The sequence below is a fragment of the Oreochromis aureus genome, linkage group 7 (genome assembly GCF_013358895.1).
Source record: "Oreochromis aureus strain Israel breed Guangdong linkage group 7, ZZ_aureus, whole genome shotgun sequence".
Taxonomy (NCBI): Eukaryota; Metazoa; Chordata; class Actinopteri; order Cichliformes; family Cichlidae; genus Oreochromis; species Oreochromis aureus.
In genome coordinates, this window is record NC_052948.1 from 2,469,547 (window position 1) to 2,613,725 (window position 144,179).

At 40.7% G+C, this 144,179-nt stretch overlaps 4 protein-coding genes and 1 long non-coding RNA gene across 11 annotated transcripts in view; 2 read left to right on the top strand and 3 right to left on the bottom strand.

Annotated features, from left to right (window-relative positions):
* mlycd (malonyl-CoA decarboxylase) overlaps window positions 1–2,006 on the bottom strand; it is a 13,956-nt gene extending 11,950 nt beyond the window's left edge. Inside the window, exon 1 of the mRNA XM_031760115.2 lies at window positions 262–2,006. Within this exon, the coding sequence (XP_031615975.2) occupies window positions 262–807 (546 nt within the window). The 5' untranslated portion in view covers window positions 808–2,006. The remainder of the gene's footprint in view (window positions 1–261) is intronic.
* Window positions 2,007–10,391: 8,385 nt separating this feature from the next.
* Window positions 10,392–39,107, top strand: zgc:173742 (DNA topoisomerase I, mitochondrial). Of its 3 annotated transcripts, XM_039614877.1 has the most exons (19): window positions 10,392–10,457; window positions 10,847–10,893; window positions 13,796–13,915; window positions 14,094–14,181; window positions 14,279–14,406; window positions 14,525–14,640; window positions 16,604–16,725; window positions 19,421–19,543; window positions 19,656–19,843; window positions 20,080–20,224; window positions 24,019–24,162; window positions 24,782–24,967; window positions 29,346–29,414; window positions 36,442–36,556; window positions 37,224–37,351; window positions 37,582–37,682; window positions 38,279–38,428; window positions 38,617–38,745; window positions 38,981–39,107. In XM_039614877.1, the coding sequence occupies exons 1-18, from the start codon at window positions 10,395–10,397 to the stop codon at window positions 38,717–38,719; spliced, it is 2,136 nt and encodes a 711-aa protein (XP_039470811.1). In that variant the 5' UTR covers window positions 10,392–10,394; the 3' UTR covers window positions 38,720–38,745; window positions 38,981–39,107. The 3 variants fall into 3 exon arrangements, with proteins under 3 accessions (XP_039470811.1, XP_039470810.1, XP_039470812.1); XM_039614876.1 differs by having other exon boundaries at window positions 38,617–39,107; XM_039614878.1 differs by lacking the exon at window positions 38,981–39,107 and having other exon boundaries at window positions 38,551–38,690.
* Window positions 39,108–41,138: 2,031 nt separating this feature from the next.
* Window positions 41,139–43,159, bottom strand: hsbp1b (heat shock factor binding protein 1b). The gene is made up of 4 exons (XM_031760109.2): window positions 42,976–43,159; window positions 42,010–42,076; window positions 41,737–41,863; window positions 41,139–41,635 (listed from the first exon to the last, which is right to left on the bottom strand). The coding sequence occupies exons 1-3, from the start codon at window positions 43,018–43,020 to the stop codon at window positions 41,742–41,744; spliced, it is 234 nt and encodes a 77-aa protein (XP_031615969.1). The 5' UTR covers window positions 43,021–43,159; the 3' UTR covers window positions 41,139–41,635; window positions 41,737–41,741.
* si:dkey-246g23.2 (solute carrier family 66 member 2) lies at window positions 42,085–102,355 on the top strand. Of its 5 annotated transcripts, XM_039614883.1 has the most exons (6): window positions 43,239–43,546; window positions 45,880–46,161; window positions 47,435–47,568; window positions 75,496–75,712; window positions 84,621–84,705; window positions 84,838–86,200. In XM_039614883.1, the coding sequence occupies exons 2-5, from the start codon at window positions 45,953–45,955 to the stop codon at window positions 84,673–84,675; spliced, it is 615 nt and encodes a 204-aa protein (XP_039470817.1). In that variant the 5' UTR covers window positions 43,239–43,546; window positions 45,880–45,952; the 3' UTR covers window positions 84,676–84,705; window positions 84,838–86,200. The 5 variants fall into 5 exon arrangements, with proteins under 5 accessions (XP_039470816.1, XP_039470815.1, XP_039470817.1 ...); XM_039614882.1 differs by lacking the exons at window positions 43,239–43,546; window positions 84,621–84,705; window positions 84,838–86,200 and adding exons at window positions 42,085–42,362; window positions 100,470–102,355; XM_039614881.1 differs by lacking the exons at window positions 43,239–43,546; window positions 84,621–84,705; window positions 84,838–86,200 and adding exons at window positions 42,531–42,642; window positions 100,470–102,355.
* Window positions 102,356–142,743: 40,388 nt separating this feature from the next.
* LOC116314114 overlaps window positions 142,744–144,179 on the bottom strand; it is a 5,973-nt gene continuing 4,537 nt past the window's right edge. The window contains exon 3 of the long non-coding RNA XR_005613790.1: window positions 142,744–143,021. This is a non-coding gene — a long non-coding RNA (uncharacterized LOC116314114). The remainder of the gene's footprint in view (window positions 143,022–144,179) is intronic.

A 144,179-nucleotide genomic window follows, 5' to 3' on the forward strand; every position in this document is an offset into this window, starting at 1 on the left:
TATGTTAAACAATCATACACTAAGAAAGAATAAAAAAGGACTCGTTAATTACATAGTTGGTAAGGGGGAGTTAACTGGGGCAAAGGTGCACTGAACCCGTGATGAAATATGAACCGGGGGACGGAGGGCAGCGCACAGGCTGCAGTGTGCAGGCGGCTATACTGTGTCTCTACTTGGCAATGTCAAACACATAAACGCGAAAGGTATTTCTTGAGCTCGAGTCAAGCGAGCACCCGTAGAAATATAAACGAAGTGTATTACCCTGATGTGCGGGCTGTCGCTAGCTTTGGACGAGATTATTTCGAGCACATCCGCTCGCAGATCCACAAGAAACTTCACTCCCCCCTCGACTCTGCATATATGACTGAACAGCTGTTTATAACGGGGAGTCAAGGTGTACCGGAGTCTGTCTTCAGCTAGCAAAATGGTCGCCAAGTCCCGTATTTGAGTGTCCAGTAGCTTCAGTGCGAGCTCCGAAACACTTTTGTGGTCCACCCCGAAGTCTTGTGATAGCTTCGTTAGGAAACTAAGTTTGTCTTCCTTATTGAGACTTTTGTAGAAGTACATGAACTCCAGGCTGTTAGTTTCGGGTGGAGGCGGGGATTTGTCCCTCGTTTCGTAGGAAGGTAAAGGTGCAACGACCCTCGATAGTATCTCCTCCATACCGGAGACACCGGCGCGTATACGTGTAGAGTACCGGCGCCTGCAGCGGACGTCCGAGGCCTCCAGAGCCACTCTGAGGAGAGCCCGGTGTCGCCAGCACCTTACACTACTCCGGAAAGCCAAAATCACGGGATGAGATGTCATTACCGGGGAGAAGGTTAAGCTGTCTGGAACCCACGACCAGTTACCACACACAGGAAATCATTTCCGGGTCTCTTAAAGAGACAGTACAACAAATAAAACGCATTAAGTCGGTGTTGTGTCAAAAAGTGATCCTGTGGACAGAAGTTCAGTTTCTGATGGCACAAAGTTCATAGTGATCGCCTGACAAAAACTGATTTCATATGTTTCCGTGTGTTTTTTATGTGTGTAATATCTTTACGTATGTTGGTATTCGGTGGACTTCGGTAATCAGGGTTTACAAATGGGTTATATATAAAATATATAAATTGCCTGTTTTTCAAGTATCTTTGTAACTATATGTTATTTTACTTACATTATAACCAATCCGGTCCTTTTTCTCCACTTTAAATATGTTTACAGAACTATTATTATATTTGTTGCAATTTCTGCTGTCCTCTTGGCCAGATTATTCTTTAAAAAGACATTTTTAATGTCAACGAGATTTTTTAACTGCGTAAATAAAGGCTATATAAAAGTCACTACCAAATACTGATTGCGGCTTGTACCTTCTTACAGGAATGTTGTTTGTGGCTCAAGATGACTTGATATCATGAGGGATACATTTGACATGTGTTTCACATATTTTAGAGCAACAAGTTATTTGTAGCAGTTTAAATACGAGCAATCAGTTTTGGCAAATACCGGAAATCAGTTTTTGGCAGGCGATCACTTTTTGGAACAACACCTGCCGTTCGTTACAGTTTGGAGATTACTATAAAAACACGTAACAAATGACGTCACTGTTTGTCTTTCACTGTTTGTTGAGTTAAGTGTTATAGATAAACATGTCAATGTCTGCGTTCTAGATCAATTAATCAGTACAGTGAAATCTTTCTACATATGTGACCAAAGCTGAAATTTACAGTAAGTAATACCACAATGAGAACTAGTAGCTTTGAGTCAGAGGCGGATCTACAAGGGGGCAAGGGTGGGCAGAGCCCTGTTTCCCAATTCTTTCATGTACAGGTTGGCCACAATGGGTGAAACTGGGGACCCATGGCACACCCATGTTTCTGCCTGTAGTACTGACCCTTGCATGTGAAATATGTGGAGAGAGCAAACAAACTTGGTCAGTGCTGAGAGTGGTCTTGTTGCTGAGTTGGGGTGATACTGTAATTCAGGGGTCGGCAACCCTGGGCACGCGTGCCGACCATAACTGATGGCACGACCATAGCTGGACTGGCGAATGGTGATTTTTCGTTTTTATGGGCCAATGTATGGGCTCAAATTGTGGTCATAAATATTTTGTACTTGTAAATCAGGATTTTTATGTGTAAAAAGAATTTGTGTGTGTGTAAAACAGATTTGTGTGTGGACTTAGCCAAAAAATACCTGTGAAACTCTGCACTCAAGTTTCAAGTTACAAGTACGAATTTTGACCCCATTTTTCTTCCTTTCATCTGATTGGCCAATGTCATGTCAATCACAAATTTAACTATCCAATCAGAGAATAGATGGGTTTGGCTGTCGGAGGGGCGCTTTTTTGAACTGCAGGTCCTTGAAGGGTAATACAGTTTGAAGCTGGAGGATCTCTATATAAATATGCGATAGAAGCTAGGTCCGCTAACTTTCAGCAGCTGTTGAAAGGATAAAGTTGTGGTATATCAGTGGTTAGAAATACCATTAACACAAAGTCAGGGCTGACCCGGGACCATTGCTGTGAGTCACAGTGTGCAGCATAAAGGTCCTTTCACATCAGACGCAGCATGTGCTGCTAATGCTAACTAAAAGCCAAGGATCCAGAATTTGCTGAGCTCTGTGGTTTTTTGCAGCAGCTCTACCTGTACTAGATGCACCTGCTCCTTGTCATTTCTGTCTCTGACTTTATGTCCTCTACAAGAGTTTCTGTTTTTTTTGCTGGTTCTTCAAATGTTCAGTAAAAACATGTATGCTAATTCATAAGGAAAAAAGCTTTGTAACTATCCCCACTAGTGAAGACTGTCATTTCCACAATCCTCCCCCCCCCAAGGGCCGCAGCACTGTTGAAAAGGCTCTGGAGGTCCTTGTATTAAGCACGTAAACCTGTGACACAAAGTCGCACCACACAGACTGTTTTCCTTCGTGGTGAAAGGAAAACGCTTATGTGCATTTATTCCTTCAAGGACCTGAAGCTCCATAAAGCACCCCCAATAGCCAAACCCATCTATTCTCTGATTGGATAGTTAAATTTGTGATTGACATGACATTGGCCAATCAGATGAAATGAAGAAAAATGGGGTCAAAATTCATACTTGAGTTTCACATGTATTTTTTGGCTAAGTCCACACACAAATCTTTTTTACACACACACAAATTCTTTTTACACATACAAATCCTGATTTACAAGTACAAAATATTTATGACCACAATTTGAGCCCATACCAATGTTTTTTTTGTTTTTTCAATGAAAGTTGGTAGATTGGCCAGATGCTGGCCGATGTGTAAAATGTAAAAGTATCTCAGTTGTTTGGTGGTGGCTATGGCGGAGCTTCCACTGAGGCCAGCAGGTGGATGAGGGAAAGGGGAGGCAGGAGGAGCAGAGACCCGAGGCGGCCGCCGGTCCGAGGTGGTCAGGTGAACTGAACTTCAGGTAAGAAGTTATGACCTGATATAAACCAACAAACCCCTAACCCTTCTATACAGCTGGGTGGGTGCTATGATGTTACTGATAGTGAACTTTATTTTATTCATAAGGTTAGTTAGTAGAGTTGCCAACCGTCCTGTAAAAAACGGAATCATCCCGTATTAAGAGAAAATATACGTGTTGAGCTGAAAAGGAACACAGTTTGTCCCGGACTTCAGCTAGAATGGAAAAGACACAAAGCTGGAGTTATTCTGTGTCTTTACGCTGTCAGCTGCCTCTTCTTCTCTCATTCTCTCCCCCTCCCTCTCCTGTTGCTACTTCAATCATGAAACTGATCAATGATCAGCTGATCGGCTTCTCTGATGCAAGTCCCGTCTCTCTTGTTTGTTTATCGCCCACTTTGCACCAGAAAGAGGAAACCAGCAGATGTCGCGCTAAACAACAGCAGCACGTTTAAGCTTGATCAGCTGTTGTTAGAATTTATTTAATAATATCTAATATCAGCTGATGTTTGCTGAAGCCACAGCTGTAAAAGCTGCTGGTCATGATATCGGTTTGGATATCTGGCAGCTGATTGAACGGAAAACCTCGACTCTGTGGGGGTCAAAGTTTGCAGAACTACAAACGCAGCATTTTCACCTGCTGGACATCACTACCCGACAAGTTTAACTGTCTTCAAAACAGCCTTATTGACAGTATTTGGCTCTACATGTCTGTGTGAGCAGATTTTCTCTCACACGAAGAGAGTCCTCAGCCGTCTGAATGCTGGACACTCGGAGACCTGTGTCTCTGAGTGGGAAACCAGAGATCACATTAACATGTGTATCTCTGTATTAACAAACATGCCATATTGGCCCAGTTTATTTTTCTTATCATTGTTGTGAGGAGACCATAAATAGCATTTGTATTTTCTGTTGTACAGTTCATTTGCTGTTATGGATAAAAAGTGTCTTTTTTTTGCTTTAAAATAGCTGATAACTATTCGCTGATAGCTGCCAACATCTGCGAACAAATATAATTCTGTAAAGTTGTTCTATATAGTGTGTAACTCTTAATATAGAGCGTTATTAAATTTATTGCTAATGCAATGATATGGCACATTGACTTCTGAGGAAATTTTAGATGCACTCATCATCAGAAAGGTTGCCGACCCCTGCTGTAATCTCTTACAAACTACAGTGACTGGAAAACAAGTGAAGAGAGATGTAACATCATACAAGACCATTGTTTCATCTGCCTCCATAATGACATCTCTCACCCTTCTCAACAAAATCCAAAGTGTTTTGGATGCAGTGTTTAGAGCTGCAAAGGGTTCATCTTTGACCATCTTACAATGCTTTGACTGCAGCCATCCCCCAGCTCTCTGTGAATGGTGCTCATGGCCTTTGATCAATAGTTATTGATCAGTGGTTGCTGATCAATGGTCGTGACAATTTGCATAATAATGATCAAGAAACTGACCTCACAGCCCATTGTTGTCAGTGGTGCTGCTTTCAATCATTGTGCAAATGTACTGTTTATAAAGTTGGGAAACCTGTAGTCAGCTGAGACCGAAGAAGTCACCTGATGATGATGATGAAACGTTTCTCCCACTGAAAACGTCCAGATGAACAGAATCAGCTTTTTGGGATTTCCTTACCTGGATGATTGAGCTTGTAATATGACATTTTTTGACTCAAAAGACTATCCTTGTTTTCTTAGAAGACATAATGATACCATAAATAGTTTTACTGTGTTTTTGTGGGTATTTTCTCGACTCCATTTACATATAGGGAATTTTCACATATTTCACTGAAGAGGCATGTGCCACCCTGTCTAGACCTCTTGCCCCTCCTTTGCCCCCCCATGTAAAATTTTCTACAGCTGATACTGCTTTACTGCTTTGAGTCCAAGACTTGGCAATTAAGGGGATTCACAGGAAAGAACATATGTTATATAGCCACTGAGAAGTGAAAAGATTAATTTTAAAATTACTTTTAACCATGACACATATTCCTAAGCAAATTCAACCTACAAAAATTTATTTATTTGTATTTATTTATTTTACTAATTTCTAAACATTTAAAATAGAATTAGCCAGTACTCTCAATATTTTGGTTAAATTAAATGAATAAAGAGAAGGTTCATATATGTTTGAGGGGTTTGAAGATGGTTTTTGAACCACTTGCAGAAATTTATTAATTGCATTTATAAAACCTCTGCCACATATTAATGTATAATTTCACATGAACTGTGCTGCTTTGAGGTATTTGTGTTTGTGTAGCTCATGGTTTGCCTCGATCATGTAATATTTTTATTGACATTTTGTGTGTGTGTATGTGTCTAACACCTGGCTGTGACTATATGTGGCCCTGTCAAGAAAGTGCAGCGACAGCCTTCAGCTGTCTGCTTTCACGGACTTCTGTGGATACATACCATTATTGCTTTTTCCAACAGTACTTTAATGCAAATTCATGTCTTCCTGCAGTAATGGTATCCTTCATTCAAGCTGAAAACATGTTTTTTAATAAATTAATATTTTCAAATCATATCCACAAAGGTTCAGGACACACAAATGATATACTCTAGCTATTTGCCTCTGGGTTTAACATAAAGTAATACATTCTTGTGTTAGTAAAGGATGGGCTAAGAAAGCAAAGAAAATTGATTGGACTGAATAGAAAAATAGACTCACAGCTGGAGCTGTAGGGTTGATCCTGCAACCTACAGTGTTGGGGGAGATCAGATATATATCGTGTGGATTGGCAGAAAAGTGTCTATCGTGCCATTGGTCTTCTATCTTTTAAGAAGGGAAGAGACAAATTATTACCAAATATATCATTAACCCTTTAAGCCCGGTGGGAGCAGGCAAATCCATTTTCCCTAACTATTTTTAAATCCCTGTAGGACTGTCGAACCTCGATACAGGAGGAATAATGTTTTTCTCCTGCATATGAACACTGGACCAGTTCTTTATCTTATTCCATTAGCTTGCCCTAAGTCACGGTTTCCTTCCACATGCCCAGCTTTGCAAAAATGTGCATTTGTGGCACTTCCAGAAGGCAAAAACATAATATTCGGGTGTCCTGTGGGAGGTGTTCCGATCAGTGTCTGCCCATTGCACACCTACATTGGAATATAACTCAACACAACAAGAGTTTGTTCGCATTGCCGGCAATAAGTCGGACTCGAAACCTCGGTGGGTGATGGCTCGAAAATGTCACCCGGTTCTGTTCATAATTTTTATGGACAGGATTTTAAGCGCAGCCAAGTGGCGGAGGGCTTATGTTCTTGGTGGCCTCAGAATCTCATCTCTGCTTTTTGCGGATGATGTGGTTCTGTTGGCTTCATCAGGTGAAGCTCCTCAGCTTGCTCGCACTGGAATGGTTCGCAGTTAAATAGTGTGAAGCAGCGCGGAATGAGGATCAGCACCTAACTTTATGCAAAAAAATATATAAATATACATTTTCACAAAGAAACTCTGTCTTGTTGTTTTGCAACATGGTGCACACACACACACATATGTTTTATATTGAACAAAAACTTAAAGGAAAAGTGTTTCTTCTGCTTAGATGTTTAAATTTTGTAATCATGTTATTTATATGACCAAAGTTGGGCTAAACTTTATATTTTGATATCTGATTATCTCATTTTGAACATTAAATAGATTTATGATCAGTTACTCAGATAAGTAGCCTTTTTTTTACTAAATATTTCTTTACCTTACTTGAGTCACTTCTTGGAGGGCCATCTTCATTTGACAAAAGTAAAACTACATTGAGGTAGTGTTAAACAGCATCCAATTTTTGAGGTCCTTTACCCAATGTCAGTAGGTAAGGTAGGCTACCCTACTTAGAGAGTTCACAGGTGCAGCGTCACCAAACTTCGTCACCCAATCAGAGTTCAGCTGGGTGTAACTGAAATTTCTTGTAGGTTTATTCAGCGCTGTTCATAGTAATATAAATGTTTGTAGTGCTACTGCCGTGGATGCTTTCATTTTATTTAAAAACAATTAATTATGCTCCTCAAGTTTATTGCAGTAAGAATTTATTATTATTATTAGTTGGCAAGTGAAAAAGGCTTTGCATATAGCATTTTAAAATATTACATATTCATCTGTTTGTTCATCACTTTTAATCATCTCGCTAACTGATTTCGTGCCATCCTTTCCAGTGTTTACAGATCGACTAAGTGTCAAAAAGATTTATTTTTTCCCCTAATCTTCTGTTGCAGGATGGAAACATTTTTCAAAAACACTTATCAAAGACTTTAAGCCAAAAAACATGTGAAAGATGGGGCGGGAATGCACGCAGAAAAGAAGAGGGGCAATACCAAAGCACAAAGTTTGTACAAAGTTGCAAACACTTAAACTCATGACTATTTTAGCTACAGGAAAAACCATAGTTACATGTTACCAGCAGGCAGAGGTGGGTAGTAACTAATTACCTTTCCTCAGTTACATTTACTTGAGTAACCTTTTGGAAAACAATTACTTTTAGGAGTAGTTTTACTACACTGTACTTTTTACTTTTACTTGAGTAATATTATTATGAATTGCTACTCTTCCTGAGCCTGTTTGGCGCCCTGGGCTCAGTGTGGTGCCGCTTCACTGAATGAATGATAAACAAGTTTTAACAAAAAATGAATGAGACACAGACAAAAACCTACAGTGTGTGAGAGAGTGAGACTTGTTGTTTGTACATAAGGTTTGTTGATTTAATTCTATTCTATCTGCTAAGCCTGTTGTGCCACAATGAGAATCAAATCAATTAACAACATATTGTCACTGGAATAGTTTACCCTCTTAAAATATATAATATATATATATATGTATATATAGTTTATATATGTTACTGTGTGTGTGTGTGTGTGTTTGTGTGTGTGTGAGCAACTGTAACGCACACAATTCACCACAGGGACACACACACACAGTATTCTTATATTGAACAAAAATTGATTGAAAAGTGTTTCTTCTGCTTAGATGCATTATTTTGTAATCATGTTATTTATATGTAGCAAAGTTGGGCTAAACTTTATATTTTTGTCTGTCTGATTATCTCATTTTTGAACATTAAATCAGATGTTTATGATCAGTTACTCAGTACTCAAGTAGCCTTTTTTTACTAAATACTTCTTTACTCTTACTTGAGTCACTTCTTGGAGGGCCATCTTCTACTTTTACTTGAGTAAAACTACATTGAGGTAGTGCTACTACTGAGATTACATTTTTGGCTCCAGGACCCAAATCTGTCAGCATAAGGTAGGCTACATTATGAAAAGAGAGTTCACAGGTGTGAAGCGTCACCAGGGCCACTCACCCAATCAGAGTTCAGCTGTGTGACTTTAAATCATCAGGCGAGATTAAATTATAAATTTTAAATTGTTATTGATCCTTTACCCCTCGTGCCTAAAGTGTAGCAACCCGTTATTACTCTTCTTATATTTATGAGGAAGTTTATTGATAGTACGAACTTCTACTAGCTTATTATTAGTTTCTGAAGGGAAAATTCGCTGTAAGCTAACAAATGTATTCTTAAATTCACTGGCGTTGTTGCAGTTTGCTAGCTAACTGATTAACTTCGAACGGCCACGTTTTTACAGAACGACTAAATGTTGTAAAGCTTCATGTTTTTTTCCCCCTAGTCTATTTGTTGCAAGTATGTGCTATTTAATGTTCTCTGTACTCTGCCAAAGAACGTGTGAAAGATGGGGCGGGAGAAGGACGCTAAAGAAGACGAGAAGGCCAAGCACAAAGCCACGAAACTGAAAAGACTGAGTGACTGTGAACGCAAGCAGGAGGGCTGGGGAGACAACATCCCAGCAAATGGTCTGCGAGCTATACACACACACACACACACACACACACACACACATATATATATATATATATATATATATATATATATATATATATATTTATATATATGCCGATGCACAGTTTGCCGAACACTTTATCATTATTCCATCATGAGAGAACCGTGCCATTATCAAATCAGCTCCCCGAGCCACCGTGTCATGATTGCAGCTCCCAGATGATATATGCATGTGACCTGACTGAAGCACATCCAACATCTGTTCAGCGTCGGCACAGGGGCCAGATCAAAGCTGGTTTTTGCAGGGAGCTTTGCCTTTCATGTTGTAGAATGTGGAGACAAATTAATTTGGATTAAAAAATGTTAATGAATAAGTTGAGCCATACGGCAGCATGGGTGCCGCTAAATGGGGGGGAAAACAGTGTTACTGGAAGACTGCTGTACTGGCTGAGCTGTCACGCAGGCTGATGCCACTGAGTGCATGCATTCATTTCACAGTGTACAGTGGGTACTCCATCTTCATATGAATAAATTAATTTACTTTGATATCTGATGCGTTTATTAGCATGCATATGTGAGCAGACAAATGAATGTGGAGTGATCTGTCATTGGCTTGTGTAATTGATGAGAGCAGAGAGATGAATAGACACCTGTAAGCGCCACTGGCAGCAGAGCAGACGGCTTTCTGTGACAGCTAGCCTCATGTTATTTCATGGCACATTCACTGAATTACTGATAAAGGATCAACTTATCCTTCTCAGCTACAAGACTCAGGGAACTAATTTTCCTGAGCAAGTGGCTCCTGCTTTAACTGGCGAACTGCCTCATTCAGATGTTGGGGATTTGTAATTTTTAAAAAAAGAGAGGAGTAATTACAGCTCAGTTTCATTTGGCATCCTGCTCTGAAGGTTGGAAAGGTCACAACTCAAAAAAAAACATGCTCAGGGCTGTGGGGGGCTCCTCTGGGAGACTGCTTGTCTGATTGGTGGCATTTGGTAGTGTTGTCTGTCTAGAATAATCGGATCTCGGCGTGGACACGAGTCTAACATCATCCTAATATGCCCTCAAGCCTTCAGTTGATAACAGCGTAGCTCTAACTGTCTGTTAATGCAGTGCTTCTCTGACTTGTCTTGTTTCAAAGACGGCATCATTAACAGCCTTTTTCTTTTCCTTTCTTCTGTCATGACATCTTGATGAACAGCCCAAATCCAACTAAAGCCATGGAGAAAACGGATAAAGGAAAATCTCATAAAAAGGTAATTTTCTATCAGCCACTGAAATGTGACCCAGTGGGGAGGGATCATTCGTGTCCGCCTAAAACTCATGCATCTTCCACGTGAACAAATCCCACTCCATTGTCTAACTGTTTGCATATTAATAATAGTACTTTGTATTACAGTGTGTAACTTAACCCGATGCTATAGATTTAAGGACTGTAGATACTGTTTCATTGTAATGAATCTTCATTATTCTGGAAAAAAGTTGCTTTTTAAGAAAAGCCCAAGTTTGTATCCTTGAGGTGCAGCACTTTTACAGAGATATGAAAGAAAATGAGTCACAATTTTTTAGCACTTCTTCTGCTGCTTTGCATAACATCAAGGGCCAGCTGTCTGTCCTTGAGCTTTAATGTATGTTATTCCCTTAGGTCAAGACACCAAAGATGGAGAATGTTGAATCATCCAGCAGCATCAGGTAGGGTAAAAGTCCTGCTGCCAGCACTGGATTACTGTTGAAATGCTGAGATAATAATCTCACTAAGCTTTGGTGTGACTGTGCCGGAGTTTCCTTTTTTTTTTTTTTTTTTTTTTTTTCTTCTCCCTCCCGAGGTGATGGAAATTAATTCTTGTGTTTTGATGTTCAGGGTCCCTGGACAGAAGCATTCTCATTTTCTACAGTGTTATGTTGTCTTTCAGAAAATTAATTTTACTGTGCACTGAAGACAAATATCTTTGGCTTGTCTGCAGTGAAATAAATGAGACTGCGTGGTTTGAGTAGTTGGATGCTCAGCGGGGTGTTGCCAGGATGGCAGGCTGTGGCCGAAGGCCCGCTGTGTCAAATCTGTTTCACAGCAGTGTTTCCATAGAGTTGTTAATGGATTATTTCCCAGATGTGGATTTAGCCCAACCCAATGTTCTGAGTGACATTTCAAAGGAGATGTCATATGGGAAAAACGTTTTGTGAAATTCTGGCTTTTAATGTTTCCCTTTAGGGTTTTTTTTTTCTCCCCCCACAAAGGCTCAGGTGGTAACTATGCTAGTTGAGTGGGTTTCGTGCAGAGAGCAAAGTTAAGGCCTTGCAGCAGAGTTGGTGAAGAAACATAAGGCTATTAGAACCACAGACCGTAAATGTCAGTGCACACAGTGACCCAACCTCCTTTTTATAGGTTTTTATGGATTTTGCTCAGTGGTGCAGTATACCACAAAAATATAACCGTTTCTACTAGCGTGACTTTTTTTTTCCTTTCATTGAGCAGTTGAGCTGAACATCTTGACCTTGGTACTCTTACATTTGCAAAGTTTGACTAAAAAGAGAACAGAACGACAGATAAAGCATTTTCCTTTCAACATCTTTTTCTAAAGTGAGCATATTACACGTTACATTAAAAATCCCTCACTTTCTCCATAAAGCTTTACACAGAGTGAACCTTCAGTAACTAATCTATTCAGCTGGGCTGTATTGGGTTCAAATTCTTCTCTTCATACTATGAAATAAACTGCTGACGTCTACTTCTGTAATGTCTGATTAAAGACGTGATGGACCATAAAGGTCAGTAATGACACATAAAGGTGTCTTGTTGTCTACAGCGTGTCCAACAACTGAAACTTTACTGTAGAAATTAGCTTTGCAAATATGCCTAAAGTGTTCCCATGTTCTGATTTACAGTGGTCCCTCGCTTTTTCCTGTAATTTTGCGTGCTTTGTGTCCTGTGTCCTGATTGGCTGTAGACCACTGTCAATCAATCTCGTGCCACGGTCCTGTCCAGTACAGAATGTGTTCAGCTTGTCAAATTTACATAAATCTTCGATCGCCAGCAGTGTGACTCTGTGCTGTACTGTATGTTTGTAAGTTTTCTCCCCAACAAGCACAACCATGTCGATGAAACGTTTTGCACTGTCAAAGGCAACTGCGGGTGCGTTTGGTTTCATTCTATAATACTGGACTTATTTTCTACGAAGGTTTGAACTTTGAGTTTAAACAAGAGAGAAAAGAGTGAAAATGTTCATGCCTGTCTGAGAAAAGTGTATAAAGTGTGTAGTGACGGGTTTTACAGCCTTAAAACATCTATAATAATTGTAAAAAATAAATAAAGTTGGCTACTTCGTGGATTTCACCTATCGCGGGTTATTTTTGGAACGTGACTCCTGCGATAAACGAGGGACCGCTGTATATCAAAGTAGCTACAATAACACATCTTATCATAGTAAGACTCGCTAATACTAATGATGATAATTATTGGTTGTGTTCTATTTCAGTGTTTCTGAAACTCACAACAGTGTGATAGGTTGTCAGACACAGAGTCCACTTTTCTGTCACATGTTGAGAGCTGTGTGTACTCGGCATTCCCACAGTCCAAAGACGTTAGGTTGGGTTAATTGGCGATTCTATATTTGTTTTATTCTGTGGGGTATACTGTTACTTTTTTCTAATTGTATTGTAAAACAGATATCTTTGTTTTTATGCCTGAGTTCCTACAGTATTGGGTGCAATGACCGGATGGAGTCATAGACCTGGAACCGCAGGAAAGGCTCATTACCTTCAATCTGAAACCATCAGGGTCCTGCTGTAGCAGAAAGAACATTATCCTGATAAATGCACAGTGAATAGTTGCCACTATAGTGCCTTGTAATTTGGATCAGTAAGCCAATTTGGCAATTATGTGCTACGCTGCTTTACATTTTCCACATTTTGTTCTTTTCCAGAATGTTGTGGGAGGAAAAGGAGAAAACTAATTTTTATTAGCAGCAGTGACTGTAATTTGTTGATTTCTTAATTTGGGCCATTTCTCTACCCATCAAATCTTCACTCTGCAGGAAAATCCAGGCTTGCACTTGTGTAATTTTTTTTTTTTTTTTCTCTTCTTTTTAAAATGTCTAAACGCTGTCATTATGTCATTATCATTACTGTCGATAATTTTACTCAATTACCACAATTATGCTTGATTTCTTATGGTCAGTGAGTCATCACGGTGTGCTTAAAGATTTTTTTTTTCTATGCCAAACTGGAGGGCAGCAGTGAAAAATAAGCCATCAAGCTTTTATTTTGCATGTTATTAACTTTTTAAAGTAGTTGATACAAAACCATCTACTGAAGTGAGATTAAAAATGAAGAAAATATAGAACACTTGATAAGATTTCAGAAATATGTTAGTCTAAGTCTTAAAAAACTGAAATAAGGTCCGAAGTAGGCCAAAAAAAATTGAAACTAAAAATTGTGAATTAAATTTTGAAGGCTTGCTGTTAAGTTACACAAGACTAGAGCTGCACTTTGGAATGAGTATTTTAATAATTATGCTAATATGTCAGCAGAAATGCGTAACTGTGATGCTACAGAGTGGATACATTTGTAGCTAAAAATTGTTCATTTTGTCGTTCAGTGAATCTGTGAAACAGGAACCACAGGATGATGCTTTTACAGCAACGAAGAAAGGAGTGAAAAGGAAAAGAATTAAAGATGACCCCAAAGAGGGCACCAGTGATTCTGCTAATTCACCTACGTAAGTCTGACCAGGTCTAGAAAAAATCCTTGTCATCGGCTTTTCTTCATGTAGAATCACTTTTACTGAAAACTGCTGCAGAAAAATGTACCTTTCATGAGTAATTCACTTAGTTTTTTGTCTGAGTGCATGTTTGTATGTAAGCCCTTCGTTTCTTTCATTCCCATGTTGCCTGCAGCCTAAAGAAGAAGAAAAAGCAACGTCATCTCGAAGAAGGAGGTGATGGAGTGGCTCAGACAAAGACGTCAAAGAAGAGAACACAAAAGGTAAACTTCTGTCTCCATCAGGGGTAATCTTGCACTTACAACAAGTTCAACACTAGAAACATGGTTCATGGTGAGTTTTTTTCTCTCTTCTGCACAGATGGTAAAGAAGGAGGAAGAAGAGCAGGCAGTGTCAAAAAAAATTAAGAAGACAAAGGAGGAGATTGAAGAAGCAAGACAGCTGAAGATCAAAAAGAAGGAGGAGGAGGAGCAGAATCGCTGGAGATGGTTGGGGAGTGCTCTTTTCATCTGGACACTCTTCCCACCCACACATACAAAGACAAAGTGCAATTTTAACCTTTGCTGATGCATCTGTACTTTTTTTTATCGTCTTGGTTTTTGTCAGGTGGGAGGAAGAGAAGTATGAAGATGGGGTGAAATGGAAGTTCTTGGAACACAAAGGACCCTACTTTCCCCCTGAGTACCAGCCTCTACCTGACAATGTTCACTTCTACTATAATGGTCAGTTGAGTGTATAAGAGTATGATTGAAACAAGGGTGACGGGGTACAGGAGCTCTATTTTTGTTGAGACAGTGTTAAATGATTTTAGACGTTAGATGCACTTCAGTGTACACTTCTCTGCTTCTATACAGCGCAGTCAGACATTACCTGCACGATTGCATCATTTACTGATACGTCCACCTCAGTCTAAAAGCCAGAATCAGTTCATGTACAAGAACGCATTGTGTAGCTCTAATTTATGGAGAGCTTTACAGTTGCCCTAGAAAAATTATGAATAAATAATTATACAAGAATTTCATTTTATGTCAATAATATACGTCATGTTTGTATGTATTCCTAATCTAGGATTACCAGTTATGTATCAAATCAATAAAATGTGAGAGTGAGTTTAATTTTAGGCAGAAGAAAGGTTCAGTGTCGATTCGAGAGGCTGTGATGGATAGCTTGTTAATGTTGTTCCTTCAGAAGCTTTTTAAAAGATTTATTAAACTATCTTTTATGAAACCTTCATGAGTGTCCTTCCAGAGCCAAGGCCAAAGCTCATCCTCTTTAGTTAAAGTGCTGCTCTGGTCACAGCTTAGTTTTGTAGAAGAGCAGAACTTTCCAAGAAATGGGGACTGAAGATGCACCGAAACATCATCAGTTGCTTTTGGAAAAAAATTATGAAACGTTAAATTGCAGTTATGAAATGTATTCATGCAGTCCTGTGAAAAACTAAATAAATACTTTTAATAATACTTTTTCCCACATATTTTATTGAAATTTTCTTTATACAATACAAACAGATATTAAACCCCTCTCATTCACACACCCAGACTGCAGACCTGCATGCAACAAGATCATGTGTAGAAATGAACATGGCTCTCACACTGATACAAAAAAGAAATCCCTCCCTCCTCATGAATAACCTCCACTCCCTGTGATATCCATGTAAGGCTTCCAGATATTCACAAAGTCCCGTTGTTTGCCCATGGCAATGTATGAATCTGCGATTTCCTTCTTCCAGAGTCCCATGGAGGGTGCATCCATACTTGTCCAGCATAGTGCAGTGGCTCCTCAGGCTTGAAGCAGTCCATAGTCCAGTGATTTAGTCTGCTTTATCGGTTGCTTAAATCCTGTTGGGTATATTCTAAGTACACAGTTTACCCTTTAAGGGGATTTTAACCTTAAACACTTCAGACAAACACTTGGTGACATCTTTACAGAATTCCTGAATTTTAGGACATTCCCATAGACAATGGAGAAGAGTTGCTTTTTCTGCTAAGCATTTCGTACAAATGTCCAGAATGTCATTGGACATATGATGGAGCCTGACGGGTGTTGTATAGGTTCTTATGAGCCATTTATATTGCAGAAGTTTAAAGCGTGTGTTTGTTTGTTCAGGTTATACTTTATAAAGTCTGTTCAGCTCATTGGGCATAAAGGTGCAGCCACACAGTTTCACTCAGGATGAGGGCTGAACTTTGACTGTAATTGTAAGACAATCTTGTGAACGCTGGCGTACACACATCCTGACTTTGTTTGCTCACACAGAAGACCTACCCGCACACTATTGGGCCTTTAGGATTCAAGACGTGTTTCATGCTGAATACTGATTGATGGCAGTAATTGTTTTTGCTTTGTTTAGCAGTCCAGCTGCAAACGGGGTCCTACGAGGACTTGGTTTGATCTGTTAATTCCTGCATGTGCATGTTTTTAAAGGTTGGTCCTACCAGTGGACTTGAATGTAGATCTCTGTCCTTGCCTCTAATCCTACCTCCCTATATCCACGGGCTAGTCTGACAGCCTGGAGGAGCTAAGGTGGGTGGCACTGGGTGGTGGATCTTCAGAGGACCCCGAGCTCCCAAAGGCTTGTGTTCTTGACTAGTACGGCTCGATAAACGTATAGTTCTGACAATAAGGCTTGGTTGGTTTAATGCTGTTAAAAATGATCTCAGTGTAAATGATTCTGCTTGTGTGCAGGTAAAATGGTAAAGCTGAGCCTGGCTGCAGAAGAGGTGGCGGTGTTCTTTGCCCAGATGCTGGACCATGAGTACACCACCAAGGTGGTGTTCCGTGAGAATTTCTTTAAAGATTGGAGAAAGGTAAAGCCAAATGCATTGTGGAAGTTGGTGTAAGTTGCCTTTAGGTGTGATTATGCGTTTAAAATGTGCTGCAATAGACCTGCGACCTGTCCGGGGTGTAGTTCACCGATCGCTGCAAAGCCAGCCGGGGTTGGTGTCACCACATCTGCCAACTTTGTTTTCATGTAACAGTTTTGCAAAAGTTGCATACGCTCCAGCCTTTTGTTAGAGTGTGAGTGCATCGTAAATAGATTGTATTTGTGTAAATACAGGATGAGTGTGACTGGTACATGCTCGCTGGTGTCTGTCAGGGTGTCCTCTGCATGGAAAAAACACCGTGCCAAGCCCCTAGGCATATCATGCAGAATTAATTTTGCGCTGCTTAGTGCTCAATGCACTTGAAAATACGATTTATGTGAAGGCATTGATATGCTAATCCAGACAACTAGCTCTCCTGCATATGAACAAATCCAATTAAACTGTTTTATTATAGCCGGAAAAAACTCTCCTCGCTCCACTGCCCTCAGTGCCCGCCCACTGTCGGGTGTCATTCATGCTTAGACACGCAGACTGACTGCCTGTCCACGCTGTCAGTGTTTCTGGAGGTGTGTGTGCTTATGTGTAGGTCTCTATTTGCATCTCATCTTCTATGACGGTAGATAACAAAACTGGGCTGCATCAGTTTGATGGATGAGAGTCATTTCCTTTATTCCTAAAGTTTGTGCCCATGATGGATGCTTTTGTGTGTGTGTGTGTGTGTGTGTGTGTGTGTGAGAGAGAAATATTTAACCATTTTGAGTGTATTTCAAATTATGGTCAGTATTTTTGTGTAACTATTACTGCACCATTTATAAAAAGCACCTCTGTGGCAGTAAGTGACAACTTATTAATAGGCTTGATCATTAATTATTATTAGCAATATGTCATGAAATACAGATTCCCTACAGCTAGACAGCACATTGAAAGCCACTGATGATATTTCAGCATCACAACAGCTTGGAGATGCAGCTGAAACAGAGTTGCTCTGCCCTGTTAGTCACCTCTGATTTGACCTCTGGTGACCCCTTGTGAAACAACTTTTGGCAATTAAAGTTGAAACTCAGCTGCTCCGCCTGACGTGTCAGGATTCTTCATTTAGCCTGCTTAGCAGTGACCTTACAGTGTTCACACTCATAGCTACTGTAGTTCTGGGAGTGTTGTTAAAAGTGCTAAATACTGGAAAGCTGTAACTGGGACGTCTTCTTATGTTTTTGTGATACACAACTGCAAAACTGCAGCTTTGAGTGTCCCCACTTTTTAAATGGCTTGTTAGGAGGAAGCTGTGCGTACTCTGGCCTTTTATGACAGCTCCAGTTGGGTTTTTTCGACTCTCTGCTTTGCCTCCGTAAAAATGAGTAATTAAAGGAAAGGTCACTGATCTGTTTGAATCCTTCTCATCTAGTTTTTTTTGTTTTTAATGATGCATTATTGTGTTAATTTGTTATATGAATAGACAAAGGTGATGCACTCTGTTTTCATAGCTGGTCAGTAAATATAACAAAGCAATGCTCTGTACAGATAGTTTTTGGTTTCTTCCTTTTTTGAAGTTTCATCAACGTCTGCTGGGTGTAACTTTAAACTCTTAAGAGCTTCTTCTGCTTACTTTATCACAACACCGTCTTTGACCCCTTCCTGATTTCTTATTTTTTTTGCATATTTGTCACACTGACATGTTTCAGTTTTTATTAAAACTACATTTTAAATATAAAATGTAGCTTTTAAATTAGTTCCTCAAACTATCCTAACCTTCCTGGCCTAATGTGAGAAAGTTTCAGCCCCTTAAACCTAATAACACAGTTAATGATGATTTCATTTATTAAAGGCAGAAAAGCCCAAACCTAATCTGAAACTGCTTGTGGCACCGTTGGCAGCGAGAACTGCAATCAAGCGTCCAACTGTCTGTCTTTACATGTTGGTGTGGAGGAATTTTGGCTCTTTTTTGCAGAATTGTTTTAATTCAGCCACAGTGGAAGGTATTTGAGCACAAGTGCCTTTCTTACATCGTGCCTAACATCCGGACTTTGACTAGGACACTTCAAAACATTCAGTATTTTATTTTTGAGCCGTTGCAGAGATGCACTTGCTGTTATGTTTCCAATCATTGTCCTGCTGCTGTGTCTTTGGATTGGGGCATGATGTGTCGCTTTTTATTTGTATATATTTTTAAACACGTGTGGCAGTAATCTGCTCTGGTCAGTGAGACGGAACTCAGGTTTCCAAAATTGTGGTTAATCAGATTTAACAGGTGGGTGTTCCTCTTCACAAGGAACAGGTGGGTTTGGATTATTTTTTTCCTGCTTTCATCAGTTAAATAATATAAAAAGTGCAGTTTTAATTGCTCAGATTATCTTTCTCTAATATTTGTTTGATCTGAAATGTGTGAGAAACACGAGAAATCAGAAATGGGGGCTGTTATAATTTTTACAGCAGTGTAATTGCTGTTTGCATCACTGGAGGCGAAGACACACGATCAGTTTCTGCAGTTATTCTATCATCACTTTAATTGGAACCATTTACATCATGTTATTTTTTTCTGTAAATGTAAAAATAAAGAATAATGCTCACTACAACTTCCAGATTTTTTTTGGTTAATCGCTTGTGTGCTCTTTTTGTTGCTGCTGATATTCTCAGACTTGAAATGAAACTGTATGCCTCAACACACTTTGTGCTTGTGTAGGAAATGACCCATGAGGAGAGGTCACTGATTCAAGATCTTGATAAGTGTGACTTTGGAGAGATCCATGCCATGCATAAAGCCAAGACAGAGGCCAGGAAAAATATGTCCAAGGAGGAGAAACAGGTAAAGCTCGGGTTCCTTTCTTTGTATTTGTATGCTGCTGTCTTCATAAGTCCAGAGGAGCGCCCTCTTCATTTCTGAGGTAATGCGATCTGTATCTGAAATCTTTTTGTAGGCTTTGAAAGAGGCAAACCAGAAGATAGTGGATGAATATGGCTACTGTCTCCTGGACCACCACAAAGAACGCATTGGCAATTTTAAGATTGAGCCTCCAGGGTTATTCCGAGGTAGAGGCGAGCATCCCAAGCAAGGCATGCTGAAGAAGAGGATCCAACCAGAGGATGTCATCATCAATTGCAGCAAGTGAGAGTGTGATTGTGAAGTCAGTGTATAGTTGAGTACAACTTTAGTTTCAGTCCTCTCCATGTGCCCTTGTTGCTCAATGCAGAACAGTGAAATCCTCACTCAAAGAAATGCAGTAAGTTTTTGATACACAAACTGTTTAAATGCGTAGAGTCATAGGCTTGTTTTGTGTTTTTTGACAAAGCATGTTCAAATTAACATGTCATACTGTATTGCACTTGTTCTTGCTCTGGCAGAGACTCTCGTATCCCCGTACCACCTGCTGGGCACCACTGGAAGGAAGTTCGACACGATAACACTGTGACATGGCTCGTCAGCTGGACTGAAAACATCCAGGGCTCAAATAAGTACATCATGCTTAATGCCAACTCAAAACTGAAGGTGAGCAATCTGTTGCATAACAGAGGGGAATGCAGATACATGTGCGTACGAAGAAACATGCTGTCAGATGCTGCAGACTTTGGATTATGTGTTCCGACTACTTTGGCAGCACAGTTCTCAAACTGGTTTTGGAAAAAAATAGTATCTCAGATTATTAGAATATTAACTAAGATCAATTCATACATTTATAATACAGAAATGTCCAACTTCTGAAGCATGTGTTCAGTCATTGGTTGATGCTTCTTTACCATAAATTGTAGCTGCCTCCACCAGTGTGTGAATGTGAGAGTGAATGAATAGTAGAATTGTAAAGCGCTTTGAGGGCCCCGAAAAGCGCTATATAAATGCAATCCATTATTATTATTATTGTTGTTGTTATTGTTATTATTGTTATTATAATAAATGACTTCACTGTGTACTGCATGGAACCGGCTCCATAATATTGATTTCAGGTACTGATCTCTGATTTTTCTCAAGCTGTAAGTCAATCAAAAATGAAAAAAGGCTTGAATCATTTCACTTTACATGTAATGGACATTATTTTTTGAGATGCATTAGTCAAAGTGCTTCAGTTCTCATATTTTCCTAGCTCCTGTTATGCCATTTTAAATAGAAAAAAATAAAGTAAGTATAAAGATATTTTGCTGTGTTCACTCATCTTCTACTGTTGTTCAGGTGGCGGGCAAACACTTAGCCACTGTCCTTCAAAGATAACTTGATAAATGTTGGAATTCATTATTCAGAACATTGAAGCTTTGTTTGATCTGTCACTAAACATCTCTCTATTCATTCTGCGGACTCCTTCAACCAACATTGTGAATGCTTGAATCACGCATTAAAAATATGAAATGTAACAGAAACATCCCGTTTCCAAAGGATTCACTCTCTGAACAAAAAAGCAAAACAAAACTGACTGACAACATCACTGGAAAAGGAAAAAAGCAGGACTTCAAAACATCATTTTCATCATCACCAAAAACTGTGCATGTGCACCAAACGCTCTGTTTGATATAGAATATTTAAAGTGAAACTCCTAAGAACCTGTTTACAAGTCATGGGTAGAACTACATGTGAAATAAGTTGTGGCTTCAAAGTGAGTAGAACTGATAAGTTTCCTCATTTGAACTTGTTTGAGTCTGCAGACTGCAAGTTTGGGGGAAAAATGAAAAAGAAGTTTGCGGAATTAGAGCTGCTCGTGCAACATCCTGGCTCCAGGCTGGCTGCAAAATTAGCTAGACCAAACTGTTGTGCTGCAGAGTTGCGTAGTAGGTAAATCAAAATCAGAACCTTACAGAAGGTTGCAGGGAATGCAAATAACATTATAACCCAGTTATAATAAAATAAAATAACTAATAAAATAATAAAATAAATAATTTGAATGGTTTGCATTTTGTCAGTTCTGCTCCAGATCTGCCAACTGACAAATGGTTGTTGGCCTGCCTCTGATATTATTCACAGAGCTGATTTAAATGAAACGTTAGCATAAACACAGCACAGATTTACAAACAAATCACAAACACTTTTACACATTATGTTGAGCTATAATGCATAAAATATATATATTCTTAAACAAAATTGGTGATCACTTTTCCACAGCATGTCTTTTATCCCATCTTCCTTCTCTCGCCCCGCCCCTCCCTGAGTCGGAGGTTTCTTCCTGTTAAAAGGGAGTTTTTCCTTCCCACTGTCACCAAAGTGCTTGCTCATAGGGGGTCATATGATTGTTGGGTGTTTCTCTGTATGTATTATTGTAGGGTCTACCTTACAGTATAAAGCGCCTTGAGGCGACTGTTGTTGTGATTTGGCGCTGTATAAATAACATTGAAATTGATATTAAATATGAGTAAACCTTTGTAACATGTTGTTATTCTGTGCTCTGTTTGCTCACTTATCTTCCTTTCCATCTTTCATGCCTAAAGGTTAAGTTATTCCACAGTTCTCCATGACAGTATCGGCACGTGTTGACTGATGGAGGGTTTAATTGTATGTATATACAGGGAGTGCAGAATTATTAGGCAAGTTGTATTTTTGAGGAATAATTTTATTATTGAACAACAACCATGTTCTCAATGAACCCAAAAACTCATTAATATCAAAGCTGAATGTTTTTGGAAGTAGTTTTAGTTTGTTTTAGTTTGAGCTATTTTAGGGGATATCTGTGTGTGCAGGTGACTATTACTGTGCATAATTATTAGGCAACTTAACAAAAACAAATATATACCCATTTCAATGATTTATTTTTACCAGTGAAACCAATATAACATCTCCACATTCACAAATATACATTTCTGACATTCAAAACAAAACAAAAACAAATCAGCGACCAATATATAGCCTTTCTTTGCAAGGACACTCAAAAGCCTGCCATCCATGGATTCTGTCAGTGTTTTGATCTGTTCACCATCAACATTGCGTGCAGCAGCAACCACAGCCTCCCAGACACTGTTCAGAGAGGTGTACTGTTTTCCTCCTTGTAAATCTCACATTTGATGATGGACCACAGGTTCTCAATGGGGTTCAGATCAGGTGAACAAGGAGGCCATGTCATTAGTTTTTCTTCTTTTATACCCTTTCTTGCCAGCCACGCTGTGGAGTACTTGGACGCTGTGTGATGGAGCATTGTCCTGCATGAAAATCATGTTTTCTTGAAGGATGCAGACTTCTTCCTGTACCACTGCTTGAAGAAGGTGTCTTCCAGAAACTGGCAGTAGGACTGGGAGTTGAGCTTGACTCCATCCTCAACCCGAAAAGGCCCCACAAGCTCATCTTTGATGATACCAGCCCAAACCAGTACTCCACCTCCACCTTGCTGGCGTCTGAGTGGGACTGGAGCTCTCTGCCCTTTACCAATCCAGCCACGGGCCCATCCATCTGGCCCATCAAGACTCACTCTCATTTCATCAGTCCATAAAACCTTAGAAAAATCAGTCTTGAGATATTTCTTGGCCCAGTCTTGACGTTTCAGCTTGTGTGTCTTGTTCAGTGGTGGTCGCTCTTTCAGCCTTTCTTACCTTGGCCATGTCTCTGAGTATTGCACACCTTGTGCTTTTGGGCACTCCAGTGATGTTGCAGCTCTGAAATATGGCCAAACTGGTGGCAAGTGGCATCTTGGCAGCTGCACGCTTGACTTTTCTCAGTTCATGGGCAGTTATTTTGCGCCTTGGTTTTTCCACACGCTTCTTGTAACCCTGTTGACTATTTTGAATGAAACGCTTGATTGTTCGATGATCACGCTTCAGAAGCTTTGCAATTTTAAGACTGCTGCATCCCTCTGCAAGACATCTCACTATTTTTGACTTTTCTGAGCCTGTCAAGTCCTTCTTTTGACCCATTTTGCCAAAGGAAAGGAAGTTGCCTAATAATTATGCACACCTGATATAGGGTGTTGATGTCATTAGACCACACCCTTCTCATTACAGAGATGCACATCACCTAATATGCTTAATTGGTAGTAGGCTTTCGAGCCTATACAGCTTGGAGTAAGACAACATGCATGAAGAGGATGATGTGGACAAAATACTCATTTGCCTAATAATTCTGCACTCCCTGTAGCAATAAATAACCAGAAGCAAACAGCAGACAAAGAGAATGTCGTGATCCTTGTCTTATAGTGGAAGACCCTGTGTTAGTGATTACCATATTAAACCTTTTGTTTCAGGGCTTTTAAAGGAAAACCACTTGTTTTTTCATCATTTTATTTTATAATTGTCATCACCTGTCACTTTTGCTTCGTGTTTATGTTTCATGTTTAGTCTTTTCCCTCTTCCTGCTTATCTTGCCTTCCTTTCTTTCAGGGAGAGAAGGATTGGGAGAAATATGAGGTTGCTCGGAAACTGAAATCACGTGTGGATGACATCCGTTACCAGTACCTCCAGGATCTGAAGTCCAAACAAATGGTTACACGCCAGAGAGCTGTGGCCCTGTACTTCATAGACAAGGTTTGGCTTACTCAAGAAAAACTGATATTACAAATTGTTACATGTTTGCATTAATTGTTACGTGTTCACACAGCAGAGCTAGAAAGAAAGTGGTAACTTTAATGCGTGAGCTTCTCTGATTTTTTTCCCCCACACGGCCTCTGTCGTACGTTACGCTGACATTGTACCGGGGAGCTTTGCTTGTGATGTTTGCATGAATGTTGAGAAAAAGTCACGGCTGCAGCGGCCGTGTAGATAGGCTGGAGCAAAGTGAAGATATTGGAAATCAATTCAGTATGTCTTGATTGCCTTTTCTGTTTTCTCACATAGTTAGATGAAAATCTTTTGCAAAGAAAATGGATTATATGTAGCCATTTTCTTCCAGAGACTTCAAGCTAATTATCTCAGTGTGTATGAAGTGAAATGATGGATTGAGTACGTGATTGCTTTTGGCTCATGCCAAAAACTATTTCAGTTGCCATTTTTGTTTTATTCCGTTTGTCATGAAGGTCTTTTGATTAGTACGTGTATATATTTTAATGGTCGTCTGACTCGCATGTGTTCTGTGTACCTTGTGATGGAAAAGCTCGGTGTGTATTTCTGCATCTGTGCTAATCTCTGTATCCTCTGACCCAAAAAGCTGGCCCTGAGAGCTGGCAATGAGAAAGAGGAGGGAGAGACGGCGGACACGGTGGGTTGCTGCTCACTTCGTGTTGAGCACATCACTCTGCATGAGCAGCTGGATGGCAACGAATGTGTGGTGGAATTTGACTTCCTGGGTAAAGACTGCATTCGTTACTACAACAAGGTTCCTGTCATCAAAAAGGTAAAGAAAGAAATGACATGAACACGTTGGCACTTATATGGATGGATGTTAAACGGTGTTCTCATGGGTGCACAATGGTCAGCGTGATTGCTCAAAGATCACAAATGGAGGCAATTTTTAGCCTGGTTTCTCATTAAGATAATAATCATGTGAGCATCTTTGCATAAACCCATACTTGGAACACACACACGCGCCCACACAAGCTAATGTTGGCAGCTCTTCCCTCTTTGAAATCAGAGCAGCTACACTAATCTCATCATCAGAAAAAGGAGAAACAGGAGGGTATCTTTGTTGGTTTGATTTTAAACTGGAACTTAATGTATCTTAGTTTATAACTTGTGTGTAGAGAATTTTGAATGGAGGAGAGACGGATGAGCCGCTTTACACACAGCAAAAAACCGTCTGAATGAATTACTGAGCTACAGACCCGAGCTAAAAAAGAGCCAGCTAGATGTTGTGACAGAGTACTGTTTTAGTACTTTATATGGTCACTAATTATGGTGCTTATGAGCGATATCGTTACCTTAACAAGTACATGCACTTGTTAAGTGCACCTGCAGCGATGATTATATTGATTACTGGCAATCAGAGGTGGAGTGCTATTTGTTTCAGTAGCTAACACCCTGGAAACTCTGGGTTTCTCCTCCAGAGAGAGTCAATTACTGGGGAAAGACTCGGGTTTTCTTCCCTCTGACCTCTGCTTCTGCTCCACCTGAACCAGCTGTTTTATTTCCTCATTCATAAAGTTGCTGTCAAACTGCATAGCAGAGCGAATTCATTTGTAGAAGTTTTTTAAAGACTTTAAACCCCCTGTTAGCTGTTAGTTCAATTTTATTCCTTTTCTTTTTTTGTGTGACTGCTTTTATAGTTTACCAATACTCAATATAAGGACAGAGATCAGCTTAGAATAAACTTTGTAAGTTTCTAATTGTGTGACCGTGATGCAGCTAACGGCTAATTTCCCTGCACTGGATCACTGACCGTAATAAAGTTTCTCTGTAAAGTTGAAGGCACATCATAAAATCATACACTGATGTCACACAGACACAGAAATGACTGTGTAACTATTGGGATCCTGGAGATGATGAATAGTATATAGTTTTTGAGAAAAGTTGAGGATGAAATCACTTTAAAACAGAACTTGAGACATTTTAAAATCGCTATTCAAATACATGCTGCAGGAGGTCTGATTGTAATCTGATTACATTTTAATATTGAAATTTGTTCAGATTGAGATTTGGTCCTTAAATTACGTCAAACAACAAAATGTACAGTTTCTGAAAACTCAACATAGTTTCCACTGAAGCTTCTCTAAATCAAAACTGGATTAGCAAACTGTCCAGTCTGGAGTCCACATGCATGATTGTTCCAAAATGGGTAAAGATTACAAATTGAGACTGGATCACACCTGGATCCAGTCTGGCTCCGGCCATTTCCAAGTTTTATCCCGTCAGGATCCATTCATAGTGGCTTATTTAAAACAGCTCATCCTTCGTCCATGTCTAAAATCATTGACCAACGTGTAGATGGCTCGTTAAAAGCCTGGACACTTCTTTTTATTCAGTTAAATGTAAAATAGTCATTTTGAACTCTCACAGGCTCCCAGTGACAGAGTAAAAGTTCTCTGCTGTCTTACAGCCCTACCAATCATCTATCAATGACGTTTGCTATTACATGGTTAAATATTATTAAATATTAAGTGGTTATAGTGGAAAACATCAAAGCAAGTCTGATTAAGATGTTTTTTTCATCCAGTAATAACAAACAATAATGAAATCTTCTGTAAGAACTTGAGATTGTTACAGATCGTCAGTACATTAAAGTTTACTAAATAATGTTTGAAACTAAATTTTAAATGAATACAACCCTCAGCGCTGAGGCATGTTCACATACTTCTGCTGGATTAAAGCGGAGGCTCTGCTCTTTATTTATCTGTTGCCGTGGTGATTCATCACTGCCTTTCTCCACTCGTGCACACGCTCAGCTCAGTTCAGTTAACTGTGTATGTTCACTCTAACTCTGCTCAGCTGTTCAGGAACCAAACACTATTACAGAGATTACAGATCTTAGTCACTCAGCTCGGTTTATTTTTAAACTCAGGTTGTTGAACATGTTTCCTGGAGCAGGGCCCGGAAAGCTGCAGTTGGTAAACAGTAACACTGTTTTGGAAAAGTCTTTACTAATGTAGTTCATGTAAGGCAAATCTGTCCTTTTGTCAGTAAGACAAGACCTCAGCAAAAGCCACTAGTGTAGAGTACAGAGTCCAGTTTATATCATTATAATAATCAAGGTTTTGCCCTTTGGTTTTTGGCACAACTCACTGCGGAGAAGGTCACATATGTCGATGTGTGCAGAGCCCCAAGCACAGAGGGAACTGAGGTTTGTCCGAGGGATGCAGTTGTAGATTGGATCGCTGTGTTGGTTTAATTTGTCAGCCTGGAAGAGTAGTTAGCCTTTGGTTCAGTCTGCAGCTCTCGGATCCAGAACCACAGCACGATGCTTACATAAAGTGCTGCTTCTGCCATTTAGACACTGCACTGATACGCGTGTAGTTCTGGGAAATAGATGGTATTGCAAGTTAGGCTTGTGGTGTCATGTATTTACAGATAAAGGTGTATTCAAACTATTTATTGTTGTGCACACATACAAATGCTTTGTTTTCAGAGGGAAAATAGAAACGGAAGGCAGCAAAAGCAGAAAAGCTGTACTTCTGCTCCTAGTCCAAAACACTTGGTGTTACATTTGCTATAATGTAGCTTAATAGGATCTGTCAGCAAACTCGGCCTCATTTCTAAATGTCACCTCACATGACTATAAGTTAATTTTTTTGAGCTTTGTTGATGATAAATCAAAAAGCTTACTTTCTAAGTCATCAGAGAGCTGTTTTACAATGTAGTGACAAGAAACCTGCTCAGACTTTTCCCACTGTTTTTGCTTTAGAATAGAATAAAGTTCACTGTCCCGACACGTAACAGGCAACTTTTGTGAGAGACCACTGTAGTAAAATAACTGAAACTCACTTCTGATTGAGTTAAAAAAGGTTCATCGTATTTAGTCGCAAACGATTGCAACATTAGTCTCGACGTTTGTTTGCTGGATGTTAGTGCAGAGAATTGAGGGGCTACCTCGGACTTGTAGGACCTCGTCGTGTCTGTATCTGATGCACTAAATGATAATGCAGACTTAATGAGCAGGTTAGCAAATATCACAACAGAAGAACAAAATGTGACTGAAAACTTCACAAAAAAAAGTAGTCTACAGTCTGTCAAACAGCTGTCTCGTGTGGATGTGTGTGTCTGTGCGTGCACACACATGTGCATATATGCATATGTAAATTTTCAACTCCTCCTCTGGTGTCAGCCAATGCTATCATCTGTTGCAGAGATGGGAAAAGAAATGTTAGCACCTGACAGCCAAAGTGTTTTGTTTCTTGGCAGAACGTATAATTATTCAAATGAGTGCATTCAAAAGCATCACATGAGCTAGAATTAATTAGTCCCTGCATATTTTAGCATCATCAATTCCACAGAAAATCAGTCGGATTGCTGCTAAATGTCACTAGGAATAAAATGGAACAAGAATGGAAGAGAGGAATGTCTAGTTCTAATATCTGGAGATATCCCAACACATTGAATATAATACTGCTATCATATGTATTTCACTTATCCCATACATTTTGCATTGACAGTTTTTCTCATTATTTTTTGATTCATAGAAAAATGTACTGGAATAAATAACAACATCATTTTAAAGGGAAGTCCTGTATGTTATTTGTTAGCATCAGGCTGTCAGTGCGTGGCCACCACTGTATCAACTTGGACGACGGCCTGACTTTTTCAAATAACCCAGAGTGTGAGGACACATGTGGATGCATAAATACAGACACATACTGATTTACATCTCATGCCCAAAGCATCGGTGCTTTGCTTTTTATATTTGCAGCTCATCTTTCAAAGGAAACAAAATTGACACACAAATCAGCCGGTGAATATGTCAGCGTGTTTTATAAGGCAACACATCTGTGGCTCGTAATTGGTGTCTTGCATATTTTAGTAGTTTATTTGGGGAAAGGATGCATCTGTGAAACCCACAGAGTCGCTTGAAATGTCAGATGTAATTGTGCCAGTTTTAATCCTCTGGCTTTGAGATGGACGAACAAAGCGAGGCTCAGAACGTGCCCCACAGTTGCACTCTGATGTGGATGTGTCTGTGTAGTTTTGTGTCTGTTTGCGCCTTTTAAAATTTCATCAGTTTTTTCAGCCAAAATCGACCAATGAAACATAAACCCAAGAAAAATCTAGTGCAGCTCCTGTGCAGATGTATTAAAAGCTATTATTTCTATCTGTCTATGTTGATGTTTACCTGCATCTCTTTTCAGGTGTTTAAGAATCTTAAACTTTTTCTGGAGAATAAACAGCCCGGAGACGAACTCTTTGACCGCCTAAATGTGAGTCTGTCTCAGCATGCATCTCCTCTAACATGTCGCACCTTTTATATGATCATTATTAATAATGTGTCACAACACAGACGATTTTGGGAGCTTTTGTTTTGTTTACGTTTTCAGCTGCTACACAAATTTTGGTGTCAAAAGCAAACAGTTGGTTTGATTTGAGTACGAGGTTGTTTAAAAAGGGTGAGGAAAAAACCCTGAGGTGTGTAATATTTGAAGAAAAGATGGTGGAAGCAAAATAGAATTACACTTTTTATATTTTCTAGGGACAGAAAGCTGCAGTGAGGGGAAAAGTAGGGACTAAATTGTGAGGTGTAAGAGATGAGATTGAATGAGGATGAGCCGTTGGTGTGGAGAGATGAAAGGGCTAAAGTAAGGAAACGGGAGGTGCAGAGAAGGGCTCGAATATTGGAAGCAGGGGGGAGACTGAAAGCAGAAAGGGAGTTTCAAAAGGGAGAGGGGATGGACCCTGGCAGATAAAAATGAAACTGTGCGCGTGAAAATCGAGAGTGAACATGTTGGGCGGATGAGTTTCCACACATCAAAATGTGGCATCCTCTGAACCTTTTCCTCTAGCTTCAGGCAGACAGCAAGGCCTCACAGAGTGCTCTGCTTGTACACATGGTGAGTTCAGCACTGGGGAATATTGGGCTTTCTCTAAAACTACTTCACTCATATGTTTGAGACAATAACCTATAATGTCCTGACTGTATCTGCAGCATCTACGACGACAGGACAGTGACCTTAGTTGGATTTTTGAAAAATACCTGACTTTGCGATATGTTCAGAGTAACAGTGTTGTATACATCATACAGAAGAAAATGCAGATTAAAATGTGGAAGATTAGAGAGCCAGTCACGTGTTTGGCATATTAAGACTGACAGGCAGGAGAAGGAAGTTGCAACACAGGACAGGAATGTGAGGAAGAGATGAGAAAGATGGAGCAATTGAAGGAGGGAGTACAGTGCTTCTGCTCTCTGTCCTCCCGTGTGTGTCAGGAAATGTCAGTGTCTGTTGGAAGTGGAATGGTAATGGCTGCAGAGGGCAGGCCTGATTGACACCTGGAAAGGCCAGGACACTGAGAGAGCAGAGGCAGAAGAGGTGTGTAGTAGTAGATGAAGCGGTAGAAAAGTGCCAAATGGTCCAGTCGAGGGGTGGTTTAGTAGAGAGGGTGGATGATGGGTCGAAAAAAGGATGGGGAAGGTGGTGGGAGGGCAATTGGGAGAGGTGACAGGCAGGCAGCTGAGAAGAAAGGGAGAGTGGGGGGGTGTTGAGGATGCTGGGATGAGACATAAATGGAGACCTGAGTGCTAAATGAGAAAGGCACAGATTCTGACATATACCCAAATTAGCTTGGCTCATAAGTTTGGTGTTCATTATTGCAACACTGATAATATCATAACAGCATGACTTTTCTTCCTCTATATAACACACAGCCTAAACAAAAGGGCAGAATAAGAGCATTGAAACTGCTGCATTTGTCGATTAAATGATGTATTCTCAAACACAGCCTCGCACACTCAGGAGTGCTGAGTTGTCAGCGTCCCCAAAACAAGCTAGTTAATGTTATGTAGTTCAGCTACATGGCGAGGTAAAAGTCTTTGTTTTGAATGCCGCAGTAGACGGCTGAGTGAAAAGATTTCTATCGCAGAAATGGTGCAGATCGTGGTAACAACATGTACTTTTTTTGTGCCTTGGTTGACGCCTGCTGACACCATTTAAACTTGTTTTTATCTGCTTTTTCAATTTTAGAAAAGCAGAAAGTTTATTTTTCTACATCTGCTCTCAGCTACACAGACTGGAGGAAAGAAATCAGGAGACGAGGCTTATAAGTTAAACATCAGTGAAAGAGCGAAAACAAGCAATGAAATGAAAACATGATGAATTTCAAGAAGTGTGTGTGTGTGTGTGTGTTCCTGTCTAGCTATCTTTGTGAGGACCGAAATCTGCATTCTACTATACTTGTGAGAACCAGCAGTCACTTGTGAGGACACACAACCCGGTCCTCACATTTTTGAAGGCATTTAAAGGCATTTTTGAGGCTCAAAATGTGGTTTTAGTGTCAGGGTTACAATTAGGTTATGGTTAGGTTTAGGGTAAGGGGCTAGGGCAGGGGTCGGCAACCTGCGGCTCTTTAGTCCTTATACTGCGGCTCCGGGTGGTTTGGGAAAATCAATTATTAGTATGTAGTAGAGATGGACCGATACCGGTCCGATACTGACCTAAATTACTGGATCGGATATCGGAGGGAAATAAAAAATGTAATCCGATCCATTAAATATCAAAAAAGGACCTCAGAAAACTTGCGACATGGCGTAACTCGACTCATAACCGTAGCACGTCGGAGCAGTGTGGTCACGTGATAGAGCGGCTGTGTGTATTTGTAGCCTCACTGCCAAACCAGCATTTCATCTCCGAGGAAGTTATCCCAGAGAGAAGTAAAGCAAGTGTGTAAGTTCATCTCTGAATGTTTGTAAAGCGTTCCCACGTTAAGCCTAACAACCGATATATGGAGCGACTGCCTCTCTCTCTCCCTCTCCTGCTGCTACTTCAATCATGAAACTGCTTAATGATCAGCTGATCGGCTTTTCTGTCGCGAGTCCGTCTCTCTTCTTTGTTTTTGGCCCACTTTGCACCAGAAAGAGGAAACCAGCGGCTGAACAACAGCAGCACGTTTAAGCTTGATAAGCTGTTGTTAGAATTTATTTAATATTACTTTCTACACCAGGATCCTTTTCTAGCTGACGGCTGGTAACTGTGCAGGGGCGGATCTAGCAAAGTTTAGCCAGGGGGCCGATAGGGCATGAACAGGGAAGAGGGGCACAAAGACATACTTTTCTTTCTTATTCTCATTTAAAATGTCTAGCTTTTAATAAATAATTATCTGAATCTTACACCCAAAGTTTTAATCTGATGTAAAATGTATAGAAGTCCATTACTGTATATAGTAACTGTTAAGTCTAATATACCTTAGTAAGCTATAGTACTTTTTCCTTTGGGAAGGTACCATCTGTGCAGTCTGCAATTCTGTAGAAGAAAGATGTTGAATCTATTTAATTATTCTTGAAAAATAATTGATTTCTGTGCATTTTTTTCACCCTGCATCAAATTAAAGTTGATTACATGGATTAAGCATCATGAGGTGGAGGGTGGGGGGTGGTTCCCTATTTTCTTTTTTTTGAATTTGCAACCCTATTAGTTAGGTTGCTTAATATTTTGCTAAGTACTCTTTAAAATACCAGAATAGGGAGGATGGTGCAGGTTTAAGTTTATTAGATTGATTTGAACTATAAAATACTTTGGCTGCAGTGTATTTTTTTACATACAGGTATAACAGAATAGCTTTAGTGTTGTTGTTTATTTAAACTTGAGTATGAACTTATACAAAATGCAGCAAGATATTTAAAAAACAGTTTTATTGATTAAAACACACTATATCGGATTCATATCGGCATCGGCAGATATCCAAATTTATGATATCGTTATCGGACATAAAAAAGTGGTATCGTGCCATCTCTAGTATTTAGCTGAAGTGTATTTTATTTGTGTTTAGTTCTTTTTTTAACTTGTAGTTCTAAATTGGAAGATTATTGTGATATTGAAATATAAAATAAAATTATATTTTATTATTTTTTCGTTGTTCAAAATAAGCGCCACACTCGCAGAAGTCGTGTACCCACCAAACGCCGTGCATTTATCGAGACTTTCAACCCCAGATAGGCCAATTATGGATCTTCGGATCCACATTATGTCGGCAGCTGTTCTCCACCGTGAACTATGTTAAAGACAAACACCGCTCACGCCTCACAGATGACAGCTTACAGTCCTGCGTAAAGATGAAAGCCCCGGTTTGCAGACGCTGTGCGCAGAGGTTCGGGACCAGAAGTCTCATTGTAAACATATCACGGCGGACCCGGACGATGTTTCCATGAGCATGCTTTTCAGCATCTCTTTATTGACCACTTTTCACACACAGTTGCTGTACGCATACAGCCGGCTGTAGCTTTTCAGCTCACAGCCCGACAACACAACAGCAGAGAGAGCACAGGCTTTAAGGCGGCGAGGGGTGATTGCGGGTGCCGCTCAGGTGCGTCCGACTCACCTGCAGCGGCACTGCGGACCACGCCCCGCCACACACATTAACCAGGTAAAATACATATTTATGCAGAATTTTGCAAATATCTATTTTTCATTTTTTTGTAGCATAGTGATTTTTTTTTTCCAATTATTTTTTTAAAATTCAGGTCAAGGCTCGCTTACGTTCCAAAAGCCCAAAAGGCGATATAAGGGTGGTGGCTCACAACAGTTTTTCTTTGCTACATGGATCATTTAAGTTCAGCTTTTAAATTCATTTAAGAGACCTTCAACTGAGTGTCTTTCCTTTTTGTTATATTTCTTTAAGACTTCAAAATGTGTTAATTACATAAATAAAATGTAATTTTCTCTGTAGCACTTCATGGATTTCATAAGCAACACACCTTAGTTGTTCACAGAAAGCATAAAGGTAAAAAAACAATATATACAGTGTTATCTTCATTTTAGATGTCAAAAAGTATTTGCGGCTCCCAGTGTTTTCTTTTGCGTGGAAACCGGGTCCAAGTGGCTCTTTGGATGTTAAAGGTTGCAGACCCCTGGGCTAGGGAAACCATTATGTCAATGAGGGTCCTCACTAAGATACTGTAGCTGAACGTGTGTGTGTGTGTGTGTGTGTGTGTGTGTGTGTGTGAGTGAGTAAAGTGCTCACATGTAATGTTCCTCGAATCATGCTAACATTCCTGCCATATTTTCACTGTGTTTCTTACTTTGTTAGATTTGTTCTCCGTGTTGATCTCTCTTAGCTTAATGGCACCAGACCATAGAAATTGCACCACCAGCTGTTTTTCTTGATGAACCTTTGAGATTTGCACAATGGTTGTGGGTCACAAAGCACATTCATTATTTCATTATTTGGAGATTTTGTTTAAAAGCTGCACATTTTGATGGATGACTAGCCGGTGAAAGAAGCTAGAGTCTCAAATAGGATAAAACATCCTGGGCAGATGAATTTAAATACTTTATTTCAGTATCTTTATAAATGTATTCACTTGTAGGAATCATTGTTAATTTTGTGAAGGGTGAAGCTTCTGAAGGAGACCAGGATGAGTGTTTGGGGTTTTGTCATTGGCCTACTCCCTATTATGATGCTGCTTTGTAGGGCGTGAGATTTCACGTATCTCTAAGCATTCAGCGTCGTGAATGTCTCAGTGAATAACATTTTAGAGAAAGATGAGGAGAGTTGATGCTCATCGATATGATTGCAGAATGCCTCGCTAAGGTGATTGTGGGTTTTATGAGCATGCACACGTACACACAGATAAACACACATATAGACAGACATTATGTTAAGGTCTGGATGTCTGATCTATTTTGAAATTGCAGGTATTTTCAGCTTCTCTGGAAGCCTCTTTACTGAACTCCACATCGTTCAGGTTAGCTGTAATAACTACATCTTACAAAAATGAATTAAATTACAACCAGCAGTGTGTTATAGTCCTTACGAGCTCCTTTATTCGGTACATTTTCCCTCCACTCTTTTGTATCATTTACCCATCTATAGGAACCTGTTTTGTTTTTTGGCCGAGGGACCGATGCACGCAAATTAGACCCAGTGAGAAATGAAAAGCACCTCATCATAGGCAGTGTAGAAAGGCAACAGTCAATATTTCCCTGGCATTAGTAGCCATCACAATAAATTGGATAGCAGTATGTTAATGAGAAAGACCAGTATGTTGCATCCTGTATTATAGATAGGAAATTAGAACTGTGGTAATGACGCATTTTAATAATGCCTTAGGAGACAACATGGATGACACACACACACACACACACACACACACACACACACACACACACACACACACACACACACACACACGTCTGGTTTGCTATCCTCGTGGGGACATCCCATTGACATAATGCTTTCCCTAGCCCCTTACCCTAACCCTAACCATCAAAAATGAATGCCTAACCCTGACCCTTACCCTAAACCTAACCATAACCTAATTGTAACCCTGACACTAAAACCACATTTTGAGTGTGAAAATTGCTTTCAACCCCAAGGGGACCTGGATTTTGGTCCCCATTGTGCAGAAAGTCCCCACCAGTATAGTAAATGTCAGATTTTGGTCCCCACCAGGATAGTACGAACCCGTACACACACACACACACACACACACACACACACACACACACACACACACACACATTAGCACCATGCCGAGGGAGTTGGGGGTGTGAGAGGTATCGTACTCGCCCCATAGACTAGCAAACTCCTTCATTAGCATCGTAGAGCCAGAGTTAGGTAGCTCATTAGCAAGGCAGCCGCAGCAGCAGATGCTTCTACCTGCGTGCTCGTGCTCCAGCACATGCATGCACACGTACACTATATATATATATATATACATGGAAAAACACCCACTCAGCTTGCAGTGAGACAGTGATACAGGTCTGTGGCCCCAGTAGGTCCTGATCCTGATGATTAAACCAGCATCATTATTGTAGACTTTATCAGAATTACTTCTGCTTCACATCTGAATGCTTTCATCCATATTCAAAATGCATGTGACGCCTTCCTCATCAAGTCTATATTTGCACCTGAAACTGGCGTGTGTGCATGAGCATATGGTTTTTGTTTTTTGCTTTAACACCAGTGAGTGTCCTCTCACACTGTTAACTCTGTTTCATCTGTTTTGTAAAGACTGCTGTCATTTCTCAGCTGTTAATGGATATGTAAACTAACTATATACAACTTTAACTTGTTCTAACACCTACAGAAATGTCAGTGAGACGTAGTATTATGATCTGTTTTAATCTCCCTGATCTAATGGATGATGATAATGAAGTCAGAGATTCTATTTTGATTTATTTGTAAGGCAGAGATTCTTTGCCACCGCAGTGGCACATTACCACAGTGCCACCTAGTGGTAGATGGCATGTGTTGATTTAGTTGGACTAATGTGGTTTTCTTTCCTGTTTCTCGTTGCAGACCAACGTTCTGAACAAACATCTGAGTTCTCTAATGCCCGGTCTGACTGCAAAAGTCTTCAGGACATACAACGCCTCCATCACTCTGCAGCAGCAGCTTAAGGAGCTCACAAACAGTCAGTCACACCTGCTCGCTGCACTGTAACAGTCTAAATTGACTTTAAATGCTCTGCACCACACATGAGCATTTAAAGCAGTGGCTCGTGTTCCTCAGATGCTGGTTCAGGGGGGTTAATAATGTAACTTGCCATCAGTTCAGCTCATTGTGTCACAGGGTCCAGTGAAAACACTGCAATGACCCTCTTTTATATTTAGCCGGCTTAGTTCAAGGTATCCTGATGTCGGTCAGGTTTCTCAGCTATGACAGGAGTACATTATCGCTAAACCCAGAGCCGTACATCTCGTCCTCACTCTTATCAGAGTCCCATTGGCTGCCTCAGCCATGATTTTTTCCTTTCAGAGATAGAAGTGTCATACTCGTCTCATTTCTGGCTTGCCACTGAGAGCCAATACGCAGGCTGACATGCAGTGTTGTGTGAACCACGGGAGGAACAGATGAAGTTAATACACATGTGTATAAATGAAATAGGAGAATGTAATTATATGAATGTGACTTGAAGCTTGATATTTTGTCGCTGTGTGAGGTAATGGCATTAGGCGTGTCAGCGTGATTTTCTCTTTAATAGTTTCTGTGCATAATTCAGGTTTAATATCTGTTCTCACTTTTTTCCTTGTTTAAATACAAATTACTCTTTTTTTTATTTATTTTTTTTTGTTCCTCAGAGTCTGACAATGTGGCAGAGAAACTGCTGTCCTACAATCGAGCTAACAGAGCAGTTGCTATTCTGTGTAACCACCAGCGGGCGCCGCCAAAGACCTTTGAGCAATCCATGGCTAACCTTCAGGCCAAGGTAGGGGCAGCTTGATTTAAAGTTATTTGACAGTTTATATTTTATTGGACACAGTAATTTAAATTAGATTAGAAAGGTCAGCATTATACTTTTTGTATTCTTCTCATTGTTAATTGACTAAAGAACAGATGAGAATTCAAGTGACAGTGGATTCACAGCCTGTTCTGTCACATTTTGAATTTAAATGTGGTGCCTGTGTGAGAGCTTGTATCCATATGTGCTCCACCCAGATTGATGCCAGGAAGGAGCAGCTGGCTTTAGCCAAGACGGAGCTGAAACAAGCCAAGAAGGAGGCCAAGACGAAGGGGAATTCTGACCCAAAGTTGCAAGCGTGAGTGTCCAGTAGTGATGCGGCGCAGGACAAAAGAGAAAGCTTTAGCAACATTTTGTCCTGTCCATGCGTTGGAGTGAGGGCTACCACAAAGTAGCTTTAACCATTTTGGCAGATACCTGATATCTTTCTGTCCTGAACATTTTTTTTTAATACAACCAAAAAAAACACGAGCATGCAACTTTACAGGTGTGTAGCCGAGATCAAGATAAAGGGTTTAAAATGGTTGCTGTGCAATCCTCGGTGCACTGCTGGAGTTATGTCATTGTTTTTTCCTTTTTCTTGTGTGCCTCCCATTTTTAGAATATCATTCATTCATTCATTCGAATGACCCTTGGGCAGTGAATGGTTTCATGATATCTAAGTTTTTCATCACAGGGTAAATAGGATGGCGCTGAACAGCTTCGTATGCGTTTGCAATGACATCAGATTTGTTTTTCCCCCCCAGTAAAAATGGTGTTTGTTTTCAGGTCTTTTCTACTACTTTTAAATATTTACACCAACTCCTCTTTAATTGTTACACTGTGAAAGTGATACAAAAAGGTTCTTCCATCCACACATATCTGTACCAGTGATGATTGGCTCTTCTCTGTCAGGTTGGTGGAGCGGAAAAAGGCAGCAGTGAAGCGTTGTGAAGAGCAGCTGCTGAAGCTGGAGGTCCAGGCAACCGACAGAGAAGAGAACAAACAGATCGCTCTGGGTACCTCAAAGCTCAACTACTTAGACCCGCGGATATCCGTGGCCTGGTGAGTGAACACTACCAGCTGTTAAATATATAACACAAGATGTGTACTGATATTTTTCCCCCATAGACTCAGATATAATAGTTGGTTTGTTTCAACTTTACCATCTGTGTACCTCTTTCTAGGTGAAAAGATCTAAACCTGAATAAAAACTTTTAGGCTTATTTTTAATATTCTTCGCATCTATTCAGGTGTAAAAACATGGAGGTACCTATAGAGAAAATCTACAATAAAACCCAACGGGAGAAGTTTGCCTGGGCCATCGACATGACAGAGGCAGACTTTGAGTTCTAACCTAAAACTTATTCAAGTCTCAAAAGGTGACATAAGCTGCAATTCAGAAACCACTCTGTTAATTTTACATACAGTACTTTAATACTGCATTTATTGTAGTTTCAAAGACTGCCCATGTTGTACTTATAACTGTGTTGTACGATCGAGCTGTGCTTTAATGTGCTTTTGCTTAGTGGTGTTTGTTTTTGTTCGACATTTTCTTTGGAAAAACTGCTGTTATTTACTGTTTGTATGTTTTTGTTTGCATTAATCTGAATAAAGGTTCCCATCAGGCAGTAATGGGCCAAAGAAGCTGTCACGAGTTCTTAAACACCACTTTTGGGGAAGTGTTGTTTCAAATGCATAATTCTGCTGGTGTCAGTTTGCATTAAAGATGGTTTGTGTAAGACTGATGGCCAGTCTGACCAATTCATTCTAAACACAGTGCTTTAAAATGAACAATGGGAAACACTGATTAGAATGCAAATAAAAAGGCAGTAACTTAAAAATCCTTTAAACCCCATATTTAATTAAAATGGTACAAAGACAACAGATTTTGCTTTTTGGAAAAAATAAATAAAAATATATGCATGTGCTGATTTTTATTTAAGGGCAGCAATACATTTAAACAAACTTTAATGACAGGTGTTTTCCAGCGTGTTGCGTCACCTCTGCTTGAACTGATGAGACTAAATGTTGTAGTTTTTAAAGTAAAAGTTGCATTTTCCAGTTCATAGTACACTAAAGTTTTCAGTAGATAATTTCATCTGTGGATGTGATGACAAAGCGTTTAATGACAAGAAGTGCTTCTGAGCCCAGTGACATCCACTGAAGATTCTTCTTTTTGTGCCGTGTCACTCCATATATCTGAATATTATGCGCTGTACATGATGGGCTCACATGCTTATTTGCCTGTATCATTTTCCTTATTAATTCTAAAACACTTGGTGTCCCTGTGGTGCTCATGATGAAATTTCAACATGCAGGGTTTAAACGATTCCTGTTCATTTTTATTATTTACATTTTACAAACTGTCCTAACCTAAGAGGTTGATTATAATTTCATTACATTATAAACAATATAGATTTAAAAACCATGCAACACTGAGACGTTCCACATAATTTGCATCTGAAAATACGACTCTGGTTTAAAAAAAAAAAAGACCTACAGAAAAATGCAGAGCACCGCGGAGTTGGCTGTACTGTTAAAAATTCTGTCAGCACCAGAGGGGTATGCTATGGAGAACATTCAACACAGGCAGGCTTTCTTTGCTTTAGCTGACTTGACAAAACCTAAAACTCCAGTCAGAGATGGCAAACATCACATCGGTTAGCAACCTTCAAGTCTGGCTTTCAGCTCAGTGCGCGATCGTGTAAAAAGGTGTTTCATGCATCATGACTCTTTGTTCCACACGAAATGATCCAAGTGCCATCTACTCCAATCTGAGATGTTATCAGATGGTGTAAAAATTGGATTTGGTGCATAAAGTGGTAAACATTAGAATTTATTATGTTATTGCCGAGTGTGATTTTGGGGCTGTCACCTCAGAAATAGTTCTGAGTCTTTTAGACTGGATACATTAAATGTGCCTGATGTAAAGGAGATGCACAAATCACTTTCATTTGTCAGCAGGTTGATGTGAAATGAATTTCACATTAGTACTCTTTGTGTGGGGTCTGTATGCTGGTAGCTGCAGTTGTACTAAATCAGGGGTGTCCAACTCCAGCCTCATGGGCCAGTGTCCTACAGGTTTTAGATCTCACCATTGGTCAACACACTTGAACCAAATGATTAGTTCATTATCAGGCCTCTGGAGACCTTCAGGAGATGCTGAGGAGGTCATTCAGCCATTTAAATCAGCTGTTTTGGATCAAGGACACATCTAAAACCTGCAGGACACCGGCCCTCGAGGCCTGGAGTTTGACACCGCTGTACTAAATAGTTGGGATAGGCTCCAGTCTCCCCCACACACACATCTGAACTGGATAAACAGGAAAGGGATGGAATGAAGTGTAACATTTATACTTTTTTTTTTTTTTTGCTTCACTTAAATAAACATGCACAATACATAAGTCATCGTCAGGGGATTGCATTTAGTGGTTCCACTGAAGTGCAGCTTAACAACTTGGGACATATAAAACTTATTCCCCCAACATGTGTATATATCACACTTTTTAAAAATGCTATGAATAAAAGAAAAAACTCTGAAAATATGGATTTTTTTTTTTTTTTTACTGAAACTCTGAACATAACCTGCTGCCGAGCGGCTTATGTCTTCCGGTTAAGTGACCATAGTGACTTAGGTTAAAAGAGCCACTTGTCTTAAAGTCAGTTTTCATAACAGAAAACTGACTTTAAGCTTGACAGACTCCAATAACTCACTAATCTCACTTCATAGTGCACTCCTCTTTTCAAATATTGACCATACATGACAAACAGCTGTGTATTAAATAGCTTTAATAGAAGACTATCAGGATTGGAATGCATCCCACACAATGGTTGTAACAGTGCTCATTGTGAAACACTGCTAGCTTTAGAGATTCGCTGCACCATGTTGGTGCGGACATTGGATTGGAGGTTCTACTAACCTGTTAGCCTGCAAGTTTTAGTCCTCACCAGAGGCTAGGGCAAAACCATCACTGTCTGCTTTCGTGTCAAGGACTTCAATTACTGATATACATGTATATGAAAATAACCTCCAGGTTAGTACGCTAAATCTGCAATCCTGCACATGAGCACTTGAGGTGCTGAAGGGCATGTCACACTATTCTAGCTTACAAGTAACGTTCAAATTTTCAAGTCATTACATAACCGTTTCACAATATATAAAAAAGCATTTCACACAACGACACACCAAATCAATATTAGTCATTTTCAGAATGGAAAGTCTGCTGCTCCTGAATACAGGACCGACTTCACACCTTGTGATTTAGGAACCTGTGGGACAGATGTAAAAAAAACATTCACTATTAAAGCTTACATTCAACATATATTTACAGGAAAACTGACAAAGCTAGACATGTCGACTACTTTATTACCTTCATTATGATCCTTGACCCTCTTTAGCTTTTTCTGGTGTTGCCTCGATCTCCTCAACACCAGCCTGGGTCATCAGGTCAGCAATGTTTTTTTCCAAGTCATCAATACGTGTGCTCATTTCATCAAGTGGAGAATTAGTTAAGGCAGGTAATTACAACTGGAAATCACAAAGTCAGCTAACACGGAACAAATGATCCAGCCTACAATTATTAACTTTGATGCATATAATCAATACAACTGATGTTTAGCATTTTAGGTGATTATTAGGATATTCCTTCCAATGATCTGGTCTGACATGGTCTGGAACTTGTCCTGCATCTGTTGCAGCAGAGTCTGAACCTGTGGAGGGGAAAAGAGCAGAAATTGTGAAACTGGAGCCACTTAATAGTTAAAGTTTATGGAGATATAAAGTGAAGTCATAACACTGTCAGATACAAACACTTTCAAGCATATGGTCTGTGAATCAAAGCGTTAACAATGGTGAATTTGTTTCTATGCCAACAACTTAAAAGCTTGACTATGGATCTTTGATTTACTGTAACAAGTACACCTGCAGCAACCCCCCACCCCCATTCTGCATCTCCTTCTCATAAGAGCCAAGCTTTAATCCTCATCTTCTGTATATGTGAGTACGACTGTAGGAAACTAGGAAATGCATAACAACAAATGACTCAAACTAGCGGAGGTGGTTTTTAAACGTTTGCGAGGTTTACTTAAACTAAACGTCTCTCACTGACCCCCATCTCTATGGCAACACTCTAACACTGCCTACGCAGGCTTTGTCGTATAGGAAACACTAAAAGGATCATTAAAATACAATTTGTACATTTTAAGGTCTGTGTGAAACTGCGCGATATTCAGTAGTCAGACACTGACAAGGGAAACCTACTATATATAAGTGCCAGGTGAATAAGAATAGAAAATGTACTGCAAGTAACTTTTACATAATTCTGTGCAGTTTATTCGTTGAAATTTGGTGATGTCATTTACATGACCGGTTGACCATTACATAACATTCTGGAGCTAAAGTCTGGGATTGTGGTTTGGATACAACAAGCTCAATACAGACAGCCTTTGAATCTAGAGTTTTACACACCAAACAAAATCCGCGAAACACCGCATAACTGCTAAAATTTTCTAGCTCAGATAGCTTGCTATCGTTAGCATTGTTATTGGCTTTGCTAGCTAAGGCTAAGCTACTGTGGCTAAAGCTAGCTTGCCTAGCGATCACGACTCACCACATTGGTAAGGTCCTGCACCGATTTGGGGTCCGTCTCAGCCATGTTGTGATGTAAATGATTATCAGCGCCCAAACAGCACAAAAATTCAAACCGCTATCTAGCGACTGTTTTGCTATCAACTCGAAGTAAGCAATCTCGCACAACACCCACAGCACAGTCAGCTGTTCCAAAGCACAGAGAATCTCGCGAGAGCTGCTCCAATGTACAGCGAGTTTTGAATGGGCAGTACAGGGTTGTAGATTTTATTTACCCCACGTAGCCTCACGAAACTCCTGACGTTCAGATATTTGTTCAGTGCAGTAGTCTGCGTCATTTAGGCGTCCGGGTCATAGAAACATGCACACAAAAGCCTTTGTTAAATCTGTATTAACTAAAACAAAAGATAGAAGTCTATGTATCCGTGCGAGTGCATGTGCGCCTGCCTGCGCGCGCACGTTTCTCCTCATCTGAACGAGTTGGGATTTGAAAGTTGGAGCTGCCGGGGAGCCCGGTGTGTTTTGACGCCGCAGAAGTCGTGTGCGGGTTTTGTTTATGTTACAAACGGGCGGAAAGTGAATGAAGAGGCTTGGTAAGTAAAGCTTGAAGTTTTAAGTTAACTCCTAAATTAGGGAACTTAAACGGCTATAAAATCCTTATAAGGGGCGATACAGAATCAGCCCCATTGCGCACTGTGCGCGTTGTGAGCTCGCTATACTATTATAGAAAACGGTAGATTTTCTCAAGTGATTTAAATGTTGCCCTTAAAAGTTCTTATTTACACAGGCTTATGCGAAACCTTCATCTGTTTATAACAATGTAACCACACGCTGCGAATGCTGGGCCTGTGTGTCTTGTTACTCTGAGGCTGGCACAGTAGCCTAAAATTGATGTCTGGAAGTTCAGGCATGTTAGCCCAACCCAAAGAAGCTATGCTTTGCTTATGTAACAAAGCTTGTTGTGTTATCAGATGTAGTCCATCACATTTGGGCTGCTCTCGTGTGATGGTTAACTTCCACAGCAGGCAGAGGGAAGTAGCTGGAGACGCCTTGGATTGTTAAATTTCCTGAATAATATTTAACTTTGGAAAACACATAGAAACCTTTTTATGGAATGTGTTAAAGGTCAGCTGCAGGTTTTTATTCACTTTGCATTGTTAATCATCACATCTTTCAAATGCTTTCTGCAATGTTGGTGTTTTTACAGCCGTTATGTCCTTATTACAAATAAATTACCGCTGATGAATAATCAGGCTGTACATAGGGTATTCCACTCATTGCATCTGCTGTTGCGTTGAGGAGAAAAGGTTAATAGCAGCAGTCTTACAAGAAGAGAACCTGTTGGTGAGGTTTTTGTGTTATCACGACAAAAGTGTGTTGACCCAGTGCTGACTGGATTTCCAGGCTTGACTGATTCGTCAGCTGAGCCTGGCCACCAATCAAAAGAGCGCATTCATGCTAGCTCTTTTTAAGGTTTGATAATGAAAATATTAGACAGTGATTACTCAACAGGAAAGAACAGGAACACAAAAGTACCCACAAGAATGATGCCACTGCTCACTGTTTTTCAGCATGTGTAGGTCATGGTTTTGTGTACACAACATACATTTGTTTGTTTTTTTACTGAGGAACAACAATAGGGAACTGTAGTTTTAGGGAACTATATGAAATCAAATTTACTGAAATGTATTGTAACACTGTTTGGGGGAAAAGGGAACTACTTTGACCATTTGTAATAAAGTATCATGCCAAGTAGTCACAGTAGTCATTTTGCATTGTTAATAATAATATTAATTTGAAGATTTAATTTAAGAATACATTTTGAATTACAGGACCAAGTTGTTATGAAGACAGCCTGGTAACAGAATATGTTTAACTGAACATTTAAGATAAAAAGAAAAGCTGGTGTATGCAGTTTGACAGAAGTTGGTGCAGATATGCATTTTGACTTGTTATCTAAACAGTATGGTAGATGTTACTGACACATCCCATATTGGTCACCTTAGTAACGCCCCTAGCTTCACCAGCCGGTGACTGTTTAACCTCTCCTGGCAGTCCATGTCCTCTGTTGCTGTACATTCCCAGACCTTTGACTCCCGCTTGTGATCCCTGTTCTGATATGTGGCCACTATAAAAGACAATAAGTTTAAATAATAATAAAGTAGTTTGCTTGTTACTTGTCTGTCCTCTATATATTTATGTAATGAATTAAAGTACAGTATACTATTTTCAGATAGTCATGGGTCCATTTATTCTGCAGCTGTTGGGAAACCTGAATAAGAATTGACATTTTCTTTACTGCACCTCTGTTTGGAATCACTACTATGCCTGCCTGTAACAGCAGAGCTTGCCTAAGATGTGTTATTGAATGATTTTGATTGATGGAAATGGATGTAAAACAAGAAGAAAAATAAGATAACTGCCAGCATTTAGAAGTTGTATTTGGACGATAATGAGCCTTTTGTACTTTTAAAAAAAAAATATAAACAGTTAACAGCTGTTTTGACTAATGGACCAGCAAATATGTGAAACTGTAACAGACTATGCAACAATGACATAATTATTCCAGTTGTCTACTTCAACATTATGTTCTGCATAAAGAAGTTTAAAAGCAATATGTATGCCTGTATTGTATGTGTGCATTGATAGGCCAGTATCAGCTGACTGAGATCATTTTGGCCCTAATATGAAGGCATATTGCTTCATGTTTTCTGTAAGTTTGGCTGTTTTGGTCGTCGTGCATGGGCTACTCTCCTCTAACTGATTTTGTGCTGGAAACAAAAATGAAAATTGTGATGTGTGATATAAGAATGTGGCATTTAATTGCACTCGGGCAATGTTAATCTCTGGTTAGTGACTCTGAGCGCCTCATAATGCCCATTAATGATAATGCTGCTGACCTCCCATTACTTTGACTCTCTGACAGTGGCCTGCTGTCTGTCAGATCTCCTACCTCTACTCATCCACCTCCTGAACACTCGTAATATTCCCTTGCTGTGATGGATGCAGAGGTGGTTCTCCAGGAGGAGGACATGGAGGGCTCGTGGACGCTGCTCTCCTGGTTGGCATCATTTGTAATGGTGTTTGGGGGAGCCCTGCCTTATGTGCCGCAATATCAGGAGATCCAGAAAAGCAGCAACACTGAGGGATTCTCCACCAGAGTCTGTCTGGTGCTGCTCATAGCTAACATCTTGCGTATATTTTTCTGGTAAGAAAGTATTTGTTCTGTACTCATAATTTTTATCCTTTTGCTTTCCTCTTTTATTCCTTTTAAAGGTGCTAACCTGTCATGTCGGCCTTGAGGCTCTGTATTTAAATACAGCTGATCCTACCGGACTATGTACTGTTCTATAAGAGCTCTGTATTAGAGCTGGGCGATATGACCCAAAATTCATATCTCGATATTTTTTAGCTGGATGGCGATATAAGATATATATCTCGATATTTTTTTTTAAAGCCATAAAGTAAGAACAAAAAGAGAGTTCTTAGTCAAAGCTGTGTCCCAGATGTCACACAGGCACTTTTATTAACATACAGCATAGATGTACATGAAAAAAACTACTCAAAAATAAATTATGAGCATTTATTAAATAATGATGCTCTATAAATAAAAGAAAACTATGTTGTTTTGTGCATAACAAAAAGCTCACAATTGTGCAGTCAAAATGTAAACTAACAGACGCTGAGCATAATAACAAAGACAGATTTCACAGCTGCTCTGTTCCCAACTTCTACTGCGTGACTGACAGCCTGGAGTTTGAAATCCGCTTCGTAACCATGTCTCTGAACAGGAGCCATTTATGGTCCTTATACACACACAATACGGTAATATTACGTTGAAGCACAGTACGTATCACTCCGCGAGGCTCCTCGGTAGCCGTAATGCTCCGACAGTCCATCAAGCGGTGCAGCTCCGTAGCTTACCAAAGTCGTACTAAAACATTTTTTGACAGATTGCTGAGCGCTGTGTATCACATAAAATCGGTTCGCGGTCATCAAGCACAACCAGAATTCATACAAAAGGCGCGCAGTCAACTTTTGAGAAGATGAAAGGATTTCAGGCCGTGCATGGCGTTAGCGTGGTTAGCTCGTTAGCATGGTTAGCTCGTTAACACGTTGACGCCGTCCAGCCCCACGCACGGGGCGATGCGCAGCAACTCATTAACGGAGATTTGCCGTGTCCATCTTGTCGCTGCCTGCAGGTGAAGCGATGGGGGAGGAGGGGGAGTTGTGTTCAATGAAGGAGAGGCGAGGTCGTGTAACTTTGCGTAAAGACAAAAGTGGACGAAAGAGAGGCAAACTTGCGGCTCCGCAACTATCATTATAACGTAACATAGACTATATCGATATAAAGGATATTGTCACATCTTATATCTCGTATAAAAATATATCGATATTTTTTTAAAATCGATATATCGCCCAGCTCTACTCTGTATCTAAAGTCCTGATTGATTTTGGTTGGGTTGGTCTTGTTCTTGCAGGATAGGGAAGCAGTTTGAGCTGACCCTGCTGCTTCAGAGTGTGGTGATGATTCTCACCATGTTTGCCATGCTCCACCTTTGTTGCACTGTGCAAAACACCAACAGAGTCAGCACCAAGCAGCATCACCTTTCAGGTAACCAATACTTTAGGTCATACAATCACTGTCATAAGCAGTTACAGTTACAGCAAGTGACGCATCCAACATTCAATGCTTCCCTGTGTCAGCAGTTTTAGGCGAGAACTGATTCAACTCCTGCTTCTTTCCAAAAGAGGGAGCTAGTGGAAAAGCTAACATTGCAAGGTTGCTGTTCTCAAAACACCTTACCAATGAGAGCTACTTTTTTATATTCCGACTTGTCCTCTGTATATTGAATTCTACTTTTCAGTTTCCACTGTGATGAATACACAAACATACTGTACACAGTAAAGCTTGAAATATCATAAAAATATCATGTTAAAGAATGTGTAAGAAGTGCAAAGCAAGACAGAGACCGTCCACCATAACTGCAAACCCTTCTTTAACCTTATGGCATAACCTGATGTGCACCTCCCTCAAAATGTAACTACATGTCATGTTCATGCAGCCTGCAACTAGTTATTAATTTATCAATAATCATTGTCTCAATGTAAAAAATGGAAACTAATATAAGGACTTGCAAATGTCAGCAAATTTCTGGAGTGAGATTGCTGAAATTATCAAAATGGATGTGAAGGAATGCACAAAGCACTTTATTTGTTTCTATTTGCTGGGACTGCATATAAGCACCAGAGTCAACCATTAACACCTAATGCACCAGCACAAGTATAAATGGTGGCAACAACATCGACCACTAAACGTAGGTTACGTCATAGACGCTACCACAGACGTCTAAATCAGCCATTAGTCATCTTGTGTGGAAATAAGCCTGCTTACACGGTGGCATTGTGGGAATCTGCCTGGCTTTTAGTGACAAAATATGTCTTCATAACATGAATTATAGAGTACAGTAAGGTAAAGGTTTGATTTAAGGTGCACAGGCAGCAGAGGTCTGCAGAATGTCGGCCCATCCCACACTGTGAATTACAGGATATCTCTTCTTAGAGTGTGTGTGCACGAAGTATAAGAAATGTGATGGAAACACAAGCATGTGAATGTGTTTCTTAGGAGGCTGTGGATGACACATTGGTACAGAGTGAGAGCGGATGATGTGAGCTAAGATTAAGCGCACCAATATCAGTGTCTCCTCTGAATTGTGTGTGTGTGTGAAATGCCAAGACGGGGAACCCAACCAAGATTATTTACAGGGTCTATTTTTATAGGCTGCTGTCTTTTATAGGTAATTGTGTTTTTTACAGACGCTCAAGTTGATTGCCTTTGCAAATACTCTGACAGAAATTCAATCTAAGTGCAGTTTTTCTTTTTTTGTTTTATTAGACAACGGAGTAAAACTGAATAATGGAATCTTGTAATACTCTGATCATGCAGAGCACAATGTGTTATTAAAGACATAAATCATGATAACTGATTTTAGGTTGATGGATATGAAACAGCTCCAGCGCCCCCCGCGACCCTGAAAAGGAGAAGCGGAAGCGAATGGATGGATGGATGGATGGATATGAAACAGGGAGAATATTTCTTTGTAAAGACGAGCAGAAAGCATGTCTGTTTGTTAGGCTGTCAGTGGCAAATCCCTCTAAGTGAGTTTTGATTGAGGAACTACAGACTGAGTGTGTGTGTGTGTGTGTGTGTGTGTGTGTGTGTGTGTGTGTGTGTTTAGACAGGAGAGTAATGATCGTCTTTATGTTAGACATCTGTGCTTCTCTTGCCTTTACAAAGAACTGATCTATTACTCATCAGCAGCCCCCCCCTCTGTTCATATTATTTCAGCCAAACAGTTTTTGTGGTGAATAAAATAGTTTATTGTAAGTGGAGGAGGATCGTCTGATTTTTGTGAAGGTGAATTTCCATATAGGCTGTTTGTGTCTGCCCGCGAGCCACTGAAGTGTAATCTGTGTTAATCAGAGAAACCAGAGCGATTGATTTAAAGTGATCTTCATTTTTTAATCACACTATCAGCTAAAACACATCATGAACACTCTTTCACATTAAGCCACCCTCTCTCCCTTAAGGGCAGGTCTGAGGTCCGGTTGCGATGGGGGATGGTGGGGTCAGGACAAGAATAGACCAGAACAGCTCTTCTCCCCAGCTGCCTGCTCTTCCTTCCACGTTTCTTGTGCAAAGTCTTTCCAACAGATCAGGGTCATCTCTATGTAAAATAGTTACTTCTAACCATGATGCATGTTGGCGTGGTTTCCAAATATGTAGCTATTTTTATGGCTCCTTCATTTCCTATCATTTCTTAGCTCCTCGCCCAGAAGTCCTGACTGCTCTTTATTTTTTTCTTCTTTGGTTTCTTTTTTCACACCTTCCTCCACTGTTCTGCTACTCTCCCCTCTCCTCCTCCTGTCGGTCCTTCTGTTGCAGTTTCAAGGGCTCCCACTTCTTTTCCTTAACTTCTACTTCTATGAACAGATATCTGAGACTGGCAGAGTCCATGCTGAGGTCATCTCTGCTCCACTTGCTTTAATGCCAACTTCTGTCATCTGCCTACTAACCTCATTTTCCACTGCCTCAAAGCACACTCAAGCAAAACATAACCTGACTGACTGAGGCGAAACAGAGAACTGCGTGTCTCCTGTGAGTGTCATTCTCCCACAGTTTAAAAAAAAAAGTGTTGAAATTTCAAGATTAAAATTTTGCAGCGCTAAAAGTTTTTTTTCTTTTCTGTTGGCTATGCCAACACATTGTTGTAGTGTTCCTAAGTACATTAACTTATAGAGAAATGTTTCTTTTTTTTTACATTACTCTTATTACAATATTACATAGTCCAGTGTATTACTTACCTTTTTACGCTTTATAGAAATTAATTTATAAACTGCTCATTGCATTATTTTTTGCATTACTCCTCAGCATCACATAGGAAGCACTGCCACTTAATTGCCTATATAATATGAAACTTTCCATCTACATATATATAGATATCCTGACATCGAAGACTTATCAATGATCTCCTTTCAGTATTTAGTTCTTATCACAAAGCTGAAAACAGCTGGTGAAAGAGCACTGGACAGCTGCTTTGTGTGTTAGCACGCTACCATTGAAGCTGGATGGAGAGATTTGATATCATGTCATAGCACCAGGAGATGATTTTGGTTTTTCTTCTGGATTTCACATCCTTGTGTCCAAAAAAATAGCATAATGTGCATCTCTCCACCCCTGAAAACCTGCAGACCACTGTGCCATTTAGGCTATGGTTCACTAATGATGTTTTACTCGGAGCTGACTCTGGTCTTCTCAGCATCCCTGTCCTTCCCGAGTTCAGCCACGATCTCTCACTCAGTCCTTCTAAACAGACTTTCCTCTCTTGGCATCTCCGACACACCCTTAGCCTGGTTCCGATCGTATCTCCCTGACCACTTCCAGTTTTTCAGCTCAAATCATTCCTCTCTCGTCTATCCCGGTCACTTCTGGTGTACCCCAAGGTTCAGTCTTAGGCCCTCTTCTCTTCATAACATACATCCTCCTTCTTGGTACCATTTTCCATAAACTCGATCTTCACTTTCACTGTTTTGCTGATGACACCCAGTTAAATCTCTCCTGCAGGCCTGATTCCTCCCTCCCAACTTCTTCTCTTATAGAATGTTTATCAGAATTAAAATCCTGGTTTGGCTCTAATTTTCTTAAGCTCAATGAGGATAAAACTGAAATCCTTCTTATCAGCACTAAATCCAACCAACTGAAGGCAAATCATTTCACTCTCACTGTTGTTAACTCCACAGTTTTCCCTTCACCTCAGGTTAAGAGCCTTGGTGTCATCCTAGACAGCTCACTGTCCTATAAATCTCACATCAGCGATCCCACCTGTTCTGCCTATTTCCATCTATGCAACATTAACCGATTACGTCCTTCTCTTTCCACGCAGTCTGGATCCATTCTTCTTCATAGTCTCATTACCTCCCGCACTGACAGTTAACAAATTTCCCACGTGTGGGACTAATAAAGCTTATCTTATCTTATCTTATTTCTCTCCTGCATGGTTTCCCCCAAAAATCCCTCCATAAGCTTCAACTGGTTCAAAACTCCACTCTCTGCATTATTACCAGAACCCCCTCCTACCAGCACATCACCTGTCATGTGATTACTGAATTAAGGAAAGTACCACTGTTTATGAGAATCACATTTAGGCGTCTCCAAATAGGTTTGAAACGGGTGACTGGGAGTTCCTTTTTGTGTTTTCGTCACTAAGATGTGGTTAATGGTAAAAATTTGTAAATGTTTTTTCCTCAAAGGGTAGGTGTAAAGCCATTGTTGCCCGGTAACAGTGCTGCCTCCTTTTGTATTGTATACGTGAAAACAGGTAATTGTATAAAGTTGTTGCCAGAATGGCACGACAAAGAGAAATGTCAGTCAGATGAGTAAGCAATGAGCTCGCTTCTTTCTTCTTTCAAGGACGAGCTTGTTGTGCAATTTTTATGCCCACACTTTGATATTTTCACTCCTGCTTTCTTATAAACAACCAAAGAGTGCCAGTAACTACATCATGGCATGTGAAAAAGGAAGTGCTGTTTTTGGCTTTATGCACAAACTGTAGCACAGTCTGGAAGTTTCTTCAAACTATCTCGCCAGGAGTGCTCAGACTTTAGATGTGAAGCCAAGCTAAGAGATAACAAACACAACTACACAGCCTGGATCTTCTCGTCAGGTCACCTTCATTATTATTTATTATATTTGTACTAGATGTGTAAGGTGTGTGTGTGTGTTTGCATCCTGTACAGTAGCTCTTTCTGTCTCCTTAATCCATTGATGATGCAGTGATATCAGGATGAAAAGTCAGCAGAAAACAGAATCTGTTTTTAGTCTGCATCAGCATTGTTAGTGTGCCCATTTTGATGCCCTCTGCATAATCGTTCATAGAGGTGAAACGTCATATATTTGTGGTCAAAATGTGTTCTTCAGTCTTTGTCATAGTCTCCGCCTGTGCTCACTCAGAGTTATGACTTTGCAAAGTCTTCAGTACCTGCCCCAGGGTGCCACATTAGCAGTCCTGGCCTTATAATTCAGGGGTTTGAAGCCAGATAGAGAAGTAAGGGGTCTGAATATATTCAAAGACACATGTGACCTCAGGCTAAGTGTCTGATTGGTGCAGTGAATGTAGACAGTAACTCTGAGTATGTGAAAGCAGAGAATTCTGGGGCTGGAAAAAAACTTCATTTAAAACAAGTCAAGAATATCTAATCAAGTGTAATTACTGAGCTACTCTGAGGTCACTGAAAGTGGAACACCATAAAAGCTGAACAACATCCTCCTCTGTTGGCTGAAATGGGTAAAGCACACCTGCGTCATGTTAACACAACGTCGTACTCACAGCTCAAGTTTGTGTGAAGAAAGTGTGTTTGAAAGTTAGCAACAGTTACTGTTTAACATTGTGTTTGTGGAAGCCATTGAGACCTTACCTCACTATAAACAGAAGAGTCGGGGCTCTTGATAACTAGTGTTGACCCTGTGCTCATCCCTAAAAGCGTTATCACTCAAGACAGTGGAAGCGTGATAGGAATTGTTCAAGTGCTCACGAATCACCGTCTACAATGTGATAAAATCAACTGCTACTCTGTGCTTTATTTGCCCTGCTGTTCTCTGTTGCCTCATAAATTCAGATCATAGCTGCCAGATACAGCCACGGTTCTTTGAAACAATACTGCTAACTTGATTTTAGAATGTAACAATTTCAATCAATTAATAGATAAAAATTAGACATGACACCCACAAGTGAAGGAAGCTGAATATTTGACTTATTTTTGAATTTCTACATCACAGTTATGGTTGTATTGTACTTGATGAAATTGCTCATGTTAACATACTAATATTAATTCAAGTACAACTTTAACATATACTCATAGTTTCATACAGTCTTACAGCTCAGCTTTTGCTGACATAGTCACAAAGGTGTTAATGAATCCACAGTTAATGAGACTGATGCACTGTTATCTCTCTAATAAATGAAGTGTGTGTGTCTTTGTTGTTTTCTGTATATTTCTGACCCCTCGACGAAGCGCACTGTTGAATTTAAATTGTTTGGAGCGGTCCTTGTATTTTAGCCAAAAGCTGTTATCCTGTCACAGCAGTTGGACACAGGTCAGACTTACTGTACTAGTACGTCTGTGTAGCGTCAGCTTGTTGTACACTGTCTGTATCCAAAGCTCTTCTAATCTTCGTCTTATGTCTCTGCTACATATCCAGCTCACACTGTGCAGCTCTTTTTCTGAACTATATGCAGATTTGTCACTTGATGTGAAGTCGCTGTGGATGCTATCTTTAGTTATTATCAGCTGTCCAACAACTGAATCACTGTGGTGGTTATCTCAAAGAAAGAGGTTCTGTTTGATATCGGGAGTAAGCTTGAATAGTTTTTTAAAGTGACATCAGACCTTTGATTTGATTTGATTTTTTTTAACTAGCCACACATATAGCCAAGGTAAAAGTACCAATGTTTTATGTATCAGGACATAATGATAAATCATGTAGTCCTTAGTTAAGGCTAAATGCAGAAGTAGCATGGGAAAGTTAAGCTTATAGAACCACCTTTAGCAGCGATAAGTTGTTTATTTTAAATCTACATTTTAGAGTAAAATGTCAATCATATATATTTAATCTCTGTAGTATTCTCGATAGAGCTAATTCTTCTATTTTGTAACTTTGTAAAATATTGTATTATTTCATTGAGTTCAGTCTGTTGGAGCAACTGTAACCACATAATTTCCTTAGAGATTAATAAAGTATTCTGTATGACTTCAACAGTCTCTCACATTGTTGTGGAGGTGTTTTGGCCCACTTTCCTTTACAAACTTGCTTTAGTTTCAAACTTGCTTTAGTTTATTGAAGTTTGCAGGTATTCATTTATAAATCGCCAGTGTTAACGTTTGGCACAGCATTTTAATACGTTTGAAGTCTGGACTTTGACCGGGTCATTGCAACTCCTTGATTATTTTCTCTTTCAGCCAATCTGTTGTAGATTTGATGCTGTGCTTGGTTTCACCAACCTGTCGCTTGACGGCTAAAGCTCGGCCCATTTTGGTGTGCAGAGGAGTTCAGCATCAGCTCTGCAAAGTGCCCAGGTCCTGTGTGGCTGCCAAACAAACCCAAATCATCACCCCTCCACCACTGCTGTGTTTGACAGTTGGTGTGAGGTGTTTGTGCTAATATGCTGTGTTTAGTTTTCATCCAACATGGCTCCGTACATCATGGCCATATATCTTCACTTTGCCACTTTATCAGTGTTTGTCCAAAGGACATTGTGTTTTTTTCCGGTGGAATTTTACAAGCGTTCACCCCGCTGCCTCGTTCTTTTTAGAACAAAAAGACTTCTCCTGACAACCCTTTCCAACAAGCCGTACACATTTAGGTTTTTTCTAATTGTGCTTTCATGAACTTTTACTTTTTACATGCTAACTGAGACCTGTAGAGTCTGCAGCTCTTTTTCTTTTCCAGTTTCTCTGAGCATTGCATGTTCTGTCCTAGGGGTGAAATTGCTGCGATGTTCACTCCCAAGAAGATTGGGAACTGTTTTCCACCTGTGAATAATCTTTCTGACTGTAGAATGATGGACTGGAAATTGGTTGGAAATTGACTTGCAATCCTTCCCAGACTGTTCCGCAGCAACAATAGCTCATGTGAGATCACTGCTGATGTCTTTCCTCCTCGGCATTGTGTTAACACAGCCGGAACGCTCCGGACCACCAAACTGCAAAAACATCTGGTTTTAAAAAAGGTGCTCACACTTGCTCAGGATCAGTTCATCATTAGCAAGCACGTTCTGTTAACAGCAGTTGGCTGTTACTTAACATCTTAATTGTTATAGAAACAGACACTGATTCTATATTTTGCCATAATTAATAATAATAAAAATGGTAATAATAACACAGCCTAGTATGTCTTGTGTTGTTGCAGTTACCTCACTGTAAAACCTGCTACAGACCAATTTTCAGTTTGATTTTCTAATGTACTGATATGTGAAATCCTGGATTTGAAAGAATGCATACTTTATTTATTTACCATGACTGTAGACACGTGTATGGTGGGCTCAATGTTAGCCTGTGCATGAGATTCATCTAGATAAATTAGAGATTCTGGATACCTGTTCAAGAGCAGTGTAACTGAATTATTGCAGGTGAAAGTTGGCAGCCCTATTCCTCCTGCAGTGACTTCTGTCCACTGTTCTCTGGTGTAAACCCTCAACTTGTTGTCATTATCATATTGAGAAAGTATCCTTTTTTTTTTCAGATAAAAACTGTGTTGTCTCAAGACTAAATACTACTGTGTACTGTCTTTATTTTCCTATGTTTATTTTTATTTATCTATTAGGGCACACAAGCTGAACAAAAAGACACTGTCCAACGATGGACTCTGTGTTTCGTTCAGTATTAAAGGTGCTTCACATAATGTGCAGAACAAATAACCTGCAATTTCAGGCTCTGCCCAACATACCACAACAGTAACACATCCACAGAGCAGTGAAAACTCCGCTGCTCACGCACATCTGCATCACTGCAGTGGGACAAATCAGGTGTAACAAGCATTGACCGAGATTATGTGCAACCTAAATTGAATTTACATATCCTGCAACAGAAAAAAAGTGTTTTGCTCACTTTCAAAGTGATGTATTTTTAATTAAAGCCCCGATAACAGCAGAGTTTTATTAGCAAGTCAAATGAAGTCAGCTAGGTGAGAGGTGTTTTATTAGCAGCCAGGCATACTGGATTACTCCAACAGGATAGATAAAAAATGCAAATAAAATGAGGGGGGTGTTTGCAGTGATAATTTTTGTTCCCGGAAGCTCAAAGGAAAGTAGCAATGAGAAAACATTTTTGAGACGAGAGATAAGTGTTATAATTAGCTTCTGGATTTGATAAGGCTGTTTTTCACAAACACTGTTTTACCTGTTTTATTTTTTATTCATTTATTTTTATATATTGCATTTGCAATAGGACCAGTAGGTTTTTGGTTGGTAATAAAACCAGAACAGTGACGACTCTTCCTTTGGTCTCATGGAGCAGGCGACAGTTCATCCCTCAGGGGCAGTTTGTTCCCAATCATACAGATTGCATTTTTCAAAGTTTATGGGCTTATTAGATTTGTACCATGTAACACATGAACCTAGCAGGACCAGTACTGGTGCAACAGGCTTTTTCATGGGTCACATGTGCACATAAGAAAGTCTTTGATAATGTGGCTCTTTCAGATCAGTGGTCCGATATGGATCATGGTGGCACTGTCAGGAATAATCATGCATTCATGTGGCTTTGGATGATTCCATTTATAACAGGGTACAGATCGGGCACCAGACAGAATGGAGGCACTAATAGAACAGAAGAGTTAAATAAAATAGGTATCAAACCTCAATAAAGAGGGAAGGTCAGATCTCGAATACAAAATATCCATTAAGAAGACAAAACTTTTTCTGATTATTTCGACACCCATGTAAAACTTTTCAGGTGTAAAAGGCAAAAACTGTTTTTGTAGCTCTTTTATACTCCAGTTGTACGCACGCATTAGCCTGGTATTGGGTCGAATTATCAACTCGTCTGACGCGGCATCCACTCGGAATTTCTTCAGAAGAGAGAATTTGGTTCTTCTAAACCAACATGTCTGCCCAAATTCAACTTTCTTTTCAGTCCATAGCTGTGGCTCAGTGTAAAGTTTACAGCAGCTTGCCAGCTGGTTTGATTCTGCCCATGCAGCAGCTCCATCAGTCTTCTTTAAGAGATGTTTTCTGAAACTTGCATCAAGTTTAAATCAGAATGCACTTTTTAATTGAACTACCTGATGCCCTGCAGGGCTTCGCTAACAGAAGAGAACCCCCTCTGAGGGTCTGTCCTGATACCTTGTGGTTATTTATGGATGTGGGTTAGTAATTCACAGAGTTGTCTCTGACCCTGTTGACCTGGTTGTGTCAGTCAGGACAGGGTGTCGCCTCATTAGACCAACACTACCGAGAAGACCTGACAAACAGATAGCATCCATCACGGTCCGTCTCCACTACATAACCTGACAGGTGTGTGTGACTAAAGAGAGGTTGGGACGTCTACCCATCTGTTAGTGTCGTGTGTGTGTGTGAGAGAGAGAAGGAGAATCTCAGGGGATGTTGTACATCTGTGAGGGTGTGTGGGTACCAGATTGTGTGTCTGTGTGTGTTATGTCAGTGAAGACCTCCATCTATCAGTCCAGGTAGATGCTAACTGAAGATGAAGGTAATACCATCTAAGTAAGGTAAATGAGACGGTGGTCTATGAATGAATCCTCTTTGAATTACAAAGAATGAAATATAAAATTACCACTCGTGTCAATGTTGTTTGATCTGATTTATAATTGGTACGCGTTTTTCTCAAGAAAGAAATGAAACTAGTTTTCGTTATGATCTTTTTCCTTCTCAGTTTGGCCTCATAGTCTTAGCTCCTGATACGCTCTATGCTGTGGATCCTGATCAGCCAATAACTGATAATTAGTTGGTTTCCTTGTTGGTGTCTGTCCGTTTCCCCCTCTCATCTGTCTGTCTGAGATTTCTGGAAAGAAAGATTTGTTTTAGTGGTTCGTCTGAGTCAAACTGATTATACAGATATAAACACACCAGACTCACAAATACAGTTAGCTGGAAAAGTGGTTTTCTCTACTCGATTTTTTTTCTTTTTTGCAAATTTGACTATGAAACAAAGATATCCCAGATAAAAAGTTTCAAAATTATGATTTATGTATTAGTGTATGCATTTCTGAATTAATTAAGGGAAAAAGCAACCCAAATCTACCTGGCTCTGTGTGAAAAAGAAATTTCCCCCTAAACCTGATAACTGGTTTTGCCACCCTTGGCAGCAAGAACAGCAGTAGTGTTTGTGATAACTGGCAGTGAGTCTTTTGCATCACTGTGGAAACATTTTGGCCCACTCTTCTTTGTAGACTTGTTTTAATTCAGCTACATTGGAGGTTTTTCAAGCATGAAAGTCTGACTCTGACGAGGCCATTCAAACATTTTCATTGGTTGGTTTGGGTTTTTTTAGCCATTTAGAGATGGATTTTTGGGTGTTTCCAAACATTCATGCTGCAGTACCTGAGGGTATGAACTGCTCGCCGCTCATTCTCCTGGTATAGAATAAATTCATGGTTTCATCAATTACGGGAACTCGTTCAGGTCCTGAAGCAGAAAGCAAACCATCACACTACTATCATCAGTGTCAGCGCTACCATTCTGAGATAATGTTAACTGAAATGAGTGAAGTATCCTTTTCAGTCATCAGTGTGCTTTTTGCCTTGGAACTCTCCCGTGGATGCCATTTTTGCCCATTTTTGCCCACCTTTCTGGAAGACTGATCTTAACTGAGGCGAGGTGATGCCTGCAGTTCTTTTGTTCTTCGTTCTATTTTGCCCTCCTGGATCTGTCATTGATGTGCTCTTGGAGTAATTTTCCCTTCCTGTTAGGTTCACCGCTGTCCCTCCAGAGCTTTTCTCTCCGTTGTGGATAATGGCTCCCACTGTGGTTTGATGGAGTCCCAAAGCCTTAGATGTGGCTTTGTAACCCACTCCAGACTGATAGATGATGCTGATAGTTGTTTTTCATTTATTCTTGACTTTCTCTAGTTAGTGGCATGATGTGTTGCTTTTTTGAGATCTTTTAGCCTCCTTCACTTTGTCAGACACGTTCTGTTTATGTCATTTCTTGATTCATCATGGCTAACAGTAATCAGATCCAGCCAATTGGAACTCAGTTTTATAATAACAGTTAATTCATGATTTCAAAAGGGAGGAAATGACTTTTGCACACTGGACTAAGCAGCAGTGAAATCATCATTTAAAAACTGCATTTTTTGTGTTTTCTTGAATGATATTGATTTGATGGTCTGAAACATGTAATCATGGCAAATACGCCCAAAAAATTAGGAATTGAGGAAAATGCGTCTTCATAGCGCTGTACATTAAAAATGCTGATCATGGACAGCTTGGTACCTCTAAGAACTTACTAAAGAATTCCTTTTATGCTGCTGCTACAAACAACTCACAGTTCTTCGTGGGTCTGTATTAGTGTTTTAGTCATTTGCTTCCCAAAGACAACGATGCTGCGTAATAAACACTGATTGCTGTGAGGTTTAAGCTCATTATTTCCTCATGGAGTTTTGCTGAAATGCGGTTGGCCTCAGCCGTTCCTCCTTCACGCTCTCACCGCTCAGTTTTTGCACTCTGATCAGGCGTGATCAGAGGGAATATGATAGAGTCAAATTTTAAAAGCCCTCAGGCTCTCTCATTAGGAGAGAACTTTCTGCCTCTCACTGAGACCTAACCTGCTTTCACACATTCTCCGTGGCCCTGAACCTTTTTTGACATTCTGCTGTGGATGCGAGGACGCAAATGTCTGACTGGACACGGAATCGTTTTGAACAAAGTGTGTGTTCAGTGGTCTCCATGTGAGGAGGTTTTTGTCCTGAGATTATTCACTATTCTTTATCAGTATCCACATTTTTGTGGATATTTGGCTAAATATATCATTTCTAGCCTGTTTTGGAAGTTTGTGGCATGATTTAATGCGTAATCCGATTGTCCTTGTGTCAACCACACGAGTCACTGAACAGTTTCAGCTCCACCTCAAACTTGCTACAGAGTCAAATCTGTCAAAGTTTTCAGTGTTAACTCTACAACAATTTAGAGATGATCCTCTTTGCACAGGAGCAGGAACTTCCAGTGGTGTGTGTAGTAGATGATGTAGCAGGGAGCCTGCTTTCCTGCTGTCCTAATTGGAGAGGTGATGCTGTGCCCTGGGCACTCTGCCATCCACGAGATGCTAGACTCGTCTCCAGCATGTCACACAGTGCTTCCTGAGAACATCGGTGCCTGCAGGACTGCCCTGAAACCCAGACACACACACACACACACACACACACACACACACACACACCACTAATATCATAAGACCATGATAGAAATGGCTAGACAAAGTGCAGTGCCACTGAGGAAACAGGATATCACAGAGACAAAAACAGGCAACCAGGTGATGTGAGTGTCATTTGTTTGTTTATGCTCGTTCTTGTTTGGATGAGTAATTTTGTAATCTCTTGCTGCTTCCACAGTTTTCTGAAGCGGAGCAATCCACAAACAGCTCCGGTTGATCAGATCTGATGGAAGCACAGACAGTGTTAGTACACACTGATGCTTAATAAGGCAATGATGGGCAATGTTTAATTATTACTTAAATGTTACACGAGTCATTTAACACATGGCACACTGCAGTGCGGCCATGATTTAAATTTTTCGAGTTCACGCTGTGAACTTGACGCCGTGCTGTTATTGAGTTTTCAGTTCAGCTTTTAGATGATTGATTTTCTTCTTTGATTTTGGAGAAAATGAAGTTTTTAATTCGGAAACCAAAATGCTGTTTGAATGTTTGGATATTTAACTCGACATTCAATCATCAGCTAATCTGAGATTCCTCAGAAAAATTAAAAAGTTCTCTCTACAGTAAGTCATCTGTCTGTTTTCCCCGACATCCTTTTTGCATTATTTGCATGAACTCTTTTATTTATTTTTACTTCCTGCTCGTCTCTCCAACCCTATAAATCTTTCTTCATTCATCTAAACTGTTGAAACAAGTGGACACTGATGCAATCTCGCAGCAACTGCCCCGCCGCTGATGCTCAGGCTTCTGTCCGTGCTGTGACAACGAGCACCGATGCACGTCGCCTGTAATTTAGATCAGTGTTTGACAGCGTGTCGAGTGGATGACTTTTGAAAAGATTTTTTTGCGGAAAGTTTCAATCTTTTCGCCGCCGGCTGAGGTCCATCAGGGTTCGTATGAAGCACTATGTTTGCACATTCAGCTAATTAGCATAATCCTTTGTCAGTCAGTAGTCACCTGTGTGTTTCTCTGCTGTGTAGAAATGTTAAAAAAGCCAGCTGAAGCAGATAACCTCCCTCTGATTGACAACATCGGGGCTGCAAACACAAGAACATAACACAATTTCATGCTTACAGGGAGTGCAGAATTATTAGGCAAATGAGTATTTTGTCCACATCATCCTCTTCATGCATGTTGTCTTACTCCAAGCTGTATAGGCTCGAAAGCCTACTACCAATTAAGCATATTAGGTGATGTGCATCTCTGTAATGAGAAGGGGTGTGGTCTAATGACATCAACACCCTATATCAGGTGTGCATAATTATTAGGCAACTGCTTTCCTTTGGCAAAATGGGTCAAAAGAAGGACTTGACAGGCTCAGAAAACACAAAAATAGTGAGATATCTTGCAGAGGGACACAGCAGTCACACAAATTGCAAAGCACACACAGCGTGATCATCGAACAATCAAGCGTTTCATTCAAAATAGTCAACAGGGTGCAAGAAGCGTGTGGAAAACCAAGGATAAAATAACTGCCCATGAACTGAGAAAAGTCAGGTGATGCAGCTGCCAAGATGTTTGTTTTGCTCGTTCTTGTTTGGCCATATTTCAGAGCTGCAACATCACTGGAGTGCCAAAAGCACAGTTGTGCAATACTCAGAGACATGGCCAAAGGTAAGAAAGGCTGATCACCACCACTGAACAGCACACACAAGCTGAAACGTCAAGACTGGGCCAAGAAATATCTCAAGACTGATTTTTCTAAGGTTTTATGGACTGATGAAATGAGAGTGAGTCTTGATGGGCCAGATGGATGGGCCCGTGGCTGGATTGGTAAAGGGCAGAGAGCTCCAGTCCCACTCAGACGCCAGCAAGGTGGAGGTGGAGTACTGGTTTGGGCTGGTATCATCAAAGATGATTTTGGGGCCTTTTCGGGTTGAGGATGGAGTCAAGCTCAACTCCCAGTCCTACTGCCAGTTTCTGGAAGACACCTTCTTCAAGCAGTGGTACAGGAAGAAGTCTGCATCCTTCAAGAAAAACATGATTTTCATCTACAGGACAATGCTCCTGTCTGTCCAAGTACTCCACAGCGTGGCTGGCAGAAAGGGTTAAAAGAAGAAAACTTTGACATGGCCTTTTGTTCACCTGATCTGAACCCCATTGAGAACCTGTGGTCCATCATCAAATGTGAGATTTACAAGGAGGAAAACAGTACACCTCTCTGAACAGTGTCTGGGAGGCTGTGGTTGCTGCTGCACGCAATGTTGATGGTGAACAGATCAACACACTGACAGAATCCATGGATGGCAGGCTTTTGAGTGTCCTTGCAAAGAAAGGTGGCTATATTGGTCGCTGATTTGTTTTTGTTTTTTTTGAATGTCAGAAATGTATATTTGTGAATGTGGAGATGTTATATTGGTTTCACTGGTAAAATAAATAATTGAAATGGGTATATATTTGCTTTTTGTTAAGTTGCCTAATAATTATGCACAGTAATAGTCACCTGCACACACAGATATCCCTAAAATAGAAAAACTAAAAACAAACTAAAACTAGAAAACATTCAGCTTTGATATTAATGAGTTTTTGGGTTCATTGAGAACATGGTTGTTGTTCAATAATAAAATTAGAAAATACAACTTGCCTAATAATTCTGCACTCCCCGTATAAGTGTGCATTTTTTATGCACTTGGCGTATCTGCTGTTGTTTGCTGCAGATAGCAGAACATCTGTTCTGTGGACACCTGGTATCAAGAGCCGCAGATAAACACTCATTAAATTGCAATGGGCGCTATCTTTGAACAATGTTTCTCAGCGAAATAATGACTTAATGTTGCTGCTGTGCTTGTAATTGTGCTCTCTGACTGAGTAATGTGATAATTATACCTCGTGGTTGTGTGTGTGTGTGTGTGGTGTGTGTGTGTGTGTGTGTGTGTGTGTGTGACACTGTGGATACAGATGGCCTGTGTATCTCGCCAAAGTTCCCAACTCGTGTACCAATTCTAGTCGACGCACGCCGTTGTTATTGGAAACATTTGTTTTTTAAAATTTCTTTGCTTTTGAACATGAATGCACATCTGGCAGAAGATCAAACTGTCAGGTACGGATTCTTCTTATTCCTCTACATCTTTGAACAAGCTGTGAGAATGATAAAACTTTTATTGTATACTCCATCTGATGACATGCACGCATCAAGTACTTCTGACAAAAGTGCAGCTGTACAAATATAATGCTGTATTTGTCAGCCTACTGCAAAACATGCCTGATTATATTTTCATGCATCAGGTCTGTGTTCCTGTTGCAGGGGGGTTGCGGCGGTGACGTAGACAGAGCTCTCGTCGCTGTTGCTCACGTTATGTGATCCACGCAGTCACGGCATGCACGACCTCACTCCTAGCTCTGTGACCGAGCGGGGAATGTGCAGGGCTGTCCAAAAATTTACAGCGTTAACCACGCTGTATCAGCTTCCTGGGTTTGCAGGCATGTGAATCCCAACATGTTTGTTCTTGCGTCATTGGTACAGATTTGCATGGATCAGCTAAAAGTTGTCCTCCAGCCTTAATGCTTTTGTGTAGCTGTTGAGTCTGATATTTTCCAGTATTTTTAAAGAAAGTTATCTAATGTGAACATATCAGAGTTTTTAGACATGTGGGAGGGTTTAACGTGGTTTATGAACGCTCCTAATGCTGTTGCTTAATATTACATGACATTACATAATGTTGTAATGGCAATACATTCTATTTTTGTGAATGCTGTGAAGTCATTGCCTTGTAATGCTGGTAGTAAATCAATGCAATCAATCTGTGTATATCATATGTTCACTTAAGGCTTTATTCCCCTCCAGGAATCTCCATATATAAAAAAACCACAGCATTAAAGTATTAAGAGGTCTTCTTTCAACATAACCCTTAGACTAATACACAGACATGGCCCACGTAGCACATCTCTGCCATGAAGGTCATGTTGTTTGGTCAAGAGAGCTTTTGTCACACCCAATGGTCTGCAGCAAAGAACAGTAGTGCTGCTTATCTTTGATTAACACCTGCTTATCTGAACAGAAAGAAAGCCTCCCATTGATAATGTATCTGCCCTAGTAAACCTTTAATAAACAGTGTGTACCTTTTTCCTTATCTGGACCTCCTGATTCTTCCATCTGGTCAACAGCTGATTATTATCAGACCAGATCACCTTCACACACACGCTTAGCTTTGACTGCATTAGTGTCTGTGTGTGAGTGAATCTGCGTTCAGCAGAAAGTTGGGAGAAAAAAGGGGAAGTGGGTTATGTTCTACAAATGTGCTGCACTGTGTGTGTTTGTGTGTCTGCGAGAGACCATCAAGATAGGACGAGAGCACAACCGAGCCAAAGTGTAGTTAATTTGATCTCATGCTTCTCTGTGTCTGTCATGCTCTCGCAGCGTGGATTAGAGTGGGTAGAGTGCTCCACTGACACCACACCTCCTCACTTCCTTTCACTCCACTCCTTCATCCTCAGCACCAAGGTCACAGCATTTCAGTGCTTCGGCCTCAGCGCCGGTTGTCATCCGTCAGACACTCTCCATCCTGGAGAATTCAACTATCCAGTCTTTCACAGCCCTTTTGAAGCTGCTTTAGAGCTGTGGAGCTAATGGAAGGAGCCTGAGTGATCCAGGACATTTTCATGTTGTTGTCTGCCTACATCCACTTCAAAATGTCTAATAGCTTTGCCTTAATCTGAAGAGTTTTTAAGCAGAGATATTTGGTGTAATGTGTAATAAAAGAAATGGGTAAGGAGGGCGGACGCTTACTAAATGCCACATAATTTGCTAAAATGCAGCTCCTGAATATTTTAACTGATAGATCAGCCGTCCCCAACCTGTTTTGCTCCACAGACGGTTTAATGTCAGACAATATTTTCATGGACCGGCCTTTAAGGTGTGGCGGGTAAATACAACAAAATAGAATGATATGACCGAGACAAAAACTGTGGGATTTTGTAAATATAATAATAAACATGAATTCACTGTGTAACTTTATTTGCAGCATCCTCCTGAAATGCGCCAACAACACTGAGAGTAACATCCTCCTCTCTGCCCCATAATGCTCTCTGGTCGCTATGGTAACGCGTAAATATTTCTTTCAAAATAAGACACACGACTACAACACAGGAAAAGACCCAGGGAAACCGAGTTAATGATAAAAACCCTGAAAACCATAAATTTTCCCACCCGAGCCTCAACTCTCGCGGCCCGGCACCAAACGACTCACGGACCGGTACCAGGCCGTCGCCCGGGGGTTGGGGACTGCTGTGATAGAAGATATATTAATAGTAATAATTGTGTAGTACTGTTTGAGACAGGTATCATAACTTTAAAATCTTCACCATATAAGCCCATCGGCGTGCCTGGTCCAAATGAATTCCTGTCAAACATCAGCATCAAACCGGACATTACACGGCCTACTCTGTCCAGCACTGGGAGCAGGTGTACGTGAACATCAGACAATCATAAACTCACACATATGTTTTCGCTTCTCATGCAGTGTGCTGAGTGCAGCGAGAACAACAGATTATTATTCAGTTATTATTCTTATACTTATCCTGGTGCATGAATGGGCATTAGTGCAGTCAACTTTGCTGGACTTTGCAGCTCAGTCTCAGCTCTGTGCTCTGATGTATCAAACAAGTACTCACAGCTCAGGCTCGTGGTTCTCTGACAGCATGAGCTGCCAGCGCTGGCTGAAAGTGCTAGTCTGCAGAAAAATAGAAGTGAGGCCGCGGATGTTTTGCTTCATCTGAATCACCTGATGTTGCTCCTGCTGAAAACAGACTCCAATCCATCTGTTATTATCTTTAAAGTTTCTGAGAAGAAAATAATGAATAAAAAATAACTGCTTTGGAGAAACTGAGGACTTTTCATCTTTTATGTCAGTGATGTTCGAAACGGGCCTAGGTGTTTGGGATTAGAGAGTGACGGCTTATCAACTGGCATCATCAGTAACAAAGCACAGCTGCTCACTCAGCCTGAACATGTGAAACACAAGAACAACAGCACTTAATTTGAACCAATGTCATACTTTCATTTTGCTGCAGACAGCAAATTCTAAGCAAAAAAAAAACAACTTAAAAGTGAACGCGCTGAAGTGTCTCGAGGCCAAACTACCCTCAGACTCACTCAAATTTGGGACTCTCAAAAAGGTTGAAGACATTTACAGATTGAACGGGCATGCAAGGCAAGATATAGAGGATTATGCAGCTGCTGTTGGGGCAAATGAAGGACAGTGGCAGCAAAAAAGGATTTTAATCTTTGAGTTTCTCTGCTTAATGGATTTTACAGAGAAATACAGAAGGACTGAGGGAGAATAAGAAACATGGAAACGCGTGCCAAGTGTTCCTTGTGACTTGAGGTTGGTTGCACAGTTTAGCTGCGACGTACCGCTTCTATCTTACAATATCTCTGATATCTCACTTTATCCGAGCAGCCTGTATATAATTTCATTTCATTTTAAATGTACTCGTACTTATTGTGCTAAGGCTCGTTATGTTGAACTGAATACAATGAAGTAATCGCACAAACACAAACATTTTGACGTGCACCTCAGTCTTGCAAGAGCCTGTGAAACAAAGCCGACCTGTGTAGATGGGGTCATCGTTTGTGAGCACAGCGTGCACAGCTGACTGACTCACTCTTGTTTATCTCAGAGCTGCAGGCGGAAGCCGTCCGTTGACTTTCAGGGAAGGAGACTGACAAAGGAACTAGTGTAAGAATGAATAGTAAACTGGATTGTGGAGAGGACATGAGAGTTTGACAGTACGTTAAAACTGTGAGTGGCCCTAAAGCTGAAATACAAGTTGCAGGAAGAAGCGACTCTCTGCACAAGTGTAGTGGGAAGCATGTTAGTGAAGGAGCACATGCTTTGATATTTTATGTTGCTGTGAGTTATTAATGCTAATAGAGCTCATTAGTTAGTCCTCATCTCAGCCAAAAGGTTAAAGAGAACACACACACACATACATGGAGTGTAGAAACAATCACTAGTGGAAAAATCAGTCATGGATCACAGCAAGGTCAAAGCCTCCCACCTTCAGAAAAGTGCTACTGCAGCAAAAATGCAGTTGACAAATGACTGTTTGCTAAAAACCACAAAGAAAAGACTTTTAGCTCCTTATTTTAGCCAGTAGCCAAAAAGACTGTAAATAAAAGGTAACATCTGGATCTTTGTAAGATTACACTGTAGAATAAATCATTTAAATGGTAATAGTAACATCATGGTATATTGCATTAACTGTTTATTCATTTTTAGGAAATATTTTTATTAAATCCCTTTAGTGAAAGCTCCAGTTGTATCACATCTTAATTTTTAATGTAATACCTGCTGTGGTGGTGAGCAGAGGCAAAATGCAAAAAACAAAAGGTAATTGTCCAAAAAGGTATCACCTGCGATCCAACCTCCTTATGAAGAAAGTTGGTCTTTCAGCTTCCTGGACTGTTAGCACTGGCTGCTAACATTAGCATTGCTAATCTCTGTTGTACAAAGAAAAAGTCTGACCTTTGTTCTTTGACCCTTCACCCCGGAGTACAACTTGTATTATCTTTTGCACACACAGGAACAGCTGCTTGGTGGTGGATTTGGAAACTGAAAAGTCCAACACAGTCCCATCAGACGTTAAGTGCTCTTTAACCTTCCAGGTCTAGTGATGCCTGATTTGAGAATGTACCACGTAATAGTGTGGGGGGTTCATTGATTGTTGGTGGGTATGTTTTGCACCCTTCATGCTTAAGGCAGCACCCTCACCTAACACAAAGGTAGAGATGTGGACTCTTAATTTTATGGCCATGCGGTCACATGTGGTAAGTCAGCTGTTGTTCTTATGTTGCTTTATTTCAGGAAGAATCGTCAGTTTGTTCCACTCGGTTTAGATATTCCACTATGACCGATTTCCATGAGGGAAAAGATTCAGTTTTCCGAAACCAGTTGCTTAATGCCAGTGTTCACATTTTGACGACAGCTTGGAGGCATTGATATTCCAGCCCATAGATTTGATTGGCTATCATTAGCCATCTTATGGCTTTCCCTGGACTGATTGCTTTTCCAGCCAAGTAATCTCAGGTTCAAGTAAGAGTGCCAGATGATTCTCTCAACCCAGTGAAATGGAGAGATTCAAAAGTGTGAACCCAAGTGACTCTCTTACCTTTCAGCCTTTCAGCTTATGGCACCTTTTTAAAAACATTTTCCTTCATAAAGCCTCTGTTAAAAGGCTCACAACGCCTTAGCCTTAGGCATTCAGGCAAGCCACTGTAAACTACCGACTGCTGAATGCATTACTTGGATGTTTTTGCATGAATGACTTTGATAATACGCAGAACATTATGCAAATTTGTGTGGCTGTTCTTTCTGTGAGTAGATATTTATAAAAAGATGCACACAGGCTTTTTTGCTTTGCCAGATGTGGCCATGCGGGGATGAGAGACTTTACCGCTGTGCTTCGTGGGATTATAGAACAAATTATTTTATTAATGTGCTCGACATAAAAGATTAAAATAGAAGACATACTTACAGTAAATTGGGCACTGAAGCAACAGATAGAAAACCGTATTAAAATGTAAAGTGAAAAGATGCTGCAACAGAAAACAAATTGAAATTAAAACAAAACATAAAATATACCCCAAAGCCCTCGGGCAAACAGACACGGATGCTAATGGAAATTAAAACGAATGCATTAATTGCAGTGGACACTGAGAATTCCCTCCGTGATGTACGATGATGAGATTTAACCTCTTTTCCTTTAAAGGACCAGCCTGAAGCACTCTGTTAAGTAATCGTGCTTTCCCCTAATGAAAGCGACCTTAATGGCATTTTCACAACTTACGCTGCTTCGTTGTTTATTATATTTATCATAATTTAATTTCAGTTTGTAAGGTTTCGTTGTTGTTGTGAGGTTTTAAGACGTGTCTCACATTTTTTACGTGTCCCACATAGTCGGAGCAAAAACATGTTTACTTGGAAAACGTCAATTAAGGACCCATCCTAAAGGGTCGAATGTTTTCTGTTTTGAATGACTGAGCACGGATAGTAACGGTCTTCAGAAAATCACCTAATATTTCACAGAAATTGCCACTTTTATTACCACAGATAACTCTTGTAATGCATAGCTAGTTCAGAGAGTCCATTCTCCAAACAGTTGCCCACTCTTCTGTACTATTGCATCTCAGAACTGTTCTTCACTAAGAAGAGTTTCAAGTGTGTTAAAAAAAGGAAGGTGAAATGAAGCTGTTGATGTGGATGAGGGTCCATATGAAACATTACTGGTAATATCTGGAGTCATTTCAAATTATGGTGATCGCTGCTTCCTTTTTATATTCTGCTTTTTATTACTTTTTTTGACTGTGAATTGTTCTGTGCTCAAGTTAAAATGAATTTTAAATAGATTTTATAATCTGTGATCTTCATCTCAGTTAGTGTGACTGTTACTCGACTCAATAAATATAGTAAAAGTTTGACAACAGGCTGTTGTGCAGCGAAGTTCATCCATTGTGAGCAAAATTTGAACAAGTTCAAGACAGTAATCTACTGGGAAGGCAGTTTATTTATTTATGTATTTATTTACTTATGCATGTTTGTAGGTGTGTGTGTGTGTGTGTGTGTGTGTGTGTGTGTGTGTGTGTGAGAGAGAGAGAGAGAGAGAGAGACCCAGTGTGTTTTACATTCTCACTATATCCTACTGAGTGGACATTTGCATTATTCAGAGAGCTGGCAGAGCAGTGACCCCTTTACTGTCTCTCTTCCCTCAGTCCTGTTCAGTTGGTGAACCGAGCTGCGTTTTAGCTGGGAAAACAAGACCCCCCGCCCCCACCCCTGCGCCCCCTTTATGTGGTTTTTCAGTCTGTTGGAGAGAGAGAGAGCGTTCCAACGGTTCAGTGATTTTCTGCCCATCCAAATGATTGCAGAGCTCCTGCAGCGCCCCCATTAAAACCTATCAAGGAGGCGTGTCTGTTCCTCGTGCTGTCAGTTTTCTGTGGAGCTGTGTTGAAGAGGCAAAACCAGGCTGCAGCTCAGTCCATAGATTCTGACACGGCCGCCGACCACAGCGTCTGGATTGGATTAGCATACGGTGAGGAAGTTAGTTGCTCGCATTGCCTGCATTATCTAAACAGTTTTTACCCATTACAGCGATCTCAAAAGTCCATCCCATCCAACACGTCCCACAAGAAGTCACATCCATCCGCAGATTAGGCCAGCGAGCCGAGCGGCGAACAAGACAGCCTACAACAGATGTCAAACAGCAACTTTCACACATCTTAAAATACACAGAGCAGACTCCACAGAGCTAAGTTGTTGTACACGCAGACTGACAGTGCTGAGTCGGCACATCTCAAAGCTCTCTAGCTGTCAGTGTCAATTCTCATCTCTGTCTCTGCTCTTGGTTCCACGCTGCTCTCTCTCTCTCTCTCTCTCTTTGCTAAGTCTGATGGGAAATTAGTTTAGCCTCTCTGTTTTATATCTCGGGACTACTTTCCCTTTGACTCAGGCACCTTCTCCAGTTCTCTATCCATGCTTCCATCTCTAATCATCTTTTCCAGCCTCAGTGCAGCCTGCATCAAACAGCCATTGAAATAATGTCTGGAGTTCTACCCTGTAGCTCCTCCTGCTGAGACACATCCTCCCAGAATAACGTCGCACACAGGTATCGACATGTTTGGGGCTGCTTCCTTGGTCCTTTTCGTCATTGAATTGTCTTATCTCCATTGACCTTTGTGTAAACAAAGACTCTGTGTCAAGGAAGAGTGCCTCCTCACCTCCCGGCACTTCGGCGTCTCTGGGGTGTTTGAAGTGTGCCTCTGGTCTTGACGCACACCAGACAAGGAGGGAGCTCTTTGAGAAAGGCGGTCACTTGCCTTTCCCGATGAAAGGATTCCAATATCGTGAGGGAAAAGGTGAAGTGGTCAGAGAACGGTGCAGGAGGATAATAGAAGTGACTCCATAAAAGACGTCGTCTTCTCTCGTGGTTGTACTTTTTAAAGGCTTTACAAAAGAGAGAGGGGGGTGCAGGGATAAAGAAGGGGAAGTCGGCGTGTTGCTTAATGTATGAAAATAGATTGCAGCTCTCAGGAAGAGAACAAGAGAAGAACATTTTTTGGCATCTTGGTGTGTGTCTGCTGCAGATAAGCAGAAGAAAGGTTAAGCTGAGCTCAAAAATTGAAAATGTAACGTGTGAGAGGCTCAGAAAGGAGTGCCGCACACAGAGAAGTGACAGTGATTTTCACTACTCTCACTGGTGCTGATGTCAGCGTCTCAATACTTCAGCACCTTGGCCTCCTTCTTAAAGAAATGAAGCAGCGTTTAATTTCGCGATAAAGGCCAACCTTCCTGGCACTTCGGCCTCCCTCTGCCAAACGCCGGTGGCTGCGGTAGCTCAAGTCAGCTCTGTTTATTCGTGTGGAGCGTTGAAACACAGCACAAAATCAGACAACAGTCCAAAGAAATTAAGCTATTAAGAAGTAATTAAAACAACAAATTAACCCAGTTAAAACAATTAAGACGCTATTTGCCAATCAACAGGGGTCTTTAATATTGTAAACAACAGATAAGCTTGAAACTGGGACTAATCTGAAAGTAAAAGGAGGTTTTTCAGGTGAGGGGGAAGACCCTGTTGGAAGAGGAAGGCTGTTCCAAGTTTCAGTCCGGCTGTAACTCCAGCTTCTTGCAGCCCATAACAGATTGCAGATAGTTCACTTTGGGCGTAATAGTAACCTGAGTCACCTTCTCAAGGTCATTAAAGAAAGGAACAGTTTACGTCAATCTTAGCCTGAAGTCTGTGACAGCAGATTTGACCTGCAGGTCTAATTTATTTCTTACATGTGGTTTTCAGCATGATGCCAAACTTTTTATTTTCAGGTTGACAAAGTTTTGTGAGAGCAAAGCACACTGAAGATATTACACAGTTTTCAGTGGTGGGCTTCAGCTTTAGGTACATGTGACTGATTCATTATTAAAGTGATCTTACTTAACATATTATAGAAACAAGGGCGCACGTGGAGTAAATACAGATCCAATCACCAAAGTGTTGAAAAGACTTAAAAGCCTGATTAGACTTCAACCCATTTAGAGAAGTCCTTCAGATGAAAATCGGACAGTTAATTAATGTTTTATAGGTGCAAATCACGACAGCAGTCGCCTCAAGGCGTTTTGTATTGTAAGTTAAAGACCCAACGATAATACAAGACCCTGATCTCAGTGCTGCATCCTGTAAGGTCCAAAAAAACATCACATATGCTATTATTATATTATTATATTGGATTAGTCTTCTTTAGGAGAGGATGGACTGTTTACTTGTTCACTCCCAACTTGATTTATTGATTTAAAAAGGGATATTTTAGTCTTAGTTAAAGCTAACAGGGAAATGGGCCTGCTGGCGTTCTTAAAGATATTATTGACAGATTTAATGGTGTCAATTATAACGATCTGCTTGGCATTTAGAAATTCTATTTCATCTGGATATCGGCTTTGATGGTTGAGGTAGAGGAACTCACGAACAGTTTGTTAAAAACTTTCTAGTTTCTGTTCATCTCATAGTTTGTGATGAAAGACACAAGTCTGTCCAGAGAGGCGATATTTGTCCCGTCGCATGTGTGTAAGAAAGCTGAGACGCATGTGTGTGTCAGCTATGGGTGTTTGTTGGTCATTTTTGTTTGTTTGCTGCAAAGATGCAATGCAGCACTTGTTGCAACACGTCTCATTCTGTGTGTCCCAAGACACCGCAGCAGATGCAGCTTACTGGAGTGAAATGAAAAATGTCCTAGTCAGGTGTTTGACGCATGTGCGCGCTTATTCTGTGCGACCACACGTATGTATCACATGTGCTGTTAGAAATAGAAAAGTCCCTGTTCAGATGGAGGAGCGCTTAAAGCTGGAAACATTTCTCTCTGAGCGACACAGAAACATTGACTCCTGTATCTTTGTCACCGCCGCCAAGAAAAGCAAGAGTCGTGCAAAACCGTCGTCAGGGTGCGATCAGAAAGTTCTGCGATTCCACACATAAAAATCCAGCTCCCAGCATTTTGGTTCTCATTAGCTCAGTTCCTGGAAGTCCCATTCTGACCACTCATGCATCTGCAATGTGTGCTGAATTTCATTTTGGGAATGAGGACATTCAGCAAATGTGGCATGTGTGGAAGATGGTGAGGAAGGTAGTGATGGTCCAGCCAAACCCACAAACATCAAACAGTTCAGCTTGTCTGAAAGGAGCCACTGCAGTGTGAAGTGTTTCCACTGAATGTGAGATGGAAACACGTCAGGATGAGATTTTTAATAAACTATGAAAAAATAAAAGCCACTAATAGACTTGTGTTGTTTAATATTTCAGAAAAAAGTTATCACATAACTTTTGTACATGTGTATACATTTGACTCCACTTGTACTGCCTGATTAAGGACACAGTAAGAGTACAAATATCAGCTTATTGTAGTAACAGAAACATTGCTGTGTTTGAATTGTAACAATAAGTTTGTCAGTCAGCATGTTTCATCTATTCATCTGACACAAGTAAAGAAAATGCAATTTAATACCTTTAATAAGTTTCTAATGAATGTTGTGAGTCTGCGATCGTTTCTTTCCTTATGGGATTACTGTCTCTAATTGTTTTGCTTCGATCTTTTTAGCTGGAATCAGGACTGATGTCTGTTGATCGTCCTGAGATTTCTTCCATTGTTTTCTCTTATTTGATTTGATAGTGTAGGGCTGGAGTGTGTCTGCTGGGATGTTTGCATATGTAAATGAAACTGAATTGAAATGATTCATTTTTAATTTAGCTGACAGCAAACTAAATTATTAATTCCACCTTAAATCTTAGTCTGGATTAATTAGTTCTTAAAAGATGAATTGATTAATTTGGAATGAAATTGACAAAAAATAGATCCTTCTTCTTCTTTTGTGTCATTTTGAATGTAATATCTGTATTTTACCGTCTTGGTTGAACCAAAATGCAGTTTGAAGACATCTGTGTTTCTGACGTTTTCTTAATGATTGTTTTCTGTTCATCAAGTAGATCACAGTAGACACCAGGATAGACCACAGACGCATCATTCAAACCATGCAAGTAAAACACATCAGCTGACACAGAAACGTCAGTTTGTGAGTCCAAAATCACCTGCATCTCACCTGCTGCTGACTTTTGACTGTATTGAATTTGTGCGTGCAAATGTTCGTACAAGTAGACACGCCCCTATTTTTGCTCATGAAAATGGAGCGTGTGTACTTGGATGTCTGAAAAGTATCTGCCTCAGGTGGAGAGGTCAGGTGCTTCACAGCACGCGGCGTGCTCCAGTCTCCACACTAACTAATGCGCTCTTATTTAGCCATCAATCCCCTCTAGCTGATGTCAGCCGGTTTTCCACGGCTCCATGGTCATACATACGCAATGAGAGATTGTCCATCATCTCATATAATGGTCCACTGATAAGATAGCTGATGGTTGATGGGAATTCAGCTGTAGTGAGCCTAATGTTCCCGCTCATGAGATTTCCTTCTGAAGCATGTGGAGGAGTCGCTGTTACAGAAACGGATAGACCACAGTGTGACTGTTCTCGTGTTTGTTCAGTTTTACTTCACAGTCACACTGACTCACTTTTTCTTTAATGTTTCTGCAAGCTAACAAAAGCTGTGGTCCGAATTGTAACGGCACACATGATAAATACGCTTGTGTCAGTGAAAAGGTTTAAAGGTAATAAACTTAAATGTATAGCTCAGCCTTGCTAAAGGCCAATTTATTCCAAAGTAATAGAAATGTTAAAGCTTTTGAGCATCTCATTTTTCTTTGTTCCATTCACATATGCATGTGCTCAGTATTGATTTTAGAGTGCCATCTTTGCAGAATTCTATGCATCCTGTAATGAAATGTCCTCATTTGTCCTTCGTTTTTGCACCTGTCTCAATCCCTCGTCTTTTCCCATCCTCACATAGCGTAAGCACATGGTTACCCTTCAGCAGCCACACACGCACTTACATATATCTGTGTTTCATCATCTCTGCTTTCTGTTCTGTTTCTGACTCTTTTTCGTAATCTGTCATTTTCTCTGTTCTCCTCTCGTCACCCGTTTCTTTCATATTTGACTAGAGTCCAAAAACCATCGATTACCAGTAAATGTTTTTGTCTGCGTTTGCATCTCCCGATTATAGACCTGAACTTGCATTACTTCTGGAAGTGGAGCGCCTTTGAGGACTACCTCCTCTTCTGCTTCGGCTTCACCGTCGTGTGTGCAGTCATCACCCTGCTGCTGCTGGACTCCGCGGTGTTTGTGGAGACTTTGGGTTCGCTGGCCGTGATGTTCGAGGCCATGCTGGGCATCCCGCAGCTGCTGCAAAACTTCCATAATCGCTCCACAAAAGGCATGAGGTACAGTGTGCTCCAAGGTCAAACAGAGCTCTGCAGAGGCACAGTCTACTGACTTCACACTTGTCAGGGAGGCTCAAGCAGTGATTTATATTCCCATGAACAAATTATGCTAATAAGGTCATTTATAGCTACTGAAGTCTCCATGAAAAGAAAATAGAGAGTCACATGCATCTTAATTTCATTAATGAAATCATTTTTTTACACATTTGGAATTCTTTTAAGGCAATAAATATAACAAAATTGGTTCCATTTTATTTTCTTTAACAATTAAAAGCCAAACAGAAATATTCAAAACCTACAAATGGAAAAATTAATATTTTTTTTTCTTACTAGTCTTAGGACTGTGAACTACTTACTAACAGTATGTGTCAGCACAAAACTGTCTCATGGCATTAAAAGGTTAATGTCAGCATCATGTTTGTGATGTATTTTTGTAGTTGGACTTATCGTATTTGCTTTTGTAGGAGTTTCACTGTTTGATCAGATCATGCAAATGTGCTTTATTTTGATTTGCAGCACACAAGTTTGTAAAAATTGTCCTGAATTTAGGGTAAAAAGAAAAGAAAGAAGAAGCCTGTGTTATTTTGTGTCCCACTTGGTTGTGATAGTTGCTGCTTAGGAGTGTTAATTTACTTGGAATGAGAGGAGAGGCTGTCAAAACAAGTGTGTAATCAGCACTGGTGGATCGCTCAAAGGTGTGAGGATCGTGCCCAAGCTCTGGCTGTGTGTTGTAGCTCTTCACCCTGCATTTTTAGAGCCGTGCACGACATATTTCCAGTCTTCAAGAACACTAGTATTTGTATTGTATTGTACTAGTATTTGGATGAAAACAGAGCAGATCTTAACTAAACTGGCTGTCCGAGCTGAGGCAAAGCAGAGTCCTGATACGAGATGTTTAGCAGAATGCATCTGCTTTTTACAGAGAACTGTTGCCACAACCTACTAGACCGCACACTGTCTGCGTTAAATTTGAATGGAAGATTATCAAAAACTTATTGTCATTCAGCTGCCTCTCATTGATCTGAGTCACCATGCTGTCCACAGTTCCAGCACTTACACTGTGTTATTTTGGTTAGTGGGCTACTTGCACCCTCTTCAACTTGCTGATTTTGGGATCTGCTAATTTGCGGTGCTCCCGGTAGAATGGTGGCATTATTTAAATGGACTGAGTCTTTGTAAATTAGCATATTGTTAGTAGATCATCTGCAGAACTTTTTACTCCCATCAGAGCATTTTTGTGATTGCAACCTCACTTAATTTACTCCACTAATGAAATCTGGTCCTAGTGTCCTACAACATCTGCAGAGCTGCACACTACAGCTCCTGATTAGTATAAGTTTCAGTGAAAGATCGAAGATCTGTTTAACATATATACTCGGTTCCACTTGCACTTGTGCTGCAATCAGCTGATTTCCATTTGTGTGCCAATCAGATTGATTGTCTGCTGATTGTCTGTTATGCTGTTTTCCTTCTCTCACCCCAACCGGTGGCAGCAGATGGCCCCGCCCCTCCCTGAGCCTGGTTCTGCCGGAGGTTTCTTCCTGTTAAACTAAGGGAGTTTTCCTTCCCACTGTCGCCAAAGTGCTTGCTTATATGGTGGGGTCATATGATTGTTGGGTTTTTCTCTCTGTGTATTATTGTAGGGTCGACCTTACAATATAAAGCACCTTGAGGCGACTGTTGTTGTGATTTTGCGCTGTGTAAATAAAATTGAATTGAATTGAATAAGTAATATCGATAATGGAACTGGAATCTCTAAATTCTATCAATTCACATCCCTAACAATGAAGAATTTAAAAATCTAATGTTGCTCTAATATTTAAAGTATATTGCAAGTAAAGTGGATTCAACTTTAGCATTAGTTTCTGTCAGATATCTAAAATGTCACAGATAAAGCTAGCCTAGATGCTTTTAGTATGTGACCAGAGCAAATGCAGGTTTTCTCCAAAAGACTAAAACTAAATCAGTCTCGTGCCAAAATCGAATGTCTGTTTAAAGACAGGAAACACCAAAATATGAGTGACAGTTATTACTATTAGCATTAACATTACCACCAATGAACAGGAGTCGACAGATCCCTTACAAGATATAGTATAGAATTATTTTTAAAAGCGACATTTAAAAGGGATCCCTTAGGTTTGGGTCACCCCCACTTAAAATTCAAGGTTTCAAGGTCACCTTGAATGAGAAGAGAAAGCAGAAGGTGGAAACGGGAGGCACACAAAACCCTCAGCTTACATTATGAATGCTTTCTCAGTCAAGATTGTGTCAGAGTGCGTTAAGGTCAGTGAGCATGCTTATTAGCCTCTCAGGTAAATGACTGTGAGATCAATTACACTCCTAATGGTGCAGAATCTCATGCTAATTATGATCATTATTTCCTTATTATGTCTGTCGTCAGTGTAAAATCTGTGTGTTTAATAATATGCATTTATAAAAAATACTTTAAATCTCTAGGAAACAATTCATTAGGTTTTCAGGAAGTTACTGAAGTTGGTTAACATTCATACCAGGGGAGCGTGGTGAAGAAAGAAGAGCTAAAATTAGGAAATTACAGTGACGTCAGCTGGAAGTAGCAACTCTCCTCAGCACGTTTGTTTTCCTGTAGTCGAGATTCCTTTTTGTAAAAATGCACAATGGATATATAAAGTGTGTGTGTGTGTGTGTGTGTGTATATATATACATATATAAAACGTGTGTACGTGTGTGTGTGTGTGTGTGTGCAGATTGTTAGCTATAGCAGTAGACTTATAACTAATATTTTGATCCATATGAATTTTCTATAAAAATTAATTAATATTTCAAATAGCACGAACTGATTGGTTTTGCTGCGTAAATATTTGCATTATATTTTGCAAGATATGACTCAAACATGAAGAATTATGCAGCTATTTTTAGTGTGTTTTGAGGTGAGAGGGGACCCGTGTTATACTGTGAATGATTTCCTTTTAGAGACGTTTGCTTTGACTGCACTGAGCATCGGGGTGTCAGTTCCTTAATCATAATACTGCATATCATTTACATCACTGACCAAAACCCACTGATGTGCCCACTGGCCACTTCCATCCATGCTTTCTGTAACTACCTGCACATATTGTGTTACACCGATTGCATTTTTATCTTCGAGTTGCTGTTTTATGATTTACTGTTCTCTCACAGTTATTTACCATTTGACGTCCTCAGGATCTAGGCTTGAACCTGAGCATCACACAAAGATTGGCTACACAAAAGGTCTTTGAAGTTGGGAACATCAAATCCTTAAACTCAGATACGTGAAAGTCGCCAAAAATAAAAAAAAAAAGGAAGTCAGCTGTGTTTGTGTAGGAGGCATGAGTTAATCATAGAGTAATACTGCACAGTATTGGATGACTCATTCCAGAAGATTATGCATTATCAACAGGAATATTTCATAATTTCAGTATAGATATTGGTGGCTTTATGGCACAAATGTTGCTGATGGTTGGAAACAGCACAGACGATCCCTCGCGATGCATACGTGAGGATTTTCCAATTTCTAGATATTAAACATTGTTTTCCACACGACAGCGTGGCACACAATCAACACTTGCTCTAATGCTATCCCAGGTGTAACAGTAGCTTGTTTTTGTGCACTCACATTCCCCTGAGCCCTATTACCGAGGTGTGATGCTGAGTGTATGGATCTGTTTCATGAAGGACTACTCACCTTTTCCAGTTCACCCAAATAATCACTTTCCAAGAGATGCATGGAAAAGTCAAGTAAAGGATGTGAAAGAAGCATGGAGGATATTTGACTGCACTTTGTTTAATATGTTTCATTTGTGCATATGTGTGCACACTCATTCTACTACTAATACTGGGAAAATTAAAGAGGTGACAGTTCAGTGATGAAAAAATCCAACAAAAAGCAGAAGACTGGATGAGCCTGACTGATGTGATTGGCAAGGAAAATTAAGTGTAGGTTTGAAAAAGTATTAATCCACAGGGTTAATGTCATTAGCAAAATCTAATTAGTGTCAGGTATCAAGAGACGAGGTGGAAGCTCCAAATCAATGAGGATGAACTGAAAGCACGGGTTAGAGACACTTATTAAAAAGAGGAGAAACGTGAGAAAATCCATGTTGTACTTCATGGTGTCCCCCGAGAAACATTCATGTGAGGTCAAAAAACCAAATGAAATGAAATTGTTTTTGCTTTCGTCGTCTTCTCCTTTTCTTCCTCCTTCTCCTTTCGACTGGTCCCTTTAAGAGTTGCCACATTGAATCATTTGCCTCCATCTCGTCCTGTCCTTAGTGTTGTCTACTGTCACACCAACCTCTGCACGTCCTCCTTCTTCTGCCTGGTAGCTCCATCTTCAGCATCCTTTGCCCATCATATACACCGTCCCTCCTCCGCATGTGTCCCAACCATCTCATCTCACCTCTCTAACTTTGTCTCCAAATTGCTCAACCTGAGCTGTCACTCTGATGTACTAATTATTAATCAGGCTGGTGACCGTCTACGTATCATCAACTCTGTAACTGCTAGCTCCGTGCTCTGTCTTTTTGTCAGTTCCACCGTCTCCCAAACCATACCTCACAGCAGGTCTCACTAGCATCTTGTAATCCCTTCCTTTCACTCTTGCTGCTGTCCTTCTATCACAAATCACCTCTGACACCCACTCCACCCTACCTGCACCCGTGTCTTCACCTCTCTTGACTGCTGCCTATTTCTTTGTGGTAATGTCAGGTTGACCCTCAAGTGTTTAAACTCATCTACCTTCACCACCTCCACTCCTTGCGCATGTATTCTGTCCTTTCATTCCTATTTTCTCCAGAGCATACCTCTACCTCTCCAGGCTCTCTTCCACCTGCTCCCTACTCTCAGTACAGATCACAGTGTCCTCTGCAAACATCAACATCATCCATGGAGCCTCGTGGCTGACCTCATCTGTTTATGTGTCCATCAGCACTGCTAAACCTATGAGAGCCATTTTTCATTCTTGGATCTATATAATGTCAGAGAGAGGATTCCCAATGTAGTCAGGCACATAGCTTTGGATGTGCTGACAGCCAAGCAGGTGATATCCTACATGTTGTAAAGGCTCACCTTTCAGCACATTCACTTCACCAGATGCACCTTGTTTCTTTTCCTCACCTTTGATTGGGGTGGTGCTTGGCCTTAATTGCACTCACCTGTCACTCGTTATATAAGGACTGCACTCACCTACCCTCACTGTTTCTTCACTCCCACATGGGCGGCAGCTGAGGTGAGTTTCTGTTTGAGTCTCCTGAGTTCATGTATCATTTTGAGTTACTTAAATCATACTTTGTCCTTTTTAGAGAGCAGTCAATGTGTGTCTTTCCTTTCTTTACCCATTATTCAATAAAAGGACAAAACCTGTAAATGATTGACTGCTTATTCTCATTCTAATCGGATGAGCCCATGATGATGACTACTTAAACCCTGAACCTTCCTTCCTCCAAAACATGGTCCTCCGAGCCGGAGTAGTGTTATCATCATGGATTCACAGCAGCCATTGACTGAAGGTTTGAGACGTAAATATTTAATGGCGACCTCCTGCCCACCTGCAGTATGACGTTCAGTACCCTGCAGGTATAAGTGCTAGATGATACAGAGAGTCAAACAGAATGCCAGCATAGTGACACAGACACACATGGGCTGCAGGATCCTGACGGAGAGTCAGAAAGCCAACCAGAGGCATGCCCTGCTCCTTTACCCACCAATCAAGATGAGGTGATGAGGGAACTCCTGGTGACGATGAGGGAGATTAGGCAACTCATGATTCAATTATCTCCTCCCCAGTTCCTCCAGATCTTCAATTCACACTGTCTCATCTGATGAAAGCAAATCCTATGTGTGCGGTTTACAAGTCATTCCCCAAACGCATCAGCAACATGAGCAGTTCCCAGTGATTGATCCAGCAACATGTCAGTCACCCTCTCAGCCCCCACAGGTTAGCCGTCACTCTGGTGCAGTTCCGGCTGCTAGCCCTCCTTTCCCTAATTCAACAATATTAGATGCTGCAGTTCCTTCAAGTGGTTTGCCTAGACCAGTTTTTCCTACACCAGACGAGACTCCTTTTAATTTCCTGGCCACACCACTGCAAGGTCCGCACCAGATTTCATGTGTTCAACCTGCTGTTCCTCTAGATGAAGACCCCGCTCAACCTCTCGTTTGCATTCCAGAACCAAGGCAGCACCCTCCTGTAAAGCAGCAACCAGCTACATCTGATGTTTTGAGTGCACAAAAACCTTCGGTACCCATTACTGCTAGTTCTAGTCACCCTGTTAGCACTAGAACACGTGTGTGTGTGTATAAGCTTGAGGGTCCTTCTTTCCCAGACCTTACCAGTGAAGATGAAATCCAGTATAGGCTGTTATATAATGGCGTTACTAACCTGCTTGACCCTCATGAGACAGAGCACTTTAAATATCATGTCCTTCTCGATCATCTGCAAGTAGACCAAGCTAAACGGTTAGCTATTTCCTTTTCCTATGCTCCTGACCCATACACTCAAGCCATTGATGAGCGGTATGGGCAACCAAGACAGCTAGCATTGAAAGAGCTATGGAATATACTGGAGCTTCCTCCTATCAGAGCAGGTGATGGTCGGACTCTGGATAACTTTGCTCTTCGTGTGCAAGCTTTAGTTGGTTTGCTTAGCACTATGGGTAATCAAGGATGGACAGAACTAAAGTGTGGCTCCCATGTCGATCGCCTACTTGAAAAGTTGCCTGCAGAGCATTCCAGTCGCTTCAAACGGCACATTTAGAGGGAACAAGGAGATATGATGTATGACTTATCTTTGTTCTCGTCCTGGTTGCAAATGGAGTGTAACTGTCAACCAAGAAAGGACAGTCCTGTTTCATCCTTCAACCAGTCACGACCTGCCCGTAAGTACACCTCTCCACTCACAACAATATTACATGGGACAAATCCATCCGATCCTGTACAGGCAACCCAACCCATCATAGTGACTAAGGCAAGATGTGCATATTGCTGCTCACCTGAACACCACATTAGCAAGAGCCCTGAGTTCATTAACAAGACAAAGGATGAGAAAATAAACTGGATAAAGAGAAACAAACGGTGTTGGCGTTGTGCTAGAACTCATCGGACTGCAAAGTGTGATCTGAGGAAAGCATGTGCCTCCTGCATGGGACGACATCTACAGATCCTGTGTGAGGTGAATCAGAGACCTAGAACTGAAGTTAATCCTGTAGTGAGGACACTGTACTTTGATAAACCTAGTGACTGTCCCAGTGTACTATTAAAAGTTGTGAAAGTGCTCCTGCAAAATGGCAAAAGAACTCTTGAAACATATGCCATACTTGACGATGGCTCCCAACGTACCATGCTTCTGACATCAGCAGCTCAGCATCTCTACCTAACTGGGAAAGCTGAAAAATTATCACTCAGAACTGTCCATCAAGACGTTGAAACCATTCAAGGTTCTTCTGTAAGTTTTCCAAATTTCTCCCATCACACATCCAGAGAAAACTTACACAATTAATAATGCCTTCGCTACAAGTCACTTAGCACTTTCAGACCACACCTACCCCGTATCATCTCTCCAACAAAGATACAAGCATCTTCAAGGTATCCCATTAACCTTTATTAACAAAGCAGCTCCACTATTGCTCATAGGCTCTGATCATACCCACCTTATTACGCCTATTGCACCAGTTACACATGGACCATTTGGATCTCCTGCAGCAGTCAAAACCCGCTTAGGATGGACACTCCAAGGTCTGATCACAGACTTCCAACCCCAGAGCAGTTCCACGCATGCCCAATGTTTGTTCACATCTTCCAGTTCAGGTTCAGGTGAACCGCTCCAGCACATCCTCGTGTCCGCTGATGGCTCTGAATTCATTCAGCCACCTCCTACTCTACCATCAGCAGTACCTACGTCGTCACCGCCAGTGCCGCTATCACCAGTTCCACCGCCTGTGGCTGCCATTCCGCCAGTGGTCAGGGCACCGCCTGCTCCTGCATCACCTGGTCCTGCCCCTGCCAAGTCCCGTAAATTGCCCCCAGCACCTGCAAAACTGCCCGACAGTCTGCAGGTCTGGGCCTGCAGCTGCATCCCACGTGGTTGGCATTTGGACCTGCTTTGCCGCCACCGGTGGCTACATGGTCGGCCCCCTGAACTGTCTGGCCTGCGTTGTCAACCTCTAGGTCGACCCCCAAACCTATATCAGACCTGTAGCATGTCTGATTCCTCTGCCCCCGCTTCGTGAAAAAGAGCATCTCTAATCCTTTGAACATATTTCTCAGTAGAAATATGGGGGCGGCTGTTGTAAAGGCTCACCTTTCAGCACATTCACTTCACCAGATGCACCTTGTTTCTTTTCCTCACCTTTGATTGGGGGTGGTGCTTGGCCTTAATTGCACTCACCTGTCACTCGTTATATAAGGACTGCACTCACCTACCCCTCACTCTTTCTTCACTCCCACATGGGGCGGCAGCTGAGGTGAGTTTCTGTTTGAGTCTCCTGAGTTCATGTATCATTTTGAGTTACTTAAATCATACTTTATGTCCTTTTTAGAGAGAGCAGTCCATGTGTGTCTTTCCTTCCTTTACCCATTATCCAATAAAAGGACAAAACCTGTAAATGATTGACTGCTTATTCTCATTCTAATCGGATGAGCCCATGATGATGACTACTTAAACCCTGAACCTTCCTTCCTCCAAAACACTACATGTCACTTGAATTATGGCCTCAGTGAACGTCTGTTCTCAGTAGCTTCAAGCTCTCTTCATGCAGTAAAGGTAGTCATATTGTATTATTGTGTCATAACAAGCAACACAGACTGCAGTACATACTAGTATCTAATGTTTCAGTGCTTGGCTACGTTTTGATTGACAAGTTGCTGCTGTATGTGTGTACATAGTGTGCAGATCCACTTTGTGTTTGTACAGTTTCAAAAAACCAAGACAGCAACAGCCAAATGCCAAACCAACGGCTTCAAACTAATAAGCGGCTACGACTGTCGTTCATACACAGGTATGAAAGCAATCTTAAATATTTAATGAATTCACCTTTTTGCATCTTTCAAATAAGTAGAAACTGCATAATCATCAGATCTTGTGCTGCTTTCTTGCTGTTTAGTAAACACTGACTATATAATGTTCTCAGGTTCACATCTGATGGTGTTTGGTTGTTGAATGAAGCCTTCATTACTCAGGTGGATGCTGCAGCCGATGCTGGAGTTGCTATTTGTTTATGTAAACAGTGTGTGTGTGTGTGTGTGTGTGTGTGTGTGTGTGTGTGTGTGTGTGTGTGTGTGTGTGTGATTGCTCAGCTGCCTGGGGAGTGTGTCTGTTTTTTTCTTTCGTCTCATTAAAGTTTATCTCTTTGCTTCCTGTCCCATTCTCCTTTGCTCGCTCTGCACCAAAGCTTCCAACCTTCACAATGTCACTCTGTGACAGTAAAGGGAACGCTGACGCTGGCCGTGTGTCTCTCTCACTGACAGTAAAGTATGCAGACAAATACAGTGCTGGGCTTTCCTCTACTCTTTTTCTCTCTTGGTTAAATTGACCATTCTTCATTGTCATGAATTTGAGAACAGAACTACCTTAAAGACTAACCTATTATATAATACATACATAACGATCTGTCCCTTACTCCCCATTTTTATCACACACTCTTACGCAGAAACATCTAACACCTTGTTTCTTGCTCTCAGCTCAGGGTAACACTCTTCAGGCGTTAATAACGCTCCTACTGGGGGTGGTAATGGGACCGTGGCCATTACCTGTAGGCCATTTCAACCAGTACCTTTACCTTTACAGTCTGGCCCTCGAGGGCAGCGCTAACACCTCTAAGCAATTTGTGACCTGTGTATTAGAGCTATATCCCAGAGGAACCAACAAGTGTAATGTTGGCACCCTGTGTCCTGCTTATATGCTGTCGCTGCCTCGTGATAGAAGATTTAATAGAAGCAGAATGCTCATCTACCTCACAATCAATCTAAATTCACAGGTTATTGCCTGACACCTTAACCCTGAGCTTGAGGACAGTTTGAGTGAAGACCCATTAGGTGATCGTTGTCTGTTGTTAGAATAAATTCTTACCCGTGATCTAAGGGAAATGATGATTATTGTGAATAAATGACTGACGCTCTCCATGACATAAGATCATCGGTCCAGCAGCCCGATGAGCGACACTAATGACTCAAATTATAAGATAAGACGGTAATTTTACATTTTACTTTAATTATTTGTATTTGGAGAAGAGTGATTTAGGAGATTCAGCCTGCCTGTTGTTGTTATTGCTCTTTCTTTTGTATGCATCATTTCAATGTCCGAAAGAAACGGTGTGTTAAAATTGTCTGTGGAGGTTCTCAGACATCCAGCTCATCGTAGTCTAACCCCTCCACTGGAGACACCAGACAGCCACTTCATAAACGCATTGCACAACATAGAAGAGCCACCTCCACGGGACAAGACTCGGCGGTCCATCTGCATCTAAAGGTCAAAGGTCACTCTTTTGAGGATACCAATGTTCACATTTTGGACAGAGAGGACAGATGGTTTGAAAGAGGAGTGAAAGAAGCCATTTATGTCCACTGTGAGCGACCATCTTTGAACAGAGGCGGTGGTTTACGACACCAACTGTCTGCCATCTATAATCCAGTTTTGAGATCCTTCCCAGACGCCTTAACGCCCACTCACATCCTGGGCCATCTGACCTCAGGAATTCACATGATAGGGTGGGGCCAGGTTTCACAATGAGCTCACCCGAAACCCTGGCTGATTGTGAACCACACCTGTTTTCACACCTTGGCTTGTGTAATTAGGTAGAGGATCATTAGGAGGTCCATTGTCCCTCTCGGGGTGGGGGGGGGACACTCCCATAGGGCTTAAATCTGGGACTCTCCACCATTTGACCCTAGAACTGAAGAAGCTTCTCGGATGAGACGTCTTCAAGAAACTCAAAGAAGTCCAGACGCTTTTCTTTCCAAGCTCCTGAGACGGTGTGTTAAAACTCTTTTCCATCTTTTATATTAGGATAGCTGAAAACTGAAGCATTTGCAATACTAGCGTTTCAGGAGAGTGGCTATTATCCCAAAATATTTTTTTTACAGTATCTTTGGTCTCTTGTCCATCTTAATCTGTAAGCTTTTATTTTTCAGTCTAAGGATGTTGTTTCCCAGTTCTGTGCTGCTCATACAAACACAGCTGTTTTTGTGTCATTTAAAGTCGTTGCCAGTTCAGGACCTTTGAGGTGTCCGTTTCCATAGAGACTGATGTATTTTTTTCTCTTGCTCAGTTGTTCATATGAGCTCTTAGATCTCTATATTTATTCTGGTTAGAGACAGTTTTTGCTTTTTTGTGAATGGGGTAATAATTTTTAACAATGTCCTGCACAGACAGAGCTTAAAAATACTCAACTAGCTGAAAACACTGCTTTTTTTTAATGAGCACAGCAGTATTTTGGATGTTTCTGGTATATCTGGGTTATTAACTTGCAGTCGGTGCTGTTCATTTCCATGCACACAGACACACACCACAATTGAAATAAAAAGATGGGGGCTCCTGTTATAGCAGCCTGGCTTGTTCTCAGGACATGTTTTGTCCTCTCACACAGACTTCCTTTAGCAACAGTTTAACTTAAACAGTGATGAATATGAGCCGTCGCGCCCTCACTATTCTCCTGTGGTGTATATTCATAGCCCCGAGTGCCAGCACACTACTGCAGATGGAAAGAAAGAAAAGATGGTACTCAACCAACGCACAACACCTGTGTCTCACTCGGAGCCTCTCAGCAATTCCCACTATCTGTTCCTCTTGCTGCTGGGCTCTAATCAAGCCCCCTACCACAAACAGTTTTCAGCTGTGCCAGCATAATTACAAGAATTATTCTTAATGATCAATTAACCTCTTTACGTGATAAACCTGCACTGGGTAATGCAATTTACCAATGGAATGATTGCTGTGCTTCTGTACACCTACTCAGATATTCCATTTAAAAATGTAAATGTTTTATGATAAATAAAGATTTTGTTAGTAATTAATTATCATTCATAACATTTTTATCGGTTAAATGCTAAATTAAAAATGTGCCTTAGAAAAGGAAATTTCTGTGAGAAACTTTTAAGCTGAGTTGTAAACTTTCCAGTACTGTGAATAAAGTTTTAATTACTGTAATGACAATAAAAGTTTCTCATTTTTAATAAATAAAAGCATTTTCTCCTCGTGCTCCTCAGCCTTCTCTTTCTCTGCTCTTCTATGCCGTCTATGCTGTTCTCATAGTGACAGAGAAGAATTTATTGTCAAGGTAAAAATAAAAAAAAAACAAGAAAACGGAAAAATTCTGGTGATCTAGAATCTAAATTGCAAGTTTTTTAGAGATACAGTTTTCCCTCGTTTATCATGGGTGTACGTTTTAAAAATAACCTGCGATAGGTGAAATCTGTCAATTAGCCAGCTTTATTTTTAACATTTTCACACTTTTCTCTCTTGTTTAAACTCTCTCAAAGTTCAAACCTTCGTAGAAAAATAAGTCCAGTATTATAGAAACCAAAGATCAAACCCTGTTTTCAGGTCCAGAACATGAGAATAGAGCAGCTGCCAGAGAATTCAACATTGATGAATCATTAATGAATCAATGTTATGGAAATGGAGGAAACAAGAAGAATGAGTTAAGTAAAGTTTGACTCATCCGACTGTTTTTTGTTTTGCTTAATGCACCTTATAATCTGAAAAATACAGTAACTTCTACCGTCCTTTAGCATGTCCAGAAGTCCAACTTTTTGTGCGATGGTTAGCATCTTCCTCTCCCTTTGGGTGCTACCACAGATGCCTTTGACGGTGCAAAACGTTTCGTGGACATTGTTGTGTTTGTTGGAGGAAACTTACAAACATACAGTGCAGCACTTCAGAGTCACACTGCTAGGATCGAGATTTATGTAAATTTAACAAGCTGAACGCATTCTGTACTGTACAGGAGACACGGCACAAGATTGATTGCCAATGATCTACAGCCAATCAGGACGCAGAAGACTTTAAAAAAAACAAAAAAACAATGCATGCAAAATTGCACAAAAAAAATCTGCGAAAGGTGAACCGCGTTATAGCGAGGGTCCTCTGTATACCAAAAAGAACATCTTTTAGTTAACCCAGAGCTGATCGCTTTTAACTTAATGCACGGGGCAGTCAACAAGGACAAAAACCAAACTGAATGAATTCCTTTGTGTGTTTGGTTTTATTTAGTGTGATTGCATCTTTCCATAAAAACGAAGCCAAAAGCAACGTGTCGAAGTCGATCTATAAAAAGCAGTTCTCAGCACAAAGGGTTGAACAAGGCTGTTCCAACATTTAGGAGCTACAGGTTCAAACTCGGGGTCACCTTAAGACTGGATGAGCTTTGAGGGATTGTGGGAATCAAGCCTCGCACTTTATAAAATTTAAAGTCTCTTCTGCTGAAATGTGTTTTTCTGAAACTTCTCTGTGACATCAACAAGTCAAAGCTGTTTTAGCAGCTTGACGTGGTTTAATATTCTGGCATCTTGTTTTTTAAATATTATTTAATTTTCTCAAACCGTGTTGTTGACTATTTTTGAAAAACATACTTGCATTTATAATTATTAATGAATGAGATGTTTCTCATTCATTAATAATGTGTATGTGCCACACCGAGGTTTAGTCACTGTATTGAATGAATACATTAGAGGCCGCCCGTACTTTAACTTGACACCTTCATAAGTGAGTGCAGTGTCTTGACAGCCTTGCGTGAAATACATTTGTTTAGCTTTGAATACACGTGGTATTTGAAAAGCAACGCCAGAGCGTCCTTCCAGATTACGCAAGATTACACATGTAATAAATATATTTAAATAGCCAGCACCAAAAAGCCGCGCCATCTATTCTGTCCTGTTGACATACTCCAATGAGGGATATAAAATATCCGTAGGCAAACTCTGTGTAACACCCCTTCTTCTCCTTTCCTCCTTCTGCTTCATTTTGTTTAGCAGAATCCATCTTTTTCTGGCAGGTTGGGAACTTTTCGGTGTTTGCCTGTGTGCGATCGATCAACATGCATAATTCATAGTTAGTGCGTTAAGAGCAGCTAGGCTCCTCTCTCACTGGGCCCTTTGATTTTCATCTCTATCTGCCCCCCTCGGGGAGAGCTGCAGCCCACTGCTAAATCACCTCACCAGTACCCGTATGTGTGGGTGCACATGTGAACTCACAGTTAAAACAGCATGTGTGGACACACATTTTAACCCAATGCACACATGCATGTTTGCTTTAAAAAATAAAAGATGGAAAAGGGGATCTGAAGCTCTTCAAAGCTTTTAAGCATCAGGCCCTGTTTCTCCAGTGGGCCTTTCTCCACAGAGCTTTGTACTGGATCAGCAGTTTCTGGGACCTTCTAACCCCCCTCCCATTGAGACTTTTTTTTCAGGTCTCACATACAAAGTGTGATTCCCAGCTCAAAGCTTGAAGCTTGTTGTGGGTTGGATCAGCTGCTTATTTATCTTTGCGGCAGCAGCAGTGGAAATGTGCTGTTTTTCTACTGAGATGTCGAGGGCAAGATTTTGGCTCTGCATTGTGGAAAAATCTACAGGAAGCTCTGTCTAAATCAAGGACAGTTAGTGGAGAAATAAGTGTTAAGGCAACTATTCAGTGTAACTCAGTTTCTGTTAGACATCACGTGGCACTTTGCCAATGACTACATTGTGTTTTTGGCTTCTAAACTGAAAATTGTACACATCCTGGTTTAGACTGAAGTTTTATGACACAGTATTGCAAATAGTCCTTATTTACATAGTTTCATGTTAATGGTTGCCCACATATATATGTAGTAACTCATGGTTATGTTCTTCATTCCTTCACTACCATCAGCTGCTGCAAATACAATATTAAACACTATTTTAGGCACGTTCCATAACACGCACGTGACTTTCCTGTGTAACGGGGACATTAATAATGGGTGTACTCACTTACAGTTTGATGAACAAAATGTTTGCTGTTATGTGTGTTTGGAGTCTTTAACTAAATGAACTGAAATAACTTGATTGACGCTGTTTTCACTGTTTTTGCTGTTTTTGTGGTAGCGGCAAGTGTCCAGTGTCCTGACATTAAAATTCACCTTGCCACATATTTGCTTTGGGCATTTAACATCTGCGTAAATTGAAACCCAGACTGGTGGGAATGCACATGTTTTGGTTAATACAGGGCCCAGAGTCAGCTTCAGTTCTCACTGTGGGGTTTATTTCTCTGCCTTAAACATCGTCATTCAGTTGTCGCAGATAAAACTGTCTGCCACCGGCTTCGAGACGACGTTACAGTACGTTAACACGCAGAATGTAATTGATTTTAGCAGTTGCAAAGGAATTCAGAAATGAAATGCTGAGATTCTGTTTCACAGAGTGACATTTAAAGATGCACCAGGCGTCTTTGTAAATATTTGGGACGTGAAATTAGAAAATAGCACAAACTGACTCGTTGTCCTTTTCATTCCCTCTCCTTTCATCCTTCTCTCTCTGTCTCTCTTTGTAAATGTCACTCAGCCCTGCTTCCTGTAGTAGCGTTCCACTTGTCCACTCTGGCCGCTTAGAGGAGTTAATAGGTGGCCTGACAGCACTCGCTCAATACACAGTACAATTACTGCGAGGCTCACATACCGCTCAGCCACAGCACAGTGCAATCAGACCCCTCTCTGTTTCTCCATCCCTCTCCCCTCTCCTGTCACTTCCATCAGGGTGGCTTCGTTTCTCACACCTCTTCAGATTTATCATTCCTCTGCCCGGTTACGTCGTCATCCATCTCTGGGAATTTTCTTCATGTTATCTCCCCCATCCTCCCGTGTCCACGTCCACACCTGAAACACACAGTTCAAGATTTCACCCTTTCCTCTCCCGTTTCTGGGCTCTTAGCTCAGATGAAGGTGTCAGGTCAGGGGTGATCAATAAAACTGAGCTGAATCTGTGTGTGTGTGTGTGCGTGTGTGTGTGTGACAAAGCTACTCACTCACTTAGTATTCTCAATCAATAGCATAATCACGCCTTTTCCCTGCGGGCACTCAGAGCCTTAATCAGGACCAAGTTCAGTTGTTTGTTGTCTTTCATCAGCTGTCGAGTGAGCTACAAACGGCGTCTCTGCCAGATGGACCAACATGAGACTAGCATGACAAACAGTAACATGTGGGAAGCATGTTTGTGAGTTTGTGTGTGCATGCCTGCGAGACACAAACGACCTCAAACTGGTGTTTTGTCTTCATTTTCCCAATCTGTTCTGCAGACTTCTTTTGTACAGAAGACCCACTCTCCTTAATTACATTGTTAATGACTCTTCCTCATTAATGATGTTTGCTGTCTCCTGAGCAAAGAAATGAGTCAAAGCGGGGCTCGGAGTATTTGGCAGGGTGAGGTTTAGGCAGCGACAGAGAGGCTAGCCGGAAAAACCGAAGCTGTGATTAGGCTGAAGAATAAACAAGGACAGAAATACACATTCATTAAAATAAACCAAGAAGAGTTTGTCTTCAGAGATGCAGCAGGTGACATTTTTATGTAATATTATTTTGACCTCTAAGAGCTCTTGTGGGTGTAGTTTTCAACTTTTTACTCTTCTTTTTTCCTCTTCTTCACCATCAGCTGCTCACTTGTCTTGACCTATACCCAAATTTGGGTGCAGAGTCCCATTAAGCATATCCACATGACCATATACACTCACTGGCCACTTCATTAGTTACATCTAGTACGGGGTTAGGCCCCCTCTGACCTTAAGTACTTCCTTAATTCTTTGTAGCATAAATTCAACAGAGATTCCTCAGAGATTTTGGTTCACACTGACATGATCGCCTCACACACTTGCTGCAGATTTTTCATTTGCAACTCCATCATGCAAGTCTCCCATTCCACCACATCACAAAGGTCCTCTATTTGTGAAAGTCATTTGAGTGAAGTGAACTCTTTTTCTTGTTCAGAAAAACCAGTTTGAGAGGATCTGAGCTTTGTGACATATAGCATATTATCCTTCTGAAGATGGCTACCCATTAGTCTGTAGGGTGGACATGGTCAGTAAAAATTCTCAGGTAGGCTGTGACCTACGTAGACGTTGCTCTGTATCTGCTAAAGAGCCTGAAATGTGCCATAAAAAGCCCCCCCTTACACCATCAGACCATCACCAACAGCCAGAACTGCTTCTGCAAGGCGAGATGGATCCATACTTTTGTGCCGTCTATGCCAAATTCTGACCCTAACGTCTAAATGTCACAGCAGAAATGGAAACTCGTCAGACCAAGCTACAGTTTTCCAGTTTTGGCGAGTCGGCGGTGTAGCCTCGTTTTCCTGTTCTTAGCGGCTGTGAGTAGCACCATTGTAGCCCATTTCCTTCAAGGTGTGATGTGTTCCTATCAGCCTGGTTATTCTCCTCAAAACAAGACATGTTAGCCCAGAGACCTGCTGCTCATTGGATATTTTATCTTGTTTGGACAATGTTCTGTAAACTCTTAAGGTGATTCTGCAGGAAAATCCCAGCAAATCAGCAATTTCTGAAATACTCAGACTGACCTTTCTGGCACCAACAACCGTGCAACATTTAGAGTCCTTCACAGGTAATTGCCTTTCTTTCCTAGTTTCAACATTTCATGAGCTTCAAATGTTGTGAATTTCTGTTGCAATTATTATAACATATTTAATGACATCACTTTTTAGTTGTAGATATATAATTCATATTGATACGAGAGAGGAATTTTACTTTTTTCACAAGGATTTGTATACAGTCAGAATGTAAGAACCTGTACCAGAACTATTCTTTTAGCGGTAACAGGACTAAGATACCATAAGTATCTTTGACTTTATCAAAGTAGATGTCTTTCTGAAAGTGCTGTAACTAAGTTTAAGAATATAATCCACCCACTGTTATCATCTTCAATGCCCTGTACCAACACAGAGCAGAGCAGCTATCTGAACGCTACTCCAACAGAGGTCGATCATCTTGTTAATAATTTTACCTCCTCACTACGCACGACTCTGGATACTGTAGCTCCTGTGAAAACTAAGGCCTCAAATCAGAAGTACCTGACTCCGTGGTATAATTCTCAAACACGTAGCCTAAAGCAGATAACCGTAAGCTGGAGAGGAAATGGCGTGTCACAAATTTAGAGGATCATCATTTAGCCTGGAGAAATAGTTTGCTGCTTTATAAGAAAGCCCTCCATAAAGCCAGAACATCTTACTATTTGTCACTGATTGAAGAAAATAAGAACAACCCCAGGTTTCTCTTCAGCACTGTAGCCAGGCTGACAAACAGTCAGAGCTCTACTGAGCCAACCATCCCATTAACATTAACTAGTAATGACTTCATGAACTTCTTCACAAATAAAATTTTTATCATTAGAGAAAAATTACCAATAATCATCCCACAGATGTAATATTATCTACAGCTACTTTTAGTACCATCGATGTTAAGTTAGACTCTTTTCTCCAATTGATCTTTCTGAGTTAACTTCAATAATTAATTCCTCCAAACCATCAACGTGTCTTTTAGACCCCATTCCTACAAAACTGCTCAAAGAAGTCCTGCCATTAATTAATTCTTCAATCTTAAATATGATCAACCTATCTCTAATAATCGGGTTATGTACCACAGGCCTTCAAGCTGGCTGTAGTTAAACCTTTACTTAAAAAGCCATCTCTAGACCCAGCTGTCTTAGCTAATTATAGGCCAATCTCCAACCTTCCTTTCATATCAAAAATCCTTGAAAGAGTAGTTGTCAAACAGCTAACAGATCATCTGCAGAGGAATGGCTTATTTGAAGAGTTTCAGTCAGGTTTCAGAGCTCATCACAGCACAGAAACAGCTTTAGTGAAGGTTACAAATGATCTTCTTATGGCCTCTGACAGTGGACTCATCTCTGTGCTTGTCCTGCTAGACCTCAGTGCTGCGTTTGATACTGTTGACCATAATATCCTATTAGAGCGATTAGAACATGCTGTAGGTATTACAGGTACTGCACTGCAGTGGTTTGTATCATATCTATCTAATAGACTCCAATTTGTACATGTAAATGGAGAGTCCTCTTCACCCACTAAGGTCAATTATGGTGTTCCACAGGGTTCAGTGCTAGGACCAATTCTGTTTACATTATACATGCTTCCCTTAGGCAGCATCATTAGAAGACAGCATAAATGTCCACTGCTATGCAGATGACACGCAGCTCTATCTATCCATGAAGCCAGGTAACACACACCAATTAGTTAAACTGCAGGAATGTCTTAAAGACATAAAGACCTGGATGTCCGCTAACTTTCTGCTTCTTAATTCAGATCAAACTGAGGTTATTGTACTCGGCCCAGAAAATCTTAGAAATATGGTATCTAAGCAGATTCTTACTCTGGATGGCATTACCTTGGCCTCCAGTAATGCTGTGAGGAACCTTGGAGTCGTTTTTGACCAGGACATGTCCTTCAATGCACATATTAAACAAATATGTAAGACTGCTTTCTTCCATTTGCGCAACATCTCTAAAATTAGAAATATCCTGTCTCAGAGTGACGCTGAAAAACTAGTTCATGCATTTATTACTTCCAGGCTGGACTACTGTAATTCTTTATTATCAGGATGTCCTAAAAACTCGCTGAAAAAGCCTTCAGCTGATCCAAAATGCTGCAGCAAGAGTCCTGACAGGGACTAGAAAGAGAGAGCAATTTCTCCTGTTTTGGCTTCCTTCATTGGCTTCCTGTTAAATCCAGAATTGAATTCAAAATCCTGCTCCTCACATACAAGGTCTTAAATAATCAGGCCCCATCTTATCTTAATGACCTTGTGGTACCATATCACCCTATTAGAGCACTTCGCTCTCACACTGCAGGCCTACTTGTTGTTCCTAGAGTATTTAAAAGTAGAATGGGAGGCAGACCCTTCAGTTTTCAGGCCCCTCTTCTGTGGAACCAGCTTCCAGTTTGGATTCAGGAGACAGACACTATCTCTACTTTCAAGATTAGGCTTCAAACTTTCCTTTTGCTAAAGCATATAGTTAGGGCTGGACCAGGTGACCCTGAATCCTCCCTTAGTTATGCTGCAATAGACGTAGGCTGCCGGGGATTCCCATGATGCATTGAGTTTTTCCTTTCCAGTCACCTTTCTCACTCACTATGTGTTAATAGACCTCTCTGCATCGAATCATATCTGTTATTAATCTCTGTCTCTCTTCCACAGCATGTCTTTATCCTGTCTTTCTTCTTTCACCCCAACTGGTCGCAGCAGATGGCCCCCCCCTCCCTGAGCCTGGTTCTGCCGGAGGTTTCTTCCTGTTAAAGGGAGTTTTTCCTTCCCACTGTCGCCAAAGTGCTTGCTCATAGGGGGTCATATGATTGTTGGGTTTTCTCTGTATTTATTATTGTGCTATCTACTGTACAATATAAAGCGCCTTGAGGCGACTTTTGTTGTGATCTTGGCGCTATATAAATAAAATTGAATTGAATTGAATTGAATAAGTGAAAGTTGATACTGTCAGTGCATATTGCTGGTATTTACTGGTGTTTAATTGAATAAAAGTAAAAAAAAAAAAAATAATTTGTTCAAAGTGTGTGCATACTTCTATTTAAGCTCATGTATGTAACAAGTTGACGTAACGTTAACACGTTAACAAGCGTTTGTTTGCTACCTGTAATAACTGCAGTGCAAATGGTTCAGAGTAGCAGCTGGTAAGTCTTTTTAAATACTAATAATGAGATAACACTTTATTCCTTTTTATGCTTTGGAGAGGAGCAGAGTAAAGGGAATGACAGAGTCAGTAAAAACAAAGATGACAGTTGTGCAGGACAATGGAGAAAAGGAAAAAAGTGGCTCAGTGAAAGGAAAAAAACAGCAGAGATAAAACAGCAAAAGAAATCTCAACTTCACTTAAGAGCCTTCTTTGAAGAAAAAGAACTTCAGCTGAACAAAAACCAAGTATTTTCCCCGAGGAATACTGGCACCTCTGAGAGAGAGAGAGTGAAGTCAAAGCACAATGATTTAAAATTCCTTAGCTCGCTTATTTTTGGAGCAGTTCAATCAAACCGTCGAATGTTTACGCCGAAAGTTTAAATTGTTAGGGGAGCGTAACACACCGCTGAGACTCAGCTGTGCTCTAAACAAGCACTCCCTGATCAGCCTGTGGGAGCAGTGGGAATAGCCTGGTTCTTATGAGAGCCTGAGCTGGTTAAACTGGACGAAGTCAGCTGGACTTTTTTTTTTTTTTTCGAGTGCTGGATTCAAAAAGTGCCCAAATTAATTTAATCAAGTATAAGTATGACTGACTCACGAGAAACACCACACACATTTCATTTTGCCTGGATTTTCAGGTTTTCAGACTGAAGTTAGTAATAAAAGAAATTTTGTCACTTTGAAACTGCTGAGAAAAACCTCAATAGAAATGTGAAGAATCCTTCAGATCCAGTCAACAGCCTGAACGAGAAACCTTTTAGAAAAGCACGCTGTTGCACTGATGCATGGCAGGCAGACTTCTCTCCTTGTTACTGGCTGAATGCTGGACTGTACCACAAATTTTGTGTAACTTTACATATGCATAGTAAAAGTGTCACCATCTAAAATTTATTTTGGGCAAAAAATTCCCAAACTTTTAAAGCATTTTTTTTAATCAGTATCTATACGTGCAATTTTTATGTCCTGCTGATGATTTAAATTACAGCTATTACTCTCTCCATTCAGATAAATTAGGGGTTTCGAAATAACTGCCTAGAGAGTTGGAAACAGTTTCTAGAGGGACTCGGGCGATATCACAGCATGAAGAGTCAGATATTTCTCCAGACATAAAAGTGTCCGAAGAAATCGAGTCGCTGTTGGATTATCACCGCTCTAATGTGAGTGAGTCATCCGAGTTCATTGTAACAATAGACCTTTGGTAGTATCCTTTGTGATCATACGAGCATGCATAGGAGCGAGACTGTAATCTGCAGCTGATCTGTGAGGAATTACAAATGAGAAAGTTCAACCTTTCGTGTGTCAGTGGTAGCGTAGTGAACTGATGTTGTCATCTGTGTACAGAACAAATAGAGAGTGTGGACTCGTGCATTCTTGCAGTTCTTATATTAGTAATGGCTGAGATCATTTTCACTTCCTCTGGCCTGTTTGTCAAAATAAAAACACTTGGTTTAAAGGAAGTCACCTATAAATGAAGCTATTATTTAAAAGGTGTTCAAATTGAATCATTAAAATGCGTCATTGTGCAGAAGAGTCACAAAGACATATAACCTGCATCATCTACATTTGGTACAGTTACACATATGTTGAATAATTTCTATGGCAGGGCAAGCTTGTTTGGGTTCCTCATCAGCCTGAAGGGAGCCCAGGGGAGAGTTTGATGCTGCTCTGCAAGGGTAGCTGAAGGATAGTGCAGGACTGCCGTCCCCACGGTCATTAGGCTGCCTGTGCTCGACACACACTCATCATCCATAGCGATCTCGCAGAGGTGTCCTTCCCGCTCGCAGAGGCCCCTCACTTTCTCTCTGGTGGTTTGGCTCGTCTTAGCCCCGTCTCTTTCTTATTGCATGCTGGATGAATTCTGTTTTCCGCAGCCTCTCTGTCTCTGTCTCTCCACACTCCCTTACCCCCTCCCGTGTGACCCTTACTGTATGTCTCACTGATGACTGATTGTCCTGGCCAGGCCCAGTCAGCTCTAATAAAAAGAATAAACTCATATTACATTCACGCCTATGGGACTTTGCTGTTCACAAAGAAAGAATAAAAAATAGAGGAGAGAGCAGAGAGTAGGTGGAATGGGAGTGAGGTACTGTAAGAGCATAGAGCATGAAGGGTAAGAGTTGAAGGAGCTTGACAGTAAATGAGTCAAGACTGCAGCAAAAAGGAGAAAAGGGTGGGAAGGAGGCAAAAGCTTGAGAAGGCAGTGTGAATAAATGATGGAAGAGTGCAATAAGCAGTGATGAGAGGATGATTTCAATACTGTGCTTTTCGCAAATTTTCAGATGACTTCTTCAAGGTCCCGTGTTAGGAGCAGGCTGCCAGCTTGGCTGATGACTCGAGTCTTTCTTCTCAGCCCCGTGTCTCCGACAGTCTTTCTTCGTTTCTTTGGCTTTCCTTTGCTTTCTCTAACTTCCTCTGATCAATCAGAGGCTCAGGCTACGTCCACACATACCAGGATATTTTTGAAAACGCAGATTTTCTATGCGTTTGCACCTTTAAATCCAACGTAGGCGTTTTCGGTCACCACTGGCGGAGATTTTAAAAACGCCTGCCTGAAAACTCCGTTTTGCATTTATGTGTGGACGAGGAAAACGGAGAAAACATAGCGTCAAAGGTGTGCGCCTTTTTGACGTCACACTGTGCGCCACGTTATTGTTTCGGTGAAATGAATTTCTACAATACTGTTACTGTTAATTGTACTCTCTGCAGTGTTTAAATGCTTACATATACACACACACAGTTACTGTCCCTCCACACATACGACTCGGTTCTGCTTCTATGCCCCATCTTTGTTTATTATTTCCCACCGAGGCTTCTAGACTTCTGATTGGCCAACATTTCTACACGGTTAGGAATATATCGCCACCTGTTGCTTTGGCATGTTCCTAGCAGCGTTTTCCTTCATTTCACGTGTGGACGGATTATTTTTCAAACTAAAAACGGAAAATCTCCGTTTTCAAAAATACCCGTGTACGTGTGGGACTAGCCTTAGACTAAACTTCACTCTGCCTAATGATTTTTCACTGCCCCTCCTGCTGCTTCTAACTTAATCAAGAAAATAAAAAAATCAGTTTAAACTTTTCAAATGAAAACAAAAAGCTACTTTTGACTGATAGTGCTGTTAGTTTGGACTCTTTGTGGAGGCCTAATCAACGGGAGGATTGTTTGTGTGCTTTATAAAAGAAAGTATTTTAAAGTAATAGTTTAACATTTTTCAACTTTTTCCCTCCTTTTATGCCTGCGCGATAAATATTCACCTGAAGCCAGCAAATTGTCTGGAAATGACAAGTTCGGATCAGATAGTGATAATAAACTCTTTCTATGAGCAACTCCAAGACCAAGTGACAGAATAATCATCTCTGCTGAATCTGTACAGCTGAAGTGTGAAACTGACATGCATGATTTTAGGTTATAGTCACCTGAAAAGAATTTTTCATCAAATCCTGTGTTGTCTTGACTTATTATTTCCATAATTATGTAATTAAGAGGGTGTGTAGCAACCAGATGCTACTAATCAAATGCACTGGATTAATTAATCATGAGCTAATGTAACCACCTCTATAAAGCAGAGGTTTGGGCAGTTTGCTGGTTTGGAACATGAAGCTGTGCGTTAATAATACAATGCCACAATCTTCCCAGGAGTGGATGTCCCAGCAAATTCACCCCAAAATCAGACTGTGCAATACTCATTGCAGCGGTTTCCTGCACCTTAACAGCGGGCATAAATACAAGTGACTGCATGATGGAGGGTATACTGGTGCTTCCTGAAATCTTCATTGGTTGCCAGTCAATACATTTCTCACTCATAACCCTTCCTAACATGGAGTTGTCATTTTTACACTTATTGTTTTCAGTACAAATTTTAACAAATGATTTATATCATGTTTATGAGTGATGAGTTAATAAGCGGGTAGGTACAATCCAGCAGAACCAGGCTAACTGTTCTCTGTTCGACATTTAGCTTTATGCTAAGTTATGCTAACTGGCTCCAGTTATGCTAGCATACTAGCATCTATCTTCTGTCTAACGCTGAGCAAGAAAGCCCAGTTTGCAAAATGTCAGTGATTTGGAAAAAAAGCTCACACTTGTCTCTTTGTGTTTCCATTGCTCCAGTGTGAAAATGGTGCTGCTGTGGACGGCTGGTGACGTCTTCAAGACCACCTATTTTGTGATGAATGAAAGCCCGGCGCAGTTCTGGGTGTGCGGTTCAGTCCAGATCCTGATTGATGTCGCCATCCTCCTCCAGGTCCTGTTTTACAGCCAAGACACACGAGCCAAGCTGGGCTGAGCATGGCTGTTACAGTGACTAGCATAATAGCTCGAGTGTTTGAGTAAGTTTGGAGGACTCTGATGACTTCACGCCCGTTAGAACATGCTGCAGCGTTGATAACGTTTAGTGCCAGAGTAAGGACAAACCAAAGTCAAATAGTGTGTTTGTTTGTTTTTCTTTGGTGTGTTTGTTCATTTCTTTTACTGTTCATACTATTCTAGTGTCAAAGAGAACCAACTGAGTTACCTGTAAATGCCATAAAGCCAAAATTCATGCATTAGCATCTTTACTCATGCCCTAGCACCTAAATGCATTTGCCTGTACATTTGTACTTATTTTGCTACGTCTCCTGAAGTGTAGTGGGCATGGAAATTGTAAGGAGGATGCATTACTCATATTGGCAGCTCACTAACGACAAATATGTGCTTCTGTAATGGCAACCGTAACAACCAGTCCTGCACTGGTAAGCCTCCACTGGACCCTGCCGCCTGACTGATGGCTCTCCCACTTCACACTCCTCACTTCACTGGACTGTTTCTCATGATACATAATATGTGAGCTTGTCTGCGCCTTTGCATGTGTGCGAGGTTGTCGTTCTCTCTGGTGTGTTAGTGTAGCTGAAATTGATTTTCGCCGTTGGCATCGAGAGCCAAGCCAAAGCTTCAGAATGTACATCGAGTAATCTACACAGGCCATCAATCTGTGTGTTATATATTGTGGTTTGATTGACGTGCAGTACATGTCTCCACACAGTATACATGGAAATATGAAAAATGTGGTTTGCACTTTTCCTCAGCTGCAAATTGTGTTATGGGCATCGGAAACACAGCAGACTTCAGGGCAACTAAACTTCTCGAGGAGACAGTGTTACTGAGTCTTTGTGGAATTGCAATTGCTGCCAGTGTATTTAGGTTAGGCTGTTTTTTCTCATCTTTTCCTCATTCAAAATGAGGAAAGATCGTATACATATATATATTTATTTACTTTGGTTATTGACTAGATGGTGTCCACACCCAGTAAATATGTGCTGCTTACAGATATTAAAAAAGGTTGATTTTTTAATGTTTTAACCAAGTGAGATTTTATTTCGATCAAAATTTGTTTTAGAGACTATCGAGAGAATTTAAAAACATCAGTTTCGGTGATGGAGCACAGTCATCGGCATTATAGACAGTCATGGTTTTGCTGCCTCTAGTTTTCTTCTTTTTCTTAAACTTTATCGTTAAGTCGAAGCCTTTCATTATCAAACCCATCATTAAAATCAAAGGTGATTTTATTTTCAGGAACAGGAAATTCTTTTAGTAATCATTTCCTTTTCTGATTGGTTCACTGATACACTCGCTGTGATTTTAATAGGACACTCAGTCTAACTGGTGCAGGTGGCTGATTCTTCACTTACTCCATAAAGTTAAGTGGTGCAAAAATATTTTTTTTCCCAGTCTCGTTGTTCCAGACCAATTATGTGTCTTTCTAATTTTGTTTCCTCATTTTAAAACATAATCAGGCTTATGTGCACTGATTTATTTGTAAAACACTGAAAAATAGCTCATTAAAGCTGGAACTGAATGGCGGTAACATAAGTATCCAACACTCGGCGACCACAGGCATGACTAAGGCTACGTTCACACTGCAGGTCTTAATGCTCAATTCCGATTTTTTGATCAAATCCGATTTTTTTGTCTGCTTGTTCACACTACAAATAAAATGTGACAGCAAACGCGCTCTAGTGTGAACGCTCAAAGTGGCCCGCATGCGCAAAAGAAGACGTCACACACAACGAGCAAACAGTATTGTTTGACTGATGGCCGTTAATATAAAGACTTGTTTCAGACTTTACGTTTCCCAATTTTGCTTTAAGTTGTAAAGTTATTTTGTTATTTACATATGGCCTAATAATGATCCTTATTGCTGTTTTAGAGGAGCGGTGCTTCAAAGGATAGCTGCAGATTTCTGTCAGAATCTGCAGATTATACAGTACAAATAAAATGTTCACGTTTCTCCAACGTTGTCTTCTTCCAAACAGTTTCACTGACATCTACACTGGATGGCCAGGAAGCGTTCGCGATGTCTCCGGCGCTCCGGCGCTGATAATTGGCGTCTGTCTTGTGTCAGTGACGTAAAAGACGGATTTAATGCGACATGACCGTTCACACAGCAGTCGCTTTCTAAAACATCAGATATGTATCGGATTCAGTACCACATACGAAAGTGACCCAGATTGGATTTGAAAATATCGGATTTGTGCCGTTCACACTGTCATACCAAGATCGGATATGGGTCGCATAGGGTCAAAGAAGTCGGAGTTGATGCGCTTTCGCCTGCAGTGTAAACGTAGCCCAAGATACTAACTGAGGGTCTAAAACTGAAGTTAGCTGATGCATTAAAAACAGGAGGATGCTGTGAAAAGAACCGAAAATGCTTCCAGCTCATTATTTCCAGTCTGAATGACATTTAAGGGAAACCATAGAAATCAAAACCTGAAGAAAAACAAAGACTCCTTTCAGACAGAACTTAATATTTCATTTTCATTTTATCTTGGGTCAGTTTTTAAAATATTACTAAAACAAATTTTTAACAATATTTATTGAGTGAATGAATGATTTGCTTCTTAGTAAAGTTTAATTTAAGACTGGTTTGCCCCTATTTATGTGTCATGGAATCAGGCCAGTGGTTCAGAAATCCACAGTTAACAATGGATTCTACCACAAATCAGCAGATTCTGAATGCAAACGTCTTGCAGTGAAGTTCGGCATTAAGCTCACAGGAGGAACATCAGCTGAAACTTTTGGGACAGCCCTGCAGTCTCTCAGCCTGAACAACATGCCGTGTGAGCCCTGTCTCACAAAATGATCTGCAAGAAGACGGGCTGATAATTCATGTGTGAAGAGCTGACGACATTTCTCAGGAGCGCCCCGACTTTTATATAAAACTGTACATCAAGTAGTGGCTACAAAGAAATCAATAAAAGAGAACGACTCCCTGTGCTCTCCCAGAAAGTCAGACCCACTTTACTGTCTCCACTCACATAGAAATGTGCTGCTGGATGGGGCACGGAAAGCGTGCGAATCTTTGTTTGGTTTAGTTCCTTCATGTTAGGGCTGGGCGATATGGCCTAAAATTCATATCACGATATAATTTGAAGCATGTGCGATAACGATATATATCACGATATATTCTTTTCTTCTGTATAAGGTATTTTCCACACTATAAGGCACACTTAAAATCCTTTAATTTTCTCAAAAATCGAGAGTGTGCCTTATGTATGAATTCTGGTTGTGCTCACTGACCTTGAACCGATCTGTTAAAAAATGTTTTAGTACAACTTTGGTAAGCCTGCTGATGGACTGCTTGATGGATTGTCAGAGCATTACGGCTGCCGTGGTGAGGAGTAATCTGGGTCCAAAACTCCGTCCCTTTCAGGTCCCAAAGTCAAACGAACACTGAGAGTTAAAACAGTCTAAATTCTTTCATCTTTAATTAAATCATCAGCGTTGCTGCTTTATCAGGTGTAACAATTAAGTTTAACATCCATGCATCCATGAAAACAGAATTTATTAAATTTAACGGAGTTAGAGGTTAACAGGAAGTTAGCTCGCTAGTTTACACCTAAACATTTCATACCATGTTCTGACTGAGAGATTTTTGAAACTAATTAAACGCATACAATTCTGCTACCACTTCCAACATAAATGAAGACAGAAAACTAAACAGCAGTGGCGTTTGCAGGGTTACCGAAGTTGGACTACCTGGTATATAATGTTGTGCTACGTGATTGCTAGCGACACAGCTATGTTAGCATAACATTAGCACAGTGAAGCTGGAGGATGAACGGCAACTTTTTTTCCACTCGATAAAAGTTCACGTGAGGGATTCTGTTGGTTAGGGACAAATGCAATCGCATAGCAGGATGCTATACACGGGCCAAACTTCAGTCAGAACATAATTTACTGATGATAATGGTTGTAGCCGCTGTGATACTTTCTACCAAAACAGGCGCAGCTTGATGACATCATCAACATGAGCTATCGCGATAGAGCGATATAGTCAAAATCTCTATCGTTGGTCAAATCTATATCGTTTCTATCGTATATCGTTTATATCGCCCACCCCTACTTCATGTTTCCGTGTAAAAGCTCCGGTGAGCTCGGATTTAGAGGCAGCAGAAAAAGGAAGGTTAGAAACTGTGACGATGACTCATGCGAGTTCATTTGTTTCGATTTTTTTCCCCTTTGCTTCCCGTTTCATTCGCTTATTTCCCGTGTTTTCCACGAGGTTCATGTTTTCACATGTTCACTTTGAATGCGCTCTCTGTTTAATAGGTTTTGGGGAAACCTTGCAGCCATAACAGAACCAGTTAAACTCTGCATTCTCTGCAGCTTATCAATATGCAAAACAGTTCACATGTATTTTATTCAGAGGCTTGGTCTATAATTGAAACAGCAATTTAAAAATATAGCCTTAAGGTTAGTTGTGGTTCTATTACCTACTGCTTGATAGTTTCCTCCTACAAAAACACTGCAGGGTCAAATAAATCAGTCCCAGCAGCTGATCAGTACTCAGAACAGGTTTCCTTTTAGTTTTCCACTTGCATGATTTAATTAAGTAATGAACTTTCAAGCTGATTAAATCTTCCACACTTTTACCTCACCAGTTTCCATTAGTTGATCTACACCTGTTTATCTCAGTGAACATCATATTTAAATTACCCGCTTTTGCGGCTATGGTTTTTATAATGAAGGCAGCAGCAGCAGCCTGCAGCAGCCAGCATGTCGTTACCATTAGCTCAATAATAACTTTGAGAAAATGATTGTTTGTTTGCACATGCGTATGCTTTAGAAACAGACCAAGTTTGCATGCATTCTTCAAATCCACATATCTCAGATCTGTTTGCCATATTGTAAGCTGCATGTGTCTTATCGCCTCTATCCTGCACACCACAGTTGTATTTTGTTCCAGTTCTGTGTCATGTGTGCTCTTATCATCAGATGTGTATCTTTATATTGTTTGTCCTCTGCAGAGGCTCAGAATAGCACCCGCACCGACTTTAGTTTAACATTTGGGTGCTCTGTAGCCTTTTCCTCTCAAGGACAGCAGGACAAATGAACACACACACACACACACACACACACACACACACACACACACACACGCACGCCTCGGCTGTGATAATCAGTGAAGTTCACATGATGGTAAATCTACTTGTTGTCTTTCTGCATGCAGAGGAAGGATATGCTGTGTAACAATAATAAGCCAAAAGATCCTTTCTGTTGAACCAAAAGTACAAACAAAGTAACTGTTCACTGGAATATAATGAATATAATGTAACTCTGATGGGTCTGTGACATTATACACAAGTGACATCAGGTATGTAAAAATACTGCAAAAATGTTACTGTCTGAACATTTTACTGTCTTATGGCAGCTCTATGTATGTATGGGAAATATTTATCATTTGGTCAAATATAAACTATTTTGAGTCCATGGTGTAGTGCTGTGTGCTTTCTGGCTCTGTGAACTCTGTGAATGTGAAGCATGTGAAGAAGATAAGGTTTGACAGACAGAATAGAAGCCTGCTAGTCTGAGTGATTAGCTTTAACATGGCTAAGATCTAACATATAAAATAGAAACACCAGACACGAACCACATATATGTTCTCTACATTCCTATACAGTATATATATCTTCTCTACAGAACAAGTCCCAGTCGAGCTGTCTTGCAGTGAGATAAAGTGCCATGGGAAAACCTTGAATTCTTTTATTTAAAAGGATTGAGCACCAAATAAATAATGAAAAAGACTGAGGTAGAGTTCAGACTGTTCTGTTGCTGAACGCACGAAATTGAAGATCTGGGGGTTAATTAAGACTCGTGTCCCTCCAAGGCTTTAATCCCCTCTACCTAATTCAACATCACACACGCAGATGGTTACGGCATCGCTTGGTTCAAGATAACTGACAGCAATAAAGAGGAGCGCTGCAGCGTGGATAGTAAAATATTAAGGAAGCTGGCTATAGTTTGAGTGTTGGACAAGGACAGTACGTGTGCTGCCTGTTGGTGCTTTCAGTGGATTCATGTTTTGGCCTGGCTTGTACATCCATTAATAATAAATAAACTGGAATGCAGGCTTGAACTTGAACACTGTATCTGATCCTGATACCTATAACGTGTGTCTCATTGGCATAACAGAGCATGATAGCAGTCATGACTTTGTCTATGGGTTTTAAAATGTTTCATCATAAATCTCACTCATAATGGATCTATCTGACTACCTGCCATCATCTACCTCTTTCCATCCACCCATCCTCCATCAGCTGATAATTCCAACATGTCTGTCTTACAGTGGCTTGTTTTAATGATAGATGAGGTGGGCTGAAATAGTTCACCTGCACCCCATGTCCATGAGGTCTGCTCTGCTCCGGTCTGCTCCATTTATTAATGATGGTGTGTCGTCATGCAGTAAAAGGAAGTGCACTTTTCATCCCCATCAAGTGTTCCAGATTTCATCTACTAGGCGCAGTAGTTAGTGGCAGCATAGGTGACGAATGTTGAATAATAATGAATACACCATGTTTCTTAAAGCACTGATTCTTGTTTATGTGTTACAGGATAACTGTCCTTATTGTTTCTACCCTTGTGTTCTCCTGGCTGTTACACAAAGTTCCTGTTTTATTTTGGTAACTATTTTCTTTGCTTTTCTTCTGTTGTTTTACTTCCTGTCTTTGTCCTAGTTCTCTGCTGAGGTTAGTTTCATGTGTGTTGTGCTAGTCACTCAGTTTCTATTCAAACACATCAGCCGCTTAATTAGCCATACACCTGGTTAATTGCTTGTTAGCATAAATATCTAATTAGCCAAATACATGGCTGTGACTTTAAACGTGGCATGGTTTTTGGTGCCAGACGGATTGGCTATTTCAGAAACTGCTGATCTGCAGGGATTTTCCCACGCAACCATCTCTATGGTTTACAGAGAATGATCTGAAAAAGGAAAAATATCCAGTGAGCGGCAGGGCTCTGTTGAAAACCTTTAAGGAGATGGGCGACACCAGCAGACCACAAATGGTTTCTAACTGCTTCAACATGAAGGCAGGAGGAAGGAAGGCAACAGTAACAGTAACCATTCTAGCCAGAACGGGAAACAGAGACTGCAACTTGCACAGGCTCACCAAAGTTGGACAATAGAAGAGCAGAAAAAATCTGCCTGGTCTGATCAGTCGCAATTTCTGTTGCAACATTCACATGTTAGAGTCAGAATCTGATGTAAGCAACTCTGCCTTGTATCGATAGTTTTTGGTCACGGCGTAAGTGTGTTGGGGATATTTTCTCGCCACACCTCAGACTATTTAGTACAAACTGATCATTTTCTAAACACCGCAGCCTGCTGAGTATTACTGGTGAACATGTCATCTTCTGATGGCTGCTTCCAGCAGAATAACACAAAGCTCAAATCATCTCAAACTGGTTTCTTCAATATGACAATGGCCTCCATAGATCTCAAATGGACTCCATAATCAGCAGGTCTCAATATTTCTTCATATTTCTGACATCTTTTCTTCCACTTATCCAGTTTAGGGTTGCAGCGGGGCTGGAGCCTATCCCGGCTGTCATTGGTGTCAGTTTGACATATATGACCAATTTAGAATGAACAATTAGCCTAACATGCATGTCTTTGGACTGTAGCAGCACGCACATGCAGAAAAGCGCAAACTCCACAGCGTTTTCAGCCAATCAGTGGATTTGACCTTCTTGCCATGCTATCAATCCTTATATAGCTGTGTTTTACTGTATGTCCATATCGGTTGAACAGCATAAAGATATGGTTGACTGATCTAAACTAAAATGGTTAAAGTGGGGAAATGAGAACAGAAATAAACATTTAAACTGTAAAGTGTTTCTTCAGCTATAAGCTTTTAAAACACAAACTGATATGGTTACTTTATGTGTACAGTTCTCTCCCATAGTTCTCATTCTGAAATTAAAGTTTGATGGTGTTTAAATCTTTATTTCTTGTCACATTTTGATGTATAATGTAGCCTAATGATTTGGCTTAAAATAACCTACAGGTTCGACTGTTCATCATAACACTTAAATGCTTTCTCGACCGTAGCCAACAGTTTGATGTAATGCACGATCTGCTTCCAAACTACCATCAGCAGCTGCAGTGAGCGTCTCCTTTCCAAAGTTATCCCTTATTTGGATAATGGCGTGCACTTTAATCAACAGCAGCCAGATGTGTTTGTTTTGAAAAGCCTGTCTTACATCAGTTCAGCATAATCCCTAAAAGGACATGTTGGAAAATGGACAACATCCATGTGTTATTGTGTGAAGGTTCCCCACTGATTACTACAGAGGATTCATAGGAAATTCTCTTCATCTTTTACCGTTTCTTACGACATAAATTAGGCCAAAAAAAGAAAATCACTGATGAAAGATTCAAGCAGAGCAGGAGAGAGAATGGGATACAGCTCGTTTCTGAAAATTCAAGCTCAAAGCAGGCAGATGGGCTCATAATAATAAGCCCAGGTATGTGACACAGGAGTTTTGAGAGCTCTTCCATTTGAGAATGACAAAAAATTCTGCTTCTTATCCCGTTATCAAGACTAATAAAAGCATTTTACTGCTCGTTTCCTGCACAAATAATTTCTGAAAATGACCTGTGGCACTTCGTTGGTCAAAGAGTGGAAGATAATGCACCAAGACAAGAGTCTTTGATGACAGATGGACAGACAGAAAAAATCTTTCTGTATTTTGTAGAATTTAATAAGCAGATGGTCGTCCAGTCTGGGATGTTCTATAGCCTGGAGATTGAGCAATAAATTGGAGGAAAAAATCGGAGTAAAATGGAAAAGAGGAAGAGAACAATTCACTGCTGGCTGCCCTGTCATCACTCACAGAGCTGATGACACTGAAAACACAAGAGTAAAGTGCATGATGTATAAGGCACCTGAGGAAAAGACAAAGCAGGAGTCAAACTGTATACTTTTGGGAAATGCAGCATATCGAGATGGCTTGGGTTTAGGGCCGCCTCATGTTCCTGCAGTACAGGACAGTCAACCCCCCAGGTATGTAATGACAGGCCGGGCACAGCAGGACAGGATCAAACCCTCAAGATGGATGAGGTTGTTCCAAGGTCACAGACTGTGGAGAACAGAGGAGGTGTAGGGGGGAAAAAAGAGAAGGACAAAGTGTAAAAAACACTCAGGAATCTTTAAAAATTCAGGTGTTAGAGAATTTAATGAAATCAAAAGCTGACCTTCTTCCACCCTTCTTTTTAAATATCTCATCTGAACTTCCATTTGAGGTTTAAAATTGTACTCCGTTACAGATTGGAAGTAACGACCTTATGTTTGTGTTCATGTTCATGGATTGATTAATCAACAAAATCATCACATCAGTTGTAATTAAAAATATAAGTGGCACTCCTATCCTTTCCTGTGAGCAATGAGATTTTTAGTGCTGCTACTTTACTTTGACTGTTTTGAACAGTATTGTTCAAAAGTCTTGAACCACTGCTTATTTATATTTTGCTTCCAAGGAGCCAGATTATGGATTTGTTTGTTAAAGTGGTCTCGAGGAATAGTTTCCAGGTTTTCTGCAGTTTTACTCTGGACTGGCTGGTTTTTGACTCATTTTTAGTTCAGCTCTTGTACTTGATCATTTTCAGAGAATTCTTTTTTGTTCCTTCCTTTGTTAATATCACTGACCTGTGAATCATTCAAACATACAGAGGTGTCAAACTCATAGGATGAACCGGTGTTCTGTAACACCTTAGCAAATAAACTATTTTCAATTGCATGCTTTCGGCACTTTGTCATAAAATCATAGAGTTTGTTTCCTTTTCTTTAGTAAAATTTAAGAAAAATTCCAACGATCACAGAGTTTGACGGGCATAAAATTATATTTTTGCACCAATGTGGTGCTCTCTGCCCTGCAGCTAAGACCTGAAAGTTGCATCTGGAATTAAAGTTGACTCAGACACTGTTCAGTGAAACTGGGGAAATGTATAAACGGCTACTTTATGGAGTAATTCTATTATTCAGATATATTTCCCTATTCACCTGTAACCTCAACAGTGCTTAGTCAGTAAAGAATAGTTAAACCATGCAGGCCTAAAGTGGACAGATGGTGTAGAGGCCAAGTGCCACTCAGCACAGCACGAACGGGAAGGAATAACCCGAAAGATTGAAGTTCAAAGTCCTGATCTCATGGACTCATCTGGAATATTACAGCAGCCAGGAGGTCAGAACCAAACAGACCAAAGTGCAGGTCACACAGTAAATCTTGAAAATACTCTGATGGATGCTTTATGCACTGACCTCTATATGAGATGGGATGCTGCAGCCTGTTTCGTAATAAAAAGGCTTATTTTTATCAAAGTCTCCTTCGGGATAAACATTGCCCTTGCTTCACCAACTGTTCCCCTGTGGAGTTCATGTTTTTCTTTGCTTTCACTGACATTTCTCCATCTGAAGATCGAGTCCACAGATGGCCAAATAGCTCTTTTTTTGCATCATCTCCTTCTCACTCAGATTTATTTTGGAATCATGAGCACAGCGAAGGGGGCAGGTTCTTTTTGTTGGTGACGCTCTAGCCAGTTTTTTTCCCTTCATATGGTGTTTAGAGCGTGCATGCCTGCAAGCTACACATCGTGCGAGTGTGCACTCATGTGGGTGTGTGCTGTCTATCATGATGGAGAATGCAGTATAGCAAGTGTCATGCTAGTAGAACGAGGACATTAGTTACAGTGGAGACGATGTGCCGGCCTGCCGGTAAACAGATAAGCAGCAGCGAAGAGTTTACTTCATGAAAGGGAAGATAACAGAAGAAAGTGAAGTATTCAGCAAACACACAATTTCAATGCACAAGAGCTGGAGAATGTCAAGTGGAAAGTTGTTTTCCTCAGACAAACATTTTTGACACTGGCTTTAAAATGTGTGACTCAGTGTTCAGATTTTTTTTCACACATCCCAAAAGACATGAATTCAGGCAACCAAACAGAGCAGCAGCAGCTTTAAACAGAATAAAAGGCAAACTTAGAACTCGCAGAGTCAAAAGCAAAGAACTGAATGCTCAGCTTAAAGCGATGAATAATCAGTAGCAATGAGTTTTAAGGAAGATGGCACATGATATCAGTGCTAAGAAGAAGTCAGTTGTTCATAATTGAAAACTCCCTGACTTACTGGTTGTTTCATATCTAGATAATTGGCTCTAATTTTTAAGTTAGTACTATAAGAGATTTCATTCTGGCTTTTACTGACTGTCTATATCAATACAGTTATAGTTATGATACAGTTTTTTGACGCCTGTCAAAGTGGAAAATTGCAGGTCACCAAAAGATATACAGGTTCTTGTGTGATATGAAGAAAATTACCCCACAAAGAGGAAACAATACAGTAAATACTGGGATCAAAATGGGTGAAATTGATGGAAAGTGATTGTCAGAGACCTTTGTTCATGTTTCCAGTATTTCCTGTCGTGTTGATGGATGCACTTCACTGAAACCCAAATGACTACTAAATAACAGCTTATACAAGGACAGGACAATACATGAGAATAAAAGACTTTTACATAAACGTCAGCTTCCTTTTACTCACATACAGTAGGCAGAGCATTGAGAAGGTCACACCGCAGTAAAATATATATCTAACGACACTGCTTTTGACAAGCCATGCCATTTTTTTCCTTCATTACTTTTCAGGACTATTAAAAACACATTTCTGAATAAGAAAAGGAGATTTAAGAGAACGGAGCTCTGCAGTGGTTCTGCCCTACCGCTATAGTGTAAAATAGTTTTTTAGTAAAAGTCTTTCTCTGACTTTGCAGTGGGCATGCAGAGATATGACAGAAAGCAAAACATCGCTGACTCTGCAACTTTACCATTGCATAAAAAAACCCCATTGCCATTACATTGTTGGGTTATGCTAAATCATCCTCATTCAGAACTGAGACTGGGACAAACAGTCTGTCCATCCATCCATCCATCCATCCATCCATCCATCCATCCATCATCCATCCATCCATCCATCCATCCATCCATCCATCCATCCATCCATCCATCCATCCATCCATCATTATCCATCCATCCATCTATCCATCCATCCATCCATCCATCCATCCATCCATCCATCCATCTATCCATCTATCCATCCATTATACATCCATCCATCCATCCATCCATTATACATCCATCATCCATCATCCATCCATCCATCCATCCATTATACATCCATCCATCCATCCATCCATCCATCCATCCATCCATCCATCCATCCATCCATCCATCCATCCATCCATCCATCCATCCATCCATCCATCATCCATCCATCCATCCATCCATCCATCCATCCATCCATTATACATCCATCCATCCATCCATCCATTATACATCCATCTATCCATCCATCCATCCATCCATCCATTATACATCCATCCATCCATCCATCCATCCATACATACATACATACATACATACATACATACATCTATCTATCCATCCATCCATCCATCCATCCATCCATACATTATACATCCATACATCCATCCATTCGTCCATCCGTCCATCCATCAGTACAATACAATACAATACAACTTTATTTGTATAGCACATTTAAAACCAGAGGTAGCCAAAGTGCTTCACATAATCCAATAAAACAGTAGTAAAGTACAAAAGCAGATAAGCTAGCAGGTGGGAGGCACTGATTAACCAAGCATACAAGTACGCAGATAAGCAACCAAGACTTACCGATAAAAACAATAAAACAATATAAGCAAAAGAGAGGAAAGGCGAGGGCAAGAAAGTACACTTAAAAGGCATGCTCTAGGAGGCTAAGCTAAAAAGGTGGGTTTTCAATCCAGACTTGAAAGTCTGGATGGAGTCAGACTCGCGAATAGTATGAGGGAGGTTATTCTACTGAAGCGAAGGCACAGTCACCTCTGGTTTTCACCCGTGACCTAGGTTGCACCAAAAGCAATTGGTCAGACGATCTCAGTGTTCTACTGGGAGTATACACACTAAGGAGATCAATCATCCATCCATCATCCATCCATCCATCCATCCATCCATCCATCCATCCATTCGTCGTTGAGGTGGTGGTGGGTCTGGAGCCTATCCCAACTACCGCAGGGCAATAAGCGGGATACACCCTGGACAGGTGGGCAGTCTGTTGCATATTGGATAGATTATTAGTAATTAAAAATAAGTGATTAGAAAATATAATTTAAATACCCCTTGAAGTCAGTTATCAAGCAAAAACACCCAACATTTGTTGTTGACGGTGTTTGTGTAAACTCTCTAAATTACATTTCTTGTGTTGAGGATAAGCTGGACTTATATAAATAATTCAATTAAAAAATAAACAAGTAATAATAATAATAATAGTAACAAAATACTTTTAGTTCACTGCAGTCAGGAATGCATGTTATGTTGTGCTTTCAGAAAGCCATTGTGGCTGCCTCCCCCTCTTCCACCAGCACCAGCACCCCGAGCCACTTCTGAGCCTCGTTAAATGACTCCATAAGTTAGTTTAATAGAGAGGAGTGCAGGCCCACAGTGAAATATCCACCTTGTCAGTGTGCCACAGCTGGCCCTCAATTTGGGACTGAATAGCTAGCATTTTGTGTTGTTTGCCCATATGTTCTCTGGCTCAGAGGAGTGTGTGTGCGCGTGTGTGTGCTTGTGATTGTACGGGTGTGTTTGCAGTTCCACAGGCTCTTTTGCCTCATGATTGCTTCGGCAGCACTCTACTGCTATTTGCAATTGGCATGGAAGGTCACGCATGCAGCACGCTCATACAAACATACACACACAGATACATTCACGCCAGCTGTTTTCTCCTCTCTAAGACAAACTGCGACAGAAAAGCAGCAGACGGGGGGAGATTTCCTCAAACTTTCAAATGTGTTTTTAACCCAAAGACCTCTCAGACTTGCTCAGTGTTTTAGGGTCAGATGAAGACAGCAGGGCTTTGTGCATTCACACTCAATTCCTCCATTCCCTGAGCAATTAGCTCAGGATTAGATTGAGGTCAATACCTTCACCTTCGTTGCATTCCCTTTTTGTGGAACATTTTAATCAATCCAGCCCCTCTACACACTCTGTTTTTATGCCTCAATTTAGATTGAAAATTAAACCTCATCTAATCTGGCAGTTAAGCAGAACATTATTTTCTGCTCTCAGGTGAGGTCGTTACATTGTCTTTTTATGCTGAAAGAAATGAAACAAAGGGGCCGCGTGTACTGTACCACTGAACATCATTATCAGCCCCCAAACTCTCTTTTGAATAGGTGATTTAAGCCAGAATAGAAAGGATGGGGATGATGAGGAGGACAGTGCTAGACGTGACAGTGATGAAGGTGATGATGATGATATGGGTCAAAACCCTCATGGCCATCAGCAACAAACTGATTTCCTCCCACCATTACTTGAGAAGGAGGCAGAGTGGCTGTCTGCAATACTTTACAGTCCATAGGTTTTACACACCATTACTGACTCTCACTGGTGGGTATTGAACTCATTTGCATGTTATGATACTGCATTAGCTTGATGATCTCAGGCTTTATAGCACATCGCAGAGCATGTGGCTGATGGGGATTTATCCAAAGGTCATCTGTGTGATGTGCACGCCAAGATAACATCAACTTCTGCAGAGCTTCTTGACATTAAGTCACCGATAATCATTAGTTGCGTGCTGGAAGTCAGAGCAGATACACAAGTTCATTAAACTAATCTTTTTTTAAATTTCATAAATTAAAAGGTTCTCCCTGGATAATGAGGAGAGATGTTCAATATCACTAAAAGTGTTCAATAAAAACCATCAGATTTACAGAATATGAATTAATTGAGACAACTGAGTAGGGGAGACCGGGGATAGTTGTAACATTTTTGACATTTCTGTCTGTAAATTGGAGCTCTTTTAAGGTAGTGGATTGAAAATGTAATGCAAAGTATTTACATGTCTCTGCTATTAAATAGTGCAGCTATTTTCTCTGCAGCACAATTACTCATTGCATGGTATGGTCTCAAACACAAAGAGTGAAATGTTACAATTAACCCCATAGTCTGGGTTAGTTGTAACATATCCTGGGGTGAAATGTAACACAATGAAATAAGGGTACTGACAAAACATTAACATGTAACCTTTTTTATTCAGCACATGAATGCACTTAGAGCCATTTATGTAGCTATGTGTGTGTGTGTGTGTGACAGAATGCAGAAATCTAGCTTTTGAACATATTCCAACCCCCCAAAAAAGACAAATGATGGAATTTTCTGGAACTGAATATTTCATTAATTTTGGTTGGTCTTCCTTGAGTTTGGCCTCATTGGCTCAGTGGGCATTATAACCTACAACTCTTGCAACAACTTTTGAACATAACAATGAAGCTAAAAAATGTAGTTGTGCACCAGCATCGCAATTCCATTACTTTTTATCATGGCTGACCTTGGTGTGGTTTGCAAAGTGCTTCAGAAAGACAAGGAAATCTGTTTCTTGCACCCATCCTGATTTATTTCCACTACCAATACTTCCTACTGGTCCATCTCTGACACAGTGGTCTGCATAATGTATGTGTGGGAACACAAACAGTGGTTGTGTTGCCAATGGCATTAACCTCATATACAAAGGCGACCAGTGAACCTCTCTCTGCTGATGTCGTTGCCCCAACTTGTTTAATATAAGTTAAAGTAATAGTGTGGTAAGTTGTAACATCTGCATTATTGTTACAACTAACCCAGACTGTTGCTGTTACAACTGACCCAGACTCCTATAGCCATGAACTAGCTAACATTACAGCCAACGGCTAAAACATTAGCACTAAAGACCTACACAGAATATATCCCCATAGGCATACAAATAACATAATTTAAGTTTGATGAGTTTAACTGCAAAGCAGATAATGCTATTAGAAATTGAAATAAAGTAGAAAAACTTACTTTTTGGCATACAAATTACTTTTTTTCGTGTTAAATTGTCTGTGTTTGACAAAATGTGCTGATTTTTCACATGTGATAGCAGAACTGAACTGGGCATGCACAGGATGAGTCACATCAATTGAAACTTAGTCCTGATTGGAGAAATTGGAAGTGTTACAACTGACCCACGTTACAACTATCCCCGGTCTCCCCTATGTGATATTAATCTGCATTGTTTAAAATACATTCATTCCAGGAACGATTGACTTTTATCTAAAAGGGCCAAATACAGTATAAACCCATCAATAATGAAATAACTGAAATAGTCACATAAGTTGTGGTCATAACCTGGTTAGTGGCTCTGGTCGCTCTTAGAGGGTGTTCTCCTCGTGGCTGCGTGCAGCAGGGCTGGGGATGGTCTGTACTGGCGGACGAGGGTTACTGGCCTGGTAGCCTGGCTGCCCCTGAGTGGATCCGGGGCAGGCGGGGGCTTGGGGTTCGGGGTGCCGTCTCCGTGATGGGGCTCTGGCTGGGCCTTGGGGGCTTCGGGTCCTCGCCGGTGTGTCGCCGAGGTTGTGGGCGGGGTGGGTGCACGGGGGCTCAGCCCTGGTGCAGGGGGCCTCTGGTGCATCGGCCTAACTGGGGGCTCTTCAACTGGCAGGAGGTTGTTCCATCCTTGCAGAAGTCCACTCTGCAGGTGGGGGAGAGACATAGGAGAGGTGGAGATTAAACCTAACCTGGGTGTCTGTTGTCTTGTGTAGTCTGGAGATGATTGAATGTTGGGGTGGGTATAGTTTCCTCTGCGGTGGGGTAGGGGTGGGCTTCCCCAGGTCCTGTGGGGCTTGGCAGTGCTGCTGCCGTGAGGCCCGGTCTGGATGGGCCTGGGCTCCCTTGCCTTGGTGGGTACCAGAGGACGGGGGTGCCTACTGCGGTCAGCCGGGAAGTTGGCCCCAAGGAGGGGCATCTTGCCCCTCCCTTTTCCTCCCCATCCCGGCTGCCTCCCTCTTCCCGCTCCACCACACCCACCCACACAGGTAGGGCCTTGGGGTGCGGGTGTGTCACCAGGGTGCAGGGAGGCATTCCCCCTCTCTCCCCTTCTGGCCACCTGTGCCTCAGTTTTATTCCACAACTTAGACATCCACATTATTCACACTCTCATAACACACACATACATATAGGGCCTTGAGGGTGACCACGTTAACGGCGCCCAGTGGACGGTCTGTGTTTTCAACCCTACCTCTGGCGCGGTGCCCACCTGTCAATTTTAAATCCATGTAGACATTGAGGGTTCTCGGGTTTTAACACCTGCTGCTCTCTGGCAGCAGCACCATGCCCTCCCTTGTTTTAAATGCACTTTAGAACAATACGCAGCAACACTACACATGAGCGGGAGGAGGGAGGTATGGGGTCTTCACACACCCCGTTCTCTACTAGCCATCGGGGCGGGGGCTGGGAGGAGGTGTTGGCTGTCCGATTGGCCTCCCTGCTGCTGCGTGGAGCCTGGGGCGGTCTGCTTGCCTCCACCCCGGGGAAAGGGTCACATCTCTTGGGTCTGGGTGCCGTTTCCCCTCTGGGGGCGAGGGTACCTGGACCCGGGGCATAGAGTATGTTTGGGGAGTATGATTGTGTCTACATGTCTATGTATGTCTGTCCCTACGTTGGGTGAGTGCTGAGTGTTTGTATATGTGTGCATGAGGGTGGGAAAGCATGTTTGTGTCTGTGTGTGCCTGTTTGTCTGTGTCTATATGTCAGGTCGGGTCTTAGACTCCACCTCCTGGGTACTCCCAGGCCCTCCAAGTGTGGAGGCCTATCTCCCCTCACCACACTCCCCTGCTGGTAACTGATGCCCTCAGGGGTTGGTGCATTGGTGGTTCTTGGTGTCCGGGCTGGGCGCCAGGTATGCACCAGCTCACTCCCGGTGGCTACTTGGCGGGGCCTGGTGCCTGTCCCTCGGTCAAGCCTCTTCCGGGGCAAAGGGGGCCTCGGCCTCTCGGCCTCGGGGCCTGCAACTCGGTTCACTCTGGCACAGCTGGCTGCCGGCAGAGCCGGGCGGGCACGCCGGTGCAGCCCCTCTGGCTTCTGCTCCGTGGCTACTGGGTGACCCCTCGTCTGGGGATCTCTCAGCCCTTCCCAGGAGGGTGGCACGGATGCCCTCCGGTGGTACTCCTTGGGCTCTCGCACTCTGGGGCCTCTGGATGTCTGGAGCCTGGATCTCCTCCATGCCTGCTTCATGCCCTGGGGACGGGGCTATGGGCCTCACACCCTCTAGCAGACCGTTACATGGGGAAACCTTTTGTATACAAGCGTTGATCCACACAGGTGTGCACACGGGTGTTCACTGTTCGAGACATAAACTACACCTTTCTTAGCTGCTACTTCAAAGCACATTGTGCGCTGTCTGTACACGTGCTGCACAACAACATTCAATATTTAGTATTTACTGCTGTTCACACTTAGCTAGATTAACGTGATGGTGTTGTGTTTAGTATGTTGCTTTGTTTTTTTTGTTTTTTTTTTGCTTGTCTTCTCTTCTTTTCTCTCAACAGGTGATCCAGGAGATTTTTTTCTTTGTCTTTGTAAGTGCCCTTTCTCACTGTCCCTTTTCCCTTCTGTTTTTCTTTTCCTTCCTCTCTTTCTTTCTCCCTTTCCTATCCCCCAGTCATGTCTGTCCCATCTGTAACAACTGAAAATAAAATAAATAATAACAACAAAGTTTGATCAAATGGACCAATACGGCAATGCCATGATGATCCATTTGGCAAAATAAATCCATTTGGTATCCTTGTTGGTCTTCAGACAACAATTCTGACGGCTTAAGAACCAAATGGGACAGGCAAAAAAAAAAAAAAAGAAAGAAAAAGTCACATAAGACATGACGCATTACTTTGGCCTAGCCTAGCATCACCTAAATGCTAATGCTGCACAACACTGTTGTTTGATAGCCAAATACTGCATTTTAATGCCAGAAAAAATCTAAAATAATAATAAATACTAATAGAAATCAACGAGATTATTATCTAAATGTCTTTGTTTTCAGTATCTCTGCTTTTACAAAACAATACAGTTGCTACACACTTACCTCAATAAATGCCAAGGACCCTGTGGTTCAGTTATAGCACAGTATGGCACTGCGAGCTAGCGGCTTCCTGTTATGATATGATGGCATTAGAGAATCTCCAGACTGCTTTCCTTTAGTAACACGTTGAAGTAGGTTATGATAACTGTGTCCTGCTGCTCTCTGCTGCCTGTAATGCTGTGGCATTGTTTTGACATTGTAAAGTGAAGTAAAATAAAGCAGCAGTGTAGGCATTCCTATAAAGTTGTCCTCTGTTCTCTAAGCCAGCTAACTGTGTGCTGCCAGTACCTTTCTGTCTTTATCATACCATACAGCTTTATTGCAACATCATTTTTTCCAGTAGTGGCTGTTAATGCTGGGTTTAGCATGTTTTTGGCATCAGTGATCAAAATATTGTAAGGTCTGAGAGTGGCCTCCTCTCTGCTCTGTACTCAGGCCTTGGAAAATCTGGCATGTGATGGGAGACTTTGTCCAATCGCCAGATGAGGTGATTGTTGTAAAGAGCGAAAAAGTACGTGTGAGAAAAAACACATGCATGAGGTTTGAATACCACGTTTTTACATGCATTTGAAACGCATTCATTTTCAAACATCTTCTAGATTTCTGCCTACTGAGCCTTTCAATTTTAAAATCTATTTTAAATATTTTAAATTACAAATACAGTGACTAAATGTCTAAAAGAAAATATAAAAATATATTTTGAATCAGCTGTAAATTTCTGTTAGCAACAAAGCTGTATCTATAGCTTTCTTGTCATGATGGCAGGAAAACATACCAAACAAAATACAAATAAACAGAAACAGATACAAGTTGCCTTTGCGTCATCAAGATGACACGCTTTTTGAAAGCAAACTTTTTTACATGTCATATAAAGAAATTTTCAGGCATAATTAATGAGACTAGGGTCATTGTGAACGCTAAGCCACTGTCACTGGACACTTGGATAGTTAAATAAACAAAGCCATTGTAAAAAGACAGAAATCCACCTGTGCTTGTCGTGCTGTGAGAATGTTTGCATTTGATTTCTGAAAACGGGGGATCGTGCAAGTTGCCTCAGGGAAGGGAAAAAAATCAAGGAAATCAGACTTATGAAAGTATTAAACATGAGATTATTAAACAAAAATTCCAGTGGCTTAAATTCTATTTATTTTCTTTCTGGCTGTATAAAATTACTGTACTCACTAATAATTGGCATTCATAAACACATTATTTTGGCTTTGATGTATGTACAATGAATAAGGCTGAAAAACTGTCGCCTGGCATCAAACCACCAGAGAGGCAATAAGGTAAGTATCACTGCCAAGAAAGCCGGTGTGTCTATTAAAGGGAGACAAACTACAAGTGTAGTACTAGCGGTCAAATTTGCTAAATGTAATGTTCTGTGAGGCAAACCAACAGAGAACAGAGATGTGTAGTTTATTATTCCTTACCAAGCCATTAAACTCTGGAGCTATTAAAGCATTTTAGGATAGGATATGTTTCTGAAGGTGGTTGACGTGCATATTGTAGTGAGTTTACAATATGAGGCACCTTCCCCACGGGGTGAGTGACATTTTTACACAAATTTTGTCAGTCCTTCAGAAATCCAAAAGTGTGCTCCCCTGCTTCACCCTGAGAGAGAAACCTGATGGTTGGAGGATGAGAAAACAGAGTAGGAGATGTGAAGGAGGGGGAGGGAGAGTCGAGGGGATCAAGGAGCAGTAAGGGTGAATGTGACTGTGCAGAAAGTGGCTTGGAAGAAAAGCAGCAACAAGACAGAGACGGAGGAAAATAACATAAAGATGAAATAAAGCATTAAATGGCTGTGAGGATATTTAGCGTCTCCTCCATGTAAAAGAAGGTGATGAAAACCTTTTGGCCTCTTCATCACAGTAAACGTTTATTCTGACACAATAGAATAACAAATACCTCTTTCACACCTTTCTTTCAAACACTGTCCTCCACAGAAGTATGCACAGCTGTCATGTTTGACGCTGTCAGGAAACATGTGCCACAGTCTGTAATGTAAATCAATGCACATGTGTGCAAAATTATTTCTGTGTGTACTCTGTGTAATGCCTGTAGAGCTTTATAAAAGTCCAGATGTTAACTGATGTATCTTGGATGTGCAGAAAACAGGGAAGAGATTAGAAATGTAGAGAAATCAGAGAAGTCGACTCTAATTATTATTTTTACATTTTCAGTGGGTCAAATAAAAATGTGGAATGTAGAGGAAACCAAAAATACATCAATAAGAGAGGGAAGATTAGACTTTAATTCATCAGGTGGAGGAGACAAGAGTATCTGAACCCTCTGCCTGAATATTAAAATAGAAAGAAACGCTCAAAAACATCTTACTTTACTGTTATTTGAGACGGGCTGAATCAAATACATTATTACACAAAACCCATATTTATTTTTCCCGTTACATTGCTTGTTATCCCTGATATGTGGCAAAGAATGACAAGGTAAGGTTACAATGCTTCTTCTTGTGTCATCAGTACGAGAGCTGGAAGAGAGACAGTTGTGTTTGTTTAATGGGCACATGGTCATTTTGGACTCTTAACGCTTCTTTTATAGAAAAAAAGAACCTGCCCACAAGGAGGAGCCAAATGTTTTATGGTCAGACGAGAGAAAGATTGGGATATTTGGCCACAATGACAAGCTGTATGTTTGAAGGAGTGAAGGTGAGACTTTAAACCTAAGAACACTGCCGAGCATGGTGGTGGTAGCATCACACTCTGGGGTTGTTTTGCTGCCAGCTGCAGTAGTGATGAAGGAGGACTCTACCTCTAAGTTCTTGAACTTCACATGAAATCAAAAGCTCGATGGTTAAAACAACACAACAGGACAATAATCCCAAACACATGTAAAAGCTGATTTTGGCTAACATTAAGCTTCTTGGATAGCCTCGCCAAAGCCCTGATCGCAAACCACTCAACATTTCTAACTAGGCTTAAAAGCCAGTTCTGCCAAGAAGAGTGGTCAAATATCCAACCAGAATTATTCCACAAGCTTGTTGGTGGCTACCAGAAACATCTGGTCACAGTGCAGTTTGCTTATGCACATTTAACCAAACATATTGGGAGGATGTGTCTGTTTGGACCTGTTTGTATATTTACTTTGTGTGTGGATGAGAGAAAATCCAAAATAAATTCAGTGTTTGAAAACACATAAATGACTGAAAATGCAAAAAAGCTGCTTTATAGATCACATACTGTACACATACATGTACTTGTACAATACTATTTATACACGGACACACAAAAGCACACTTAGTCACCATTATAAAGCCCACATGCTCACACACACACACACACACACACACACACACACACACACACACACACACACACACACACACAGTGCACACTCCTATCTGCTGCTGTAAACAACTCCTCAACCTTTTTCCAGTCTCAAATCCTCTGTGTGATTTACCTGCCCACATGGACGGCTTGCATGGAAGCATCATGAGGCCAGACACGCACAATTGCACACTTACTGTCTCTCTTTTCTCTTGCTCTCCACTGATCTCAGAGACGTGGAACAGAGAAAGAACGAGCGGCTGAGTGAAATGGACAGAGTAGACTTCTCCCTCCCACACACCTAGCTTTCTATAACAGTCTCCTCTGCTGTATCACTGCAAGCCTTTGTGGACCTCTTGTTCCCAGTGTGAATCATTAACTGGCTCTACAAGCCCAGACAGGCGAGTGAGAGGAGAAGAGAGCATTTCTCAAACACTCGGCTTAAAAGCAGAGAACTTCTCTTTTTTTTTTTGCTGCACTTCTCGCTCTCACTTTCCAACAAGTCATGCAAACACAATGAAATGTGCAGGGTGTGTGTTTTGGTGAAGTGGGGTAGTCGTCATGCTCGATCACAGTCTGCTCATGAGATACATTTACATTTACGTGGCCTTTTGTCGTGCTGCTTCCTCTGCTTTGTCTCTTATGAACGTTGAGCCAAAAGAGAAATATAACGCTGGGCAATTGAGAAGATGGAAATCAATAAGAGATACCACAGGTGAGTGTGTGTTCTCATGTATATATTTGTGTGTGTGTGTGTGTGTGTGTGTGTGTGTGTGTGGAGCATTGGAGCATTAGGGATTATCCTTTTACTGCTACTCTGCTTTAAAGCATCAGGCTCTGATTTCATTAAGCTTCTCCAGCCAGAGAGTCTCAGCGTACTGAGGAAAAGGCTGGATGGGTTTGTGATCTTCCTCGCTGCTCTCTGCACCACAGTGGAAACCTGACTTATTAATGGCACAGTCTGAGTCAAAGGACTGACAGCAGGGGTAACCACAAGGTGATTAGCACACACCAATTCAGGCATTATTCTCATCAAACATGCTTAGGATATATGGTAGTTTGAATAAATCCCTGAAATGGAAAACATTTAATGGGACGTCCATGCAAGTAAATGACAAAGTATTCAGCTCCATACGGTCAGTGTGCTGAGCTGCATGTTGGGAGTCATGGTCAAAACCATAAATTATGCATTTGCTGTATGTTACAGTGAGCCACTTATTCAGAGAGTGGAAATCCTGGCAGGGAGGTTGTTCCATCCTTGCAGAAGTCCACTCTCAGGTGGGGAAAGACACAGGAGAGGTGGAGAATAAACCTAACCTGTGTCTGTTTGTGTAGTCTGGAGATGATTGAATGTTGGGGTGGGTATAGTTTCTCTCGGTGGGGTGGGGTGGGCTTCCCCAGGTCCTGTGGGGCTAAGCGGTGCTGCTGCCATAGGCCCCGGTCTGGATGGGCCTGGGCTCCCTTGCCTTGGTGGGTACTAGAGGACGGGGTTCTACTGGGGTCAGGGGAATTGGCCCTAGGAGGGCATTTGCCCTTTGTCCTCCCCATCCCGGCTGCCTCCCTCTTCCATCCTCACCCACCCACCCACACAGGTAGGGCCTTGGGGTGCGGGTGTGTCACCAGGGTGCAGGGAGGCATTCCCCCTCTGTCCCCTTCTGGCCTCCTGCGCCTCAATTTTATTTCACAACTCAGACATCCCATTATTCACCTCTCCACACACACACACACACACACACATATATATATATCCTGAGCTTAAGAACCAAATGGGACAGGCAAAAAAAAAAAAAAAAAAAATGCAGCATGTGATATTTGACTGTTCTTCTATCCACTGATGGCCTCTAATAATCTGGTAACGCTAAACGTAGACAGGAATTCTGAGCAAGAATTGGTAACTTGGCTGTTTGTACTTTTAAATCATCAGTTTTTAAAAATCATCCTGCTGGTAGTACTGCATGTGCAAAGAGCCACACACTGGATTTAAAAATATGTGCATGTGAGTGACCATCACTGCATATTTTTTGATTTGTCGTTTGACCTGGATCCTTCACCTCCCAAACTGATGATCCAAAGGCTCTGCTATGTTTGACCCTGGCATGGCTCATAGTGTCATCGACTCACTTATTTTGTCTTTTAACAATCAATGTAAATCTATTTTAGATACAGTGGCACCTCTGAAACAAAGTGTTGTCCATTCTTCAAATTTCTGTCCCTGAATAAATGAAAATAATCGAAATTTTAGGCGATATTGTTGCAAGTTAGAACGTTTATGGAAGGCTTCCAAGCTTGAGGTTCATCGGGTTCATCTCAAGGAATCAATGTTCTCACTTAACAACATGATAAAAAATGCCAGAACTGAATATTTAGCAAATGTTATAGCTTCAAAAAAGAACAATCCCAAAGTGTTGTTTGATACAATTAAGAATATTGTCTGATATTCCTCGTGTACCACCCATATGGAAAAGAAATAGTAAAAACTTATAAAAGACTTGCATAAGATGTGGCCTACTTCATATAGTGAATCATATAAGGCTTATATGATTTACTCATGAAAGTGGCCACTTTCTCATTACTTTCAATTTTTTTTTTTAGAAAGTATCCAAAACATACAAGTTTCTACTAAATCTGATTGTAATGGATTTTTGAACTGTGCAGAAAACAGGGAAGAGATTAGAAATGTAGTCGACTCTAATTATTATTTTTACATTTCCAGTGGGTCAAATAAAAATGTGGAATGTAGAGGAAACCAAAAATACATCAATAAGAGAGGGAAGATTAGACTTTAATTCATCAGGTGGAGGAGACAAGAGTATCTGAACCCTCTGCCTGAATATTAAAATAGAAAGAAACGCTCAAAAAATCTTACTTTTGGATTTTTGAACTATTTTGTAAATAAGGTCGCTGCCATCAGGTCTAATATTTCTCCATCATCCTCAGCATCACGCTGACACTTTGCTTACTTCTCATACCTGGACCTCTTTTGCTCCTGTTACCTTACAGGACATCAGTGCTCTGCTTGGGCATATGAAACTGACCTTCATGTACTTTCTCCTTCATTTTGCATTAGTGTGTTTGACTCTATTGGTATTGTGGAAATAATTAATACTTCTCTTTATACTGAAAAAACCACTGAAAACTCCAATCATCTCTCCTGATTGGCAGAAAACTGAAACCACTATTTCTGAATTCCTTCACAGAGAAGCCAAAAGAAGTGAAGAACTAATTACAATGCAGGACTGTCTGAGGCACACTTATCCTTACTGGTAAATTATACTGGGCTTTTACAAAAGCTGGGAAAACTGAGTAAATACTGCTCTGCTGATGATTTCCATCCAATCTCTCAAACTGAGCTGGTTCATACACTGAGACACAGGAAAGTGAAAAAAACCAATATTATCCTTCATGCTTAGTTAACGTTGTATAGAAATCTCACCAGTGGCAAAAAGGGTTTATCATTATTTGCCATATTTCAGATATAAATATGAATATGTGGCAGAGTTTCATCCATCCATCCATCCATTCGCTTCGCTAATCCTTTCCAGGGTCGCGGGGGCCCTGGAGCCTATCCCAGCTGTCATAGGGCGAGGAGGGGTACACCCTGGACAGGTCGCCAGTCTGTCGAGGGCCAACACACAGGGACAGACAACCATTCACGCTCACATTCACTCACACATTCACACCTAGTGACAATTTGGATTATCCAATTAACCTATCCCCTCAAACTGCATGTCTTTGGACGGTGGGAGGAAGCCGGAGTTAAACACGGGAGAACATGCAAACTCCACAGAAAGACCCCGGCCTGATGGTGGAATTGAACTCAGGACCTTCTTGCTGTGCGGCAACAGTGCTAACCACCGTGCCACCATGCTGCCCTGTGGCAGAGTTTATGAAACTGTAATAGAGTTTGTCCACATAGAGAAACAATAATTTTATCAATAAATTTAGTTAACAAGTGGTTCCCGTATGAGTCATTCTTAATATTAAGGGCAGAAAATCATTCAAGCTATTACAGTTTGTGGCAGAGTTTATGAAACTGTAATAGCTTGAATGATTTTCTGCCCTTAATATTAAGAATGACTCATACGGGAACCACTTGTTAACTAAATTTATTGATAAAATTATTGTTTCTCTATGTGGATGGACTTCAAAGGCTGTGTGAAGTTTTTAAACTTTTTAAAAATTTATTACCATCAATGCAAAATAGATATTATATTAAATTCAGTTATCACAATAAAAGCAAATAGTATTTTTATATTTTAAATTTGTGCACACAGTTTGGTATACAGCGCTGTCACAAACCATTTCCCTCCTTGCTGATTTCTTTTTTTCAGTATTTTTTTAGTCGTATCACCGATTCAGATCAAAACTAACTCATGTAAATATGAAATGCAGTTGCTGAAATATAATTTTATTTATTAGAATCTACCTTGGGTCAGTGTTCATGGTTCAACAATGAGGAAGACAGTGGGCTAAAATGGCATCCTTGTGAGAGTCCCAAGGCAAAAACCACTGCTGACCAAAAAGAGCACAAAGACTCATCTGACATGTGCAAAAAAACAAACATCTTAATGATCCCTAAGACTTTTGGCAAAATATTCAGTGGACTAAGAAGACAAAAGATGAAGTTTTTGGAAGGTTTGTTTCCTGCTTCATCTGGCATAAAACTAATGCAGGAGTTCAGAAAAAGAACACCGCACCAACAGTCAGACACGGCAGTGGTAGTGTGATGGTTCACAACCCGGGTGGCCATGACATTTGTTCTCTCAAGTGCACTCAAGATATGAAGCAGAACAATGACCGTAACTCACCAGCAAGTCCACCCTGAATGCAAGCCCCAGGGTGGCCTACAACGTAGCTTGCCATCACCAGTGTGTGAATGTGTGTGTGAATGGGTGGATGTCTGGATATGTAAAGCGCTTTGGGGTCCTTAGGGACTAGTAAAGCGCTATATAAATACAGGCTATTTACCAAAAACCAAAATCTGTCATGTTGAGGCTGTGTGCAGGCAGGAGAGGTGGACCCAAAGTGCAGACTCTGGAGACAAAATGTGAACTCAAAAAACAGCTTTAATGCTGAACTCAAAGTAACAAACAATAAATACAAAGAATAAACTCAGGCAGGCAGAACACACGGCATGAATGAGGGTAGATCACGACACGGACAGATGAAAACACAGGGCTTAAATACACAAAGGGAGCAATCAGTGAATGAGAGACAGGAGGGAAACACAGCAGGGACAAATCAGGCCTAACGAGACAGGGGAAGCAGAACCAGGCACATTAACATAACATTAATATTAATCCTTCGGGATTAATAAAGTATTCTGATTCTGATTCTGATAAGACATGGACATTCAAAGTAAAACAGGAAACATAACACAGAGACGCGGACTTGACGAGGGGAGACAGCAACTATGGATCACAGACAGAAAACCACAAGACTAAAACTGTAACAAAACCCACACAAAGAACCTACACTTAAAATAATCCAATAACCCATAAGACGAAGAAAGCTAGAATATAAAGAAATAAACACAAAACATTGGGTCGACGACCCAGGCACCCTAACAAAATGATGGTTTTAGAGTGGTCCAATAAATGCCTAGACTTCAATCTGATTGAAATTCTTTGGTATGATGTTAAACAGGCCGTTTGTGCTCTTAAAGCAATTCTGCAAAGAAGATTTGACCAAAATTCCTCCACAGCAATGTGAAAAGCTCGTTGCCAGTTATCACAAAACACTGATTTGAGTTCTTATTGCCAAGCTTGGCTCGACCAGTTATCAGTTTTAAACAGACTGATTCATATAAAGCATTTTTGTACTCAGTCACTCAAAGTGCTTTATTCAACATGCCTCATTCACAGATTCAGGTTGATGTTTTCTGTCTGACATTCGCCCTCCAATGAAAACATCAGAGAGCAACGTAAGGTTCAGTATCTTTGTCCAAGGATACGATACCATGCAGACTGGAGCAGCCAGGAATCAAACCACCAACCTGTCAGTTAGCACATGACCTGCTCCACCTATTATTATTTTGATTGCTGACAATTCTTTTTTGTTGTCACACAGGGTCGGGAATGTTTGGATCACCATTTTGCCTTCTTAATGAAATAAAAATTACAATTTAAAAACTTTATATTTTCTTTACCTGGGTTATCAATATCTAACATTGAAGTGGATGATCTGAAACATGTAAGTGTGACAAATATGCAGAGAATAGGAAATCAGGAACACAGCACTGTATATGCTGATAAATATGTAGGAGCAGTTTTTTTTAAAACTTTTGTTCTTTCGCTGTATTTGTGGTTTAGTTTGTTATTTTTGCCTCATTTTAGACATTTATTGAATGTAGACAGCTTATCATGATGAGTGACAAATGTTGGGGCAGAAGCTTGGCCATCTGAGTGGGAGGAGGGCAGGATTATATATAGTATAGACATGTATATGTATATATGTATATAATTCCCTCTTCAAAGTGAAAAGTTGTGAATCACACGCTGAAAGGAACTCCGCTGGCAGTTGAACATGGCTTTCAGCCAGCTTGTTTATTTCTTCATGTAATATCCAGAGAGAAAAATAAAAAGTCCACTGATTAAACTAGAGCAACATGATGCATTATTTTGGATTTGCATCTTTTGATTGTCTATGTGAACTGTATTTCAGAGGGTCGTAAACTGCAGATGTAAACCAGAAGGTTACAAATGAGCCAATTACTGCATTCTGTAAAATTGAAGATATTGTTTACTTTGGAAAAGGAACAAGACCTTGTTTGTTTTGTAAATAAGGATGAAAGGAATAGAAATGACAGAAATTTGTTGAAAAAATACCAGGGCTTCATTAAAAGTTGTTAAAATTCTCTTTTTCCTCTTCTTCTTTTCTTGCTTTTCTTTCTTTCTGACACTCGTTGTGAACAGTAGGTTCTCTGTTGAACCATCGAGTTTGCCTGTGGCTCCGAGTTGCCTTGTTTGGAGTCTTGTGGCAGAACAGCTGCCTCCCTAGAATAGCTCTGCCCATCCATATGTTGATGCACTGTGCAGCATTTTTGTACCATTCAACAGTGAACAATAATCATAGGTTAATTATAATTAAATATGCCCTCGTCTTGATGTGTGCACAGTGTAACTTGAGTAAATGAGAACAAAAGCAGTGAATGAAAGGAAACCTGGAAAGACTGATTAAAGGAGCGTGAGCGACCTCGTGTACATTTTGCCTCTAAGGAATTCGAGTGGACTGTTTTATCACTCGAGCTCTTCTTCTCACACATGCATGCACAGCCTTTTTCCTCATAAAACTTTGCAGGCGTTGAACATTGTTTCCTCGATGAGTTCCAGTGCCAGAGTTTGAAAGAACACACTTCAAACAGGCAAAATTACACGTATTGTTCCCATGCTCAAAAGCTGCTGTCATGCATACAAACAGAGATGCACAATGTCAAATGGTGACAGGTGATGTGCATCAGGTTATGCAAATAATAGGTCTACACATCTGAACTCTTGGTCAGGACCCTGATCTATGATGCTGGAGTCAACTTAGGACAAAGAACGAACACTTCACAAAGGCACTCAAAGAAAACCCTAATACAGCTGCTATAGGCAATACTCGGATCAATCGTTTCCACTCTCCTGTTTCCTGTCAAGGCTTTCTGTTTGGACCATTAATCGCAATCAATTTTAAAACAGGACTATATGTAAGGTATGATGTATTATTGATGGCTGGACCTCAAAACAAACATTTCACTCAAGCAGAAACCCACTGAGCTGAATGAGTTTTTGAATTATATTGATTGTTGTTCAAATTGGTGTTGAAGCTGCAGCTGATCGTAGTGTTTGGCTGAAAGGGCGACAGAGTCACATAGAAAGGTGAGAGATGACTGAGTGGAAGACATCTTCATTTTTTACCACCTTCTACCTTTGACTTGTCTTGTTATTCTGTTTGCGGCGGACGTGTCTGCCTCTGCCCGTTCCACTCTGCTCTTCTTAGATTAACTAGTGTTGCAGTTTCAGCTCAGAGCTCGAGTAATGAGTGTATTGATGAGGACACGTGTGCATGTCCTTTTACTGGTGAACACACGCAAACACACTCTGAAGTCTCAAGGCCTCAGAAACTCACAAAATGATCTGGTCTCATCAGAAATTTAGTGAATGCTGACTGAAACGTCCCACAAATCTCAAATCCACGGCACAAACACAAGGTGTGCTCGGAAATATTGTGTGAGACCTGATTCAAAGGTAGTTGTCCCCCTTAACGTCGTCATCTTGTGCACCTCTGTAAGCCTTTTTCACCACTTTCATGTGAACATCTGCTGTTAAACCACCAACCTCACAGAGAACAAACATCAAATTCTTTGTCTAACAGACGAAACTTTTATGTTGACAATCAACTCTGTCGAGATTTGCTGTATCTCTGACTACAGTCCAGACATCAGTCTTGATTTCTTCACGGCTCAGGGAAGTGTAGGAATAATGGGATGTGACCAAGAGCAAGGTCCTTGATTCCTTCAACAATCGCACATTCCCCACAGTCAGGCTGTCAGTGCTTAAAGGAGGCAGACTTCAATCATGTATGTGTTTTGCTTTTTTGATGGGCACGTTTGCACAAAGCTTAGCTTTAAAACTGTAAATTTTATGTAAATTTCAGTTTAGTTTATAACTTTAGAAACTTGTTTCTTACTGGGTTTTGCTGATACTGGTGCGTAATAATCAGCAGGTTGATAAGCAGCACTGTCCCAGGTATAATGTGAACCCTGAACAGTCGATAACATTATGGGAAGCACTCTCTCATACCGGGAGAGTGGATCTCGTCAAAGAGAGAGGCTATTAAGGTCACATTTCCTGTTGATCTTATCAAAGCATAAAAACAAAGGAACTATATTTTCACAACTCAGGGCACGTTATACCACAAAGCAAAGTGAAATAATAATGGCGACAAAACACACTGACTGCTTGTTAACCTTTATATTCCAATTCAATTCAGTTTTATTTATACAGCTCCAAATCACAACAACAGTCGCCTCAGCGTGACCCTATAATCATTTCAGTGTTTTACTGTGTAAACGTTTTTGGCAGACCCTCATTTTTCGTATTTGGTTTCTGTTAAGCGCTGTTAACTTTAAATTAGCTGTAGTCATAATTAAGGCATCTAAATTATTTTAGTTTTAGTTGATCATATGTACCAAATATCATTGTCGTAGCAGACGAAACCTAAAACTGACTAAATATAAAGTGTAAAAGATTGTTATGTTTTTACCAGTGAGAGTTGCTCCACATAGCAAAGTGTCTTATTTTTCTATACAGTGCAATAAGTGTCATCATCTTTTTTTATTCTCATGCATTAGTTTTTATTTAGTTATCGTCTTGTTCTTAGGATGGAAGGAAAACAGTGAAAAAGGCTGTTGTTGTTGTATTATTATAATGTGTTCTGAATAAAAGCTACATTATAATATATAGAATTAGACTGAAAGTCAATGTTGACAGGTCATATGGAGCGATAATCCAAATTCAAATTGTCATCAGTACATACAGATTATTCTGGTTGGGATATGTTACCTTCTATAGCATCGAAAGTAAAAATTATGATACTGCTGTAGATCATGGTTGGGGCTGCATTTCAAAGGTGTTGGAGATCTTGTCAGAACTGGTAGAATTAGGAAGCCAGAAAAATACCAGCCAGATGTTAAACTATGATGTAACGCCATCTGGAAAGTGTCTGATTAGCAATGGCTTAATTTCTCAGCATGACAGTGATCCCGGACACACTGCCACTGCAGTAAATGTACACCTGAATAGTCCCAACATCCAGAGAAAAACACCGAATGTTCTTCAAGAAGACTGGAGAACTGTTTTAGAAGACTCTTAAATAAATGACAAGTACTCTTACTTAAGTTAAGGGGAAGGTGGTCATGCCAAATATTGACTTTCAAGCTTGTTAGAAGCGTACAAACTGCATTCCAATGTTTCAAATTTCCAACAAATCATTGCACCAATGTCCTGTTTTCCCAACAAAAGATGAAGAAATGAAGAGTGGCTAAGAGAGTTTTGAACAGTGTGCTGATCCCTGCAGCCGTGTGTTGGTGTGAAGCTCAGACTGAATCCAAAAATAGTACTGGGAGAACTTTCACAACTGGAGAGTTTTTACACAACATATATATGACACAGATAGAAACTTCAATAATATCACACAATATGGCACTGTAGACATTTTACCTTGTTATTGACACTTTACACTGGTCAAATAAACAGTTTACAATGTTGCTGTTTTTCTCTTCTGTTAGTGTGGCTTAACTTTCTGGCTAAGTCTAATCAGGAAGCCAGAAAATTACCAGCCAGATATTCATTCTATTTATTTATTGTTATCTGGAAAGTTCTGATTAGAAAGCCGGACTGAATTTCAGTGATCTTTGTATAATGCCACTGCAGTAAAGGTCACTGTTTCAAACCAGAGGGACACACTTGAAGATCTTCTTCAAGAAGACTGGAGAAAAGGTTCAAAAACACCTCAAAAGCTAAAGTGGAATTATAGAATAATGACAGTAGCACTAACTGCGACTCATCACTTTCATGATGATGCTGATGGTCTGTCTGATGACTCACGATGTTTTAAATTTCCAACAAATCACAGATGATGCACCAATGTCCTGTTTTATCAAATCAAATGAAGAAGTGTTAGAAACAGGCTTTTCAGTCACAGCAAAATACTGAATTTTGTGCATCCTGTTAGAGCAAACGGGACAGAGAGGGGCAGCAGCAGAGTACCAAACTAATAAGGCTGTCAGTAATAATAACATACACGTAGCTGTCACAGTGAGCCAGACTGCAGGCCAGCTACACTTAATGCATTTGCATCCAAATGAGTGAGACCTACAGTAAGATGCTGGGGCCTGTGATATTGACACATTAACACTGGTCAAATAAACAGTGGACGCAATGTTGCTGTTGGAGGCGCTCAATAACCCAAACTCGTCTGAGTCCTCACCTTCTACCAGAACCTTCTCAGCACTCTTCCCCTTTTCTCCTCTCTGTCATGGAGACTGATTTCACTTGTCTATATTTCCTCACCCTTCCAAATCCAGGCACAGTTAGGTTAAAATATGACTTCTCAAGTTGAGTTATAACATGCTGACATGTTTAGAGGGGACACTCTGATTAACAATGAGGGCAGCTAATGCTCACACACCATGCTGCCCAGATTAAACAGAGAAAAGTGCAAACACATGACTGGAAAGACAGCGGCACGCACTGCAGCCACAGGCAAACATGATGATGCTGATGAGCTGTCATGACAGAGGAATGTTTATCTTTGTTGTGTTCACACCATATGTCTGCTTATTAGATTAGAGATAAGCTCGCAGTGTCATGGACCTGCAACCCATCCAGATGTGATAGGATCTAGCCCCTCCACCGCCACAGTTGGATAAGCAGTTAAGAAATGCATGGTTGGTGGTATGATTTTAATGATAATCAAAAGCTGAAAAGGTATGGGTGAATATGTACTTCTCACCTTACTATTAACTTTAAAAGCTGCATAATAAATTGCATTTGCATCCAAATGAGTGAGACCTCAGGTCTGCAGTAAGATGCTGGGGCCTGTGGTCCAAGCTTCTCCAAAATTTTGTCTGCACCATTAAAGCACAAATGCACACAATAAATCAAGTATAATATTATAATCAGAATTTATCAGAATGCAATGATTTGTCTTCCTTCTCTCACCCCAACCGGTCGCAGCAGATGGCCCCGCCCCTCCCTGAGCCTGGTTCTGCCAGAGGTTTCTTCCTGTTAAGGAGTTTTTCCTCACCACTGTCGCCAAAGTGCTTGCTCATAGGGGGTCATATGATTGTTGGGTTTTTCTCTGTATGTATTTTTGTAGGGTCTACCTTACAATATAAAGCACCTTGAGGTGACTGTTGTTGTGATTTGGTGCTATATAAATAAAATTGAATCTGTATTTTATTTATAATAAAACATAGAAAACATATCACTTATTTAAACAAAGGAAATGTGCCATTTTAAGAAAAAAAAAGGTCATTTTGAACTTTCTTGTCTGATATAACATTCTAGCTGCTTCTTTGTTGTATTTATGTCTCGTTATGCCTGAAATGTTTTCTGCAGGTGAAAGGTCAGGACCAGAGTCAAGCCACTTCAGTGCAGTATGATGATTAGCATGGTGTTGCTGAAACATGCATAAAGACCTGATGTATGTGTTGCTGTATAGCCTGTGTATACCTTCCAGTATTGATGTTGCTTTGCCAGATGTACAAACTGCCAGTTCTGTAGGCACCTCCATACAATCAGATGTACAGGTTTCTGAGACCTGATAACTAAACAGATGATCTCTCTCCTCTTTAATCCAGAGGACATGGAATCCATACTTTCCAAAACTAATTTCAGATTGTGATTTGTCTGACTGCAGAACAGTTTCCACTTTGCCTCAGTCCATTTTAAATGAGCTTTGGCCCAGAAGAGACAGCGGCATCTGGATCATTTTCACAAATGGCTTCTTCTTCTTTGCATGACAGAGCTTTAACCTGCATCTGTGGATGGCATGGTGAACTGCGTTCACAGACAGTGACTCCTGAATGTGTCCCTGAGCCCGTAAAGTGATTTCCATGAGAGAATCATGCCTGTTTGTAATGCAGTGCCACATTATACCCAATCGTGTTGCTGAACTTTCAGTGAACCTCATTAGTTTTAAAATGTTCTTCACCTAACTGTGTTTCTGATAACAAACATGAGTCATGTGGGTACTCTTAAATGCACAGCCCAAACTAAATGTAACAGGATTGTAACCAAGCAAATAGAACTCAGTAAAATATGGTCTTCCCTGGTGCACTTTATTGAACAGTTCTTGAATATACTGAAGATTTTGTTGTTACAAAGGAGAAGAACTGAGTAGGAAAGCATCTATCCTTTGCTAGATTTTTCAACTTGTAAGTACCTCCTAATTTGCAAAAAAAGCATATATTGTAAAAGCTGGAACCTACTACCTCCCTCCCTCAAAGCCAACCCCTGTTTCATAGGTTATCAGCCTGTTAAATCGCTGTTATCAGTTACTGTCGCTGTCATAATATCAGTAAGCAGCCCTCTCCTTATGCTCCCTGGGTATCCTGAGCAGGCTGCTATTTTATGGTGGTGGTACTGTGTTGCTGAACCAAAATTAAGAGCTCACTTCAAGTTTTTTCCACTTTAAAAGGGCAAAAAATTCCCCTGGATCTGGAGGCGTCTCTAGTGGCAGTGGCATAAATCATCAGATGACCTTCTTGAGGAAAACTTTCGGCCTTTTTTTATTTCAGTTAGACATGCTTCTTTTAGGGTTGTGTTCCGTCTGACCCTGTTCCCCGAGCACCAGCAACACCTCCAGTAAGCTAATAGGTAACCAGAGAGGAATGTGATTTAGCAGCTGTTTGCACACATGTCATATCCTGGCTGCGCAGTACGCCCGACTCACAGGCACCACTTAAACACAGCTTTATTGCTGGTGTGCAGGTGTTTCAAAATGACACTAAACTAAACTGGAATTCTGGAACATAAACATACAGAGAAACACACGGGGAGATACACAGCATGAATGAGGGAGAACACGACACTGAGCTGAGGGAACCAGAGGCTTAAATACACAATACAGTGACGAGGACACAGGAAACACACGGGGAACACAGCTGAGACAAATGAACATAACGAGACAGAGGAAGCAAAACTAAACACACTGAACATGAACAGCAAGACTGTCAAAATAAAACAGGAACATAAAGACACAAACTCACAACATGATACAGGAACATGCAACAGAAAAAAAAGAAGGGAAAAAGAGGGCGAGGGAGTGCAGGAGAGAGACATGACGGGCTGGGGAAACATGGGAATGAACACAAGGAAAGGAAACAAGACACAAAGACCCACACAAACTCAGACACACAGAGAGGGACACAGGGGACAAAGACACAAGGGGAACCTAAATGTATAAGAAACTAACATGGAAGAAACTCAGGACTAACTACATGAGCCTTAAATAATTGGAGATTTTTTAATCAGAAACTAAATGTAACAGGATTGTAACCAAGGATTGTATGTTTATCGGAATTTCAGGAGCGGGATCACGCCTCCAAACACGCTCCTTCCAGTTCTCATCTATACAGGTTCCCCCAGTTCTACAAGCTGTTCATTCTCGTTTACGTGCTCCACCCTACCTCCCCTTTAACTTCTTCACTTCTATTTCGTACATGAGGATCTGCCAGGCCCGGGAGCTGCCACCAGTCCCCTTCGAGGCCTTCCCCAAACCGCAGCTCAATTTATGTCCAAGCCATTCACCTTTACCACTAAAACTCTGTCAAACCTAAAATGAGGACATGGGCCCAGCGAGTGAATAAACATAAAAAAAAATGTCACCAAAGCACTAGAAACTCAAAATGCTGCATCAAAAGGACCCAGAACCATGACAGCAGCTGTTTGTCAAAGAAACCTCTTCTACTTTTCTCCTTCTTCGGGTTATTTCACTTTAACTAGACTCTCAGTTCATGGTGCTTGAGTCACAGTGTCAAACAAAATTATTTATATACAATATTTTAAAATGAACACTTTATTTCCAGTAGTTGTTTAAAAAGTTGTCTGCTTTTTGTAGATACAACACTGGTTTGTTCCCTGAGTTGCCTTTAGGTGTCTAAATGAAAACAATGGAAGACCTTCAGAAAACTGTGAGAACTGTTATAAAATGGTAAATGGCCTGTATTTATACAGCGCTTTACTAGTCCCTAAGGACCCCAAAGCACTTTACATATCCAGACATCCACCCATTCACACACTGGTGATGGCAAGCTACATAGTAGCCACAGCCACCCTGGGGCGCACTGACAGAGGCGAGGCTGCCGGACACTGGCGCCACCGGGCCCTCTGACCACCACCAGTAGGCAACGGGTGAAGTGTCTTGCCCAAGGACACAACGACAGAGACTGTCCAAGCTGGGGCTCGAACCGGCAACCTTCCGATTACAAGGCGAACTCCCAACTCTTGAGCCACGATCGCCCAACTGTTGCTCATGATCACTAAAGTCTGACTCCCTGATAGAGAGAAACTAAGGGTGGCCCAAGACTTTTGGACAGTGTTATGTTTATTGAGTCTATTCTGTATAGTTTAGCTTGATATGAATTCATTTGACATCCATATTTTTTCTTCCACTTTTTAAAATCATGAATGTGAATAGTAACAACATAATGACATCAGAGATATGCTGATTGGTGCATGACAACTATGCCCACGCTGTCGAGTATGACGTCCTCAGAATATATAATATGTAATGGTGTTACAGGCTGAAGCAAGAGACAAGAAAAGTAACTTTTGCATGAGCATCCGATCCCTGCAGCCATGTGTGGATTTATTTTCAGGGATGTGTAAATCCGTACACCACTGCCAAAGTTTAAAATCCGTTCAAGAGTCACGCTGACCTCAGAAATGAAGCAAGAAACTAGCAAGAAGCCCATGTTTTCTATTATTTTTTATGTGTGTGTGTGTGTGTGTGTGTGCATTGAAGTTTACTTGAACGGAAAGAACAAAATCATTTTACTCACAATTTCACAGCTTAAAAGTAAAACCTCACATTAGTGCTGCTTAATACTCCTCATGTAGCAACTTCATAATACTGATGAACACAGAAAGAATCTAATGTGTGGGAACGTTAACTAAAAGGCACGACATGAGTTGTGAAACCAACTAACTCCATCTCTCAAGAGAATCAATATCTATTTAATTAACATAATTAATTAGCCAGGTAATCACCTGGATAGATTAGGTTCTTCTTCTTCTTGCCAGAGATGCTATCACTGTATTAAGAGCTCTGTTTTGATCCCAAGGCACGATACTGTGTATTGTGTTTCCTGTAACAAGATATAAGAGGGAAGAATACCCAAGTAAGAACTCGAGAGTGTAATGAGAGTCACTGTGTTTCCAACCATCCAGATACTGTTTCTTTGGTTACTCTTTAGAAAGGAAACTTCAGGGATGAACTCACGGTACAGGGGTGGAAAAACACCGCTGGCAACCTTTGACCAAAGCTCTGATGAAACAGGCTACACCTCGGTAACTTCTCTCAAATAACTCTTGCACACTTATGTGGCAATTATTTATTTTGCAGGTTACACCGTCATCGAGGACATAAAAAATAGACTCCCCCGGTGCTTTTACTTGATTTGTTATCATCTCTAGAATCTGGAATGTAGCAGTGTGAATATATGAGCCAAGATTTGAGGAACAGGTCAAAAGTAATTTCTAAGCTTTGCCTTTTTTAGCTGAGAAATGGCTCCAGAATGAGATCATTCATCTCGCTGGGCCAAGAACAGCAACATCTCTGCATTTTTACATCTCCTCTTTTGGGTGATGGCAGCTTCTTGCATCTTTGGGTTCTTACAATATGCAGAAGCAAAGCTTTCAGCCAGCAGCTGAGACACAGATTGAGTGTTGAGTGTTTTTCCAGTGGTTGCTTGATAGTTTTGGAGCAGTCTTTTTAAAGATAGCTTCCCTGTGAAAAGAAGGGAAGAAAAGATGAGGGTGGAGGTTTCCGATGGGTTGCTTATTTTAAATCCTCAGGCTCTCACCTTGGCGGGGGTATGTTATCAGTGCTGATTACGCAAAAACTACTACTACCAAAATTCATTCAGAAGTTGGCAGAGTAACAAAGTGCCCTTTCAACTTTGCTTAGTGGTTGTAATTGAAATAAGCCCCTCAGAGGGCCCTGCAGTTAACCTGAATATTAACTACTTGACCTACCATATTATTCCTCCCATATAGAAGCTGACTTTAATTACTTAAAAGTAAATTAGTGATGTGGGCTGGATCCGGAAGAAGACAGAGCAAACTGGAATCTTTGAATGGATGTGACCGAAGCGGGATGAAAAGAAGAAATTTAAATGAATGTCAGGGATGGACACACAGCGAAAACAGAGACAGCGGTGAGCTTTGCCTACCACGCAGTCCGCTGTATAGGATTTTCTTTTATGCTGAATAGGATTTTGAAGTCCGTAGGGAACCTTGTTGATAAGCTATAAACCTGTTTTGAATATAAATGATTTCACCCCGAGAAGCGAACACAACGCTGGCTCATTTCGAGTGATTTCACCCACAGGAGGCTGTGCAGGTCTGAATATTTTTACATTAGGAATATGCGTTTGAATTCTGCAAATCAGCCATCACTTATTATTAATGAGGCTGAAGTTAGTAACGATTTCAGTATTAATGATGAGTCCAGCTTTATCTAATTTAAAGACAACAATGACCAAACCCTTAAATCAGGGATTTCATTTTTTCTTTCAAGCACTCGGACTATGAAACACAGCTCTTCTCCACCCACTCTGTGTGTGTGTGTTTAATATATAAACACTACACAGGCAAGAATTACACAAACAAACATGCAAGTGAATATAGTTATATGTAATTTTAATGTTGTTGATACACTTTGGTTTTTATGCCAAAAATGATGTCGTCTGTCAGTTGTGCTCTGGTATGTTTTGACGTTCTCTGATAAAACACTGTGTGAAATAAATATGGTATTGCTGCTCTCTAATATCAAAATTAAAGACCAACACTGCTAAATGCCTCTAAGAATAAAATCACATGTTTTCTTGTTCTGGGTCGGACTGCAGTAGTCTTACAAGCTGCAAACCACACGTGGTGCAATGTCAGAGCTAATAAGGTCAATGGGCCTAAACGCTGTTAAAGAGTGTTCTGCTGTTGCTGTGATTCCTCATGTCTCCATCTTCAAATATACACGAGCTTGCTTGTTATTTTTTCTTTGTTGTGGTTTCTTCCCTTTTTGCCTGAGAGTGTACAAGACAAGTGCAAACCAAAGGATTTGTTTCTGCTCTTAAAATTTGGTCCACAGTGACAGTTTCAGGCAAAACATGGTGGATCAAACGCTGCGTATATGTTTAATTCATAGGAAAAGAAACCAACAAGATTATCTTTGGATCATACAAACTCAAATGTTAGAGACACTAATTGAAACAGACCTTATGTAAATGCTGTCTACCTACATCAGCCATAGGTTTCATCAGCCTGTCCTTTCCTTTTAAGTCCCCTCCTGTGTTCCCAATCATCTCCTTGCACTCTTGCAAACATATTTTGCATTGTCAGTGCTTTACCTCTGTTTTTTGAATCAAATGCTTTTCTTTCCTTCTCATTTATTTAATCATTTTTGCGACGATTTAGCCTCTCAGTTCTCTTAGCCCCCCCTCACTGGTCTTTATCCTGTGTGCATAGAGGCATTCTGTCTTTTCCCACCTTCAGTTAACCTGATCAAAACTCAGTAGAACTGAGATCAAACAAACATCAGCGGGGGAAGTTGGTTGGAGAATCACAGAGAGAAGAAAGACTGTAAAATCAGGGCAGAGACAGAGAACAGAGACAGCTTTTAGGGTGGAAAAGTTTGACAACTCCATCACGTGGGACCTTCAGGTAGCCATCAGTGTGAAAGCATCTGTTCAAACATTTATTTATTTATTTTTTAAATAGCCGAGTGACTCATTGCTTCTCTCCTGCACGCACCTCATGCCGTTGCTCATCAGACCCCTGCATGCTGGCTGCAGCGATCTCATCTCAACCCTGCTTGCCTGTGAGGGATTAAAGTCTTAATCTGCCAGGCTGAAGCTTGCTATTAGTACCAGCAGGGCTGTTCCATTCATTGTGTTTTGTCATGCATGTGTGCATGTCTGTGTTAGCACTGTGGCGTTTGTGAGATGGATGGTGGACAGCTGCAGGTGTGTGTGTGTGTGTGAGATTAAAAAAATAACAGTGACCTGAGGGAAAAATGAGTTGATACAAGGGGGTGGTGCAGCAGATAAACAAGTTAGCTGGTTTAATGTTAGAGGCTTGGGTGTCCCCTGTCTACCACCTGTGCTAAAATTGAGAGTGAAAACACTCCATGTGTCCATGTGGGTGTGCAAGTGATTCTCTCTCTCTGTCTTCATGTGTGTGATAAAGCAAAAGAAAGTGACACACAGCATTAAAAGGTTATATTGCATTACAGTCACAGTGAGGCGCCTAATCCGTTCAGCTGTGACTGAAACATCATCTCAGCTGTGCAGGAATAAAAACACCCAAAACAGAAAACACAGAACTATTAGCTCAGCGTGTGTGATCAGTGTCATGTTGCATACACTAACCAGCCTTCCCGTGCTATAGGTTAATGAGTAGTGATGGAGGGATTAAATAAGCTGAATGTCTCACACACACACACACACACACACACACACACATACGTGTTTTCGTGAAATATCAGGACCTATGACAAAAATGTGACAAATGGGAACGTGCCTTTCTGAAGGTCCTAGAGGCATGGGAATCACACAAAGTTTGACCCATGCTTCCAGGAACACGCCCATCTGTTGAGATTTTGGCTAGGGTGAAATTTTGGTCAAACCTGAATTTAATGCTACTTGTGAGGACACTGTCAGGTTTATGTGACTTATGAGTACCATAAGGTCACACACTGATATTTCATGTTTAGGTGAATTGTGAAGCCCATGGAAACACATAATTTTCAAGTATATATGACTTATAAGGACCAGGTAAGGGTAGGTTCTGTATTTTTAAGCTTGGCTCCTTTTGAGATTACAATATAATAGGCATGGATGCACAATAGTAATGCTCACCAGTCGGGTAACTTCTGACAGAAATATCAGACATTTATGTGTTAATAAAACAGTAAATATGAGCTGTGTAGAGACTTAAAAAAAGACATAGGTCAAATGTGGTCAGTCTACTTTTTAAGTCTTAATATTGTAATGCATTAATTCATTTTGTAGTGAATGTTCATGTCAATAAAAACGTGGAACATTATCTGCCTTTCTTATCATTTAATTGGAAAAAGCACCCAGCATAAACCACAGATTTATGAGTAAGAACAATGCAATACAGAAAACTACAATATTGACATAACTGTGGAAGCAACAAAGTATCTCTCTTGGTTGTTTCTTTTTTTCCTTGCATCTTTCTTTTAATGCAATGATCCTGTTGTGGATGTAGTACTTTATGGCAACCCAGTCTCTGCCTTCTACGAGCTGCCGGCTCTGCTTGGAAGCAGCAGTCACATTCCTTTTACCTGGTACTTTGCAGCAACCTTTACTTCATCATTTGTCCACTTGCTTCTCACCTTCCCAGCTGTCATAAATGGAAACAAAAGAAAATATCTTAATGTGAATGCAAGAAAAGATAGAAAATATTCTAGTTTATAGTTTATAATGTGAATACAAAATGTTCTTAAACCTTGCTTTCTACTGGAGCACTTTAAAGGAGCAATGTAACACAAACTAGAGTTGTTGGTTCTACCAATTGAGAAAGGCTACAAAAACACATTCATGTCCTTCACAGCTTAAAACAATATGAGGACAATGTAACACAAAAACACAAAAATATCAAATTTAGTAGGAATAAATATCAAGCTGATGCTTTAAAGGGAAAGTTAGAACTAACAAATGGTACGCCAATTTCTTTCTCCTAAGATCTTCACAAAAAGTAAAGCTAATGTTGATTTTGGGAAACTTTGACTCAAACTGATTGTTTTAATACAATCAAAGTGCATTTAATTTATGCACTAGGCCCAACTGACACATAAACTTGATTACTAAATACAAAAAACATGATGTGTAACCTGTTGGAAGAATGAAGTGGGTATGTCACTCACCAATTGGTCTGTATGAGGCTGAGACAGGACCTCAGCACTTGGTGTCTGCAACAAAAAGACAACAATATAACGTCAGAAACATTCTCTAGTATAAATCCCGACTAGATGATCAACTACAGATCATATTTGTAGCAGTGAACATTATTCACAGAAGGATCCGACTTCCTTATACAAGATTCTATAGAAACTTAACACTGTACAGTTCTGCTACCAACAATATGAGGACAGTGTAACACACACTAGAGTTGTTGGTCCAACCACATGAGGAAGGCAACTGAAACACACTCATGTCCTTCACAGCTTAAAACAATATGAGGACATTGTAACACACACTACAATCACTGGTCCTACCATATGAGGACTTCTTCTTAAACACACTCATGTCCTTCACAGCTTAAAACAATATGAGGACAGTGTAACACACACACTACAATCACTGGTCCTACCACATGAGGACTTCTACTTAAACACACTCATGTCCTTCACAGCTTAAAACAATATGAGGACATGACGACTGAACACATGTAGAGTTCATGTTCCTGACTTCTAACTTCTTCTGCTGTTGTCAATAAAAGCTCTAAACCCAACACTGATGTAAAGCCATCTATTTCCCCAGAAATTAAATCATGTAAACT

What these genes read in the sequence shown, in the direction of transcription:
- zgc:173742 (XM_039614876.1), top strand. Translation starts at nt 10,395, where the DNA reads ATGAACAGCCCAAATCCAACTAAAGCCATGGAGAAAACGGATAAAGGA. An exon ending in TCTTTAAAGATTGGAGAAAG is followed by an intron (nt 16,726 to 19,420) that starts GTAAAGCCAAAT and finishes GTGCTTGTGTAG; the next exon opens with GAAATGACCCATGAGGAGAG. An exon ending in CCCTGTACTTCATAGACAAG is followed by an intron (nt 24,163 to 24,781) that starts GTTTGGCTTACT and finishes TGACCCAAAAAG; the next exon opens with CTGGCCCTGAGAGCTGGCAA.
- hsbp1b (XM_031760109.2), bottom strand. Translation starts at nt 43,020, where the DNA reads ATGGCTGAGACGGACCCCAAATCGGTGCAGGACCTTACCAATGTG. An exon ending in TGCAGGACCTTACCAATGTG is followed by an intron (nt 42,077 to 42,975) that starts GTGAGTCGTGAT and finishes TCCCCTCCACAG; the next exon opens with GTTCAGACTCTGCTGCAACA. An exon ending in AGACCAGATCATTGGAAGGA is followed by an intron (nt 41,864 to 42,009) that starts ATATCCTAATAA and finishes CTAATTCTCCAC; the next exon opens with TTGATGAAATGAGCACACGT.
- si:dkey-246g23.2 (XM_039614882.1), top strand. Translation starts at nt 45,953, where the DNA reads ATGGATGCAGAGGTGGTTCTCCAGGAGGAGGACATGGAGGGCTCGTGG. An exon ending in ATCTTGCGTATATTTTTCTG is followed by an intron (nt 46,162 to 47,434) that starts GTAAGAAAGTAT and finishes TTGTTCTTGCAG; the next exon opens with GATAGGGAAGCAGTTTGAGC. An exon ending in CAAGCAGCATCACCTTTCAG is followed by an intron (nt 47,569 to 75,495) that starts GTAACCAATACT and finishes TCCCGATTATAG; the next exon opens with ACCTGAACTTGCATTACTTC.